The sequence below is a fragment of the Verticillium nonalfalfae genome (assembly GCF_003724135.2).
Source record: "Verticillium nonalfalfae strain VnAa140/NRRL 66861 chromosome Unknown scaffold_78, whole genome shotgun sequence".
Taxonomy (NCBI): domain Eukaryota; kingdom Fungi; phylum Ascomycota; class Sordariomycetes; order Glomerellales; family Plectosphaerellaceae; genus Verticillium; species Verticillium nonalfalfae.
This window is the reverse complement of record NW_021167303.1, coordinates 1,114-133,829: the sequence shown is the minus strand read 5'-3', so window position 1 is coordinate 133,829 and position 132,716 is coordinate 1,114. Positions and strand designations below refer to the sequence as shown.

At 55.9% G+C, this 132,716-nt stretch overlaps 43 protein-coding genes and 1 non-coding gene across 44 annotated transcripts in view; 17 read left to right on the top strand and 27 right to left on the bottom strand.

Annotated features, from left to right (window-relative positions):
- Positions 1 to 1,828: 1,828 nt before the first annotated feature.
- D7B24_008572 (uncharacterized protein) lies at positions 1,829 to 6,657 on the bottom strand (the record flags this gene model as incomplete). The annotated part of the gene is made up of 11 exons (XM_028642658.1): positions 1,829 to 2,020; positions 2,071 to 2,229; positions 2,282 to 2,419; positions 2,479 to 2,908; positions 2,961 to 3,086; positions 3,151 to 3,234; positions 3,285 to 3,608; positions 4,443 to 4,530; positions 4,618 to 5,127; positions 5,179 to 6,050; positions 6,110 to 6,657. The coding sequence occupies 11 exons, from the start codon at positions 6,655 to 6,657 to the stop codon at positions 1,829 to 1,831; spliced, it is 3,471 nt and encodes a 1,156-aa protein (XP_028493592.1).
- Positions 6,658 to 8,628: 1,971 nt separating this feature from the next.
- On the bottom strand, positions 8,629 to 10,286 carry ASD1_2 (aspartate-semialdehyde dehydrogenase-like protein; the record flags this gene model as incomplete). The annotated part of the gene is made up of 2 exons (XM_028642657.1): positions 8,629 to 8,661; positions 8,712 to 10,286. 2 exons carry the CDS (start codon positions 10,284 to 10,286, stop codon positions 8,629 to 8,631), a joined length of 1,608 nt encoding a protein of 535 aa, XP_028493591.1.
- Positions 10,287 to 11,657: 1,371 nt separating this feature from the next.
- On the bottom strand, positions 11,658 to 13,678 carry D7B24_008570 (uncharacterized protein; the record flags this gene model as incomplete). Its single annotated transcript, XM_028642656.1, has 3 exons — positions 11,658 to 12,094; positions 12,404 to 13,449; positions 13,512 to 13,678. The coding sequence occupies 3 exons, from the start codon at positions 13,676 to 13,678 to the stop codon at positions 11,658 to 11,660; spliced, it is 1,650 nt and encodes a 549-aa protein (XP_028493590.1).
- A 781-nt stretch (positions 13,679 to 14,459) lies between these two features.
- Positions 14,460 to 21,960, bottom strand: TOR1 (phosphatidylinositol kinase- protein kinase tor1; the record flags this gene model as incomplete). Its single annotated transcript, XM_028642655.1, has 4 exons — positions 14,460 to 14,942; positions 15,007 to 21,716; positions 21,777 to 21,847; positions 21,896 to 21,960. 4 exons carry the CDS (start codon positions 21,958 to 21,960, stop codon positions 14,460 to 14,462), a joined length of 7,329 nt encoding a protein of 2,442 aa, XP_028493589.1.
- A 693-nt stretch (positions 21,961 to 22,653) lies between these two features.
- Positions 22,654 to 23,469, top strand: D7B24_008568 (uncharacterized protein; the record flags this gene model as incomplete). The annotated part of the gene is made up of 1 exon (XM_028642654.1): positions 22,654 to 23,469. One exon carries the CDS (start codon positions 22,654 to 22,656, stop codon positions 23,467 to 23,469), a length of 816 nt encoding a protein of 271 aa, XP_028493588.1.
- A 127-nt stretch (positions 23,470 to 23,596) lies between these two features.
- Positions 23,597 to 25,402, bottom strand: D7B24_008567 (uncharacterized protein; the record flags this gene model as incomplete). The annotated part of the gene is made up of 4 exons (XM_028642653.1): positions 23,597 to 23,723; positions 23,790 to 24,246; positions 24,302 to 25,240; positions 25,309 to 25,402. The coding sequence occupies 4 exons, from the start codon at positions 25,400 to 25,402 to the stop codon at positions 23,597 to 23,599; spliced, it is 1,617 nt and encodes a 538-aa protein (XP_028493587.1).
- A 321-nt stretch (positions 25,403 to 25,723) lies between these two features.
- Positions 25,724 to 26,866, top strand: D7B24_008566 (uncharacterized protein; the record flags this gene model as incomplete). The annotated part of the gene is made up of 1 exon (XM_028642652.1): positions 25,724 to 26,866. The coding sequence occupies one exon, from the start codon at positions 25,724 to 25,726 to the stop codon at positions 26,864 to 26,866; it is 1,143 nt and encodes a 380-aa protein (XP_028493586.1).
- A 567-nt stretch (positions 26,867 to 27,433) lies between these two features.
- On the top strand, positions 27,434 to 28,687 carry D7B24_008565 (uncharacterized protein; the record flags this gene model as incomplete). The annotated part of the gene is made up of 4 exons (XM_028642651.1): positions 27,434 to 27,577; positions 27,625 to 28,057; positions 28,112 to 28,413; positions 28,505 to 28,687. The coding sequence occupies 4 exons, from the start codon at positions 27,434 to 27,436 to the stop codon at positions 28,685 to 28,687; spliced, it is 1,062 nt and encodes a 353-aa protein (XP_028493585.1).
- Positions 28,688 to 29,226: 539 nt separating this feature from the next.
- Positions 29,227 to 30,486, top strand: D7B24_008564 (uncharacterized protein; the record flags this gene model as incomplete). Its single annotated transcript, XM_028642650.1, has 1 exon — positions 29,227 to 30,486. One exon carries the CDS (start codon positions 29,227 to 29,229, stop codon positions 30,484 to 30,486), a length of 1,260 nt encoding a protein of 419 aa, XP_028493584.1.
- Positions 30,487 to 30,802: 316 nt separating this feature from the next.
- SNF3_1 (Plasma membrane low glucose sensor) lies at positions 30,803 to 32,626 on the bottom strand (the record flags this gene model as incomplete). Its single annotated transcript, XM_028642649.1, has 4 exons — positions 30,803 to 31,150; positions 31,210 to 31,585; positions 31,643 to 32,446; positions 32,517 to 32,626. The coding sequence occupies 4 exons, from the start codon at positions 32,624 to 32,626 to the stop codon at positions 30,803 to 30,805; spliced, it is 1,638 nt and encodes a 545-aa protein (XP_028493583.1).
- A 4,518-nt stretch (positions 32,627 to 37,144) lies between these two features.
- On the top strand, positions 37,145 to 37,624 carry D7B24_008562 (uncharacterized protein; the record flags this gene model as incomplete). Its single annotated transcript, XM_028642648.1, has 2 exons — positions 37,145 to 37,256; positions 37,308 to 37,624. The coding sequence occupies 2 exons, from the start codon at positions 37,145 to 37,147 to the stop codon at positions 37,622 to 37,624; spliced, it is 429 nt and encodes a 142-aa protein (XP_028493582.1).
- A 359-nt stretch (positions 37,625 to 37,983) lies between these two features.
- Positions 37,984 to 39,495, bottom strand: D7B24_008561 (uncharacterized protein; the record flags this gene model as incomplete). The annotated part of the gene is made up of 4 exons (XM_028642647.1): positions 37,984 to 38,518; positions 38,580 to 38,793; positions 38,847 to 39,030; positions 39,454 to 39,495. 4 exons carry the CDS (start codon positions 39,493 to 39,495, stop codon positions 37,984 to 37,986), a joined length of 975 nt encoding a protein of 324 aa, XP_028493581.1.
- A 2,970-nt stretch (positions 39,496 to 42,465) lies between these two features.
- D7B24_008560 (uncharacterized protein) lies at positions 42,466 to 44,038 on the top strand (the record flags this gene model as incomplete). Its single annotated transcript, XM_028642646.1, has 7 exons — positions 42,466 to 42,549; positions 42,607 to 42,666; positions 42,773 to 42,860; positions 42,913 to 42,935; positions 43,097 to 43,437; positions 43,493 to 43,912; positions 43,969 to 44,038. The coding sequence occupies 7 exons, from the start codon at positions 42,466 to 42,468 to the stop codon at positions 44,036 to 44,038; spliced, it is 1,086 nt and encodes a 361-aa protein (XP_028493580.1).
- A 740-nt stretch (positions 44,039 to 44,778) lies between these two features.
- D7B24_008559 (uncharacterized protein) lies at positions 44,779 to 45,960 on the top strand (the record flags this gene model as incomplete). The annotated part of the gene is made up of 1 exon (XM_028642645.1): positions 44,779 to 45,960. One exon carries the CDS (start codon positions 44,779 to 44,781, stop codon positions 45,958 to 45,960), a length of 1,182 nt encoding a protein of 393 aa, XP_028493579.1.
- A 3,447-nt stretch (positions 45,961 to 49,407) lies between these two features.
- On the top strand, positions 49,408 to 50,399 carry D7B24_008558 (uncharacterized protein; the record flags this gene model as incomplete). The annotated part of the gene is made up of 2 exons (XM_028642644.1): positions 49,408 to 49,630; positions 49,723 to 50,399. 2 exons carry the CDS (start codon positions 49,408 to 49,410, stop codon positions 50,397 to 50,399), a joined length of 900 nt encoding a protein of 299 aa, XP_028493578.1.
- A 117-nt stretch (positions 50,400 to 50,516) lies between these two features.
- Positions 50,517 to 51,220, bottom strand: D7B24_008557 (uncharacterized protein; the record flags this gene model as incomplete). Its single annotated transcript, XM_028642643.1, has 2 exons — positions 50,517 to 51,116; positions 51,167 to 51,220. The coding sequence occupies 2 exons, from the start codon at positions 51,218 to 51,220 to the stop codon at positions 50,517 to 50,519; spliced, it is 654 nt and encodes a 217-aa protein (XP_028493577.1).
- An 802-nt stretch (positions 51,221 to 52,022) lies between these two features.
- On the bottom strand, positions 52,023 to 55,826 carry D7B24_008556 (uncharacterized protein; the record flags this gene model as incomplete). Its single annotated transcript, XM_028642642.1, has 1 exon — positions 52,023 to 55,826. The coding sequence occupies one exon, from the start codon at positions 55,824 to 55,826 to the stop codon at positions 52,023 to 52,025; it is 3,804 nt and encodes a 1,267-aa protein (XP_028493576.1).
- A 6,474-nt stretch (positions 55,827 to 62,300) lies between these two features.
- Positions 62,301 to 64,664, top strand: D7B24_008555 (uncharacterized protein; the record flags this gene model as incomplete). The annotated part of the gene is made up of 3 exons (XM_028642641.1): positions 62,301 to 62,467; positions 62,521 to 63,060; positions 63,116 to 64,664. 3 exons carry the CDS (start codon positions 62,301 to 62,303, stop codon positions 64,662 to 64,664), a joined length of 2,256 nt encoding a protein of 751 aa, XP_028493575.1.
- A 48-nt stretch (positions 64,665 to 64,712) lies between these two features.
- Positions 64,713 to 66,039, bottom strand: D7B24_008554 (uncharacterized protein; the record flags this gene model as incomplete). The annotated part of the gene is made up of 9 exons (XM_028642640.1): positions 64,713 to 64,809; positions 64,859 to 64,947; positions 65,005 to 65,176; positions 65,219 to 65,249; positions 65,301 to 65,660; positions 65,716 to 65,783; positions 65,839 to 65,863; positions 65,913 to 65,944; positions 65,999 to 66,039. 9 exons carry the CDS (start codon positions 66,037 to 66,039, stop codon positions 64,713 to 64,715), a joined length of 915 nt encoding a protein of 304 aa, XP_028493574.1.
- A 536-nt stretch (positions 66,040 to 66,575) lies between these two features.
- D7B24_008553 (uncharacterized protein) lies at positions 66,576 to 67,511 on the top strand (the record flags this gene model as incomplete). The annotated part of the gene is made up of 1 exon (XM_028642639.1): positions 66,576 to 67,511. The coding sequence occupies one exon, from the start codon at positions 66,576 to 66,578 to the stop codon at positions 67,509 to 67,511; it is 936 nt and encodes a 311-aa protein (XP_028493573.1).
- Positions 67,512 to 67,931: 420 nt separating this feature from the next.
- D7B24_008552 (uncharacterized protein) lies at positions 67,932 to 69,585 on the bottom strand (the record flags this gene model as incomplete). The annotated part of the gene is made up of 3 exons (XM_028642638.1): positions 67,932 to 68,066; positions 68,124 to 69,367; positions 69,453 to 69,585. 3 exons carry the CDS (start codon positions 69,583 to 69,585, stop codon positions 67,932 to 67,934), a joined length of 1,512 nt encoding a protein of 503 aa, XP_028493572.1.
- A 1,483-nt stretch (positions 69,586 to 71,068) lies between these two features.
- D7B24_008551 (uncharacterized protein) lies at positions 71,069 to 71,883 on the bottom strand (the record flags this gene model as incomplete). Its single annotated transcript, XM_028642637.1, has 2 exons — positions 71,069 to 71,716; positions 71,773 to 71,883. 2 exons carry the CDS (start codon positions 71,881 to 71,883, stop codon positions 71,069 to 71,071), a joined length of 759 nt encoding a protein of 252 aa, XP_028493571.1.
- Positions 71,884 to 73,269: 1,386 nt separating this feature from the next.
- TNR3 (thiamine pyrophosphokinase) lies at positions 73,270 to 74,328 on the top strand (the record flags this gene model as incomplete). The annotated part of the gene is made up of 1 exon (XM_028642636.1): positions 73,270 to 74,328. The coding sequence occupies one exon, from the start codon at positions 73,270 to 73,272 to the stop codon at positions 74,326 to 74,328; it is 1,059 nt and encodes a 352-aa protein (XP_028493570.1).
- A 730-nt stretch (positions 74,329 to 75,058) lies between these two features.
- Positions 75,059 to 75,664, top strand: D7B24_008549 (uncharacterized protein; the record flags this gene model as incomplete). Its single annotated transcript, XM_028642635.1, has 2 exons — positions 75,059 to 75,202; positions 75,245 to 75,664. 2 exons carry the CDS (start codon positions 75,059 to 75,061, stop codon positions 75,662 to 75,664), a joined length of 564 nt encoding a protein of 187 aa, XP_028493569.1.
- A 581-nt stretch (positions 75,665 to 76,245) lies between these two features.
- Positions 76,246 to 79,075, bottom strand: D7B24_008548 (uncharacterized protein; the record flags this gene model as incomplete). The annotated part of the gene is made up of 4 exons (XM_028642634.1): positions 76,246 to 76,466; positions 76,523 to 77,209; positions 77,260 to 78,759; positions 78,832 to 79,075. The coding sequence occupies 4 exons, from the start codon at positions 79,073 to 79,075 to the stop codon at positions 76,246 to 76,248; spliced, it is 2,652 nt and encodes an 883-aa protein (XP_028493568.1).
- Positions 79,076 to 82,020: 2,945 nt separating this feature from the next.
- On the bottom strand, positions 82,021 to 85,321 carry D7B24_008547 (uncharacterized protein; the record flags this gene model as incomplete). Its single annotated transcript, XM_028642633.1, has 6 exons — positions 82,021 to 82,499; positions 82,553 to 82,890; positions 82,942 to 83,195; positions 83,247 to 83,821; positions 83,899 to 84,984; positions 85,054 to 85,321. The coding sequence occupies 6 exons, from the start codon at positions 85,319 to 85,321 to the stop codon at positions 82,021 to 82,023; spliced, it is 3,000 nt and encodes a 999-aa protein (XP_028493567.1).
- Positions 85,322 to 85,810: 489 nt separating this feature from the next.
- On the bottom strand, positions 85,811 to 85,906 carry D7B24_008546. Its single transcript has one exon. It is a non-coding gene; the product is annotated as a tRNA-Ala (tRNA).
- A 1,969-nt stretch (positions 85,907 to 87,875) lies between these two features.
- On the top strand, positions 87,876 to 89,718 carry D7B24_008545 (uncharacterized protein; the record flags this gene model as incomplete). The annotated part of the gene is made up of 7 exons (XM_028642632.1): positions 87,876 to 88,061; positions 88,129 to 88,253; positions 88,312 to 88,421; positions 88,501 to 88,574; positions 88,627 to 88,675; positions 88,732 to 89,128; positions 89,190 to 89,718. 7 exons carry the CDS (start codon positions 87,876 to 87,878, stop codon positions 89,716 to 89,718), a joined length of 1,470 nt encoding a protein of 489 aa, XP_028493566.1.
- Positions 89,719 to 90,172: 454 nt separating this feature from the next.
- Positions 90,173 to 92,814, bottom strand: D7B24_008544 (uncharacterized protein; the record flags this gene model as incomplete). The annotated part of the gene is made up of 4 exons (XM_028642631.1): positions 90,173 to 91,261; positions 91,347 to 91,361; positions 91,417 to 91,925; positions 92,685 to 92,814. The coding sequence occupies 4 exons, from the start codon at positions 92,812 to 92,814 to the stop codon at positions 90,173 to 90,175; spliced, it is 1,743 nt and encodes a 580-aa protein (XP_028493565.1).
- Positions 92,815 to 92,985: 171 nt separating this feature from the next.
- D7B24_008543 (uncharacterized protein) lies at positions 92,986 to 94,242 on the bottom strand (the record flags this gene model as incomplete). Its single annotated transcript, XM_028642630.1, has 1 exon — positions 92,986 to 94,242. The coding sequence occupies one exon, from the start codon at positions 94,240 to 94,242 to the stop codon at positions 92,986 to 92,988; it is 1,257 nt and encodes a 418-aa protein (XP_028493564.1).
- A 701-nt stretch (positions 94,243 to 94,943) lies between these two features.
- On the bottom strand, positions 94,944 to 95,873 carry D7B24_008542 (uncharacterized protein; the record flags this gene model as incomplete). Its single annotated transcript, XM_028642629.1, has 1 exon — positions 94,944 to 95,873. One exon carries the CDS (start codon positions 95,871 to 95,873, stop codon positions 94,944 to 94,946), a length of 930 nt encoding a protein of 309 aa, XP_028493563.1.
- A 1,004-nt stretch (positions 95,874 to 96,877) lies between these two features.
- On the top strand, positions 96,878 to 98,826 carry D7B24_008541 (uncharacterized protein; the record flags this gene model as incomplete). The annotated part of the gene is made up of 4 exons (XM_028642628.1): positions 96,878 to 97,045; positions 97,101 to 97,894; positions 97,942 to 98,096; positions 98,147 to 98,826. The coding sequence occupies 4 exons, from the start codon at positions 96,878 to 96,880 to the stop codon at positions 98,824 to 98,826; spliced, it is 1,797 nt and encodes a 598-aa protein (XP_028493562.1).
- Positions 98,827 to 99,456: 630 nt separating this feature from the next.
- D7B24_008540 (uncharacterized protein) lies at positions 99,457 to 100,800 on the top strand (the record flags this gene model as incomplete). Its single annotated transcript, XM_028642627.1, has 1 exon — positions 99,457 to 100,800. One exon carries the CDS (start codon positions 99,457 to 99,459, stop codon positions 100,798 to 100,800), a length of 1,344 nt encoding a protein of 447 aa, XP_028493561.1.
- Positions 100,801 to 101,104: 304 nt separating this feature from the next.
- PEX30 (peroxisome- protein) lies at positions 101,105 to 103,007 on the bottom strand (the record flags this gene model as incomplete). The annotated part of the gene is made up of 2 exons (XM_028642626.1): positions 101,105 to 101,623; positions 101,673 to 103,007. The coding sequence occupies 2 exons, from the start codon at positions 103,005 to 103,007 to the stop codon at positions 101,105 to 101,107; spliced, it is 1,854 nt and encodes a 617-aa protein (XP_028493560.1).
- Positions 103,008 to 104,519: 1,512 nt separating this feature from the next.
- D7B24_008538 (uncharacterized protein) lies at positions 104,520 to 108,707 on the bottom strand (the record flags this gene model as incomplete). Its single annotated transcript, XM_028642625.1, has 1 exon — positions 104,520 to 108,707. The coding sequence occupies one exon, from the start codon at positions 108,705 to 108,707 to the stop codon at positions 104,520 to 104,522; it is 4,188 nt and encodes a 1,395-aa protein (XP_028493559.1).
- A 1,880-nt stretch (positions 108,708 to 110,587) lies between these two features.
- On the bottom strand, positions 110,588 to 113,148 carry D7B24_008537 (uncharacterized protein; the record flags this gene model as incomplete). The annotated part of the gene is made up of 7 exons (XM_028642624.1): positions 110,588 to 110,869; positions 110,942 to 111,655; positions 111,718 to 112,005; positions 112,058 to 112,274; positions 112,322 to 112,568; positions 112,632 to 112,712; positions 113,064 to 113,148. The coding sequence occupies 7 exons, from the start codon at positions 113,146 to 113,148 to the stop codon at positions 110,588 to 110,590; spliced, it is 1,914 nt and encodes a 637-aa protein (XP_028493558.1).
- Positions 113,149 to 114,889: 1,741 nt separating this feature from the next.
- D7B24_008536 (uncharacterized protein) lies at positions 114,890 to 115,843 on the bottom strand (the record flags this gene model as incomplete). Its single annotated transcript, XM_028642623.1, has 1 exon — positions 114,890 to 115,843. The coding sequence occupies one exon, from the start codon at positions 115,841 to 115,843 to the stop codon at positions 114,890 to 114,892; it is 954 nt and encodes a 317-aa protein (XP_028493557.1).
- Positions 115,844 to 116,866: 1,023 nt separating this feature from the next.
- On the bottom strand, positions 116,867 to 117,835 carry SNZ1 (Pyridoxal 5'-phosphate synthase subunit snz1; the record flags this gene model as incomplete). Its single annotated transcript, XM_028642622.1, has 1 exon — positions 116,867 to 117,835. One exon carries the CDS (start codon positions 117,833 to 117,835, stop codon positions 116,867 to 116,869), a length of 969 nt encoding a protein of 322 aa, XP_028493556.1.
- A 1,312-nt stretch (positions 117,836 to 119,147) lies between these two features.
- On the top strand, positions 119,148 to 119,894 carry D7B24_008534 (uncharacterized protein; the record flags this gene model as incomplete). The annotated part of the gene is made up of 1 exon (XM_028642621.1): positions 119,148 to 119,894. One exon carries the CDS (start codon positions 119,148 to 119,150, stop codon positions 119,892 to 119,894), a length of 747 nt encoding a protein of 248 aa, XP_028493555.1.
- Positions 119,895 to 120,047: 153 nt separating this feature from the next.
- D7B24_008533 (uncharacterized protein) lies at positions 120,048 to 121,875 on the bottom strand (the record flags this gene model as incomplete). Its single annotated transcript, XM_028642620.1, has 3 exons — positions 120,048 to 120,771; positions 120,826 to 121,425; positions 121,511 to 121,875. 3 exons carry the CDS (start codon positions 121,873 to 121,875, stop codon positions 120,048 to 120,050), a joined length of 1,689 nt encoding a protein of 562 aa, XP_028493554.1.
- Positions 121,876 to 123,561: 1,686 nt separating this feature from the next.
- Positions 123,562 to 126,279, bottom strand: D7B24_008532 (uncharacterized protein; the record flags this gene model as incomplete). Its single annotated transcript, XM_028642619.1, has 4 exons — positions 123,562 to 125,579; positions 125,662 to 125,700; positions 125,761 to 125,901; positions 125,979 to 126,279. The coding sequence occupies 4 exons, from the start codon at positions 126,277 to 126,279 to the stop codon at positions 123,562 to 123,564; spliced, it is 2,499 nt and encodes an 832-aa protein (XP_028493553.1).
- A 1,594-nt stretch (positions 126,280 to 127,873) lies between these two features.
- Positions 127,874 to 128,828, bottom strand: UBC6 (Ubiquitin-conjugating enzyme E2 6; the record flags this gene model as incomplete). Its single annotated transcript, XM_028642618.1, has 3 exons — positions 127,874 to 128,594; positions 128,664 to 128,743; positions 128,772 to 128,828. 3 exons carry the CDS (start codon positions 128,826 to 128,828, stop codon positions 127,874 to 127,876), a joined length of 858 nt encoding a protein of 285 aa, XP_028493552.1.
- Positions 128,829 to 129,430: 602 nt separating this feature from the next.
- On the top strand, positions 129,431 to 131,132 carry D7B24_008530 (uncharacterized protein; the record flags this gene model as incomplete). Its single annotated transcript, XM_028642617.1, has 3 exons — positions 129,431 to 129,463; positions 129,520 to 129,639; positions 129,687 to 131,132. The coding sequence occupies 3 exons, from the start codon at positions 129,431 to 129,433 to the stop codon at positions 131,130 to 131,132; spliced, it is 1,599 nt and encodes a 532-aa protein (XP_028493551.1).
- A 715-nt stretch (positions 131,133 to 131,847) lies between these two features.
- D7B24_008529 (uncharacterized protein) overlaps positions 131,848 to 132,716 on the bottom strand; it is a gene marked incomplete at both ends in the record, with an annotated part of 1,450 nt that continues 581 nt past the window's right edge. Inside the window, one exon of the mRNA XM_028642616.1 lies at positions 131,848 to 132,716. This exon is cut by the window's right edge and continues 432 nt beyond it. Within this exon, the coding sequence (XP_028493550.1) occupies positions 131,848 to 132,716 (869 nt within the window).

Sequence of the window (132,716 nt, the reverse complement as noted above, 5' to 3'; positions counted from 1 at the left end):
TCGTGTGGATGCGCTGCGGTCTGTTCGGGTCTGCTGCCGTTGGGTTACCCCCCGGTCGACTCTGGTTGCTGCGCTGTAGTGGGCCTCAGAGGCCGATGGGGTGGCTGGGCTAGAAGCTCGATGGATGGTGGTGCAGATAGAATGGCAGCTGGCAGCGTGGTGGTGTTGGATTGAGTGGAACAAGACAGGACGGGACGGCTGGCTGTGGGTTGTGTGCTGTCTGGGCGAGTCGATGTGCTCGGAGCGTGGCTTGTTGAGTGAGTAGCTGCTGACGAGCGCGAGTAGCTGAAGGGCAGGCCCGCGAGGCAAAATGCCGAAAGCAGCCGTAAGGTACGATACCGCAAGGCCGGGTTGATTGTTGACCTGAGTGTTGAGGAGAAGGCAGTCCCATCCACAAACGACCAGCTAGTCGAACTCCAGCGATTATGGGAAAAAGCAATTTGTCGGAAGGCTTTTCGTTGACCTACCTCGACAGACGATCATGTTCCTTTTCCTTCGCTGGATGATGAGGCGATGGCGATGACAGTACCTAGTACAGCGGAGTCGGCACGGGGTGCCTCTGTTGAGGTACCTAGGTAGGTACCTAAGGTAGGTAGGGGGTACTGGCATAGCGGCGAGGCCAGGTGTCTGGGCAGGCACCGGAGCCAGACACAGAGAGGCAGGTACAACGAGGTGCAGTGGGCTTAGCTGCTCACGGCCGAGTCAAGACGGGTCTCGACCCTAAGTTCCACCACTCAGGCGTCATCTGATGACTTGGGCACCACCAGTCTGATGGGCCAGCAAAGAAAGAGCTGGCGTGGCACAGTGGAGAAACCCGCAAATTTCCCCAGGCGAGACTGCCAGAAACCTGCCCCAATGACACTAGCAGTGTGCGCGCACCCCAGCCTGGTCGATCCTCCCCTCGTCCTGGGTACTACTTCCCCTCATTCACCCTGTCCGGGTGCCGCCATGGGCCCTTGCCTGCCTTGCCTGCTTCATCCTGTCGTCACCTCCTGGACCAAGCAACAACCACCGACGCTCCCCACCTTCCCTCCGAATGAGTTTTGTCATGAGGCTTATCGCTCACGCGGGTACAGCTTATCGCACTTGAGAGTGAATCAGACTCTGGCTGGTTTGGGCATCACAACCGATGTGATGGTCGTGTCTGGGTACCTACCGAGCGACTTACACTGCGTAAGGTACTCATAAATAAGGTAGGTAGGCAAGGTATGCTCTTTGCATTTGATTCTGCCAACCCAAGCTGCTAAGATCGACGCATGCGCCAACTCATCCGATCCCAAGACGAAGCATGGAACTTCCCGGTAACTATCGACAAGCTCTGTCCACCTCCGTCCCTCATGCGTGTCAAGATGATTGTACACAATGCGATCATCAATCGCAGTTCAACGTCGGTATCGTCTGCCACATCAATTGCACCCCTATCATGCTCCGAAATGTGTCACCAGGTCCAAGCTCCCTTGAGCTGCCGAAGTCTGAGATGTGCCTGGTTCGCTTCCCTTTGTGCATGTCTCAATGCGGACGGGACGCCTGGCGCGCCTGCACAATGCCGCGTGACAGCCCTTTTCCCTCTTCAGCGCTGCTCACATGTCTTGGAGTCTCAGACAGCCGCACAGGTTGTTGACATGGCGAGCATAGATAAGGGCCGCCAGGTCTGCGATGGCGACACAGGTAAGCAGAAAAAAAAGCACATGTGGTTCATTGCGTGACTATTGCACCTGCCGCCCATTTGAACCTACACGAGAGCCTCCAACCTGACATCACGGGCGGGGTCTACTTCATTATGAACACATCGCACTATATCATGATATGTCGACTGCACCGTGCCAGTTCACACTCTCGTGGATACGTCATGATAAGGCTCCTCCGCGTCACCTGGTGACTGTGGCGCCAGCAGCCGTTCCGTATCCTCCAGCCCTTGGCGGCCGCCGTCAACCCCCTGCGCCGTCGCAACCTTACCGAAAAGCGCATCCATGTCCTCTAGAGCGATGCCTTTTGTCTCCGGGTAGAAGATGAGGATGATCTAGAAACGTTAGCTGGCCTCGAGACTATGAGGGTTGCTGAACGTCATACCGGAATGCACAGCACGTTGACCACCATGAAGATAAAGTAAACCTTGCTGCCCAATGCTGCCCGTCCAACAGGCCATACGTGCGACACAATAATGGAGCCGACCGAGCCACCCGATGCCGCGAAATTAAGCCCCCGCGCCCGCACCGACGTGGGGAAGATCTACCGGCGTCAGCAGCTTGGCCTGACCAAATGCCGTTTGGAAGCAACCTACCTCGGTATTGTACACCCATGATGCCGGGCCGAAGCCTAGGCTGTAGCCCAGGGCGTAGACGAAGATGAAAATGATACAGATGACATCCGCTATCTTGCTCGAGTTGTCCGGATACGCGATCGGCAGGGCGCCGTTAATCTGCCGTTTTGTTAGCTGGCAGAGCCATTTCCGCGCAGGCCTATTGTACGAGCACTCACCATCATGGCCACGGCCATCACAGAACAGCCCGCCACGAGACACATTCGCCTGCCAAAACGGTCGATGAGAAACATCTCCAACACTGTGAAGCCAATCTTGATGGTCATCTCTGCGGCACCAGCCATGAGGGCTACCCTCGTCTCGAGTCCAAGCGCCTTGAGCAGCGTGGGAAGATAGTATTTCATCGCCGTGGCGCCGCACAGAGTAGCCATGAACTGCAGGGCTGCAGCGCGCCACAAACGGGCGAAAAGGGCTGGCTCACGGAAGAGAGCAAGCCAGGACGTGTGGGTAGGGTAGTAGGCGTCGACGTTTCTAGTGATGGCGGCAAACTCGGCGTCCACTTCAGCATCGAGCGCCATGCCCTCGCGAAGCCAACGAAGAGTCGACTTGGCACGTTCGAGATGACCGTTTTCGACGAGCCAACGGGGGCTGACCAGACATCAGTTGTGTACATGTGCGCGCAAAGGGGCTTGCGACTTACGTTTCGGGGATCCAGGGCAGCCCGGCAGCGAACGTCAGGGCGGGCACGAGTTCGAGGCAGATGGACAGGCGCCAGCCGTAGTAGTGACCGCTGGCTGAGGTCCAGTACGTCATGAAATAGCCGACCCTGGTGTACAGGTCAATCGCAGTTCCTCTCCTCCGAGTTACACAACATGCATCCGCAAACTTACCAGAGGCCGGTGGCGAGGCCGGCGATAAAGCCGACGTGATTCATCGTCACGAAATGACCCCTCTGTTTCGCAGGTGAAACCTCACTTTTGAAGTCAGCAACTCAACATCATAACACTTCATTGGCTTCACCTACGCTTGATAGAGCGGCACCGACGTCGAAACGATGGCTACGCCAACACCCGATACCATTCGCCCGAGAATCATGGTCACGAGGGCTGATCCACCATTGCTGGTCGCCTGGAGTGCCGTGCCGAGTATGAGAATGCCGACACCAGAAAGAGCTGCGTATCGACGACCGAGCCAGTCGCTGAGGGGATGCGAGACGAAGATGTAGCTTAGGAAAGTACCAAGGTAATATATACCAGTGATGATGCCCTTGGTGCTAGCCTTGGGATGGTTGAGCATCTCCTGCCAGCCAGGGTGGACGAGAATAGAGGACAATACACCAATATGATAACTACATATCTGTCAGCATGGTTCTGAGCATTGACGCACCCGATTACTGAGGTCTCGTCAAGCGAAATGCCTCACTCGACTGCCCCTCCGCGCGGACGTCTACAGGATCATGACCGTCGCAAGACGCAATAGGATATATATGTAGCGCATCTTGTCTTACCCCCATACTGAAGCGCCTATGCCGAAGAAGAAGCACAAAAAGTATAACCTCTGTGCGGCCGGTGCCGCGGGGCTCTTGAAGTTGGCCATTGAGTAGACCAATCGAGCGTCCAGCTTCCAGCCTCCAATCAAAGGAGCGTCTGGGAAGAGAGGAAAAGAAAAAAAGACGGAGGAGCTATGGCTTCATCGTTGAACTGCGCCTTGTTCTCAGTGCACTAGAAAGTGTGGCCGCTCGGGGGATGGCTGTTGGTGAAGTCGACAAGCTGGTAGTATGTTCTTGGGGCGGCCGTTGTGGCAAAGGTGGGGGGTGAGGTGGATGCCCAGCTTGCCCAGGTGAGGGCACCGCACACCTCGTGCACTGACAATTTCTGCATCTCGCAAACACCCACTTCGTTCATCTATTCACTTGGCAATCCTCCGAGCAGGCTTAAGGCATGGTCTACGACCCCAAAGTAATCGGGTAATCGGCATGGTCGAATACGCTGCTTACGGTGCTCGCTTTTTGGCCTCTATTTAGGTGCTCACGGGGTAGGAGTTTCGTGGCACCAGACCGTGGCCAACTTCACGCATGGAGCTCATGGGCTTAACATTACTCGTGGATTTCATCCAGGGCTCTCTTACTATTGTACACATATCATACAGCCCGTTTCTCAGCTATTTTCACCGCGAGCCGTACCCTGGGAAATCAAACTGGCCTGTCTGATTCGAGGGCATCGCCATATCCCATCCGGCATAAGGGCTGGGCCCCGGACCTGGCCCCGACCCTGGCAGGATCTCAGTTAGCCCCGTTGCGAGATTCGTTTGCGGTACCCCGTATGCCCAAGACCCCGTCATGACATCCTCTGTCATACCGGACGCAAAGTCTCCATAGAGCCCGCCCGGCAGCCCACTCGGATTGAGCCCGTACTCGCCGCCATCCCCCGGGACCTGCTCCATCACGGGCATCAACATGCGCCCGCCAGCGCCGTTACTTGACCGAATCTCTGTCCCTGTCGATGAGCACCGGCCCAACCCATCATCCATGCCAAAACTTGACCCTAGTAGTGCGATCGAGAGACTGTCCTCAGATGACCCTTCGTCGACATCCACCCCCGAGTCCGGCCTGGGCCCACGTCGTGATGGCTGCCCTGGCATAGCAGCGTTGATCTCGCTCTTGCGATTGCTTCTATTCGAGTATGGCTTTGTTCTCGCGTCATTCACGCACTGCTCCACAACCTGGATGAACTGGTTGCGATACACGTTGCCTATCGTCTCAAGCGCCTGCTCGTTGAGTCCTTTGTTGCGTAGACTTCCCTCGAGCGCCTTCAAGCTTGCGAGGAAGCGCCCCGTCACCTCAAAGTGTTCAATGACAGGACAGAAGTCTACATGCGAGTTAGCAGCCAGCATGGCGATCGAGAAGAAAGAAAACCCACCCCAGTTGACCACTTCGTGATCACCGTCATCCGGAAACACGAGGTTCCAGATTTCCATCCACTGCACTTCCGCCGATGTCCCGCCCGCCCGCTTCCGGCTCAGCAGCTTGGCAGCCGTTGGCCCATCAATGCCACATTCAGGGTCGTGATCAGCAATGTCACACATGAGCTCCCTCGGCAGTCTCTGGTGGTCCCTGAGATCCTTCCTTGCTGCAAAGTCGCGGTTGCACCGGTCACAGACGAAGGCGGACGGATCCACCCGCTTATGTTGCTTCACGATATGCTGTCGCAGCTCGGCAAATTTCGGAAAATACGTCATGGCGCAAGAGTGATGCTCACGCACGTTGAACCGCGCAGGGTTGCGCTTGCGAAAGGGGCAGCTCAGGCGGAGGTTCTCTTCGGTTTCCTTGACGATCTGTCGAGCGCGTTTGAACGGAGCACCGCCATCGGCGTCATCCTCGCTGATGTCCTCGTCATCTTCTGTTCCGTCACGGCTGGGGCCGCCTTTCTTCCGCTTTCCAGTTTGGGAGGTTCGCGTTGGAGCTCGTGCAATGAGCACTGTTGATCGAGATGAATTTGATGTCGTGTGCGTGAGCTGCGTGGTTGGCGGGCCGCTGAAGGCGATGCGGCCGACGTCTTGAATGAAGCGGGACGTGAAGCGGCGGAGCAAATTCTGAGGAGCGCCAATCTCATCTAGATCGACGCCATACGCAGCTTGGAGGACGTAGTTGAGCACGCCCTCAACCTCCTCGTCTGCGCTGTCTGCGGGGTCGGCGTCCCAACCTGTGGAAAGCCTGTCGACCCCCACGTCGAAACTCATCCTCTCCTTGAGCGGCGGAGGCCCATCGCTGTCGGTCTGGTCGGCTGCTGGTCTAAAGTGATTTTAGCATGGGCTCACTTCCCGGGTCTAGGGTGTTGCCAAGCTGTCTACCTTGGAGTGCCGGCTGCACGAATGGCTTCAACCTCTGGTATCTCATCGATCTCTGGCTGTCTAGAGTGGTCCTTAATCCGGTCTTCGTCGGGCACTGAATCAACAAACGTGGACGAGGACGAATCATAAGACTGGCGATTCCAGTGCCTAATGGGATGACCCCGCAGCGTCTCCCTGCTGGGGACCTCGATATCTGGCGTCGTGGCCCGAGTGAATGTTGAGAGGGTCGGCGACATGGGCATCGAATATGTCGTGGCCGAGTCAGGCATGACAGCCGAGCTCATAGTCGACGACGTTGGAGAACGGTCACGATACGCCTTGAAAGCTGCTGATGAGAGGTTCAAGCCCTCGGGGCATTTTGAGGACGGGTGCGGGGCTGGGTTGTCGAGCGGCGTCCATTGTAGCACCTCGGTGATGTGAGGGAAGGTGGCAGAAGATGAAGATACAGATGAGGAAGTCTTGAGATGACGCGTCTCGCGGTGGCGGATGGGCATCGGCGTTGACCACGTTGACTCGACGCCTTCTGTGTGGAATGGCGAGTCTGCCATGGCGCAACACTGAAATCCCAGACAGTGATCTCGTTGCGTTGTTCTGTTTGTGCGACACGTCGTCTTGCTGTAGTTCGCTGTTACTAACCTTAGGCTTTAGGTCAATGGAAAGCCAATATCGAGTATCATGCGCCGGCGGCGGGATCGGACAAGGAGAGAAGAAACATGTCAAAGAGAAGCCATGCTTTCTCAAGATTCTCTTGCCAATCGACGACGCCTTTGCGGTCTGTCCGGCGGCGGTGCGAGTCCCCGATTGCTTACGACTTGGCCCCCAAAGAAAGGATCGACAGCCAACGGGGACTACGGCGCAGCCGACGCAGGGGGGGGGAGGTTGCGCGGCACTGGATTGGCCCATGATGGCGACCACGCAGCCAGTTGGGGCAATGTCATGTCTCCATTGGCCGTGCACCAGGTATCCTCACCTGCCAACGGTCAAGCTGAATCGCAGGCTGCCTCTTCATGTTGGAGGCACCTCCTGCATGTCGTTAACTTCTCCTCGAGCGATCATTGGCTCATGGTAGGTGTCTTAGGTGGTCGTCTCTCACACTTGCAACACCGAGGAAGGTGATAAGAGTCAAGTTTGCCCTCTAAGAGGATGAATGCCACCAATTTAGGCGCGATGGTGACGATCTGGCGGGAGCAAATCGAACTGGAGATACCGGACCCCCCGGCAGGACACGCTCCAAACCCCACGAAAACTAAATGACGGTTGGTTGTCCGCAGAGCAAACACCTACTGTAACCCCGCCGTGCCCCGATGATTCCCATTTCGGTAGAGAATCCAAGAATATCGACGGGCCGGCTTTCACGATGATGACTGCGCCCAGGATATCAGCCTGGCTCGGTTTTCGCCTCTGTTGAGTGACTAAGGTACGGGAAAATGGTACCTGGCTTTTTCAAGCCAGCATCCCGGCACGCACCCTGGTGAGCGCTGATCTGTTTCGAACGATGGCGTTTCATTTTCCGAGCCTACCCCAGCCCTGCCAGATGTCTCGGTCAACAAACATGGAAGAGGGAGGAGCTGCAAAAACGTCAAGCAAACCCGCTTGATGCCAGGTAAGCAGTTGGAGCCTCTTTCGAAATGGATGCACCAGGCCTGGTGACCAGGATGTTTTGACGCTAAGGTGCACCACGATTCGGGTACCTGAACGCCAAGTTGAAAGACACAATTGAGCTTGTCTATTGGTCCATGGTGAAAACGGTCCAGCAAAAGATGACGTGCAGCAGGAAGATTCAGTGCGTGCCGCTTGGCATTAACAGACGATCTTGGCGATGTGAACGTAGTCCGGCGATGGTTGCGATCTCAGTTGTCACGGCTATGAAGCTACTGGTGTAGTCTCGGGTCCTCCCTCGGGCAGTAGCATATAATCGGTATTGTTCGCTATATTATGTTGTTCAAGTGATCTGAGTTAGCCAGCCTACTGCATCCGTCACATAACCGTCCCGCAAACAAACAAAGCCTGAGAGTCACGTTGTCTTAGCATAATGTCGTATCCTCGGACATCAAGCAGCGAAACGCAAGAGCCAGCAACATCAAGGTATGCAGCAGTTCACATCGCTGAGCCAGCTAATCTGACAACAGATAATCCGTCAGTGCCGGACCTAGCCTTCCTTACAGCTTGGATCGCTACGTGATGTCCACTGAGCCTTGGTCGCCCTACGCCAAGCCGAGAACAACGGCCGCAGCCACACGAACGCCAGATGCGCTACTAAGGGAGCTTGATGACCTATTATGCCACGAAGTTCAGCGGTCAGGGAGCGATGCAGGTCCATTGTCCTCAAGGGATAGATGAGAAACAGCGACGAAAATGGATAAGCAACAATGCGGACGCGCTGGGCACAAGTGACGGAACGGTCCCACAGGGACAATATAATAGCCACTATGTATGTAACGATCATGTACGATGGGCCAGACAATGGCCAAATATGTATATCAGAAGACTCCAAATGCTCAAACCCTCTCGCAACTATCCTAAGACGTGAAAAGCTCGAGAGCATCCACAATCTGGACTTAAAGTTAGCGCTGATCAATAGCCTACTATCAGAGACACTCACAAAGTTGGGACTCAGGAACGTGTCGCCGCTGCTGCCAGAAGCCACACTGATGGTGATGGTGTTGGCCCCGGCCTTGAGTTGGCCAGACGGGATAGCAATGTCGTATTGCTCGCCCAAGCCCCGGTAGGCGCCGCGAGTCACGCCACGGGAGTTGAGGTTACGCGGCGCGGCGGGTGTGGCGGCGGTCCAGGTGTTGACCTGAACAGCAGGACGTGCGCCGGCGAAGGACAGGGTGGTGCTGAGGCGGAAGGTTGCAGCACCTGGAGCGGAGGCAAGGTTGAAGTTGATCACAACGCCGTTGTTCACCGATTTGAAAATAGCCATGGGAAAGTCGCTCAGCGCGGAGGAGCCAACCGTGTACGAGTTGGTCCAGCTGCTCATGCGGCTGTCTGAGGGGTGCATGCGGAGAAACTTGTCTGCGTTGCGAAAGCCGGTGGGCTGGCCGTCAAATTCCCCAATCTTGAAGAGCGAGTTGCTTGGGACCTGAACTGTGCTAGCAATATCACGAGTAGTGGTGCTGCCGGCGGTGACGGTGACGGAGGTTTCGGCAGCCTTGTACTCTGTCTGGTAGAGGACCTGAGTGTAAGTGCCGGGCTTCATAGCCGGCGAGGTAAAGGCGCCGTTGGAGCCTGCAGTGGTCCAGTACTGGGCATCCTTGTTGTACCAGTGAACCACAGGGCTGAAACTGCCGGGAACGCCAGTGGCACGGCCAGAGACGCGACCACGGCCACCTGCAGCAACGTAGTCGCGAAGGCCAAGGCTCGACATGAAAGTGAAGTCCACATCGCCAGTTTGGGGGATACCGGAGCGAGAGAAGCTCAGAGCATAGGGGCCATGTAGACCCATGCGGTACTCTTCAGTCTGAACGTGACCGCTGTTCATGTAGTTGTACAAGGCCGTAAAGGGGCCATTGTTGTTGGTTTCAATGTCACGATGAAAGGGTCCGCCGGAGGAGGTCTCAGTTTGCGGAATGATCATGCAGGCATGGATCTCCTCAGGGGACGTGCCGTGGACGCAGTGGACGCCGCGATCGATGTAGCGGTCGGACGAGTAGAACTTGGACCGGGTCTGGCCGTTGACGACGAAGACATCAGAACCCTCCACAGTGGAGGTGGAACCACCAGTGGTGGAGGCGGTGCCGTACGGATATTCGAGGGGAAGAATATCGTTTTTGAGGCGAGCAATGTAGCGTAGCTCGCCAATCTCAGGCTGGGCGGTGATGTGGGTGGCCATGTAAATCAGGCTGTCACCCTCCTTGGCGACGAGGTAGTGGGTGAGGGTCGACGTGGAACATGTGATGGTGATGACGCCTGATGTCTGAGTAGCGGTGACAGTAGCAGTGCCGAGACCGGAACTGATATGGGTGCCCTGAGAAGCATACTGGAGCTCGTTGCCGCGAAACTTGATGGAGTTGATGTCACAGCTGGAGCGGGATACGGAGAAGACAAGGGCGTTGGACGAGCCGGCGTCTACAACATAGTTATTACCCGATGTCGTATACCCGAAGGCAGCAAGAGCTGAGGAGGCGAACGAGACGGCCGTCAGAAGAGACAGCTGGACGAGCGAGGGTGCCATGATAATGATCGTAAGGAACTCGATCTGGCGAGCCCTTGTAGGTTGGAAGAGTGGGAAGAAGTGAAGTAAGGTGATCAGCGGAGAACCTGGTGGATGGTGGGTTGTTGAAAACGGCACGGCACGCCCGGTAATTATAAGGCCAGAGCATCGACAAGTTCATATGGGACGAACGACGGCAGGGTCACAACCGGGGCGACTGCGAGTGTGAACTGTTGTGGATGGGTGTGTGTGTACAGTGATTGGCGGAAGCTTGTGGACGGCCGAGGTGTCTGGGGATTTGCCCCGAGATTCAGGGACGGGCGACCCGCTGGGTCGGAGCCAGGGGTCCCGCTGCTCGTCTCATGTGTGGCGCGGCCTCGTGAGCAGAGAGTGAGTGGATTCCAGGCCGTATACTGTCTGAGAACTGGCATGACGGTACGTTTGCAATGATAAAGTTAGATGCAGGTGACGCAAGCTCAAGCGCATGCTCGACTGGAGATATCCCGAGGTGCTGGACCATTGCAGGTGGCAGCAAGATTCCCAAACTTGTCTTCGGAACAAGCTTGGAGCGGGGATTTTACCCCAGAATGTCATGCGTCGCTGGCGTTGCCATGTGCCACTAGGTCTGGGCATTGCACTGCATGCATTCTGACGTCGACGGCGATGCTGATGGTGGCATGCTTCGCTCACTGGCCAGTTGCAGCCAGAGTGACGCTCTAACGATTCAGCTATGGGCTCCTTTGTGTTGTCACTTCAAATGATCTATGGGCCACAGAGTATGGCGAGATAGCACAAGGCTTGGAGATTCATGACAGATTGCGAAGGGATGACCGAAATGGGAAAGGGTTTGGGACACGCGCGAGGACTGTGGGGATAGTGAGAGCGGGGAAAGCCGAACCATGGCGAGGTATAGGGGTTAACCGCTGCCAGCCACATCGGAATCCCCAAGATGCCCACGCTATGCTTAAACCGCCACAAGCACACCTTCACGCGTTCAATCCTTGCCCTTGTACCCGGGCCTGGCGCCTGTGCACTACATTGGCTTGTCAGTTTGGCGGTCTGAATGGTGAGCTATCATCTGAGAGAAGCCGTCCTATCCGTTCTCATCAACATCAAACAATCCCGGAAAGTTGTCACCTTCTCTCCAAAAATCCCATTTCGAGCCTGCTTCTGGACCCGCACACAGGAACAGTTACCTGGTATAGAGCAAAAAAACATTGGAATGAATTGTCGAGGGAACCTGGTAGACTGCAAAGTTCCTAAGCCGAGCCAGGTCCTCGTGTGCTATATGCGTCGCATAGCGCTGGTGACTGCCGTAAAGTGCCATCCGGCACTCGGCACGCGGCATGCATCACGACATCGATTTGCTCGCTTCGTATTGACCCGCCTCCATCACACTCGGTTCAAGATTGGCGACTCTTGTGTTCCCCTCGCAACAAACTCTCGAATCACATCCCAGCGCAGCTCACCTTCCATCTGCGGCACGACCCAGAATGTGACCCAGGAGCCCCCGCTCACTCTAGGACTAATGTCGGCATTCATGACACGTGCCGCTTCGGGAATATGGAACGGCGAACTCCTCGCATCATCGTTATCCGGTAGTCCCAGTACATCCACCACATCCCCTTCAGGAACTGGACCGGCCGCTTCGGCCTCGAAGATCCACTCTGCCTCCTCGTGAGGGATACTCGGCGGTCGATTCCCAGGTATGTTCTTCAGGAAGTTTTGAATCTTGTCCCTGGCCGGGATGTATGCCTTCGCATGTCTGCTGTCCGGCGGCTCTGGCACGTCCTTGCCCAGTATGGTGAGGGCCCTCGTCTCCTCCAGCTCTACGATTCGCATCGCGATCCTCGCAACTAGCCTGGCATCCCACAAGTTTTCTTTGCAATCCAAGGCACCCTTCCTTCGAAGCAGCCGGATTGCGGCCCGCCTCAATATTGGATGCCGACACTTGACTGCAGTATAATACAAGGGTGGCACGATGCCAGATTCAAAGCTGAACCGAGCCCCATCGCCGCCCGGAGCTGCTGCTCCTCTTGCCTCCTCATCCTGCAAGATCTCTCCCGCGACGTCCACTATCGAAGCAAAAGTAGTCATGTGCTCATCGAACGAACACTCGAGGCGAGCGAGTGCCGTACCGAGATACACTGTCAAGGTCAGGTAATAGAGGCGGCACATTCTTGCAGCGTCTGTTGAGCCTCCGCCCCGCGCAGCTATCAAGACGGCAAACGCCACCTGCCACTGATCTGATCGTCTTGTCAAGTCGGCGCTGCGTGCCCACCACGCTTTGATTTCTGCGGCCCAGCTTAGGCTTGTCGGATCAGCAGTGAATACCCACGCTTTGGCATCCTTGGCAAACCGAAGACCGTCATCGATGATCTCATGCAGGCTGAGCTCGGCATCCTCAAGACGGTCAAACACAATGTTTGCTGGCCGCTGTGGCCTCAACTCGGTTGGGATCGGTACAGGCTTGGCCCCGAAAACGAAAGAAGCGACGCTGAGCCGGGTGTACACAGGAACGAGCTCTCTCCGGATCAGGTCCGCCGCGGGCCCTTGTGCTTCGTGTGGATCCTCCGCCAGCTTGGCTAGTATGGCCCGTCCCTGGATAATGTGCACCATGGCGGCGCTCATATCGCCGAGCATAAATTCGATGCAAATGAAGAGCAGACATGTGAGCAATGGTACGGTAACAGAAGCCGTTCCCCTCATGCCGGGGGCGCTCGGCGTCCGCCACTGTTGCAGTGACCTCAAAGCCTTGCCATATTGTCCGGCTGCAAACGGCGTGCAGACGGCATCGCAGCCTTTGAGGTTCTTGGGTGTACGACCATTGCCGCCATAGGCACTCTGGTGAAGGTTACTGATGACAAGCACAGCGTAACGTACGGCCGGTTCCTCGAAGCACAGAGCTGGCACGATACGAGCCCAGAAAGTTGAAGTAGCCTGCGTGAACAGTGACGTGGCAGAACAGTTGCGATAGTAGTGGAACGCGCGTTGGTCGTTGGCATCCCATGCTGCGAATGGACTCATGGTCCTGGCAATGCTGGCTCCGCTCGGTAGTGGGGAGGACTGCGATTGAGCCCTGGTTACGCTGGGAGTGGTTATCGCATAACCGTCACACCCCCGACCAGTCTTGGTGCAGCGCTCGCAGGCCGGCTTGACCTCATCGCATTTGACACGGCGGATCCTGGAGAGATGTCAGCTGTCATCTCGGTGGCTACGTACCATGGTGGCAGCTGCTGTGCTTACTTGCAAGTGATGCACCCAGTCCGGACCTTTCGCGAACCCTTGCGGCCGTTTCGTTTCGCTACTGATGCAGACGGCGCTGATCCAGTGAAACCGGGACTGTCCGTACCTGCGTTCGATGTTGCCAATTGTGGCGATGTAAATTGCCTCTCCATGGCAACGACCAGCATGTTCTGAGGCAGACTGCCCTGTCACAAAACGCTGAGAGGGTTGGCGCAAGTTGCCTTTCGCCCAATAAGATGTTTTGCGAGTGCGAGCTGACGAGACAGAGGATAGAGCGAGAGCTGCTGGGGGCGCCGTCGTCTAATATGTCCTACCCCCCAGACGTTCATCGCGGCGAGACAGTGGGGTATCGCGATCCTTCAACCTGGCCTTATTGGTCTACTCGCACTCTGCTGGCTTAAGTGGCAGAATGGTCGTGGCTTGGCAGGGCTGTGAGCCAGGAGAAAGACGATGTAACTGCCGGGTCCTATCACGGTCTTCGCCCCCCCCGGTCCAGCTATTTCGGGCCTCACAAGCTCTTTTTGGGGCTGCGGATTGACCACTCTGGAGTGTGATTTGGAAAATCTTCTCTGTTGGATAGCGCAGTGGCTGGTTCTGATTAGACACGTGGTGCATATTTCAACAGCGGTTTCGTTCAGATTCAAAGGTCCCAATCACGTAGGAGATCAAGACGCCTTACAAGCTTTGCACTTATTTACAGATGAATAACAAGGCAGGGGAGCTCAAAATAAGCAGGTCCAAGACCCAGCCCTCATCCAGGCAACCCCTTAACCTTCCAAAACAACGCCCATAGAGAAACATGACTGACCTCGAATATAACCCCCAACGCCGAGCCAATCATTTGACATCCTTCCCTAGGCGGTCCATTACGGCACCCCGGCTTCTCTCTTGCTGCTCGCTTCTTGTCGTCGCAAAAGCTCATCCTCTGAGCCACCCATGTCTCTCGGATTACCAGAAGCTGCACCATCCTATGTAGTGCTGACACAGGTTCTCCAGCTTGGTGGCCTCCGTGATGAGCTTGTTGACCTGCGCGACGATGTCAAGCTCTTCGTTAGGCTTGAAGTCCTTACCCCTCAGCTTCTGCGAAACGCGATCCAGGACCTCAATCGCCCGCGCATTTTGTGCATCGGCAGGGTCCATGACGTTATTACCGTTGACCAGGCTCGTGCTCGGCGCGATGGACGAGTTGGTGCGCGCCCTGGACCTTGCTGTAGGCGGCCCACCTACTAGTGCGGAGGCATCGCCGCCTGCTGCCGCGAGTAGCTCCGTCGGTGCCACGTCAGCATCGAGCATTGAAGGCCGGCGACCGCGAGGACCTGTCTGCGACGCCGTGGGACCAGCGATGGCCTGTTCACGTTCGGACCGGAAGTTTGGTCCCGTTGGACTTGCCGCATTGGTAAGGCGCCAAGTCAGCAGGGGATCGTGGATGAACTGCAGTCATGTTAGTTGATTAATCCTCAGGGTGTTTCGAGCAGCTCAAGGCCATTCGACTTACAGCTTCCAAAACGGCCATGACGCTTTCCTTATTCTCGCGCAGAACCCGCATCACATGCTCGCATGTGATTCTGAAGCTGCCCTCGATGTTACTAACCTCCATGGCATACGTCAACATGCGCGTGAGGCGGAAGGGCACGCGTTCCGGATACTTCTCGCGTTTCATCGCGACTTCGAAGCAATCGCCGAAATCAATGTGAATGATTTTGCCGGTGACACGATCTAGCATTAGGTTCGACGGGTGACGATCACCCAGACCCAGGATGTAGCCGACCATGGACATGACGCCGAGAGAGCGCGTGTAGTTGGTGCGCCGCTCGAGCCAGGCCTCAGAACTCTTACTCTTGAGCCACAGTACGCGGTACAGATCTTGGCCGGTGGTGTTATCAAGCGCGTAGCCAAAGACCTCCACCTTCTGCATGAGAGTCAAGTTGTCATAGTCGGGAGCCATCTGCAACATTATCCGATGCTCAATGTTCAACAAGATCTTGCGGCTCTCACGATATTCCCTAATAAGTACGTGGAGCGTGTCGCTGTTTGGCACCCAGCCAAGGAGACCTGAGCTCTGCGACAGCGGAATCGCTGGATAACGCTCGATGTTGAGATGTCGCTTGTAGCACTCCGAGTCGTTCGCCAGCAGCGTGTTGCAAAGGCCAAACAATTGCATAACACGTTCGTCTTGGCGAATGTCCTCGTGGCCTTTGAGGAGGAACGCGTATCGCACACCGTCGCTGCCGCCAATCGTTATCTTACGCGGGCGCTGCTTGCTGTTGATGACCGAAAAGGTGCCCTCAAAGTCCATGATACGGACAATGGGCTTTCCGCTTCGATACGTTCCAGGTACGGCGAGGTCGAGATCCTTGGCGCTAAGCAGCTTGGGTGAGCAGTAGGGTAGTTCCAGGCTCGTGAGCTGCGGCAACTGTCGCGATATGCGACGGAAGACTTGGTAGTACAAGTCCCAGGCTTGGTTGAGGTCGTTCACATCTCGGCTCGACTCATACTGTCGGCACCACTCCCGCGCCTCCGTCAGGTCCCTACCAAACGTTTGCGCGAACGAGATCTCTCTAAGTGTCTCAGGCCCGCGCTCCAGCTGGTCATGGAGGGGCTCAAGAGTCGAGAACATGCCCTCGATATTATGATCGCCAAAGTACAGTCGTGATGCCTCTTCCAGACCCTCGTGCCACTGCTCATGCCATAGGACGGCAACCCTGATAAGTTCGTTACTGACGACATCTGCCTGGGAGACGAGATTGGCCGAGTGCTGACGCATACTATCCATAATCTGCGCTGCGGACCGGGAGCGGCGGGCACTGTGCCACGACTTTGTGGCCACAGTGAGAGGGTAAATGAGGGCCTGCGGGTGGGCTCTGCCAACATCAGCCAGAAGGCTGTGAATCGTCTGCTGCACGCGACGAGACTGTTGGTTGATGCGGGCGATGAGCTGAGGAATGACTTCAAGCCAAGTATCAACGCTAACATTGGTGAAGCCCTCAGTGACTGCAGCGTTGACGTCAGCACTCGAGCCGTGTGTGAACCATAATGTAAGGAGACGCAATGTGTCCTGCAGCGAGCTGCCCGATGACAGAGCGATAGACTTGAAGAAGCCCCGCACCGCCGGGACGACATGATCGACGATCATAGCCTGGTCCGCCCGGTTAAGTTCGCTCCTGCTGGTCAACGCCTGCACAATCTCAAAGTTGGCCAACGCCCATGCGTGCCACGCCTTGTACCAACGTGGGTTATACTTGGCCGCCTGGGAGTAGGCAGTTAATATGTCCTGAACGTTTTCGTATTGCCATGTTTCCTTGTTGAGCGCAATGAGCCACTCGCCCTGTCTGAGATAACACTTTGCGAGGAGCACCGTCTGGTCCTGGAGGGCGCGCTGGGTCTGAGGCGCCATGATGCCCCCCTCCATACCTTGCGGGAAGTTGTACTCTTGGCTCATGTCTACACCTTGTTGTCCTTGGGCGGTGAGATGCGCCTTGGTGACCTCGTGTCGGTGTGCCGAATCGTTAGTAAACTTGCGCAGACAGTAGAGAGTCTTCTCCGAGATACCCGAAGTCTTATTCGCGGGTTGCTGGCCGACTTCCCATTCGAACTTGAGCATGGCATAGATGATTTGCGATGGGACGTTCCGGGGTAGACCCACGTTGGGCTGCTGGGGTCGGTCATTCCAATATGGGATCATGGACGTAAGCGAGGACTCGGTCCCGATGAGCTGTTTCAGCGACTTTTCGGCCAAGCCCATACGACCCGACTTGCGACAAAGGTTGGCAAACTTGATCCACATGTGCATATTCTCGGAGGGAGTGATGACAAGCTGCCTGAGACGAAGCATGCGCTGCCAAAGGTCCACGTTACGTTGACACCCCTTGAGGCGCTTCTCCCAAGTGCGTCGCATGGTAGCGCGCTTCTTCTCATCTGTCTGCTTGTAGAAGATAAGCTCTTCGAGTTCGGCCAGCATTTGGACGCGAACGACGACCGTGTACGCCCGGTTGTATGACTCGCTGACCAGGGCGCTGAGTTCTGTATCAAGACCCTCACGCGTCTGCTGCACGCAGTTCAACGCTTCTCGGAACTGGTTGCGATGCAGGGCGAGAATGGCGCCAAAGAACGAGCGATCAGTCGAGAAACGCTTCATCGACTGGAGATAGTTGTCCATGGAATCCCACTTAGACAGACCCCAAGCGGCGGCCGTGGCCAGAGGAGCAATGAGGCGCTGCACTTCCGGCGACGAGTTAGACCAAGTGTTGCCGGCAATGTTCGCAAGAGCCTCCCATTCGCCCAGGGCGTGCAGGCAGCGCATCTTGCCCATGATGATATCGACAGGAACAGCTTGGTCTTCAGGGATGTCTTGCTCCCTTTTGTTGTAAAAGTCAAGAGCTTCCTCCCAGCGCTCCAGCTTCTCGAACCATGTCTCTCTAAGCTGGATACCTTCCTTATAGAGCTGGGCCTTGCGGAGGATGCCAATGGCAGCATCGGACTGCTGCAGGTGATTGTTGATGCCGATGAGAGCCTCGACCGCCCCACTGCTCTGGTCCTGGAGGAATTCAAGCTCCTTGTAGTGGAGGGCCTTGGCGTAGGCGTGGCAGCGACCTGCCTGATGGCCAAGGACACGAATGTCGATTGGTAGCGCCTTGTCATCATGTTCCATAAACTCGGCGAGATTAAGTAAAAGTCCCAGCAGGTCCGGGGGCACATTCTCCGACTTGATCGCATTCTCGATGTTTTGGATCAGCTCGTCCTGAAACTGCTCGTACAACTCAGACCAGCACGAAACAAACGCTGAGTTGAAAAGTTCTCGGGCGAGTGGCAGGTAGGAGCTGGCCAGAGCAGCGCATGCACGTAGAGCGTGGTTGGGGGATTCTGCTAAAAGAGTCGTAGAGAAGCGACGGAGCCATTCCTGCCAGTCCTCCTTGGTCGACTTTCCCTTCGTGTCCCATGCCGTTTTGAGGTGAATGGCATTCATCTCAAGCTTTTTGGAACCCAGGTCAGAAAATATTTGGTCGTCGACTCGATCTACGAATCGATCGGCAGAGCCAATGTCTTGCGGTAGCACTTCGCCCTTGGCAAGCTTGCTCGTGAGTAGCTCGTAGTTGGCATGTTGGATCTGGTGCTCCGCAAGGATTTTGTTCACGTTGCCCATGAAGTGTGTGTAGTCTTTTCCTAGCTGCTGAATCAACGCGCAGAGAGTGTCCAGAGCGGCCACACGCAAGGCCGGATCACAACCGCTGAGCACGCGGTTCAGTGGGTGAATAATCTTGGCCGCATAGTCGTTCAGGTTCACTTGATGGGATATCTTGCCAATCGTCTCAATGGCTTGTTTGCGGAGAAACGTTGGCTGGCCCTGCTTCTCGAATGTGCGAACGATAACGGGAATAATCAGATGCATGTACTCCTCGCTGCTTGATCCGAACACAAGAAAGGCGTGAAGAACCCTTTCTGAAGGAATGCGTCGTGCCGAGGTATCCACCTCTAGGGCTCCAAGCATCAAGGGGAGGAGACCAGCAAGATAAATCTTGAACTCGCCTTCTAGTCCACGAGAAATCGCTTCGACAAGTGACAGAATGGTAGGCTGAAGGCCGAGCTTAGGATTCCAGTACTCCTGGCAGGCTTCTACAATCTGCGGTAAGAAGTTCCTAATGTGCTGCCGCACGATGCTAACGAGCGTAGCGAGCTGGCTGAAGTAAGACTCAAGTCTCTTGTTTGAGGCAGCCCTGATGACAGCGAGGAAGGCCGGAATGATTCTGTCGAGAAAACTGACGCACTCGAGTCCGAGCGTCCGGAAAATGTTCATAATGGCTTCGATGACCGCAGGATGATGGGCCACGAGAGAGTTATCCTTGAGGATCTGTAGCAAAGAGTTGATCACCACAGTGGGGAAATATTCTTTGTTGGAGGGCGTGAGACCGGACATCATGAGGGCCACGTCGCTGACCGGGGTCACTTCGGCTCGTCGCTGGACTTCAGGTCGGCGCTGTTCGACCTGTTGGTACTTGTAAGGGTCGAGGGCACCCAAGATACCCATAAGTTTGATCGTTTCCTGTCGAAGTGTACCTCGATGATCTTCAGTGCGTACTATACCCTGTAAAATTTCCAGGAGCTCAGGGTATTCAAGATATGGTTCAATGACATAGCCAGAGTTGCTGGCCATCTGGCCGAGCGCGTGGAGAGCCGCTTCGCGTTTGAGGCTTGAGCTCTGGTCTTGAAGCGCCTCTATGATGAGGGGCATAAGCTTGTCCTTGTATGGGAGAATGTCTTCGCCGCCGACCGTGGCAAGTTCTCCTATGGCTCTCAGAATTGTGGCGGCCACGACTGGCGTCGGGTCCTTGGCCTTGGGGATTAGGACTGACATCATCGGGTCGACGTAAGGCTTAACAAGCCCTTGAGCGTTTTGAACAAGAAGACTCAAAAGCTTCGCGCTTTCCTCCTTATTGCGGGCGACGTCTGAGAACTCAAGTTCCGTCAACAATTGGATTAACGTCTTTCGAAGGGAGGGAATGACATAGGCGGGGTTGTGACGTGCCAGTCGGCCTATAATCGAGATGGCAACTTCTCGGATAGAGAAGACCTCGTCATTCAAAGCGAAGAAAAGAGTACGGATGTTCTCTGCTTTGGCAAGATGGCGATCAAAACGCTCGTCAAGCGCCGCCAGTACGGTCCGTCTGATAGGCGGCTCGGGGTCCGACACGCCGACTGTGAGAAGCCTTTCGATGACGTCGCCCACCACTTGCAAAGCGTGATAGCTCGTCTGGTTCACGATGGGATCCCTGACATAAAGCTGGCAGCAGGTCAAGGCAGCCGCCTCGCGAATTTCACAGTCTTCGTCCTCAACGTACTTGATGGCGACGTCTCGGACAAATTCGTTCAGAACGTGTCCAGTAAAGTCAAAGCTGCCGAGCGTGTTCAGGGCCAGCTTGATCTCGGCCTTGCGATGTTCATAGGCCTGAGGATCCTTGGCATCCTTAGTGATAACCGGTGCCGATGTCAGGGAGTTGGGATGAGGGGCGCCCAACGGTTTGAAAGGTTCGCCACAAAGGACCATGCTCAGCATGTCCAGAAGCCGGTTCCGGATGGTGTCTTGCGCGGGAGGAATATAGAATGCCATATCCACAAGGGCTTGTGTCAACTTTGGTGTCAAGTCGCACTGGAAAATGGGATCGAGGAGGGCTTCCATGTACTTGCTGAGTGTCTGGCCGACAGCCACAGCAAGGCGGCTGATGCACTCAAACACGGCGTCAACGGAACCGCGCTTGCGAGCCTGCACACTCAGCCCTTCGCGGATGAAGATCATGAGGTTGTCAAGATAGGGAGCGATGGCGCTCTTGACAGAGTTGGCGATATTGCCAATTGCCAGAAAAGCATCTGTCCGTTCTTTGTCCTTCTTCAGCATGCCGATCAGGTAGACCATGAACTTGTGGAGGTAGCTCTGGTCAAACTCGGCGGGAGAGTAGCTGGCAAGGTCGGGGATCAAGAGGACCACCGTCTTCCGGATAGTGCCATCTTTATGCTCCTTATAGCGCAGAACAATCTCGCAAGCTTCGGGATAATGGTCTTGCATGAACATGCCGCCTTGTTCCAACAGCTCTTTCAGCATGAGGAGAGACGCATGTATGTATTCTACAGCGCCGTTCTGGAGACCTCGGAGAAGTTCGCTGTATGCCTTTTCCATCCAGGCCTGCTTCATTTCTTGGTCGCGCTCACGAATGATGCGGAAACAGGCAGCGATCGTATCGGCAGATGTAGAGCGGATGAGTTGTCGGCTGTCGCGCAAACTGTTCCATATGAGATCAAGCACCAAGCCAACGTAGTTGTACATCAGTGTCGGAGCTTGTCTGGCGAGCTCGCGCAGGACCAAGGCGGCGCTGTATCGGCGCTCCTCTACACGCTCGTTTTGTAGCCACTCAAGGGCGAATTGGGTTTCAGACTCAACAAGCTCGCTGATGACGGAACCCCCAGGGCGACACATTTTGCCGAGAGTGACAGCAGCAGCTTGCATGGGGCTCATATCCTTGCCCCTAAGGATAGCCTTCAGGTTCTGGAGAAAGCGAGCATATTTCGTGGCCTGGTCGGTTGCATCAATATCCACAATGCTGTCCAGGGCGTAGACACCGCCCAAACGTTCGGCCGAGTCGCTGCCGTGAGCAATGAGCTGAGTAATTCGGGTGTTCACCGCATGGTAAATGTTGTTGAAATGATCCGGCTGAAGATCTGTAGGTTGGCTGTCAGTAGTGTATTTAGTCGGGATCAATGACGACGGGTATCACGAACCTCGGTGGCACACCAGGACCAGCTCTCGCAGTTGAAGGGCGGCGCGTTTTCTTACATCATCACTGACCCGACTGCAGCGAGTTAGCCATGGTTAACAAAGGTCGGAACTAGGCACGTACCTCGATCGGAGGTCTCTCGTGATCGTCTCCAATCGCTCGAGAGCGATCTGTTGTTGCGTGGCCATATTCCTCCGCTACTGGCGAGCCAGAGCACCAGTCTCGAGAATGGTCACACCATCAAACGGCGCCTGCCTTTGTAGAGGTACTTGTTCCAAATGTGTGATGGCGTCGCGGGGCACAACAGAGTGCGAGATTGGAGTGGAAAGGAGCGCGACAAGGCGCGGGTTGTAAGCGTCGTCGGGAATCGTGATTGTCGGTGTGTAGCTTGGAAGAATCCGCGATGCATACGCTGGTAGGTGTGTGCGTCAGGAGTCGGATCAGATACAACCGCTCAGGCTAGCTTTCTGAAGGCGAGGCTGAATGTTGTTTGGCACATCACAAGACGAGCAGCCGAGCGTGTGCCAGTGCTGGGGCAAGAGCACAGTGTATGTCTACGCCGTACTGTATCAGTGTCGGCACCATTCTGGCGGTTCACATGCAGTGGAAGATCCTTGCGCACAGTGCGCCCGTTGGGTAGCAAATAGTCAGATGTGAAGAGCCAAATGCGGAGCTTCCCCAGCAGCTCCACAGCAAGGTGGATTCGGTATCTTATCAGCTGGATCGTTAAGCGCAATCATCGTTGTTAACTCTTACCGAAATCATTTCTCATCATTCCCCAGGTAGACAAGCAATTTTCCCCTCTTCTCCGCCGACACCGAACCATCAAGATTGCGACCTGATCATCACCCGAAAAGCGAATCATCTTGTCTCATTGTACAATGGGCAACGACGGCGGCTCTATACCGAAGCGCCGCGAACTTGTCAAGAACGCAGCCCGCGCTCTGACTGTCAGCGAGCTCAAGGCCAACGCCCACGAATCCCTCACTCATGCCTGGTCGCATGATCCATTGACGAATGCTCCGCTGGACCTCGATGCCGTTGTCTCCGACTGGCGTGGGCGTCTGTACAACTACGAGTCCACCCTACACTTCCTCCTTCCTGCCGTCGACCCCGCCGCAAACACGGTTGATGAGACGCAGGCCAATGCGTTTGCCGCCACAGCCATCCACTCGCTGCGTGACATTGTCAAGCTGAAGTTTACACGGTCCGGGGATAAGGTCAAAGACGCAAGAGTATGCCCGGTATCATTGAAGGAGCTAGGACCTGCGACCCGATCCGTCTACCTTGTGCCCTGTGGACACGTCTTTGCAGACGTAGGCATGAAGCAGATCCAGGACAACTCGTGTCCCGAATGCAGCGAACCTTTCACCACCAATAATATTATACCCATTCTTCCTGTTGACGAGGTCGAGACGGAAAGAATGGTGCGGCGCATGGAAGATCTCCGTGCCGCAGGCTTGACACACAGCCTAAAGAAGGACAAATCTACCGGCAAGAAGAAGCGCAAGGCTGATGACACCAAGGACGAGGCGTCAGACAAACGTCAAGCAACTGAAGAGATGCCCAGAGTCAAGAAGAACTCGCATAGTCGAACAAGCGGCATCAATAACGCATTCGCCGCAAACTTGACGGCACGAGTGTTAGCTGAGCAGGATGAGCTGAACAAGAGGAGGAAGCTGGCAGCCAGGAGTTAGCCCGATGAACATACTCCGGGAGCAATAGCTTGGCTTTACGACGCAGACACGACAACATGATACCCTTTTAGTCATCAAATCTTGACGCAACTACATGATGATGACTTCAATATATTTGCCAGACGACTCAAAGCTCATCCTTGCCCTTGGGCGTCGGAGGCTCCAGAAGCTCATCACACGCCGCAGGCGTGCCGACCTCCATCTTGTACACGCACTTCTCTGCTTCAGTGACCCTCCACAACTCCTCCGTCTCGCTGCAGGCCAGCCACACGTCAGTCTTACGTCGAGGTCCATTCCAGCAGCTTTGTCCGTCCTCGTACCGCAGTACCATGCGCATGCCCTTTCCGAGGCCCTTGCCATCGCGGCGCTCTTCCTCATCAGCCATTTCGCGGTCGATACGGTTGAAGTTTCCCATGTTGGTGTTTCCATGGCCCTTCTTTGACTTCTGGCTAGTCTTGCCCATCCAGCAGAGCTCGTACTCGTACTCGCCCGCCTCTGTGGAGACGCATTTGTCCTTGAGCACCCGGAAGATATCATCAAGACCATAGTCCTTGGCGAGTTCTTGTTGCTGGTCGGCCAGGTCCTTCTCCTTCTTGGCGACGTCCTTTCCAGCAGCTTCGGATGCTTCGCGGGCAGCCTTGACAAGGTGTGATTCAGTACCAGGCTTGGCGTTGTCAACGAGGACACCATTCTCGATGAGCCATAGTCGGGCATTACTGAGCTGGGTGTGGATGAACTCGCGAGCGAACGCGGGAAGATAGGCCTCGAAGTTGTACACTATCATATCTTAGCACGCGAGTGATCCGGGAGGGGGGGCTGGTGGTAGACTCACGAATGTCAGTGTCAGTCGTGTCATCGTCCTCAAATTCCTTCCAGTTGATGCCGGTGCTTTCCGTGTCATCGGACAGAACGTCGTCTAGCTCCTCCTGCGTGATAGCGACCTTGGCATCCGCGGCCTTGGCAGCATAGGCCTCCCATCCCTTGACAGCTGATTTGACGCCCTCGTCGTTAAAGTTGGGGTTATGGTCCTCTTTGAACCTGCGGAGGATACCCTCGAGCTCCTCGACCTTGGAGCGCAGTTCCTTACGCTCTTCAGCAATCTCATGGAGAGTATCACGGAGTTCATCGATGCGCTCCTTGGCGAGACCGACAAGAACCCCAAGCTTGCCGCCGACACCGCCGCCCTTAATGATCTTGCCCTTCTCCGACTGCTGAGCGTCCTCATACTTCTTCTCGAGCTCAACTTTCTTCGCAGCCAGCCCAGTAATCTCGGTTTCAAGACTGGCGATCTTGGCTTCAACACGGCGGCGCAGTTCCTTGGATTCCTTCGCCATGGTCCTCCGCTTCTTTGCAGCTTTTTCAACGGCCTTCTTGCGTTCTTCTTCGACACGGCGGTATTCCTTGCCAATCTCGGCGCAGCGGTTCTCGCACTTCACACCGCCAGCACCGGTGAACTCCTCACTGCCGTCGCAGCACAGATCGTAATCACAGATCCCGTCGTTGACGAACATGAATGGAATGTAAGAGCCTCTGTGGCCCTCATTGGCGCACCAGAAACCTGGCAGGGCGTGCGCCGTGCCTGTCGTGCCAGACGCGGAGCCTGGGAGTGGTTGTTGTGGAGAGAGGGAGTCGATGCTGGCACAGGCAGCCGTGCCCGGTTCGTCAGAGCCATCAGGGCAGTCACATGTGTTGTCGTTAATCTGTTCCAGCTTTAAGCGAATGTCGGGGTGGCTGATGCACGAGAAGGAATCTGTCTCGTAGAACTTGGCAACTGGACACGTTAGACTGAATTGTCCACCTACAGACACAAGCAGCCGCAAACAAGGTTCTCAAGCTCACATTCGGGGCCAACGCCTCGTGGCAGAGAGGCGGCCGATGCCGCGCCTACTGACAGAAAAGTGCTCAAAAGCACCAGACTCTTGTTGTGCCGCATTGTGATCGTGGCGGTTAATTCCACGTTGAGAAGTGTGACAACTCTGCAAGTCCGTCCAGCGCTGCATTGATGCACCTGAGTAGTAAGAAAGCTCCAGCTCATCCAAAATGCTCCAGCAGCCCCCGGACAGGGGTCTGGAGGCCCCTGCAGGCGTCATCACGTGTAGATAGTCCCTGAAACTCTTATCAGTGTTCAAGGACTCGAGTGACTGCCCCTCCAAATCGCGGGGCAACCTCCAATATTTTCATTGTTGTCGCCTATTTACTCAACAGGCAATCAGTAGTGACGCCTAAACCTGAGCCCTCCCCCCCGGGCTTCGACATGCCTTCCGAAGCCGTCAATACATCAGTGGAAGGGCTGAATGTCCTTACTGCCCAGGCTGTTCATCTCCTACAGCAGTTGGAGCCTGTTCTTCTCCAAATCAACAGCGGCAAAGACACACTAGAGCCGACCGTCGACCAAGCAGCATCGCAGATTGACGCACTGGCACTGGCTCGCGATTCCGCCACTCTCATCCGTGCCCATTCGACCAAGATCTCCGTGTTGATCATCAATGAGCCTTTCACGCCGTCAGCTATAAATAAGGTCCTTCGCGAGCTTGTCGGCAGCGCCATCCAGGGAATTGCCTCTGCTGCACAGACCTGTACAGCCGAGCGGTACACTTCCACCGTCAGGAAAGACCTGGCTTGGAAGTCCTACACGGTGCTCAAGGAGTTGAGGGAACTGCTCCAGAAAATTCCGAGAGATGGCAAAATTCTCACGGGAGACAAGAAGACTGGGGCTGCGAGCAAGACTGGCAAGGGCAGCATCATAGCCACGGGAACCCTTTGGGCAGCATGCGATGAAGTCACGCGCTTCTGTAACGCCGGCGTGGGCGGCTGTTTTATCAATAAGGTGGAGGAGTTCCGCGCGACGCTCAAGGATGTCATGGAGGAGCTCAAAGAATGGGGCGACGAAGTGCCCGAGGATGAGGACGAGGACGAGAACTATGAAGCTGGCGACGCTGAAGATAACGACTCTGGACTTGGCTCCATGATGCCCTCAGCGCAAGAGATGGTCGACGACATCATGGGCGCACAGCAAACAATACCTCGCGACGACCCGGACAAGATTCGAGAGCGACTGGACTCGTGCCTCAAACGACTTCGTCTGACTACGCTGCTCTACCAAGCAATTGTCAAGAGGAGACTGAAAATCCTTCCTTCATTCCCGACTGAACCGTCCCTGAATATTCCCCAGAGACTGGATAACGTGATGGACTTGCTGAGGAAGCTACCCAACCAGTTTGACGAACTGGCAGGTGCATTCTACGAGTTGGAACCAGATGAGATCGACAGCGCGATGGACCAATGCTTTGTGGGCGTGCGCAAGATTTCCGATCATATGTTCAAGCCGTGGGCTGCGGACCGGGACGAGTTCTCAGACTGGGTCGAAAAGTTCCAGGAGCAAATCAAGAAGTCTTAGAATGAGTGAATCATTGCACTGGATAATACTCGCATGGGTCTCAATCGTATCAAAACTTCCCCGTGCATTTGCTTCGCTCGTTGAAGTGATGTCGAATGGCTGTGAGCGCCTGATGTGGCCACTGTGCCTATGTACGCCACCATTCGGCCTCCAGAAGCATTGTTTGTGCTGGGTTGTGGTGGTAATTTATGCCACGCATTGCTACTACACCTGTGTTACTCAGGCTTTCCACTATTGTTGCCCAGCATCCATCCACACTGTCGTCTGGAGGGAAGCGACTGAACTTCGGGACACGTATGCAACTGCCCGTAAGGCAGTGCAGTCAGCTCGATCGTGGCTGCCAACGCATCGAGTAACATCTGATTTCTTGGTCAACGGCTAGCATGTGATCACCTTCTCATGGCAGTCAACGAGCAGCTGCCAATCTGCGTTTTATTCACTACGCAATTATTCTGTCTCTTCTCACTTGGAGACGCCAAAGACCCAGCACTCATTACCCATTGTTAAGGCTACTTATTACCAATACTGAGCAGGCTAGTGTTCCAGGACTGCTTCTCAAACTGCATCATGCGCGTCGCTGTCGTCGCTGCCGTTCTCGTCGGCATCACTGAGGGCCTTCTTCCGATGCCCTCCGAGCCGATCTTTACGCTCGAGCTTGGCCCTGGGAGCATCCGTACCGTTACGGAAGCCGGGAAAAATCGTCTTGAAACTGTAATCTTCTTTATTCCGCACAAAAGACAGCTTCTGACATCTTCTAGGCTGGCTACGACTATGCCGACCTAACACACTCGTCGATCCGGGCTGCTCGAGCCAATGGCGGGTCTACAGGCAACGGTCCAAAGTCTCCAATGCCACCTCAGGACAATGCACTCGACCAATTCGTAACGCTCAACGCAACTGCCTTGCGAGAGAATCTCCTAGGTTTAACTGAATTCTATACGCGATACTATCAATCACGGACCGGCATTCAGTCATCAAGGTGGCTCCTGGGCCGCATTCAAGCCTACCTAAGTGGCGCAAGGTCTCGAGGCGTCAAGAGAGCATCTTTCAGGGTTGTGGACCATAACTGGGAGGGTCAAAAGAGCATCATCGTCTCTCTCAAGGGCAAAGGTAACGATATAGTTGTGCTCGGCGCTCACCAAGACTCTATCAACGGGCTAGATCCGATAAAAGGTCATGCTCCCGGCGCAGGTACGTTGATGAGCAGCTGAAGCATGACACATGCTGTTCCTCACCATTCAATAGATGACAACGGCACCGGCAGTATTACAATATTGGAAGCCCTCCGCGCGATCCTCGACAGCGACTTAGCCGTCCAAGACAGCGAACACACACTTGAATTCCACTGGTACGCAGGCGAGGAGGCCGGACTCCTGGGCAGTAACGCAATCTTCAATGAGTACGCACACGATCATGTCAACGTTGTAGCTATGCTCAATTTCGACATGACGGGCTATGTCAAGCCTAACACAAAGCCGACGATGGGTGTCATAACCGACAATGTTGACCCCAAGCTCACGCAAAGGCTGCGGGAGATTATTGAGAAAGTAAGTCAGGCGGAATTCACGGATAGGATTCCAAGCTGATTAATCGAAGTATTGTTCCCTTGGATGGACTGACACTACATGCGGTTATGAGTGTTCAGACCATGCCTCAGCAACCCTCAATGGCTTCCCATCTGCATTCATCTTTGAATCGATCTTCGAAAACGCGAATGAATACATCCATACACCAGAAGACACAATCGAGAAGGTGGACTTTGGGCACGTGTATGAGTTCACGAAGCTCGCGGTTGCTGCCGCGTACGAGCTCGCGTGGTGAGGATTGGTAGTGCCAATGGGCAACATAACACCGAGCAACGCTGCTCCACTCTTTGGATGGAAACCGTGCAACCTAGAATTGCCTTTCGAGAAACCAGCACACATGAGTTGGTATTCTATCGTATCGCTGTCAGTCTGTGAGCAATGAATCAACCCCTGCAGAGGATGTATCGTAAAACAACCGCAATTGTTGCACCAGGACATGGGACCATGTCAGGTAGTGGATATGGACGCACAGCTCGTAAATAACGTCGTATCGACGCGAGTAAGACACGTAGTTTTGCACATTGCTACCACTCCAAATAATGGTGCGTTTCCACTCCGGACTAATTCCTCGCTCTTCGGTACCGAGTCTTGACGTCATGATTTGGACGTGCCTCATCCCATTCGTACCATCGTACTGATCCTTCGTGAACAGACCAGAGACGGGCTGGGAAGGGAAAAGAAATATAATAGAGAGATGATCTGCGCTTTTCGAGGATTGCGAAAAATGACCTGGCGTAGAGACAACATTAATTGCCGCCATTCATTCGAACGGCCATGCCAGCACTAAAAATCTTGGTGATCGGTGGTGGCATCGCCGGCCCCACTCTTGCTTTTTGGCTGGCTCCCCTCGGCCACGATGTTACCATTCTCGAACGAACAGAGTCGCTTCGCGCACAAGGCCAGCAGATCGACCTTCGCGGCCAAGCCGTCAGCGTTATCCGTCGCATGGGGCTCGTCGACGAAGTTCGCGCCCATGTTGTGGATGAGGAGGGCATTCAATTCGTCGACACCGACAACCGTCGCCAGGCAATGTTTCGCGCCAACAAGACCGGACAGGGCGCCCAGACATTCACCTCTGAGTTTGAGATAATGCGCGGTAGTCTGGTGCGCATTCTGGCCGACGCCGCAACAGCACGTGGGGCAAAATTCCGTTTCGGTACCACTGTCAAGGGACTCGAGCAGAAAGGCAATGCTGTGAACGTTGCCTTTGAAGACGGCACCACTGAGACCTACGACCTTGTCATCGGAGCCGACGGACAGAACTCTCGCACGCGTCGGATGATTATGCAGCCGGAGGAAGAGCGGTATACTCACCTGAATGGCTTCTTCTGCTACTTTACTATCCCGCGGGAACCAGTTGATACCAACTACTGCACCGTTTTCACCTCCCCCAACAAGAGCATGTGCCTGCGCGCCGACAACCCAGAGACTGTGCAGGCGTACTTGGGCATTTATCCGCGTGATGATGCCCTTCGGAAAACGTTGCGTGATTCAATGGCCACCCGGGATCCCGATGCCCAAAAGCGACTTTACACGGAATTGTTCAAGAATGAGGGGTGGCAAGCATCACGTATCGTCAAGGGCATGAACGAAACGAGCAACTTCTACTGCCAGGAGACTGCACAGGTCAAAACGAAGATTTGGTCGAAGGGGCGTGTCGTCCTTCTGGGAGACGCTGCGCACTGCGCCAGCCCCGTCACTGGACTGGGTACTACGTCAGCCATTGTCGGAGCCTACGTCCTCGCAGGCGAGATTGCCACACACTGTGGAGGCGCAGATAAGGAGGGAATCAGTGATACCGACGGCGCTTTGCTAGCTTACGACAAAACGCTACGGCCGTTCGTCGACAGGGTACAGCAGCTCTTCCCTGGCGTCCCCTGGATTGCATTCCCAACCTCGTGGTTCTGGGTCTGGGTTTCGAACTCGGCGTGGTGGGTGCTGTCATGGCTACAAGTGGATAAGCTTGCCCAATATTTTGCATCCGACGACGTCAAGGGCTGGACCTTACCAGATTATCCCATCATGCAATTGTAATCTTTCCCTCAATGAAATCGCAAGATGGCACAGTGTGCGACTCAACCGTCCACGCCGAATAGCGAAGGCGTGCAAGATGGATGTATTTCAAAGTAGTTAACCAACCGCGCGGAAAGTTCGATGGCTACACGAATGTTGCTTAACGTGATGCTCATTATAAACATCTGAGTAGTAAGTACTGAAGAAAGCGACTTAATTCGTATACGGACTAAAAATATTACAGGTAAAGCTCAATCAATCGTGCCCAACGTGGAAGGGACTGGCCTTGAAATGAGCGCGACTGTGTGGGCTCTTGGCCATCGCTGTGTCGCCTCATTCAGACGCTGTCTCTCTCAACAGAGCGCTTGTCGTCATGGTGTGCCGCGTCTCCCTTTTCATCGCCATTCTGGACCCCACCCTGTTGCGCAATGCTCTGGCGCTGAATGAATGTGGTCTTGGGCCTCCATGCAGCACTCATGCGAGCCGAAGAAACCTCCGTGTAAAGCTCGTCTACCTCCTCTAGGGACAGCCCCTTGGTCTCGTAGATGAAAAAATAGACAAAGGCAATGCAGATGAAGCAGCAGCCGAACCAGATGAAGAAGATCTTAGACTGCAGGTTGGCATTTCCCGGGCCATAATTCACCAAGTAGGGAGTCGAATAGGCAATGGCCCAGTTGAGAAGCCACTATTTATATGAGTTAGCAGATGAGATCAGTAGTCATTGCTAGGAATCGCAAAACTTACGTTGGTGGCCGTAGTGATACTCAAACTCCTGGCGCGGAACTTCAAGGGGAAGATTTCGCCCGTTACGACCCAGGCGAGAGGTCCCCAAGTTGAAGCGAAGAAGAAGATGTAAATACAGACGAAAGCAATGCCAGCCTTCTGCGCATCGACATTGTGGACAATGATGTTCCCAGATGAGTCCTGACTAGTGGTGGATGTGCCCAGGACTGCTACAAGCAGCTGGCTTATGCACATGCCCACAGCGCCCCACAGAAGCAGCGGTCGACGACCAAATTTGTCAACGGCGTATAGACCAGGAAGGGTAGACACAACGTTGATACTCGACGTAATCATCTGGATCGTGAATGCGTTGTTGATGCCGGAGTTCTTGAAGTACCTGCAAGCTTTGTGTTAGAGCCATTTGCGCTATATCCACTGCCTGAGCTGTACGTACTGAGTGCCATAGTAGAAGATGAAGTTGATTCCAGTCAGCTGTTGCAGGGCTTGTAGTCCCATACCAGTTAATTGGCGCTTGATCATGTGACCTCGGAAGCAGTCGAGATAGCTACTCTTGCCAAGAGACATCTCGAATTCGTGGTTGGCAACAATTTCATGTAGCTCAGTCTGGATCGAAGGCGCATCGGAAGGAAGCCTGCGCAGTCTGCTCAGCGCATTCGCAGCCTTATCCAACTGGCCCTTCTTGATGAGGTAGCGAGGCGTCTCGGGCAAGACAAGCATGCCGCCGATGAGGATCAGGGCCCAAGCAAACTGAATAGCGATGGGAATGCGATAAGAACCCGTGTCGTTTCGATCTTTGGTAGAGTAGTCCACAATGGCGGCTAGCAGCAAGCCAATTGTGATGGCGAGCTGGTAGGCGCCGACGATGGCACCTCTGATCCATTTCGGAGCAGTCTCAGACTGGTACAGCGGCACCACAGCGGACAACACGCCGACTCCGAAGCCGGCGAAGAATCTTCCAGCCAGAAACGGAGGCAAATTGGTAGCTATCGTCTGAAGAATCACACCCAAGATGAAAATGACGGATGAGGCGACAAGCGCGAGGCGACGTCCGATGTAGTCGGCGAAGAGAGGCGAAGACAAAGCACCGAAAAAGGTACCAGCCGAAAGGATAGATACGACAGCTGAGGCCTGAGACGATGAGACATCAAGCTCACCTTGGGTATTGCGGTAGCCTGTCGAGAAAGTGGTCTTCCAGTATGGCATGGCCATAATGCCGGCGATGGTACCTGTGTCATATCTGAATCAAGTGTCAGTCGATACCCCAGATAGGCAGCTTAGATCCACACGCGCGAGGAGTCGGTACGGACCCAAACAGAATACCGCCGAAGGCAACAAACAAGCCAATGACAATGGCTGGCCAAGCTTTGCCTTCGGCTTTGTCGTGTACCACCGACAATCGGCGGATTGCAGACGTCATGGTGAGACAGTGTCAGCCAGTGCTGTGGGATCTGGATTGGAAAGAGCACTTCGGTTTGTGTAGAAGTCGATTTCAGGGTTGCCTGGTCAAGGTCTTATCAGCTAACGGCGGTGCTGTAACCTTTATAACCACAAGAGCTCCTTTCATTAGGAGCTTGAGCTCGGGTAACAGAGGTTGACTCGAGGCAGTAGCTCTATGACATGTTCGATCTCTTCGTGGTCAGCTAACAGTCCAATCCAGGTAACTAGCCAACCAGCCATGCGCCTTCGCCTGGCGCCACCCGCGAAGCCGGGGAATAGATGGAGGGGGACGATGGAGAAGCTGCATGCCGGGGTGGTCTGGCTGGGGTCCCTTCGTAACGACGGCGTAAGCCTCGTGGAGAAGACCAAACAACATGTGGGGGGGTTTATTGCCCGGGTTGGCAACAGACTTACTGGGTCTCAGGGAACCGCATTCTCGGTGCCCTGGAGGGTTTTCTTTCCCACGCGATCACACCGTGGGCTTCAATCATATTCGGGCCTTTTGAGACTTGCGCGGGTCGCCAACGTCAGCGTGTAACCATGTTACGTTCAGGTAGTGGTTAGGGCCGAACTCTCTCACCGGAGACCGCGAGAATCCAGGCGGTTTGAAGCAGTGACCCCATTGGAGTGAGCTGACAGCCGCAGCGAATTGTCGGTGTCCGCTGAATCACTCGCTCAGATGATGATCTGAGGGATGCCGTTCTGCCGACTAGCTCGGAACTGTGGGTGTCGTTTTGTGCGGGGGTGGAGCTAATCACCAGCCGTTTTGACGTGGACTGGTTGCATAACTGTTGGAGGAGGTCAAGTGCAGAAGCAAGGTGTGTATCTGCTGTAGGGCAGGCAGGATGTCTGGCACTACGCTTTGGAAGGCACTGGGTGCACGATCCATGTGGCACCAGGTGAATACCTACCGCTGATCGAGTGAGTCCTACTGCCAGGTGAATGCCACTGGCCAAGTGAATGCCACCACCAACAATACTTAGCGGGCGGCTTGAAAGCTTGTTAAGCACGCTAACGGCTTGAAAGCTTGTCATGCACGCTAACTATCGGTAAAACACCAGACATGGTGCACATCGTCGACTCATTGGTGCCGTTGAGGCTTGGTGTGCCTCGCGGAGGTTCATGTGGGGTAGTCGTGGCGATCTTGCGGGGCTAGAGCGCTGGCGATTGGAACGAGTATCTGCATAGTCGACGCCTTACAAGCCATGTTGCTTTCGCAGTGCCGGCAGGTGACGTGGTGACATGGATGCAGCTATTCGCCTGGAGCGAAGCCAAGTTGAGATGTCAGCCATCTCTTCCTGTGCGTCAGCCCTCTAATACGTATCAGCTTGGATCCTGGTGCCAATTTTTGCCTCGTTCGGTTCTTCCTGGCTGGTGCGCCTCATGTGTTGAGGCGAGGCGAATCCAAGAACCTATACCAATGGGGGAGAGATATGGACTCTACGTGCATAGAGTGTAGGCGTGCAGAGAGATTAATCGTGCCTCAACAGCAACAGCTCTGGTGCACGTTCGTCCACACTTTGCGCTACCTCCGAGGGCCCGGTGTAGACCGGAATGCAGTAACACACACTCCAACGTACATAGCTAATGTTCAGCTTTGGTGCGTGGCGCACCTTGTCCCCTCGCCCGGACTCTGAAAAACCTGGCTATCGCCCATTTGCATACATACCCCACAGCATGGATAGATTGACAAAATATCTGCGTTATAGCCCCTCGGTGGACTAGAGACACAAGAGACACGATGAACGCTCTGTGGTTCGGGTAGTTTAGCTTTTCTGCTGGATGGAAACACATGTTCCGCTGTCAACTTACTAACTGGCGAAGCAAAGTACTGGGCTCAGAGCTCTACAGCTGACAGCGTGTTGTTGTCGGGCGACACGCGGGAAATGGGGATCACGGTGTCACACGATGAGCCAGGAATTGGACAGCAAGCCATCACACGGAACCTCACCTCTGCTTTCGTGGTAAGTGACATCCGAATGTCGCCTCCTTGCTTCAAGCCACTTACAGAATGAAGAACAGCACCTGACCTGCGACCCAGTGGCAGCCGCAGTCACCGATGCTGGCATGTGGGGCAAACAGGCCCCATCATGGACTGGCTTGACTCGCTGGCGCCGGAAACGTAGGTAGTCTTCCAGTGTTTAGTGCGCGGGAATCTGGCTTCGGCCCCGAGGTCCATGATCTGATGCGTGCGCGACCATCTCCAATTCGTTTGTCATGCCATTTCAGATAGGATCGGGGCTTCTAAGTTTCAGCTGAGAGCCTTGCGAAGCTGCAATGACCGAAAGAAGACCTCCAACAGTCCTATGAGCATTTCCGCCTTGCCCCGACAGCATGTAGAAAGTCATTTATAATTCTTTGCAGTGTACACTGCGCCAGTCGAAGATACCCTTAGCAAATTAAGACGGACATGCTTGATCCCACATCCTGGGGATCCACCACACCGTTGGGCTAGCAACTTCAGCTCTTAAAAACCCGAGTTTGCCGGCCTGTTCATCGGATCCTTGATTGTGAAGTGGGTACGCTACCATGTCTGTTTCGGTACGAGGGCATAGGCCTTGCAAGTCGCGGTTGCGATGCGCGATGGGGCACATAAATTCTGGCCTCGCTTCATTCGGTGGTTTCTGCTGTCCAGCATGTTGACTCGCCATATACGGACTCATGTCGGCGTGATCCAGTTCCACATTCATCACTGCCTTCTTTGTTCGTACATCCGAGCTCTCCGACGCACCTGGGAATGTGCCTCACATGGCCGTAAAGAATACTTTTTGTGGGATCAATCGACATTCTTGGGAAGAATTGGAGGCCTGACGCGGCGACAACATTTGCAGCACAATAGTCCAGCAGCTCATTCATATAAGGCGGCAGGTTCCGGGCTGTGGATGCCATGAATCCTCCGACAGCGGTCAAGAGAAAGATTGTAAGTAGTCAGGCCAGAAGGTGTTCTCTTAAGTTATTCTAGACAGCGTCACGCCATTGCCATCTATCAGAGCGCGGTCGTCCAAAGACAGCTGAGTATGCTGTCAAAACACAATCAAGATCCGAACTTTAACCGTCTTTCGAAGACCCGCTGCTTCTTGTTGATTCTTGATCTAGACAGTCTGCAGTGTTCGTCATTCTCATAATGGCCTGTAAGAAACCATTTCTGAAGCCTATCCGTAGACTTTCTGCCAGGTAGCCCTGCGAAGCCACTGAACACGGGGGCTTATAAGGGGCTAAAGAACTACGAGAATGTGTATATGGACTGAGGGGGGCCCTCCAAGCTAAGGAGGGCCAGAACTCAGATGTATTATGAACCCCTCCCTACATCCTACTGCCTGTGGAACACGTGTGGAGGACCTCTTGACTCTGCTTTATATCAAGCGCTGACTTTTTCTGACCCGAATATTGCGCTAGCTCATAGCTTGCTCTGTGGCTGTTAGTGATTGATTGAGAGCAAAGTGAAGAGGTCTTCCACGTGGTCCCAGGTCAATAAAACATAGGTAGGGGGTCGGAATACATGTACATCGTAATTCTGGCCAACCGCAACTAGTGCGGCCGTCGGCAGCTATTATATACACATTCTCGTAGTCTTTAGCCCCTGGCTAGCCCCTTGTGTTGTGGCTCCGCGGGGGGCTCCTGACAGTGGCAGAGCAGGTTTGCCAAGGGGCCGAACCAAATTGACTAACTGCCCAGGGTTCGGCGGACTCGATGCAGTGAAGCGGATGGCCATACATATTGTAAACATCACGCTTTGAAAATGACATGAGCAGCTCTGAAGGAAACAGCTTGCTGCCACAGAATATATCCCGAAGCAAAGCAAAGCAAAGGCTCTGATATTAATCATGGAAATGTGACAGAATCACATACCAGGTGCTTTGCCTACGCAAGCTTGAGTCCGTGAGGTACGTCCATGGACACGAAAAGAGCCGGGGAAAAGAACGCGAAGCCAGCATGCGCAAACTGGGCATGATTGTGGCACCTTATCCCGGTTGCTTCGTGGTGGGAGCCAGGAAGCGATCTCCCTGCGAAGATGATCCGACACTTGCAGACAACCTTGCTGCAATCTGTGATCACTAACCACTGATTCCGCGCCGCCAATGCTGACGGGCTTCGGCATTCTTGTCGAGGGGTCTTCGTAAGCAGCCAATGTGGCCCAATGCGGCAAATGCGCGTGATGTTGGTCATTCATTACTCCGATCCTACAAGGCCTGCATTTTCCTCTTCGAGTTAGGCGCCGGATGCCATTCAACCCGACCGACACCAGCCGCCCGCACCGGGACCCCACCATGTCCGGCATCATCGTCGGCGACCATCGTGTCTGAAGATGTAGTAGATGACGATGTGAAGCTTGGCAAAGCTACAAAAGCACCGATTCCGCACGTTCCAAGAATGTAATTCTTCGTCCTCATCGACGTGATATTTACCTCGCAGTGCGACACTTTCCACACATTTTTCAATCCTCGGCTTCACTGAGGTTTACCATCACCGAGTCTCCGCCGTTCTGGTTATCTCAGCCATGTCACAACTGAAGTACTATTCATATGCCGGCCATGGAGTTCGTCTCCGCGAACAAATAAACTACAAACAAGCCGTGCGTATCAATGATCGCATCGAATGCTCCGGACAGTGTAAGTACGCTGCTGTCAACACTATCATAAACACACGACTCATTGCTCTAGGCGGTTGGGATCATATCACGGGCGAAGTGCCGGACGAATTTAGTTCCCAACTGGAGAATGCGTTCAAGAACGTCGATGTCAACTTACGTGACGCGGGTGGTCAAGGGTGGTCTCAGGTGTTCAAGGTGCGACTTTATGTTCTCGAGTTCAGTCCCGAGTCGATTGCTGCCTACGTCGACCTGACACGGAAGTGGATGCCTAATCATTCCCCCATTCTCACCGGACTAGTAGTCGCTGGACTTTCAAGCCCGAATCTCAAAGTTGAGATTGAAGTCGAAGCACACGACCCGGAAGGTGCAAAGACCGCTCTGGCCTAACACAAGCTGTTTATGTAGATGTAGTTTGCAATGCATTACGGCTTCCAATACCGCGAAGTTCATTCTCGCTGCCATCTAAGTGCTGTTGAGGTGTTGTGGAACATATTGATTCCCTTGAACAGGTCCGGTCACGCTTCCGTCTCACGTAGCTAACCCTCAGCACATTGGAATAGTGTACATTACGTGGTTTTGACACACAGTCTGAAAGTTTTCAAGATGAACACTATGTCTACTTATTCATTACCAAAGAGCTACGAGAACCAGAGGCTCGATTTTCAATAGATAATGGTTGATTATTAGATGTATACACAGTATCCAGTACTCGATGTGTTCCTAGCCAAATGTTTTCCATCTTAGATTCAAATCATGAATGCAACGAAGGCTCCGGCGAGAGCGATCAGACTGATGGAGTTGGACGCGGCGCCACCGGGAATATCAGTGGGAACAGTCGTAGGCTGGCCCGTTGCGCCGCTGGTGGGAGTAGACGAGGTCATAGTAGCGTTGCTGCCACCGTGAGCGGGCTCGGGGGCTACAGCACCCTTGTACAGGTCGCACTGGGCATCCTTGGCTTCAGGACAATCCTCAGCGATGCAGATCGACTGTAGCTGCTTGCCTTGGCCTGGGATGACCTCGGCAGCGGGCAAGCACTTGAAGTTGAAAAGGTCGGTCAGGGCCTTGCCAACAGCAGTGATGTCATCCTTGGCGACACCGAAGGATTCAGCGGCTAAGGCAACTTGCTGAATGAAGTAGCCCATCTCAGAAGGGTCGAGATCCATGAACTTGTGCACCTCGTACATAGAGGCATCACCTCCATAGGCGGGGAAGCCGGGCATTGAGTACTTGGAGCAGCCGAGAAGTGAACCAAAGAACTGATAGAGATGCGTGAGGAGGAAGCTGAAACACCCACTTGTCAGAAATGGCGGGTGTGTAGAAGTTGGGCGAGGACTTGACTTACTGTTGCCTCGACTTCTCCGAGTTGGCAGGCTTGTTCTCCATCAGGGGAGCGGCACCACCGCCGTCGAGGAAGTTAACAGACTCGCCCTTATCACCACCACGGTTTGTAGAGGCGAGATCGCCATTGAAGTAAGGCAAGAGGTTCACAGAGGTACCCATAAAGTCTCCCTTGGCCAAGATTCCAGGGACCGCGACGCCAGTGTTTGGCTCGGTGTCTATACATATCAGCTATCAGATATCTGTAGGTGAAGGCACAAAGAAGGCTCACAGTTTCCAATGACCACTGTGTTAACGAGAAGCGTCAGTAGAGTATACTGGTTCTCTGCCGTGTTTTCCTTGAGCAGAGCTGTTGTGTAGTAATCACAGATGGGGGTGTCTGTGGGTCGCTGAGCAGCAACGCTGCTAGCAGCGGCCATGGCGAGCGCGATTGTCTTGCTGTGCATTTTGAACGGCTTGAGAAATGGACACTGAGGTAAGCAGAGGAGGAGATGTAGGGCGTAGTGAAGGAGCGGTCTCTCAGAAGGAAGGCGAGCAACGTGTTGTTTATGAGTCCAGCTCAACGCCGGTCAGGCTCTCAGACTGATTTGCGATCACGTTAGCTCGCCCAAGACAGAGCAAGATTTTGGAGACACCCGAGTCTCGAAGCGGACTTGTACGACCAAATGCCTAATTCCAACCTGCATTAGCCAGGGTTTGATGTTCAGTCTACTGTTGCTTGCCAGACCGGGCCAGGGGTCCAGGTACTAGCGCCGGATACGAGTGATCCGTGGAGGCGGCACTGGACGGCACAACAGCGGTATTTGATTCACCTCGTCTACCATTGGCTGCATCCTCTCCCTAGGCACGGATTGGGAATGTGCCGGACGGCGGCCTACCATGATCGCAATCTGGGGAAGCGTCATTGACACCCAGCTCATATGCCCGTGGCGTAGTGGACAAGCGGCCAGGTGAGACATTGAGTCCATAACGGAGTCATGTGGGGAATGTCCCTCCAACTGGGTCAAAGAAAGAGACCTTCGGCTTGACGGGACTCCGGCGCTTGCCATGTTGGTGCCGACTCTTCCTTGGAAAGTGAGAGGATTTCCCTCTTGAGAGAAGGCCAAAGGGCGCCCGGAGAAATGCACGGGCAGGGCAGTGTCTAATCATCCGCTTGATATTGTCGGAATTGACATGAACCGGCTCAGCTCGTTATCGCTTCTAACCTACACCATCCTGTGAGGTAGACGAGGCACGGCTCTATGGATGTCGAAGATGAAGATCAAAATAGGGAAGTGTCGATCAGGTCGGACGGCATTTGTCAATGGCTTCGTACAAATCAGTGTCGTGGGCGCTTGCGACTTCGCGTATGGAAGCGGACCACGGAATGCCCAGCTCTCTTTGGGCTGAATAGTGCGTATCTACCAAGGTAGATGAACGGCAAAGACAGCGCGTGGGCACTTGGATAAATACTGACGACTCAGAAAACTTTAAGCGCCAGACTATCGAGTTGATGGTGGTAAGGGCAATCGGAGACTTATTGCGGAGAATGAACGTTTAAGAAAAGCACAGTATTACATGCAAACAGGGACGCACGAGGAAGTCTATTCTTTACATTGACGTACAACACAGCTCAATTTTTCCACACGAATTTCTGATACCGAGATATGCAGGTACGTACAGGGGAAAGAAAACACCTGCACTGCTATTTCCTGCGGAAGAAGTAAATACTGAGACCTACATCAACTCCATGCCTGTCAGTCAAGTTGGGAGCCTGACCACCAATCCGAAATTTACTATCGTCGGGATTGTGAAGCAATGGCTGCAAGTGTCCATGGACATACGATATTGTGGCAGAGCGTGGGCACGAGCAGAGTGAAGAGGGTGCGAAGGCGCATGGGTTAGGGCCTTCGCAGCTGTTGTATAAGCGCCCCTGAGTTCCCAGCCCCTATCTAGCCCCCTGTCTCTTGGCTCCGCAGGTGCCTCCTTGAATGCCGTCTTCGATGATCTGGGGAAGCTGCGCCCACGTGTTGCGACTGCTGATTGCCTGCGTACCCATGACAACATTGGGGAATGGCAAAACACGCACGTGAGACCCAATGTACCTTACTTTGGCTAGTGAGACGAGTATGGTTCCCTTGAGTGCAGATTCCGACCAATGCAAACGCTCGCTTTGCAGTCCGGACTTGTACTATCCTGTGAAGCACTTTCCCCAACGGATTCCAAGACATAACAAAGGCTGAAAACACCTCAACAGATTTTAAGGGAGTCGCATGCAAAAGGGGTCAACCAAAGCCATCTGAAACCCAAGAACTTTAGAGATCATGACTTCAGATCCCATCATCAGCTCGGGGATTCCAGTCTCTGTCGAATTAGACTGGACAGCTGAATAGGATATGCTAACGTTTTACAGTTGCTAGGAGCAGTGTACAGTTCCATTCGACATCTTCGAATGCTTTGAAAGGGTTCCTTTCGAAAGAATCCTTTCAAGGAATTCATGTATGCTAATGAAAGATATTACGTCTTCTCCTATGAACAAAGCGGCTAGCCTCAAGGTCAGTATATGTAGAAACCGGCTTCTCGCGTCACTGGGAACATGCCGGGGAGCGACGTGGGATCATCGTGATAGATCTTTTCTTTCATCATTCAACATTGGATTACCACGCGGGCGAAACACTCTGCTCGATCTTGGTTTGGCAATTCGCGAGCACTTCGAGTGATTTGTGATCTCGTGGAGCTATCAATGTGCAAAGATGAGGATAGCGAAGAACGCTGGCTTCCACCCAGCCAGAAAGTGGTCTAATGGTCGTACGTCTCAGTCGCCCGCCGTCTTCAACAGCATGATCCACTAACCCCTATCCAGTAATGGTTATGACTGCGGATTCTGATTCCGCCAGCCCAGGTTCGATTCCTGGTTGGACCTTGCAACCAATATTTTTGACATTTTACTGAATTTTGTGCGTGCGCGAGGGTTTCCGCCAACCTCTGCTCTGCATGAAAATTTTGGTTGTCATGGAGAGTTTGATCACGAAGCAATGTTGCGAATCGCTTTCATGGGATGCACTCTTTGCCGCACACCAATTTGTGTCCAGAGACTGTCGTCATGAACAAAACTCGATCGAGATCGATTTAGTCGGAAGACCTTTCTCGAAGAGGAACGTCAAGGCGCGCCAATGGAAATGGCGACATCAGATGGTCCTCAGTATTGATGATCTGATACTTACACTCTCACGCTACTCGTTTTCGTGTAGCAGTTACAACAGAGCGTGTGAGGCCAAACTGTTGGTCACATAGCCAGCATGCATGTGGGCGACCCAACTGCATATTAAGTGTCATCCGTGTTGACAAGACAACGAATCAGGCGACGCGAGTGACGAGAAATAAACAGACCCGCATCGCTGTACTTATAATAGGCCAGCTGGTTTCTGACCAGATCAAGATGCCGCGGCTGCTGGATCCTCTCCTGTCTTGGCAATATTTAGCGCTGGCTTCATTGGATGTTTCAGGGTGCTGTGCAGTTGGGCATGCAGGACAATGAGTGACGAAGATCGTACGCTAGCAAATCGTTGAATGAAGGGCATGGTGACCCCTGAGGGCTGCGCCGAGTGCACTGTCGAATTGGGGGGCTCAGTAGGATCTAGCGTCGTAGTTAACTGCTTGCAGCTGCTGCAGCTAGTTCAGATTTGAGTAGAAAATCCGTTTAGCACTCCATTGGGCATGGCCAGGGGCACAGATGAACCCCAACCTTCGCTCAAAATAACACTCTTGAGCTGCGTGATCAAGAGTCCATTTAGCGAAGCCGGCATACCCCTCAGTCCATGCGCGGGTTGTTCTCACCAACCTACTTGACTTTATTTCGGCCGTCGTCGTCTACTCGAGTCACCTCGAAAACAGCCAAAGTAGCCCAAGAGATGGCCGACAGCCCGACCTCACAAGCTGCGGAAATAGCAGCGCCAGCATCAACACAAGCGGAGCCAGTGCACGAGGTGGTAATTGTGAGGCCAGCTCAGGTGGAACAGCTCTCAAGGGCAAAATACTGATCAAGAAGAAAGGTGCCCGATGTGCGACATGGACCTAACGATGATGGCGATGCCGACTCGACATACGAAGTGGTACGTGTGTATGGATGATCATGGGCATTCGGATCCGTACTGCGTCTCAGATCCGCGTGCGACCCGTCAGTATCTTCGCAAATTCGCTTACTTTGCCTGTCAATAGCCCCCGGAGTCGACCGCTTCCTTGCGATCGAGCATCCTCGAGTTCCAAACAGAAAATGGAAGAACTTACCATTCACTGAGCGCAGGAAGTAGGTATACTCTCAACCATGACATAAATCAGCTGATTGAAATGTCCAATAGAATACGTGCTACCAAATGACGAGGCAAGTCGCGTTCCCCTGTTGATAAGAAGTGGTATCGCTCTTGACCCATGATCCATGAATACACGCTGTCGGCGGGTACGAGAGGCCATTATCCCGGCCGGCTCCCCGAGCTGTGGATCTCACCTTGTCCTACTTGATGGTGAAGGTTAACCCTCTTTTAGCAAGAAAGCGAACGTCTTGATATAGTCCATAATCTCAACTTCCTTACTTACGACTATCGCCTCGCGTTGTGTCCCAAGAACAATGGCGCAAAACGTGTTCTCGACATGGGCACTGGCACAGGCGTCTGGGCTGTCGACTACGCTGATGCGCATCCCGAGGCCGAAGTCATTGGGGTGGACCTGAGTCCTATCCAACCTAACTTCGTACCACCCAATGTTCGATTCGAAATTGACGATCTAGAAAAGGAGTGGACTTGGGCTCACAAGTTCGATTTCATTTTCTGCCGCTCGCTGTCCGGCAGTTTTCCCGACTGGGAGCCCGTCCTTCAGAAGGTTTACGAGTAGGTGTGATGCCCATCAGAGGTACGAGTCTGTACTGAATAGATCTCACCGCAGTCAACTTGAACCTGGTGGTTACTTCGAGATTCAGGACGGAGCGTTCCCCGTTGGAACTGACGACAACACGATACCCAGAGACTCGGCACTCCTTCGCTGGTGCAATCTCCTCGTTGAGGCCAGTGGCAATTTAGGGCGTCCCGTTGACCAGGTCTACAATTACAGCACCATCATGCGAAAGGTAGGCTTTGTTGATTGCGTCGACCGCGACTTCAAGTGGCCCACGAATACTTGGCCAAAGAACAAGCGCTTCAAGGAAATGGGCATGTGGTCATTGGCTGCCCTTGACGCCGGTTTGGAAGGCCTGTCCATGGCGCTATTGACAAGAGGCCTGAACTGGACTATGGAGGAAACCTTAGCTTTCTGTGTCAATGTACGCAGGGAGATGCGCGATCCCAGAATACATGCCTACTGGCCCGTGTAAGTCTCGAATATTGCAAATATTCAGGAAACTTACTGACGTCGCACGACGCCAGCCACGTGGCATATGGTCGGAAACCAGAAACTGTCCCAGCGGCGGCAACGGCTGAAGCTACATCGATCTGAGTGACGTGGTGATACCAGCACTCCATCTCGGCCTTCGTGGGGTAAACCAAATGTATGCACCAATACAACCATCATCAATTTTACTATTTTCGAGTTTTCAAGTATCGCTGGACGACAAAGGCCTAGCCCGGCACCTCTTTGAACATATTTTCTTTGTCCGAATCACTGTGCATCGGTAAGGCTACAGAAGATCTTGGGAAGTGATAACCAGATGCGGTCCTGTCAGTAGCGTACAGTAACACTTTTTTTGATCAATTGGCCTCATTAGAGCCACAAGGTTGGCTCGTCGGAAAGACTGACACCGCTTTACTCGCCAGCAAGAATGGTTGGCTTCCATTTGCGCGACTTTCCCTGCAGTTCCCTTTAGGTCGCAGAACAGGTCTTTTGCTCCGCGATTGTGATTAGACACACTCCATTGTCTTGAGGGTCATAATGTAATGTACAGGTGGCTTACAAGTTGCTGCCCACAGCCGAACTTCACAGTGTTTGGGAACAAACGAGATCTACTGGCCTGGACCAATGTCCGTGAAAGGGTACATGGATATCTGCCTGAGAATAGTTGCCAGGTTTTTGATCTGGAGTTATGTTCTCATGCGTGATATATTCTTTAAATATGGCCAGCTTTTGGGCAGGCCTCTCACAGACAGATCCAACCCTACGCAAACATTCAACAACGTACCGAAAAGAAATAGATCAAAAGCTACATCAAACTTGGAGAGAGCCGACACCCAGTAGTCAACATGGTTAACAACTCGCGCAAGTTCGCCTTCGAGGAAGAGCTCAGCCCCACAAGCCAGAATACGTGGCAAGCTGAAGCTCAAGGCTCTTCGGGACCTGACTATGAACCTGAGCCTGGAAGTCCGGCGGGACCTAGCATCAACTCGAGTGCTTCAACCCGACGGTCAGGCGGCTCGTTCGCGAATCGATGGAAGTCGCGGAATTCTGGTTCCATCGATACCTCGCGACAAGATTCGGTCCCTGGATCGCCCGTCAGCACACCCCTCTCCGCCCGGAGGCCAGGCCCCCTTCAATCTGTCTACTCCGGCCTTTCTGGAAAGACGTCCAACCGCCCAATCTTCCAGCAACAACCTTCTCACTGCATGGATAAGCGCGATTCCATGCTCTTCACAGCTGTGACGAAGACTTCAATGGCCAGCAACTTCAACGACGAACAGCCTGAGACACTAGACTTGATCAATGATGCGCTGTTGAAGACTGTGGCCCGCACTACAGTGTGTCTAGCTGAGATGGAGGTCCGTGTTGGACTGCGCACCCTTCTAGCCTGCCAGGCAGTCCAAGGCCTGGCGAATCTTCGTCAAGATGTGGCGTCCGGGAAGCTTATGGGCCCCGCGCTTACACAACGGTTGTATCGCGAACAGTCGGAAGTGCTTGACCGCTTGGAAAGCATACGCGATGCGATGCGCGATTGCAGTGCCCATGAACCCATTTGCGAGTGCCAGCTTTCGGTCTCCGACCTCATGACAGACCAGTACACGACCATGGACTTTTTCGCCGGCCGCGACATTCATGACTACGCCGAATGTTGCCACAACATTGTACTCGAAAGCAGTGACGCAAAGAACCCGGCTTCTGAGACCAAAATCATGCAGAGGATGTATCGGGGCCTGGACGACTTCTTCAAACGGAAGGAACAGGCTGGCTTTGGGGACTACGAGCCTGAAAAAGCCCGATGCCAAAACTACGAATCTTTTTTTGAAGCTTGGTACAGGATGATCTCACCCGACAACAAGCCATTCCTCAACAAGTTGGATCAAGAGATGCGTCGGCTTCACGCTCTGGCGGATCAACAGCGAAAAAGGAAGGTACACAAGAAGCGGCCGGAGTTCATCAGACGCGTGACTGGTCTTCTGAAGGGAAAGTCTGTGGATAGGAGCTCCGGATCGGGGTCTTTCAGTCCCTGAGGCTAATCGCGCCATTTACTCCCGAGGATAAGACGGAAATGGTTTCTTTCAGATGGTCAAGGTATGATTTTTGATGGCAAGAAGACAGATTCTTATTGCTTTGGTTTCTTATTTTGCGCATAGCTTAGGTTTCGGGAGTGATGTGTTTGGGTTTAGGTTCTATTCATAAGCGCTGCTGGCAGCGCTTCAATAAATTGTCCGTCGTTTCTGTCCCTGACTGAATGTATGACATAGAGCTTCTTCGCAACGGCAAAGTTAAACACGACCTATTCATTTCCATTCCAATCATGGGTGTTTCAGACGTACACCTATTCATATCTCCACAGTGACTGATGCGCATGTTCATAGTGGATATGCCAGGTGGCCCTACGGAGCTACTAAGCAGGGCGGTCGGTCAGGGGCTAAGGGTTACGAGAAACATATATATAATGACTGCGGAGGGCCAGAATCCAGATGTATTCCGACCCCCTACCTATATTATAATTGCCTTCGGACCTTGTGCAAGACCTCTGCATTCTGCTGCTCTATACCACGCACTGACAGCATAGTACTGATTTCTGAAGAACAACAATTTTTGTTCTTTTCATCTTATGCCACGTGAACCTTGGTAGCAGCCAGCGATATGTTACTGAATTCGCCATGAACCAAGCGAGTCTTCGCATAATGCGAACTCATCATGGAGCTTAAAGCACAAGTCTTTGTTCTTGTACCAGGTAGGTGCCTTGGGGGCTTACTCAGTTGTTTTCAAAGATCATGCAGTAACTCTGAACATTGCCATTGTACGTTTCATTGCGCCTGTTAATTAGTATACATCTGAGCTACCAAACGATAGCTGATGGCCACCTTGCTGTCCTGCTAATCTGATACCGGCACTAAGATTCATCCCAATTGGTCAACAACGTCCATGGCCGAAATCTTTGGTCATGATATATATCATCGGGTTTTTCACACTGGGGCATACATCACCTCTAATCTATGTTTCTCAGTTGCACTGGATTCACTTTCAAATCCTCTGAATTTATTACACATTCAACGTAAGCGGCACAAGGTCGCTAGTTCACTATCACTCGCTGTGAATTAAGTCGGTATGCGAGACTTTGGTCAAGTATAGAAACTCGATAGCCTTCGTAGAGAAGTGTAGACTTCCCTTGACTCATATCATTCTTGTGTTATTCGATTCGGTCCTGGTGACCCTCAAACATCAAGTATTTCCACCATAATATTAGTAACAACGTCATGTCTGGCAAGTCTCAATCGCTACAGACTGTGTCCCGGGCTCTGAGTCCAGGCGAACAAGCCGAATTTCGTGACTTCAGTCAGATTTGTCGAACACCCTCTCCGCCTGCCGATATAAAGCAAGCCGAAGATTGGAGTCAATCTTACGCTCTACGCTTGGAAATTCCGCCCTTAGGGCATCCAGGTCACGGACTTCGAGCATCCACGCCGTTGCTCGTGGGGAACCTAGAGGCCGTCGAACTCACGCCAAGTCATTTCCGGCGTAATCAGCCTTATAAGCCACCCGATATGCCTTGGCAGACAAAAGAGAGACGACGCGAACGGAACATTGCCTTGATGCAAATGTCTGGCGATCGGGGCATGATAGATTATCTCCATCATGCTTTACGACATCGCGGTGAAGGCTTGCTGCCCGGCTCCCACAACGAAGGCTGCTCGAAGTGTACAGAAACCGAAGCAGGCGCTACGATCCCCCCTTTTAACAAAGGGTTCTTTGATGACACACCTCAGGAAGAAGACTGTCGTCGGTCAATCATGCCTGACGAGGCGCCACCGGGTTTCTGGCACTCCGGCTCTGGCAGTGATTCCTTCGCATCGCTTTCTAAGCAGTTCAGTTCGGGTAATCTTAATCACCCAGGAAGACCTGCAGCTCATTTAGATATGAACTACCCTGAAAGCAGTCGCATGGGGATTGCTGCATCAATAGACCAGAACCGACGTACTGTCACGCCTATTGACGAGAGCGCCGGCCTGTTATTTCTCACACAGAGCCGGTCAAGAATGCAGCTTTCCGATGCATCCTCAGCCAGTGATGGTCCTGAAACATCGTCACCAGGGAAGCCGATTATCGCCCTGAACAAAACTGGAGGAGAGGTACGCCAGGAGAGCAATCTTTCAAACACTAGCAGTACAGCTAGCATGATATGGCGTCGCATTGAAGAAAATCTCGCGGAGTCGCACATAAATGATATTGAAACGTCGCAGTTGTCGGACTCTGGTGGAAGGAATCCGCCTGCAAGTCTTCTCTTTGAGCCGTGTCCAGAAGACTTGACGTCCAGCGAATATGATACGCAGGAGAAGAGCGACGCGAGTTCAAGCCCTTATGCTCCAGCTGCTCAAATATTTCACCAAAGGGTCGATTTCAGCGCTTTCGAATTGAGAGAGAACCTGATCAATACGGCTCACGTGGTTGGGTCTGCCACCACTACTCCCAGAAGATCGCACGACCTTGCTACAGAAAGTCCTGCAGATACTTCACCAAGCGCCAACTCTCACAATGGTCAGTATTTTAATGAGACAATCCCCACAACTTGTATCCCATCGGATATGGATGCTGCCTTTGAAGACGTGCCGCTCGTCACGCCCCCAAACATGCAGGCTCCTGATAGCTTGAGGCGTGCTAACAGTCGATCAACCCCGCGCGGGGGCACTCCTGAGCAGCTTGATGAAAGATTAGCACGAGTGGGCAAGCTTCAACAAATAGTCTCAAGCATTTGTCCAGGACGCGATCGGGCAAGGCAAAACCTACAACGCAGTAGGCATGATGAATACCGTGATCAGTCTTACATTGAGTTATCCACATGGAATAGCAATAACAATGACCGTCTCGATTATGAGGTCGATTTCGGACGTTGGCCGACTAATCATCCTGGCTATGACTTGGAAAGCGGCTGGGTGCCAAGGCGAAGAACTTTGCGATGGCTCACGCCGGACTACCTTGCCTGTTTGAATCTCCTGATCCTCTTGATTCATGCGGTGCTTCTGTCGTTGCTCCTGGCTCGTAAGTCCGTGTAGCATATAGAAGACAGAGCCAGATTCTTGCTAAAGTGCGGTGAGATGGATCAGTGAAACGCTTCGGACATCACTTTCGTGCTTCGTGTTTCATTTGTTAGACAAAACAGGGAACTTTCTTTCAGGTCACATGGTGCAATGAATTAATGGATAGAACTAAAAATGCATCTGATAGAGGTTGAGATTCGCAGATTCAAGTGGTTCAAGGACAAGATAGTCTGGCTGCTAATCGGGATCTGAAGCATTTCCCGTCAGGTGGAGATGTCGGTTGCATCCTCCGACGTCGTTCCGATGCGGGGTCCCAAATACGTGCTAAGGGAGTGCTTCACCGAAGTCATCTTTATTCACATCATCGTAGAGAGCTTTATTCTCCCAACTATATTCTTTCCTTTGAATCTAGCATTTCATTGTTCAACCGCCATGTCGCAACACAGCCTCTCCGCAGCAGAGCGTCTTGCCGCGCTCAAACCGGCTCCCCCACCAGTGCCGGCCTATCTGCCAAAAGCTGGGTCGCCTTTGGCAGTCGACAAGGACCTCTACAACGCCATTGCATCCGCCCCTCGGATTCTCACAGAGGAATTTACCCTTCCTATCCGCTCCGGCCAGGCCTGGACCGCCAAGGCTGGCTCCGTTGTCCGCATCAGTACCCCCGAAGGACCTCAAGTCGGCAAGTCACCCACCCCATTGACGTACACATCTAGCTCTTCCTCGCGACCTTGGGCTGACTCTCGTCAGCGGACCTGAATATTTGGCATGCTGGAAACCCGCGAGAGCGCTTCTGGGCCTCCCGCACCCGTCAGCTTCACTCCACTCACCTCACAACCCACGATCGTCTGTGGTCCACGCTGCCATACATGCGTCCACTGCTGACCATCATCTCCGACTCGCTCGCCTGGCACGGAAGAGATGCCCACGGCGGTCGAGTCCATGACCTCCTCGGCACCCGATGTGACCCGTATATCAACTCGGTCCTTACCGGCGGTACCGACTCTTACGACTTCCACTGCCACTCCAACCTTGTCAGGGCTGTGGCACCCCACGGTCTTCAGGAGCGGGACGTCCACGATGTGATCAACCTATTCCAGGTGACAGGGCTCGACGAACAAGGGCGGTACTTCATGAACCCCTGCCCGGCGGAGAAGGGCGACTCAATCGAATTCTTGGCCGAGGTTGACGTGCTCATGGCCATGAGCACCTGTCCCGGCGGTGATCTATCGCTGTGGGGATTCGGCGCCGATAGCGAGAAGGAGATGATCAAGTGCTGTAGGCCGCTCAAGGTCGAGGTGTTCAAACTGGAGGACGAGGGCCTGCTCGATAGATGGGGATGGAAGCCAGCGGAGGTATCTCCTTACAAGGGCAACCACGGCATGACGGTTCCGCAGGGAGAGGGCCTCGGGCCCATGTCTCGATAACCTTCATCCTTAAATTGACGGATCGCATCTTTGAACAAGGAATCACGCCCACAGTAAATGACCGGCGTCTTGAAAGTTAACTGGCACGTCTCCGGTACAGCCATGCACAAGGCTCTCTCACTCGAGGTCCTTCAGCATCCAAAACCCCCCCCACTTCTCCCCGCCCGGCTGCAGCCGGAACCCAACTTTCTCGTAAAACGCAACGACCTTGCCGTTGTCGCCAGCAATCCCAATGTGGATGCCCTGCTCATAGCCTTTCTGTTCTCTGAGGCTCTCCACGAATGCCTCGACCAGCTTCCTCCCCCACCCTTTGGCCTGCCACTCCTCCAGCAGGTCAATGTGCATTGTGGCCCGGTGCGTTTCCCACAAGATCTCCTTGCCCTGAAGAACAGCCATGTCAAAATCATGCGCGAGCTGCAGCAGGGCCTGCTCATTCACCTCCCCATTGATGGCCCACGGCTCCCTGAAATCCCTAGACCGCGGTGCCTCGACCTCTGTCGAAGGCTCAAGCACCTCTTTGACGTATCGTCCATACACCGCCCCGAAGGCCTTCACGTCGGGACATCCGATGCAGTAGCCGACTGCCCTCCCATTGCCATCGTCAAGAACGTAGCACGTCGAGGACGACAGCAGCGTATAAGGGTGGGTCCAGATGTAGGGGGCCAGGCGCAAGGCGTGAGGGAACGGGCTCAATGACGGGGGGAGCGTGGCACGACACTGTTGTCATTCAGTATATGATATTCACAACGTGAGAGGAGAATTCGCACGATGTCCGCCGCGGCGTCAAAGTCCTCTGGCTGATAAAGACGGATGAAAGCCATCGGAATGGAGCAGGGTAGTACAAGTGGGTGGAGTCTATCTGGGCGAAGTGCACTGTCGAGTGGCAGCGCTGTTCCAGTCCAGGTCGAGATGGTAGGGCCGTGGGTCTGGCAGCGATGGGAGAAATGATTCAGGATGACACGAATTGAAGCCTTTTACGAATCAATCGCATGTGTAGTAGGCAGGTAAAATATTACGCAGGGCCAGGTAGCCGGCCAAGTAGCCGGCCAGGAGCGGGGAAGGCAACAGCGTGGGAGAACCGAAGGGCCGTCTTACGCACTCGGCATTACGGGCCGAAAGCCAACATCTCACCAACACACGGAGGTCAGGTTTGTTCAACTTGTTAATTGCTTTCAATACGTTCTAGTTGTGGTATATTTTCCTCTCCAATCCAACCAGGCACGAGCGTCCATGTCCCTCTCTGAATCGCCGCAATATATAAGACTTCCTGGTATAATCGAATAGCAAAGCCGCACAAACACCCCGATCCCCAAATGAAACCTCCTTTGGCGGGTCAGACTCCAGGTCATCCACCATTATGGTGCTTTTGGTGTTGTGGAACAAAAGAGAAAATAATAGAGGTTCATCGACCGAATGAGTAAGAGAAGAAATGGATATTGAAGTCAACCTTCAAAGCGGACAAGGCGCTGAGGGAAGAATATGGTGTACAGCCCGATAAGTGCAGGCTTAAGAAGTGTTTCGGGCTCATATAGTCATGATCGCTACCCACGACCCGCCGGTGCGTGTGTCGCATCGAAAGGAAGTCGCAATATAACATAATAACAAGACAGGGTGAACGTGTCATTAGATCATGCCACCAGGCATGGGAGAGCGATTCGGCATGGGTGGCGCGTTGTAATGTGTTTGGCGCGCCCGTACGTTCATACCGTTGGCTTCGCTCGTTGCTTTGCGGAGCCTTCGGCGGTCACGGGCGCCGCCCTCGTCCTCATCGCTGATGGAGAAGGCACTGTTGCCATCGTTTTGGAGATGAATAGCATGGTGAGGCGCAAACGGCATCTGGGGGCTGTCACCAGCCATCTCATCTTCTGCCTTGCGCCCACCTCGGAACCCGAGCATGTTGCGTCGCTTGGGGTTGATAGGGGGCAGAGGTGGCGCATGTGCTGGATTATTGGCAAGAGCGTGAAGATTCGGCGTCGACGCTGTCGCGAGCAGACTGCCGGACCGAGATCTCGTGCCACTGCGAGAGCCGCTGCGAGATCTGGCCTCCTCTGGGAGGTTGACAGTAGGCACGCGTGACGTGCTAGAAACGAAGGTCGGCTCCGAAATGTCCCGCTTTCTCACCGCTCTCTTGGTCGATTCATCCAGCTTGTGGAAGCCGCCGCCTTCGAGGTTGGGCGTGGGAGGTGCCGATGGTCGTCGCGGAAGTTGAACTGGGGGAGCTTGGGCGCTTGGGTTCATGAGAGGTGACGGCATGGGCGCCATGGGCGAGACCGGCGATGCCTGGCTCGAGTCGTAGCCGCCACGATGCTGGGGCTGGACACGTAGGTTGCCTGAGATAGATCGATCAAAGTGCCCAGGAGGAGGCCCAGGAAGTGGACCTGACGGCGGCGCAGAGGGCGGATGTCCGCGTGGGGGCATAATGGGGGAGTGTCGGATGTCAGTACCTGGGAGGCCTGGCGACCGGAGCATGGCACGGGGTGAGCCACCGTTGGTGCCAGGAGCCAGGCCTTCATGGGGGGCTGACGTATTTCTGAGCCTGGCTGGGCGGCTTTGAGACCGGCTACCGTTGCTGTTTTCAGACCCGCTCCGATCCCGTTCGGTCCTTGACGACGGGCGCGAAGATTGAGGCGTTCCACCACCATATGATGATTCCTGACTGGGACGGGGCTGGTAAGCAACAGGAGGCGGCCTGCGTTCACGGGATGGGGATCGATGTCCTTGCGGTCGCTCACGATTCGTGACTGGGCGCGGGGCTGGCGCTGAGGGTGGCATGGGCGGCGGCCCGGAAGGTAACTGATGTCGTTGCTGTGTTTCGGTTTCCTTGAGCTTCTGAAGTTCTCTCCGCGCCTGCCTGAACGCACGGAGCCCTGCGTGCATCCCTTCTTCCTTGTCTTCTTCCACTTCTTGAACTTCCTTACACGCTGACTGTGGCGTTGATGCCGCTGTTTCATCGATAGACTGCTGCTGCTCCTGCTTCGAAGGCGATGCTTTTTCCGGCTCCTCTTCCATGGGAGAAAGGGGGTCCTTGCTTTCAAAGTCGAAACTCCGCTTGCTTGGACTCGGGGAGCTACTCATGGTGGATGCACCAATACCGAGCATCTTGTTGACCTTGGGTGGTGGCGGAACTTGTTCACGCTCTCGGCTGCGGTCGACGAGGGAGCCACGGCTCGACTTTGAGATGAGAAGGTGGAGTGGGTTCGACCGCGATGGCATCGGCTCACGTTCAGAAGGTTGCGGTGATACAGAGCGACTGTCCGACTCGACATAGGATGTCAACCTTTCACGAACGCGTCTTGCGCCATCTGCTAGATGACGAGCAAAGTCGTCTTCTTTCTCTTCAGCGTGCCTGGTTTCCGAACGTAGCTTAGCATCAGATGGCGCAGGCATAGCGTCTTCCCCCCGTTCCTGCTTGGGGCGCTCCTCGATCGTGTTGATCCTGCTGTCGAGTTTTGATTGGCTGCTGTCAAAGTACGAAGACTGCCAATCGGGAGATTGTGAGTCCCATGGATTGGAGGAGATGCTCAGGTCGGACATGCCGTTGGGATCGTACTGCCCATACATGCTTTTTGGAGCATTGAGAGAGCTTGAAACAGGACCTCCATAGATGGATGATGCATCACTATCTGACCGCAGGTGCTGGCGCACTATTCCGCTCAGGCCCGTCGTTGGGCCCAAGGTGGGAGAATCGTCAGGAGAGCTTTGGTGAGAGTGAGAAGCAGAGAGGCTTGGACGTTCGGATATCGGTGAGGGTCCACCTGACATCGAAGCGAGTGATAGAGGTGTGGGAAGCGCAGATTCACGAAGCGCAGGATGATCCTGATCGGACGGACGCTGCCGAGTACCTCGAGAAGATGTAGAAGACTGCGATGGACGAGGACGCAGAGGTTGATCATCTTCAGTATCGAGGAAGGTTCCATTAAACGCAGCCTCCTCTTGCACAGTTGGCTCTGTTTGCAAAGCAGGTTCCGTCTTCTCGAACGGTGCACGTTGAGCAGAAGAGGATGAACGTGATCGCGACCGACTCCCATTCGTCCGAGAGGCAGAGGAACCAGTACGGTATCTCTCCGTCGGGGTCTCACGCCCTTGTTGAAGCTGGATTTGCTTCTGCGCGTACTTCGTCTCGTCATACTGCTGACCAGGCTTGTTGAATACACCCATGGAAGTGGCCTTGCCTAGGTCGTTCGGCTGAATGTTGAGTGGACTCCGTTCCTCGGTCTCGCTGATTGGAGGGCTCAGGGGAGCAGCAACGTTATTGCCAAAGGCTGTCTTCGATTCGGGAATACTGGGGACGCGGGTCCCGAAATCCAGAGTGCCCATTGACGACGTGGTCATCGGTGGGCTCATCGAACGCAGGTTAGGTGCACTGGCCTTAGCCAAAAGCTTGCGGTCGCCAAAACGATCTGTGAATAGTCCAGTCGTAGGCGAAGGGGCGTTTGACATGTCGGGTGTGCGAGAACCCAAGTTCCTTTGGCGGGAGAGAGTGTCCATTCTCGATAGAGCGGAGTTTTGTTGTTCGTGGAGATCGTTCAGCAACCCTGTCTCGTAAAGACGCCGCGTCCTCGTTACGCTTCGCTCTAATGCAGGCGTGGCAGCTGATGAGTGGCTGGACGCCCCCGTTGACTGCCAGTCTTTGGACATGGCGTTGGGCTGGGAAGTGACGGACGTGGCGGCTGTCGAGTTACGGCCGACTGAAGGAGCAGAGGACATGCTAGAGTTGGTCTCACGTTTGCGGTGGACGTCTGCCGCAGGCGGAGACTCGGCTCGAGGGATATCGATGCTGAGGTTGACTTGGTCCTGGCGCTCATCTGCTGACGGTTGCCTATCCTTCTCGCTTTGTCTCCAGCGTTGGAAGGATGACATGGCCACATCGTCACCGTAAAGTGCTCGGCCCGACATGCCGCCATCGAGGTTTTTCGTAGACGCTCCACCACTGGGGAGCTTGTAGATCTTCTGACGTCCGCCAAATAGGTTGTTGCCGTCAACGGGTTTAGCCCGATCCATGATGCTGCCAGACGTCGAGCCTTCAGATGAGTGGAAAGAGTCCATGCGAGCAAACGGTGCCTTGCCCCTAATGGACTCAACCTCTGCAATATCACCCAAGCCCGGGCCGAAACCGAAGTCCAGCATTCTGGATTGCCGTTTGGGAAACAACACGCTATCGTCGCTAGCCTTTCCAATCTTGGAGGTTGGATCATCTTGCTCCTTTAACATGGAAAAACGTGCTGACAAGCCTGTCATCAGCAGACTGGTTCGGAAGTCATCACTCGAAGGGAGTGCCGTAGCGAGGTCGATCTCTTTCTTGGGTTCCTCTTCTGTTGTCTTCTTATTCTTGCCGAAAAGTCTGAAGGGCGCAGACGAGTCTGAGTCGTGTGAGACGCGAGGCGGTGCCTCTTCCTTCGTCTTCTTCTTCGTGCGGAACCGATTCATGGTGTTGTCGGTGCTTTGGTATCAAATGGTATTGTGCATGGACGTCGTGACCACCTCGATTATGGGGCCAAAAGTTGTAGAGGAGAAAAGTTGGGTGAGCGTTGTTCTCAAAGGGGTTCCATACAGAAAGTGAGAACGGGCGATTGGACGTCACAGCAGATTTGTGTCGACCAGCGGGTGATCCGACGGAGGCTGTCTCGAACTATGAAGCTAAACCAGCGAGTCAGTAAATGGCTTGTGGTGAGGATCCCATGTCAAGAAGACTCGGAGAGAGTGCAATGCTGCAGAATGAGCACAAGTAGCATCAATTGCTGGTTGCACTGTCCGATCGATGACAAGTCATGGCACAAGGGGCAATAGAGGGGTTGGCCTTTCTTAAGACCGCTGTGCCAGATTGCGGAGATAATCGTTGGGAACGTACCTGGCTGCGAAAGGCTGATAACTGGCCCGTGTGAGGAGAGTTTCAGCACGAAGAGATCAGTCGATTGTCAACGTTTCGACCGTTGTACTGATTGTCCAAGCTTCCCTTCGTCTAGTCGCTGGCGGTGCACGAGCAGGGGTGACGAGCAGACTACTGCTGCTTGCCGAAACCAAGATGGATGCGCGTGAGATAGTGCTCGTGGTCGACTCCCGTGAACGAGGGCAGTTTGTGGTGCGGTACAGATAACTCGATTGTTTCTGTCTGGTCAGCCTGTGGCAGTACGCTGTGATTTGGAAGTAGCTGCAAAGGCGACTGGAAATGGGCGTTGGTCGCTGTAAGTAGCGAGAAGGCGAGAGTGGCGTGTGACAACGTCGAGGGGCGAGCTTTTCGTGTCAAAGAAGGGGCTGCGGACAGTCGAAGGCAGATGTCGTCGTGGTTATGGGCGTCGATGGTGCGTCGGCAGGTTGTTCGTTTGGCAGCAGGGGGGCCTTGGTGGAGCAGATGCAAGGCGAGATGCAAACGCCAAAGCCGATCGGTTTGAAAAGAGGGGAGCAGCCTTGTGCCTGGCTATGATCGTGTTCGGGGGTCCGTCGTCGTTGACTCGCAACGTCGAAGGCGCAAATAGTGGACAAGCAACGACTCGGTCTGCTGAAGTGTGAGAAGGAGAATGCTCGAAGGGAAAAAAGAATGAACGGAAGTCTGAAGCTGGAGGCGTTTGACCTGACAGGATGAGAGATGGGTCGACGGGGCACAGACTGTGAGCGAGGGCGGACGACAAGAGGTCCAGGCGGCGGAACCAGAAGAAATTGGGACTCCGAGCGACGAAGCAGAAGAAAAGAAAGGCCGGGGCAAAACAGCAAGGGAGGGTATCCCACCTCCAACGTGCTCTTCCTTAGGGCGTCCCCTCCAGCTTGGTAGCACTTGACGGTACCTTGTTCATTGGCGTCAGGGGGTATCCAGGGGCCTGCCCCTGGGGGCGTGTTCAGCGTTGAGAAGGCGTTCAGGGGTGGTTCCTGGAACGCGACAGGGGCAAGCGCCGCGGAATGTAAGGTTATGTGGGGTCGCACTCGCCTGCCTGCCACAATTGGGTGATTGTAGGCGGGTTGTCTAGCGTGGGCAGGTATCCGGCTTTCTGGGGCGTGCCAGCAGAATGGGGTTAGTTAGCTGTGAGGGTGAAAAGGGTCATGTCATGGCTCTGAGTTCCTGAATGGAACGCGCGCCGCAAGCTTCAGAGAGGTTTGCGGGGAGAGTAGAAGACCGACATTCTCGAGCACACCATACCGTCATCTCTCGCTCGATGGCGAAGCTCAGCCATCAAGACAAACCAATCCCCCATCAACGAGTTGACTGCTTGCTGGCTGGAGTCACCTTAGAGCACCTATCTTAGGTAGAGTACCTCGATACCTCGGTACCTCAAGGTAGACATGTAATGAGGTACCTGAGGCCCTAAGGTAGGTGGCACCATGATCAGTCTGAGATTATGGTGTCAAGGCAGGCACTTGGGTGGGTCTCCTTCCTCCGGCAGTGGTGCATGCCCCTGGCCAGCACCTGCCGGCGGTGGACGGCAGTGGACGGCAGTGTTCAACTAGGAGGCACATTTACTTGGGAAGGTGGTTGTCTGATCAAGGTACCGACCTACCTACCTAGATAGGTAGAAATGAAGAGCACCAGCGGCGAGGCGGTGCTGTCTTCCTTACGTCGTGACTTCCGCCTCGAAGAGCATCCTTTTTGGATGATCATCATTCTCAGTGAACGTACTAAGCCAAGGACCGTCTGTTGGGCACCGTCATTTTACTCGTTGCTGTCGAGAAGGGACACTGAGCACCGGGCGCCCTCAGCATTCCACGGCCGCGCCGGCAAACGAAAAGCTCCCATTTACGATTGAACACACTGAGATGAACTTGTCCTACGCAAGACGGAGTGTGAGCAGCCGTCCGCCATCCCTGTCACACGCTCTGTTGCCTTGTCTGTCTGATCGATCATTTGAATCAGGGCACATGAGCAAGCAAGACATGTCGAGACACGAGTAACCTGGTCGAGCTCACCGCAAGACGGTTGATTGGCGTGAAGCAGAGCTCGATACAAAAGAATATGTGCCCCTTTTGGCACGAGGATGCCGTGACTGAGCCTCTAGATCCAGAATGCGGCGGTTTTCCTTGTTTTCCATCTCAAGACTCACTTGGCATTGTAACCAACCATTTTTGTCGCGGCAGCATGTTGCAACATCATGAATGAGCAGGCTCCGGAGTCGACGCCAGATTCGCCAGATTGAGTTCAGCTTCTCTGATACTTCGTCGGGCTACTCCTCCCCGTCAGATGCCCGCTGCAATATGCTTGGCTCACGGCGATCCCCTCGGCACTCCGACTTTCCTACTGAGGGCCATCGGGCAAGCGCTGGGGGGCCTTTCACAGGGTTGCACCGGGGTGTTCCAATGGCTGCGATACAGTGCGCTCAGAGCACCAGATAGTGCGCAAGTGTCACTGGGCGTGCTAGACAGGCGGCATCGTTTGCTCTAGTCAATGTTCAATTGGATCGCCACCCAGCTTGGTCGTCGACGAATCGACCACACAAATGAAATATGGCGACAGCTTCCCCGCTCGATTTCGCTTTGAGGACTTCACTTTGAAGGGCCTGACTCGAGCCGCATGGTTGATGAGACGGCGGTCGGCGGACTAGACTCAGTGGTGAGTCACGTCTCATCCATATCGCTCCTCACTTTCCTTTTGGCTATCGTCCCTTGAGCCGTTGAGATGAGACGAGACAGGCGTCATCGACTCCTTTTTCGTTCTGGGGTTCACGCAAAGCAAGACCTGTCGCGGTATCCATAGCCATGACACCATGGCGGTAGCTTGTGGCCGAAGGCGAAGACCGAGAACATCGACAAGGTGGCCTGGGCGCCAGACTGACGGGCCGTGATGGCCTCAGCGTCGCGGGACCCACGGAACCGAGCTGCTGGACCTCAAAATGACAATGGTGCGCAGCCTACTGACACAGGCCTATTTGATGTTGACACAGGTCGCTTCGCCTTCATCTCGATATGCGCCCCCGGCTGCACCACTCAATCGCAAGCCATAGTGCCTTTAACGCGCTTTTCAGGTTGAATTAACAAATTCACAGGCTGGCAATGCTAAGTTCTAACACCTCAGGGGCTGTCGATACCCACAGGCCACCAACGCTTCGCCCACAAAACACACAATCAGACGCAGAGTCCGCCAAGCGTTAATCTAGAGTAGTGCCTACTTATTTCCACACCCTCAACCCCTGAGCGGCGGCTCAGCTACGTGGCTCCGCGACCAATCAGGACCTTGTACCTGACGCTTTGCCTCTTCTCCTCAGGGGCTCCCGCGTCATCCTTGAATTTTTTTGCCGCTCCGAAATGGAGGGTGTGATTTCACATGAGCAGTATGATTTCCTTTCGATCACTCGGCGATCCGTTGAACCTATGGACTAGGGCTGCGACACATCGTTTTAGGCCTCCAAATGAGTCCCCTGGCGAAATCATAAACTGAATTCGCGTACAAACAGGCATTTTGTAAAGACTGGCGGCTGGGTAATCATTTGGCGACACGTGGGTGGTAGAATCCAAGTAGAGGCCCTGCCACGACACAGACCTAGGTTAGAGCAGATATCGTTTGTTAAATGAGGGCGGAATAAAATCTGGTTCTTTCTGGCTCAAGATGCAGGGCATCTTCGACGGGCAACCCGAAGGCTTTTGCTTACCGACATGAAGATGAGCCGTTCCACTTCCTGTCCAGACAGCGGGCTTTGGCTGTCAGCACCTATTGTTCCGATGATCGAACTGTCAATCCGCCGAGCCCTGTCCAGCGGCTGTCACCACAGCATTCCAGCTGCTAACAAGGGGGCCACGAGGCGACGGCGTGTCTCACCTGGACCCAAATCAGCCACCGAGGACGGTGAAGAAGGTGATGCATGGCCTGAGCTCAAACCACAAATTTGCAACAGCTCTTCATGTCCCTTTCTTCGCGATGTTAATAGGCTACACGCTACGCTGAGCCGAGCAGCAACCCCAGGTCAAGCAAGAAACAAACGGTCCACGGGTGCACAGTTGAAGTGGCGACGAGCATGACTATGACTTCATCTTCATTTGCGGAGACTTCGATCGGTGCAAAGCAGGCGTCACAGCTTGATTAACCCGGCCGACAGCGGGGCTCGTTCATCTGAAGTCAAGTTCTCAATGGCCCGGACATACAGGCTGGCCAGATTGTTCGCCTAAGGACTACAGGGCTTTGCGGGGCTAACCTTGCCATTGCCCGTCCATCCTGAGGCGGGATTAACGGGCGGAGCGGATGCATGTCAGATTCTGAGTTGGCCGCGCTGGGATCGCTTGGTGCCGGCGATGATCATTGAGAGAAAAGTTTGCGATCGTGATGCAACCCTCGTGCGGAGTCACGACAAAGGTAGTGAACTCAGGATAGACAATCCCACGATGCGCCTGTCTGACTCGACGGGCCTGACCGCCGGCGTGCAGGGCTATGAATACAGGGCTGTTGCTCGGGTCGTGCCTACAACATGGACGGCTCTGGCACATCTCGTGCCAATCGTAAGTTACAGTCCAAAATTGTACCTTGTGCTACAGGCAGTGCTTGGAAAAATACGCAACAGGCCAAGCTACTGTAGGTCGACCGTTTACGGCTTCCAGACTGCCATCTCTGTAGCTGACGATGACACCATGGGGCGGTGGATAACGACACCTCCATGGGATGTGGCTCCGAGGTCATCTCGCTACCATCTAGACGTCTCCGCCCGCCAGAGCCCGATGCTGCGGTAGCTTGATCCCAGAAGAGGAGCTGAAGACAGGCTCGCTCAGCTAGGAGGAAGCAAAGAAAATTTCGGATGAGGGGAGACGTCGAAGATCGGATCTCGATTGTGTTCGCGTGAGTTCCACAACCTTGGAGAAGGACAATGAGCTCCCGATGACGGGACAAAGGAGAAGAGAAGCGAAACTAGTCCGCCGGCGGCGCCCACCGTCTGCGGCCCGGGAGGAGGCCCTTTTGGCGCCATGCTCGTGGGACCTACATATGTGATGTGCGCATAATCTCTTCAGAATCTCAACAGAGCTTTGATCTGACCCTCAACAAGGCAGCTTCGGGTCTGAGAACGTCGCAATGAGCGCTAGGAAGGACTGGAACGCGTCAACTTGCATTGGTGGTGTGACGAGACGCGGGGTTCTTGCAGACGAGACGCGCCGAACTTTGTTGATTCATTTCCCATCTTGATACTGGCGTGACGGGCGCGTCCCGGAGAGCGGGGTAGCGCGAGCCTGCGTGTCTGTGAGTCCAGTCCGGCGGAGCTAGGCTGTCGATTCGGCCCTGCTCGTGCGTTGTAGGGCAGTATCGTAGATGTGATGCCTGTGTTGTGTGATCATCGGTTCGGCGAATGCATGGCTGATTGATGGGAAATGGGGCCTTAGGCTCCAGGGTGTTTGAGAACAGCTTGAATGAGTCTCAAGACGATCGGCTCCCATTCCGATGAGGAGTCCCACCAAGCTGGTGATGCTGGCAATGCTGGCAATGCTGATCCGGCGAGATGATCTTCTCGGAGCACAGCGAAGGTCACATCGTCCCCAGTGGCCACCCACGATCACGCCGTTGAACATGGCTAGGGCTGAGCCTGGACCTACTTGTACACGGTACGACAGGTAGACGAATGGTCCTGACTCGTCGACTAGTCGTTTCACCGACCACTCACCGACTGAATGTCCTGACACTCACTTGACTGCTGACTAAGTAGGTGACCGCTTGTTCATTGGATACGACCGTGGGGGTTGACTTTCCGTGGATCACCAACCGACCTCATTCTGCGGGTTACAATCCCGACGGCGCTCTTCACTCGATCGAGGGAATCTGCGGGTGGCCTTGCGAGAGCCTCAAGACCTGCGAGGCATGCAGGCAACATCTCCATTACTGCACTCGACGTGGCGGAAGCATCTTTTCATCAACGTATCCGATAGTGACCCAGTCCTCAACTTCATTCCACGTATGCCCAATCATTGACCCCGCCCTTGGTCATCTTCGCCGAAACCCTTTGCGTCATGGAGGACGCTCAGCGGCCCAAGCAGGCTGCCTGTTTGGTCTGTCGCAAAAGCAAGATTAAATGCGATTGGTCCAAGGATCAAGCCAAATGCAAGAGATGTGTGCAGCTCAATGCTGAATGTATTCGTCCCACTTTCCATGCTGGACGGCAAAAGGGCATTAAGAAGTGTGACTGTCTGCACTATGCCCCCCTCAGAGACGGTTGCTAACAATAGACAGCAAGCGCAAAGGCTTGGAGAAAGCCCTCTTTCAGATCGAACAGGCTCTGAAGCGCGTCAAGTCAGGCGAGCAGAACGATGAGGACAGTAGGGCTCTGTTCGACCTTCAAAATCTGCTCGTTGAAACGAAAGATCATCCATCCGTGAGCTCCAGTACGACAAGGTTGCAACGTCGTGAAACTGTAGATGGCGGCGATGATCTTTCAACGGATGAAGATGATGAGACGGAGGACACCCCTGATAGCAATGCGTACGTTGCACAGCACAGAGAAGGCAGTCTGACGATTGACGATGCCGAAAACCCTCTCCAGCTGCTTGCTCGGGCGTCCAACCTCCAGCTGTCTCCGACTCCTGGCGGCCCTTCGCCTGGGCAGGTCACCAAGAGCGGCCGGAAGAAGCTGCAGCCTGAACAACCCGACGAGGATACTGAGATACAGTCGTTTTTCACGTCTGTGCGTGTCAACCTCGACGTTGGCGACGAAATTGACCCGATCAGCATGGGTCTCGTGACAGAGGCGGAAGCCGAAGATCTATTTACCTAGTGAGTGCGGATATTGACGGAGAACATTCTCTTCTTGCTAATAGGAAGTTCCAAGTTTCCACAAGAACCTCGCCCACACCCGATGGGGACTTGATCCTGTCATAAACACAGTGTCATTCACAAGGGCCCGGTCTGCGTTTCTGACCACATCAATTATGGCTTCCTCAGCGCTCTTCAGACCACAGGATGCTGCGCTGTCGAAGCGACTATCTACTCACGCCAAGAGCCTGGCGCACAGAGTCATTATCAAAGGACATAAATCGGTTGAAATCGTGCTGGCATTTATGGTTAATGTCCCATGGATGTTCCCAGGTCAGCATAGCACAGACGACGAGACCTGCTGGTACGTTTCCATGGCAATGACCATTGCAATAGACCTCTCCGTACACAAGCTACTCGTTTCAACGGACATGCTCGGTTCCGCAGCAGCGGTCGCTCGCGGCGACTGCGTAGATCCCCGTACCGCCATGGCTATTGACGGACTCGGCAACGTTGATCCAGCGTCAACCATGGGCAGAAGATTACTTCGACGGCGAGAACGATGCTGGATTGCGTTGTTTGTGCTTGAACGTGGCATGTCTCTGGCTCGCGGACGAAGCTTCACAGTTCCCATTACGCGGTCTTTGCGGGACTGTGACAATTGGCATAGGTCAGATATTGCTGACCCTGCCGACGGACATCTGGTTTCCATGGCTGTTCTGCGCCGTGACTTGGATAGTATCTTCGCGACAGTCCGGGCAATGTGTGATGGATCACAAAACACGTTCTCGGATGGATCTCTCATCGCCCAATCCATTCAAGGCGCGATCGAACGCTTTTTTGATCAATGGAATACAGACTGGGGTTTATCTATTGGATCTGGACCGGAGCGAAAACTGCCACCTTATGTTGAAATTCTCGTCACTCATACACGGTTATCCATCTACAGCGGCGTCATCAACCACCCGACAGCTCCCATCGAAGTACGCCAGTTCTTCCGTACGGCTGGCATGTCATCGGCATTGACGGTTCTACGGGTAGCCATCCAGGGCGAAGCTAGGCTTCAGTCGATGCCGAACAACACGTGTATCATGATTGCGTTTGCAGCATGCTTCGCTCTCACGCTGAGCGCATACGCCAGTGGAAGCTCTAACCTGGCCCCGAGTGTCCGAAATCTCATCGAACAGACAGCGTGCGTCCTCGAGCGCGTCGGCAACAAAACGAAACACCGCAACGGGTTATCTACACTTTACGGCAAATATCTGCGAGGCCTCACCAGAAAGGCTGCTACTGCGGCTGAAGAGCACTCGGTGGCGCACTTGCAACCCGCCGCCGAGACACTGGGGGCTGCCCAGTTCGGCTTCGCCACTATTCCAGCAAGCAGTGACCAGAGTCTGGCGGCCCTCGGACCAGCGGAAGCACAGCCGGGCTATCCGCAACCGCCATCACAGTCACAGTTGTGGCCGGAGACCTTGCAGTTCTCGACCATGTCTGATGAGCAGATCATTGAGATCCTCAATCAGCCGCACAACGCATTCGACCCAGCAGGTGCCAACCTCTCATGGGAAGACATGGACAATTTTGAAGGCCTCAACTGGCCAAATCTGCCAGGTTTCAATTACTAAACAGGCGTCGCAAGATACGTGACTACTAAAGGCTCTGTATGGAAACACTTAAATCTTCATTGCAGCACCGCCTGCAGGAACAAAATTCCACTGTGTGAGTATCCTCAGCTGTTCCATGAATACGAACGTCAGAATAGTGTTTGGTCTACAGCTGTCAGTATATGGCCATATCATGCTGTTGTTCGGAGACTCACGTAAGCCGCAGCCACGCCGGCGTCCAGCCTTTCATGAGGAAGCGGGGACCTTCCTCCCTCAAGCTTGTGCGGATGATCTGGACAACGGGCTACAGGGATCATCGGTCAGCTTGGCCAGAACATGTGGTAGAAGAGAGTTTACTGACGTTGCCACCTGAGCCAGCAGCGGACGCACTCTGGATCCTGCTCTTGAGCACATCCGCGGGTGCGCAGATTGTGGTGGCGACAGTGCCTGCAAGAAATGAGGCGAGAGTATGTGTTCGAATATCGTCTTTGAGGCCGCCGCTCGCCAGGAGGTAGTGCTTCGCCGTGGAATATCTGGACAAACATTAGCGGATGTCCAGCCTTGAGTTTGCGTGCGATAGAACATACGTTGCGATCTGTCCAACATCTACATTGGTTAGCCAAAAGCTCGCAGTAGTGGTGTTTGCCTCGCACTTACTCATCAGGATGCTTCGCACAACATTCGCAGACATGCCACGCGCAAATGTCGCCAGGCCCTCGTCTCTTCCTATGCGGTAGAACCCCGCCAAGGCGTTTGCGTACGCGAAACGTTCGGCAGGCGCCTTCGCGCCGTCTGCGCACATTCGAACGAGGACTACTTCTGCCGGGTTTCCAATGAGACCGGCCAGGCCGCCCGCAGCGCCAGCGCAGGCAATCGTCCAGGCCGCTGACAGCTTTTGCTGTCCCGTCCAGCTCTGTGCCCGGGCGGCAAGCTTGTTGTACAGGCCGAATCTTGCTGTGGAGTACATGGACTGTCGCACGATAGATGCTGAGAGACCGGACCAAAGGGATGGAATGCCTTCCGACGTCAACCATCCGTTCGACCACGTATCAAGAGAAAGTATAGCACTAACCGTCTCGGGATGCGAATCGGTACATGGCGCGGAACATGGAGTTTCTTGACTTGAGGACTTGCATCCGACTAGACGTATTAGCTGACCAAACACGGTTCTATGGCATGGCTGGTTGGACCTCACTATTTGGTCTGGTCCAGTGGGTGGGCTAAGTTGTTCAGCCAATGCTTTGAGATGGTGGTGAGTAGGAAACTCACTGAAGCACACGGCCATGGAAGCGGCAGCACCGCTCGAAGAATCGTCAGCATGAGGTTATTCAAACCCGGGTTAGGCGGAAACTCACCCAAGCCAAAATGGCTCATTTTGCTTTGTTGAAGACGACATGGCAAGAATGAAGGAAGGGGTATCAAGATAAAAGGAGCGAGCACAGCGATATGGGGGGATCAGTTCAGATCACAGAAGCCATGCGTTTTTGAGTTGCTGTAGCTGTTCGCTGAGCAGCGATATAAGTGCAGAACGGGCGAAGATGCAGCACTCGACGAAATCAATATCGTCCGATCAAGCTTGAGTTAACTTGCATGCACCAGGCCTTTCCCAGGGTCTCCGCATTATACCCCAGATCTGGCCCCTCACGCATGTAACAGTTCAGACACTTCTCGGAGGTTGATGCGTGGCCGACAAAACCTTGGCCTTCAGTATACACACCTTCCGCCGAGCTGCCCGCCGGACAGCAAATGTACAGTCCGGGCCCCCGCAGTTAGTATTGGGGGGCTCTGGCACATCCAAGGGTCCCCAGACTGCCGGAATTCACATTTGGGGCCCGATCCTCGGTAGCTGTTCTGCCATCCGACCTTCGGCAGGACGGCAGCATTGATCGCCAACAAACAAAAGTGCCATCATCGAATTGATTTCTCGACTCAATGGACCCCGAGCATTCTGCAAAACACGCCGCCAATAGAGACAAACGTCTACAGCAACAGCGACAACAGAAGAAACAAGACCCCACCATGTCGAAGCTCGCACCCGGCCTCAAGGCTCTCATCAACGCGCCTTTTGCGCGAGGCGATCCGACCGCAGCTCCAGCAAGGATCCGCGAAGTCTACAGCGCCATCGCCAGCGACGCCGCAAAGCGAAACGTCGGCCTCAAACCTTGGGTCGTGCTGTCGACCGCTGCGACATTCACCCTCAATGCTCCCGATGCGCTGCCTGTGCTCCACGAGGTGGCGACAGCCTCCTCGGCTCATAACAACAGCAGCAGCGACGCAGCCGTACGAACTGCCGAGCTCATCCGCGAAGTCGGCCTGAAGTGTATCTCCTTCAACGGCATCCCCCGATCCATCAACTGCCTCAACGCCTTTCACGCCGTACTTCCCGCCGAAGTGAAGTCGCGCCTCGAGACGCAGCCGAGCCGCGCGCCTGACGAGACAACAGGGCCCCGTGGACGTGCCCTCTGGAACAGCGTATACGCACCCTTTGAAGACAAGCTGGTTACGAAGCTGGCGACCTCTCACCCGGATCTACCAGTGCACATTCTCAACAGCCACTACGGACCGTTGCTGTCTGAGCCGGCAGCTGAGAAGAGGGGAAACCTCGCCGCAACGGGGCGCGTGCTGACGAGCGTTATCGCTATTGCGTGCCTCAGGGCGCAGACGGGTGTCGGTCCACAGGTGCTGAGCCATGTTTTCGGCCTGCGAAAGGCGATTGAGGACGGCAGCTACAAGGCGGCGGGCGAGGAAGAGGTGGAGGGTGCCGAGTGGTTGGCTGGAGATGAGGGTAGCGAGTGGTTGTTGAAGAGCGTGGATTCCATATCGGAGGCGCTAGGTGGTGGGAACTTTGCAGCGAGAGCGAAGCTGTAGACATACTATAACGCTCAATAATTCATGCTCGCGGGCTCATGATTTGAGGTCACGATTCCACTTCATCCAGGTTCCGCTGGCAACAGCGGGTCATCTTGACATGGTCAGTGGTTTCGTTGAGACATCTTGACTCATCTGCAACGTCGAATCGTAACTATTTAGAATCGGTAAAGAAGGTCAGCCCAACGTTTCACTATAGCCCTGATGAATGGTTCTTTCAAGACATTCTCGGGATAGAGCAGAGTTCGAAGCAGAGCCTTCACTGAGACACACAAGGGGCGGGCGTTGTTTGCGTCGCTTGAAACCTTCACACCATGGACGAGGAGATTTAAGTAGTAGAACATTTTGCGCCTGGGCAAAAAAGCCAAGACCCAGCCAACCAACACCTGCCTATGCTACACAGAGATATTCCTTTCTACCTTACTCCATAACCTTCAGATCCTTGGCCACGGTGAATTGTGCATCCGTCTTGGCCTGAACCTCCTCAAGCTCAACGCCCGGCGCGATCTCCGTCAACGTCAACGTGCCGGCCTCCCGGTCCACTTCAAACACGCACTGCAGACCGTTAGTCATCTTTCAAAGAAGGAAGAATAATCACCAGGAAGTACTCACAAGGTCCGTGATGATGGTGCTCACAACGTTAGCACCTGTCAGCGGCAAGCTGCAGCTCTGAACCACCTTGGCACTTCCATCCTTGGCTACGTGCTCGGTAGCGACGACAATCTTGGTGCCTTCAGGATTGGAGACCAGATCCATTGCGCCACCCATGCCCTTCATGACCTTGCCGGGGATCATGTAGTTGGCCAGGTCGCCCGAGGCGCTGACCTGCAGTGCGCCGAGGATCGACACATCGACATGTCCGCCGCGGATCATGCCGAAGGACTCGGCGCTGTCGAACGTTGCGGCGCCGGGAACGAGCGTGACAGTCTCCTTGCCAGCGTTGACGATATCGGCATCGGCGTCGGCTGCCGTAGCAGGGTAAGGGCCCATGCCAAGGATGCCGTTCTCCGACTGCAGCCAGACCTTGGCGCCCTGGGGAAGGAATGATGGCGCCAGTGTTGGCAGACCGACACCAAGATTGACATAAAAGCCCTCCTTGAGCTCTTTCGCCGCGCGCTTGGCGATGCGGTCACGGCGCGTCTGGGCAGCGCTCGCTGAGGAGGAGGTCGAGGATGGCGAACCGGGGGGCGATGCGAGGGACTCCTGTGTCTTGAGGATCTCAATGTTCTTCTCGGCCGTCGCCGGCACAATGCGATCGACATAGATGCCGGGGAGGTCAACGTCGTTGGGGTCAATGGCGCCAGCAGGCACAATGTTCTCGGCCTCGACAATGGTCAGGGTGGCGGCTTTGGCCATGATGGGACCGAAGGCCTTGGTCGTGTACCGGAAGACGCAGTTGCCGGCCTCGTCGGCCTTCCAGGCGCGCAGGATAGCCACATCACCCGTGAGCGCCTTCTCCATGAGATAGGTCTTGCCGCCAAACTCTCGGCTCTCGCGAGCGTTGCCTCGTTCGAGCACTTTGCCCGAGGCATCGAGCCGCACAGGAATGTCGCCCGTCTGCAGCAGGGAGTGAGCGCCCGTTGGGGTGTAGAAGGCGGGGATACCGGCACCGGCCGCGCGTATCCTCTCGGCGAGGGTTCCTTGTGGGCACAGCTCGATGCCGATCTCACCAGTCAGATATTTCTTCTCCAAAGCCTTGTTGTTGCCGAGGAAAGACAGGATCAGCCTGCTAACCTGGCCCGCCTTGGTGAGAACCGAAAGGCCGCCCTTGCCTTCCTGGCCGGCATTGTTGGAGACGGCGGTGAGGGAGTGCAAGGATTCGGGGCCGCGGCGGTGGAGGGCAGTGATGAGTGTTTCTGATTGCAAAGAATGAGCACAAGTCTTGGGAAGGGTAAAGGCAGGCCGATTAGAGCTTGGAATGACGAGGTGAATGAGACGTACCGGCAACACCACAAAGGCCGAAACCAGAGCTGAGAATTGTCGACCCGCTCTTGATGTCGGCGACCGCATGATCCGCCGACTCAAACAGCTTCGACCCGCCTCTCTTCACCTCTGGCGCCTTGGCCGAGAACATGGCTGAAGACGTCGCAAACGTCCTCCTGGGTAGCGGCCTCGCCGACTGCGCGCAAACAAACCTCGCACTGCGTACCTGGCAAACAGCTGGTCTCACCTCGAGTGATGCCCTAAGCAGCACTCTTGGGCGCAGCGCGCATTGTGTGGCTCGCATGGTGTTGGGAACAGTTTTGTTGGTCGAGTCTTGGATTCAGTGTCGTTGCGAGGCAGTCGCACTCTGTCGCTTTTTGAAAATCTCAGATACTCCGTCGCTTTGAATGCCTTTTAATTAGTCTTGGGCCTCGTGAGAAGGAGGCTTCGTGATGGGCGGGCTTGACTTTTGATTGTCGCAGTACGGCAATGCGGTCCCCTAATCTGACTCCCGAAAGCGGCTGATAGCTCTCCCAAGCTCTCCAATTCTGCCCCGCGCAGAGTGACGTCTTGGAGGGTCTCGGGGTTCCAAAGTTCACTAGGCGGTCGGGAGGCTCGGGGTCAAAAGAAGCGCCGAACAGGAACTGACCATGAGGCCCTTGGCGTCAGTGGGGTTCAGCTCAAGGGGTGCCACAGCTTCCGCTTCCCCGCTCTTTGTAAATCATTGTGACCTCGGGACGGAGGATCAGATGGCCTAGGGGTCCATGATCAAGCAGGCTTTACGCGTCGGAGGACAGAAGTGTCACGCATGCCTTATTAGGGATGCCTGTGTTGTGGGTTGAATTAACCTGGTACCTGACCATGGCGCATCACTTCCCACATGTTCATCACATGTAGCCCGCCGGTCGGTAAAAAGACAAGGCCATCGAAACCGAAGACCAACCGAGCACGGCGCTTTTAACAATACAACCAGGACTTCGTGGACGATCGGGACAACCAGTATGCGACGCCGAAGTTGAAGTTTAGGCATTAAGGTACCTAGTGCATATTGTGCTGCAATCGATCCATTCGAGGGATTTACCAAGGAATACTTCGAGTACGATATCATCAAGCTGTGACGGAAGGTAATCGCGCGCTCTGATTTTCGCAATGCCGAGGCGAATTTTAGAGACAGGTCTTGATAAGCCAATTTTTTGCTCAACCGACCGAAATGCTAACAGTCGCATCTCCTATTACGCATCAGTGAGACCTGTAAAGAGGCAGGTTGCGGTGTCCTGCTTTCGGGGTTGCTGTCTGCACAGCCACGGCGGGTTGCTGCCAGGATTGTATCTGGCTTCGCTCGATCGTGCGATGGCAGAGCTTGACGGCGGACGCATGTGCAGTAGTAAGGTCAGTCGATAAGTAGAGCATGCAACATGGGCGGGCGGGCAACTCGAATCAATCGCGATATGGCATGTTCATATACGTTTTGTGACTACCTGACTGCCTAGATAGCAGCGCAAGACAAATTCGCGCTGCAGGAACGATGCATCGTACAGCTCTCATACCATCCATTACTGCCCAGAAATAAGACTCACAGCAAAGTCCCTGGCTGAGGTGAGGAAAGAATGCGGGACAACTCATGACGACGCTCCTTAATCCGAATCAGAGCTGGAGCTGGAGCTGGAGCTGCCGCTTCCCCTCCGCTTGTGGTGCTTCTTCTCCTTCTTCTCCTTCTTGTGCTTCTTGTGCTTCTTCTCGAACTTGTTCTCCAACAAGTTGGCGCCGATGGCACCGGCCACGGCGCCTCCGATCGTGCCAAGCGCACCCCCACCTGCGGCATGGGCCGCCCAGCCGGCCGCTCCACCGCCGACGAGCGTCGCGCCAAGGCCGCGCTCGTCCTGGGGACCGCCGTGCTGGCCCTGTTGCGGGTATGCTGGATACCCACTCTGCTGGGGACCGCCGTGCTGCGGTGGGTAGGACGAGTGCTGCCGGTTGTCCTGGCCGTAGCCTTGGGGGGGTTGGCTCTGACCGTAGCCAGGTTGAGGCGAGTGGCCTCCGTAGCTTGGCTGCGGCGAATGCCCGCCGTAGCCTTGTTGGGGAGGGGGACCTCCATAGCCCTGGTGGGGAGGAGGGCCGCCGTAGCCTTGCTGAGGTGGAGGTTGATTATACTGGTGCTGGGGAGGATAGGGAGAGGTTTGTCGGTTGTCTTGACCGTAGGGCTGGTGCGATGGGGGTCCGCCGCCGTAGTTCTGCTGGGGAGGGCCTTGGTTGTATGACGATTGTGGAGGGTATCCGCCCTGCTGGTAAGTGGCTGTTAGGATGGACGCAATACCGCCACGAAAAAAGAAAAACTTACCTGAGGGTAGCCTTGCGATTGGTAACCCTGGGGAGGCCCTTGGCCTTGGCTGTAACCTTGCGACTGTTGGTAGCCACCTCCCCCACCTCCGTAATAGTCTTGAGAGGACATGATGTCTGTTTGCGATGGAATGCGCCGGCGAATTTCAATGCTTCGAGTGGCAGCTCGCTGTGGATAAATGATGAAAGTAGGGGGAAAGGCGGAATGACAAAATGAGGGGAGTAGACAGATCGCCTCCTACTTAGGGTATCGAGATTGCCTGTACAAAGGGGAACGACTGCACCAAATGCGACAAGGAGGCAGCCCAGCGCCGATGATCCCGACAGCGCGGATTGGCGGGGTAGTTCCGTCATACGTGGCGCAGCCGCTGTCAGCCCCCGCCAGCCACCCCCTAAGCCCTGGACCTTGCTGCCTGCCCCTGGCAGATCATCAGTTTGTTCGCCATCATTGACAGATGTGCCTCATAAGGCTGATTGCCATGAGCTCGTGATCCGACGGCAATTTCTCGGGGGACTATCAGGCAAGAGGGTCGTTAACGTCTGGCGATACTGCCTTGATTTAGACCAGATGCAGGGGGACAAACGTACAAATCCATCGAACTTCATGCCCGCATCATGCCAGCCTTCAACCATTCACAGAGAGTAAGCAAGCCCCGGTCCAGTGTCTGACAGCATACCGATTAGGTGCCATGAGTGGGGCGTACAACTCGTTGTATCTCTCAGCCCAAGTTCTGCAAGACCTAGCTGCAAGACTTGGGTCCAAGACCAGCTCACCTTGCGAACGATACAGAGGCTTTTCATCATCAGCAGGATTTCGGTCCTTGCTATGCTCTTTAATGCGCCCCGCATATAATTGGTGACGATTCTCAGTCGAGCTGTGGCCCCAACGGAGAATCGTTGTAATCCAATACGATCCGAGAACGGTTCCGATGTCTGTGATCAAGCATCATAGTCTGAAACGAATCCATCCAGACGAGAATACAGGATTATATAGTCATTCCTACCTTGAAGTCCTTTTATTACAACACTGCCATATTCGTTGCAGAGGCATGGTAGGGCCATGTACCATCTGCGTCTGGTAATCATCCTTTTCTTTGAGGCCAAACCAATGCGTTGTTGCTCCTTCGCCCCTGTGGTCGCAGTCACGCAGGGCGTTGCACACGGCTCGCCAACAATACATTCACTTCGGTCATATTCGCGGGGCCACCAACGGCGTGAAACAGTCATTATGTGCGGACCGAACAGTGCAACAATCGTGGAGTTGCGTGTTGGTTCTGACCACTACCAGTGAATGCATGTCATCAAGTACAATTGATTGTGGAACATGAAACGAACAAGCTGATTCCGCCAAAAAGTTCTCAAAAGGCTTCATGAATATTTAAATATGCTTTCCTCTCAGAGTAGATATCGTAGACTTACCAAGGCGTGCACTCGAGATCTTCATGAGAACTCATATCTGATAGCGAACTCACTATCTTCTCCACAGTACTAGCCTGAAATGATCATGAATCCCTACCAGGTCAATGCCGAAACCATTCCCAAAGGGACTTGGGCCTTTTGTCTGACCTCCAAGCGATACGATACCGAGGGGCGACCACACTCGAAACTGGTCAGATTCGGGTACATCTTAGCCAACGTGGCTACACACCTTCAGCGGCTCTGCGACAAACCACGCGGGCGGAATGGCCGGTGCCAGCTGCTCAAATTCGAAAACTCTAACATCATTCCGCTGGATGAATCTTCTTCAAAAGCTCTCGAGGACACCTTCAAAGAGGTCTGCGCCCGGCTTCATGGTGACCCTCAAGCTAGAGGGCTCTGGGGTAAAGATGGCGCCGAGATTCAAGAAGCAACACCTGTCATCGGCGCACCCATTCCGTTCAATATGATCTATGGCGTAGTGCCCCTCTTCGGAATTGTGACCAGTGGCGCTCACCTCAATGCGTTCCACGGCGAGGGTGAGAACATGATAATCTGGCTAGCACAACGGGGGGCTTCCAAGTCCTCTTACCCAAACTGCTTTGATCAAATTGTGGCGGGCGGCAACGATGGTAGGCAGGATCAGACTCCACTCGACATCATTCTTCGCGAAGCCAAAGAGGAAGTGAAAGACGACCAACTCCATCAAACACTCATAAAAGCCAAAGGACCGGACACCGTTATAACCTATCACGTCTTCAATCCTACTGCTCCAGGAACTGCGGCAACGATTGCAGCTGGAAAGATTGAACCGGGAATACGATACGTGTTCGACTATGAAGTGCGCGATCCCAATCACGTCTTCAAGAAGAATGAAGATGACATTGCGCACATTAAGAGTTACACTGTGACACAGGTCAAGGATATGCTAAGGCAGGGCCAATTCAAGCCTAACTGTGGGCTCGTTATGCTCAACTTTCTCGTTAGAAAGGGAAGGATTGGGGATGACGACCCATTGTACCAGGAAACGGAGCGAGGTCTCGAGTTCCCTTACATCTGGAAGGAAGGCATAGCCTGCGATGAAGAGTCATACTCAAGCTTTCAACGTCAAGAAAGACGCCATGATGCTGCGTACGAATGACCTGTCGGTGAAACCACACGCCAACTCTACGCACGTCAGTAGCAACAAGTCCGCTAAACAGGGGCAGTCGAGTACTTGAAACCTCTGAATGACCTGAAGATCGTCCATCGATGGCTTCTGGAGGGGTATGGGGATGTGCTGTGCCACGTGCGACCACATGAATGGGAATCACAATTCTGCTGGCGCTATCGGGATAACGGCCAGCCGACTAGATAGTGGCCGCTCCTCAAAGTCGGCCAAATCATGCCCTTGAGCGTTATGACTGCCGAGAATGAACAGATCCGGTTTGAGTGGTTGCATCGAGAGTGAGACAGAGATTTGGTGGACCCAGCCGTCCGTAACGTTTGTAGTTTGAGGCAGCTCGATTTGGAATGCCTTGGGGAGCTGCACGTTGGCAAGTCAGGACGTTTGTCAGAATATCATCACCAAGACACATGAAAGCTAACTGTTCGTGGTCAAGTTTGCCTAGTTTTTGTATTCCGTGGCCACGTATCGAAACACCAAATCTCGGGCGAGCGGATGTGCTGTTCTAACATTCAACCCCTTCCATAGTCAATTTAGCAAATCGGAAGTATATTCGATGGGATGCAGACGGGGTGGAGAGTGTCTAACCTGGCGAGGCTAAAGATATAGAGGAAGTGCTGGGCAGACCAATGAGATCCAGCGACTGTGTTGCCAGAATAACAACAATCATCGCCTGGCTGGGACACATGCTGGGACACAGGGAATTATGAAGGGAACCTTCATTATTCCCGACGACCTGACGCCATACCAATACCTCCAGCAGACGGCGCTTCTCGAAAGGGGCGGCGAGTATCCGATGATCTGCAAATACAGCTCGGAGCCTAGTGACCCTTTGCTTGATACAAGGATTGTGATCTTGCCAATACTGGACCAACCGGCTGACTTGGCCTAGAATCGTATTGCCCAGCCTCGCGGCTTCGCCATGAAGCTCTTTGATGTCCACGGCATCATGTTCAAAGCTAGCAAGGACTTCTCGACCCAGGATATTGAGTTCAACGGCACCCTAGCTCTTGACCTGGCCGACGCCAAGATCACCAAAGGAATCATCAGACTCCGAATGAAGTACGGCGCTGAACCAAATGAGCTTGATACACTCCTTGGTGCCCGCAAAGACGCGGAGCTGCAGCGAGCGCGATGCAAGGTCCGAAATACACATCTAGAGTCAATTCGCTTCTGTTCCCAAATTGCTGATCGATTCGGCGACTATGATTCGAAGCACAATTTCGCGCCCTCCGGCGATTCTCAGACGCAACGTGCTGAAGAATCTGTTGACGGTCACCCCAATGATGTCCTGCACGAGAGGCTCAGGTAATTCTATCAAGTCAATCCCGCGGAATATCTCTTCAGGTGCAATTGCTCGAGAATCTCGACGATCAGCCAGTTGAGTACGCTGGAAAGGAGTGGGATTCCGACAAGGATCCATGGCAGACGGTTGGGGAAATTGGCCATTTCCAAGCAAGAGAGCTGAAACGAGAAAGGAATCATTTCTGGGTTGACGATCTTCGTATTGATCCGTGGCACGGCTTTGTCATACTTCAACCCCTCGGGAGCCCTCACAGGCTTTGATGTATAGGTGGGTAAGCTGCGCATCTTTTGCGGTGTGGCTGTAACTGTTGAATAGTGTACCCTGCCAGCAGTAAGTATTGCCGACAGCACAATGAGAAGACCGAGGTCAACGTGGGAAGCTTCGACGAGGTCGTCGGCTTCTAGTATAGAGATGCCCCTTGGGCTTCACAGAAGGGTCGACACGAGGACCAAGACACGCAGGCACCAATGGACGTTGATCAAAACAGTGCTTACAAATTGCAAATACGCTGCAGATCTTGCAATAGACGGCATCTTGCCAATGCTCAGATGACAAGTTGTGAAAAGTATGCATACGCATGCCACCATCTATGACTTGTGGGAATGGCCAGATCCATGTTCCGATGGAGCGGCACTGCTGTTGCGTCTGCCCAAACCGAAAAAGCCTCTCTTCTTGGGCTTGACTGGCGAGGTCAATCCCTCCAGCGAACCGTCCTTGATGGTCTCGATCTTCATATGGGAAGTCGGGAAGATGCCATGTTTGCCCTTGCTGGTAGTACCGACCCAGTACCAAGCATCTGGATCGTCCCCTATGTTTTGGTCAGCTCACGCCTCCAAATTTAGCCATGCGCATCGCAGTACTCACAGTCTAGATTTGTGATGGTCTCTCCCTTGTCAAAGCCTAACCAGCCAGGCCCATTTCCGGCCTTGACATCCCATTTCCACCTAGCAACGCCACTTCGCTGCGTACGCGGTGGCGCCTGTCCCGCCAGCTTGCCCCTTCGCGGTGCCTCGAGCTGTACCCATCGAGCCTGGAAAGCACCAAAGATGCCATCGTGCCAACCGAGACACCACTTGCCGCCCCAGCGTTCTGGGAATTCAACGCCGATTATCCTCGCTCCTGCAAAGAACTGAAGGACTTCTGTGCCGGGCTCAGGCCGGGCAAGGGGCTTCTCATCTGGCATCTGGACATGATCACGTGTAGCGACGGCCGACGGCAGCGACGCTCCGCCGTCTGGAGGCCCACCTGGTGGAGCGGCAGGGTTGGGAAAGTGTATGTCAAAGTCGTGCTCGTTAGGCTCGCCAGTAATGGTGCCATACAAGACAGTCAAGCCGGGGACGTCGGGTAGCGGTTGCGGGTGGCGGGCAAGATGACGCAGGAGAAGGGCGGCGGACGGGAAGACGGTGGCGTCGCCTTCGTAGGTCGTTGAGCCAATGTGAACACAAAAAGGGCATCCATAGGATGTCTTGGTCATGTGCCTGGTCGCCATATGCGACTTGTAGAGGAATCGACGACGGTAACGGATGCCTTCGCCTTGGAGATCGGCAATAGCTGCACGTGTCAGCGGGGAGCCGAGGTAGGAAGAACGAGCAGATACTTACACTCCTTGTCAGTATCCTGCAGCAACTGGCTGTATTTGTGCTCATACTCGCAGTGCATGCATTGCGCCTTGGCGTCTGCGAATACTGGGGGCGGTGCGCTAAACATGTGTCCGTACAGAATATCCTGTGTGTACGGCGTCGGTTTTGGCACATCTCCTGCACCACCAACCTTCTTGACAGCATCACCAGGTCCACTTTCTCTGAAGGTTTTCGCCCCCTTACAGAACCCCTTCCTCTCATAGAAGGAACTATCGGGTCCGATGACCAGATCAACTACTTTCCACGACGGATTGCCTATGGTGGATGTGGTATCTGGAATTGTTGACCTGTCTGATGACGCCCATTCTTCAATCAGAATGGACTTGTTCTCGCGCTCCGAAAGGCTCGGTACCCTGGCATCTCGCGTCTGCAGTGATGCCACGGTCAGGGATGGTGAATGCGAAACATCGTCGTGCTCGTACAATGCGGGGGCGGGGGATTTGTGACTATAGTGCCGTGGAGGCGACATATAGCTTGTGGCGCTGGACAGGGTCGAGCCCCTGTTGCTAGTATGTGGGCTAGTCATGTCATAATTGGAGCTGAGTCGGTCAGAGCTGGCGCCAGTCATACGTCGATCGGGGTGCGATGTTGGCCCGTGGTCACCATAGTTGTGGCCCATGCCGAGGCCCAGAGACGCCGCCAGGGGTTCAGGGGAGGAGGATAGGTGCGCCAGATGGACGCCTAGCCGCCTCTCGACCGGGCTCATAGGTTCTGCGGCGAGGCGAATTCTTTCCATCTCAGCTCGAAGGTAATCAGGCCCCGAGGGTATTGACTGTAGAGGCAGCACTTGAGGTGGAGAAGCTCGGGATGATAGTGTTGGTGAAGGTGAAGCCTGGGCTCGGTTCGGTAGGACGATTGCATGACCAAAGTGTTGCGGCGGTATCGCATGAGGCATGGGCTGAGAAGGGACAGACCGAGGCACAGGAGGTGGTGCCAGTGGCTGTTGAGCCCATTGTGTCGTCCGCGGGTCGACACCGAAGTCGAATCGACCAGAGTCACGATCGGCTTGGGGTGACGGAGCAGCCTGTGGGCTCGTAGGCGGTCGAGGCCAGGCCTCTGGGCTGCTAGGTATTGGTGCGTTAGATGCTCCAGTCGAACCCGACCTGACTCTCGTGCCCTTTGTGGAAGATTGCTTATTCGGCCAGAGAGAATGTTGTTGAGACTCCTTGCTGGGAACCGATGTTGCAGGTCGTACTGGATGGGTTGACGTCTTAGATGATTGAGAACCGGTGCGCGCTGTTCGAGGGAGAGGGGGTAGCGGAGGGAAAACGGTCGGCCGTGGCAGCTCCTTGGTCGGCTCGATGACCATTCCCCTGACTGCTTCCATTATCGTGAGCGCAAGAGACTTCGCAGCAGCCTGGAGCTCCTTGAATTTTGCCTCGTCGAAAGAGTCGACCTCGATATAATCCTCAAAGTCGTAAAGCATGCCGTCCAAGGCTCGCTGTTTCTCCTTGACCTCGCCTAGCAATCGTCAGCTCTGTTCACCCTCACCCCTGGCCATTCACTGCGTTCGAAAATGAAAGATTCACCAACCGTCTCGTGTCATTAGGTCTTTGAGCGCATCACCGAACTCGGGCGTCTGATCCTTAACCATGGGAGCTAGTCTTTTCATAGCTCTCTCACCCTCCTTGACAAGGGCCTGCCCCGCCTTGAGCATCCTCCAGCTCACATCCTCATCTTCGTCGGCGACATCCTCAGCCTGCGCGATGGCTTCGTTACCGCGCTCAATGATTTCGCTGAAAGGGCGCGTGACCAGTTGCTCTGTTTGGATTGCCATCGTGGTCGGGAGCAGCTCGGGCGGACTCCACGTCCCTGGCACTAGCTGTTCAGTGGCCAATTGACCCCGCGGACGGATTATCGGGTAAGAACGGTCTGTTTGTTGCGACGGGGCTGCGATGAACGTGGTCCACCAGAATCGTGGGGTAGACAGGCGATGTTCGTGAGGAAGTGGAAGGGCCCCTCGTCCTGTCGTCCCCTAGGTCGTGGACAGGCAATGAAGAAGTGATGTGTCGTAAACTGACCGCAAGGAAACACAAGTACCTTGTGTCGCAAGACCAGGCAAGGCCGTTTTTTTATTAATCGGTTGTCCTTCGTGTCACTCTGTCCCCTCCATTCATTCAACGCCTAGCCGCTCCCGCAGGTGCGCCATCCAATATCCTGGCCACTTGGCCCTTGAGCTCGTCCCCGACCTCGGCCAATAACGACCTATGGGGCACGAGTGGCCGATGCTTCAGGTATGGATCCGGAAGGTGAAAAGACGTCTCCCCGGCTAGTGAGCCGGAGGGTGGCACGCTAAGGCTTGACAGTGGTCGGATTCGCAGCATGGTAAGATAGAGGACGACTATTTACTCGGCCCTTGTTGACTATTTGCTCGGCCTAGCAGGGGGAAAGCCACAAAAGACAGGGGGGAAGCCACAAACACAGCGCCACCACCAAAATTAGCTATAGCAACTATATACCTCTACTCGTCTCTTATACACTCAAGTCTCTCGATTAATTCCGAGCTATAACTAAAGTAGCTAACAAAGCAACGCAGGCAGCCCCCTAAGGCAGCCCCCTAAGGCAGCCCCCTAAAGCAGCTACCTAAAGCTCTACACTTACCCTATCTTCCACCACATTATCAATACCCTCGAACTTAACAAAAATAATAATAACAACAATACTACCACCACTACCACCACTACCACTAAATACGCCTATTTTAAGCCCTCTAGATATCGCTAACGCCTCATTTTATCGTTAAAAGAAGCCTCTCCGATACCTCGTTTACCGATAGACTTACCAGCTAGCACCGAGGCCGCTACCGAGCATCGCCTTCCTCCAAAATCAACTACCCATCCCGAGAAACCCTCGAGCAGGAGGCAGATAGAATTAGGAGGGAGGCCTTAGCGCGTCGCCTACTTCGCTATTCGAGCGACTCAAAGGTAGGTACAAGGGACGAGGAAAGGTACATAGCAGCTACAGCTAATTCCAGTAGTAGGGTTGTGTTTATGGCTTGACCCTTGTCTAGTGTGATTTTACCCCTGCCGGGCAGAGCAAATAGTCAACAAGGGCCGAGTAAATAGTCGTTCTCGGTAAGATAACGCCTCGCCTGACATCGTTTGATGATGGAAAAGAGCCAAGGCTCAAGGGGTCTGGCCTCACCGGTGTCAGGTCAAGGGTCATAGGGCCAACTGGTCCCAATCCTGTACGGTTTCGCTGAGGTTTCTCAGTCGACGGACTGACGGGACGATCCTTGTCTGACTTCTTAGCGCGTCATGGAGACTAACCCTGATTGAGCTCAGGAGGCAGGACGTTTGAGGGTGTTGCTGAAGTTAGGTACAAGGAGGAGAACCAACGCCAACGCTGGCATTGCCGCGACAGCGCTCGTTCCGGACTGCCAACTCACCGAAAGTGATGTTGCTTGTGGCAGGCCCGAATGCCTGGACCAACAGTCCGTAGATGCCTGGCGCCGATCGTGTGTGGGCTTGCGCAACGAGTAAGTTGCTTGAATAGCCCGGCGCTCCAGAGATTAGTTCTTCCTTGTCGATGGTATGGACGGACCGAAAGAGATTGGTAGCGCATGCCCTGTCCTGAGTTTGGCGTAACAAGCGTCGTCCAACGAGCACCCAAGTGCCCGTGCCGCTCGACCTGATCAAGCCATCTTCACTGGCACCTTGGCATCAAATCTCTTTGCTTATTTCATTCGCATCTGAACCAAGCCCCTGTTCTGTGATGGGTACTTGTATACGGGCTGATGCAACCAAGAACAACGTGGCTGCCCAGACTGTGTATTCTTCATTCCTTCCACGATCCCTTCCATTGGCTCACACCATCAGCCAGCCACTTTCAGTCACTTATCCAATTGCCTCGAAAGGATCGCGAAGCGGGACGGCTGGCAAGGTTCCCTTGCATCATGTCCTGCATGTGATCCTAGCAATGTGAAAGCCTGGAGGTGTGCCAGGGGTCGTTACTCGGCACGTCAGCGAACTGGCTCCCCATAGCCCCGCCTAGACTTGTTCTACCCAGTAGCTCCAGCGTTCATGAGGAGCCTACCAGTCAAGCCAGTCTACGGAATAAATCGTCGGTCCCCGTAATCTTTCCAAGCGGTCCACTGGGTGATTGGGTCCCGCAAGCACCTCATTGCCAGATCCCTGTTAAACCCTGAGGTCACAGTGAATAGCGTCTGTGACTACCCCATGGTTACTCCGGGGTCGGACGCATATCACTTTTGGGGACAGCTCGGGCTGAAGCCCAGGGTGAGCTGCATAAGAAGGATTGCTGTACTCGCCCCGTTTTGCGCCGGAACTCATCCAGCAGATCATGCTCGCCGTCGGGGTGAATGCGATAAGATCCCGGACAGCGACTGACGCTGAAATCTTAGGGCAGCATGCCAGTCCTGCGAGGCATGATTGTAATTACTGCTCTCTACCAACCTGAAGAGCTCAACTGCCAGCATGCAACTTTAGTAATGCGAGCCTGCCTTGCACGGAGGGAACACGGAGAGAACACGGAGAGAACTCGAAGATCAAGATATTTCCTCATCTGTGCTATTTGATTCCTGATGGCTGAGAGCTGCAAAGCGAGCGGCTGTCTGAAAACCCTCAAGAATTGGATCGCGACATCCAGCTTCGGACGTTTGTGCCAGCTTGATGGAAATGGAGTGGTCAAATAATGATGCTGCAAGCCTGAAACCCCGCATCATACGCCCGGTGACAGCCCGAAATTTGGGTTCGGTTCCGCCTATGTACTGTTTTGCTCCTCGTCGTCAATGTCCATGGCTTCGTCATCTGAGCCATCGTCATCTGAGCCATCGCCATCACCCGCCGAGTCACCCCCGAGGCTGTCGGTGTCTTCCGCATCAAATTCTTCCGGAGTCTCTGGGTTGGAATTGTATTCGACGTGTAGTTCTCTTCCAGAGTTCCAATCGGCTTGCCACTTCACTGTCAGCTTCCTCGCCTCTGCCTTGACTTTCAGCTTTCTGTCTCGGTTGCAGATATTGTCAGAATCTCCGGTGAGAATATTCTCAAATAGAGCGTTCAAGTGTCGTTCAACGGCTGTGATGGCTTTTTGGCTAATCTTATCAAAATTTTCCGGCAATCGCTGCTTGCTGAGCCTCAATCTCCGCTCCATCACGACGAGGGCTTTGTGGAACATCTTCCCACCCTGGCGAGCTCCCTCAGCTTTGATGAAGTCCTTGCGCGATTTGAAGCAACCCGGTCCTACCCATTTGTCAGTGTAAATTAATGAACAGGCATGACGAGTCTGATCCGACCTGTATGGTTGAGTGCTTTATGGCAAATTGGAGCCATCGAGTCTTGAAGACTCAGCAAAAGCCGTGGGTGAGTCGAGGCAGCATCTTTGGATACCAGATCTAGAGCCGTGCGAATCTCATCGCGGATGATATCTTTGATCGGGACAAAGGCCTGCAGGCTGCGTTCTACTGGGCTAGCCAAGTCAACGTTCAGAGTCTTCAGACTATAAAGGATTTCTCGGATATAATTATGCCACACGACCTCGACGCGCTCCATCATGGGGCCAAGCAAAGCGGGGAGGTCTTGGTTCATTGCCTGGTCCCAATCCTGCACCAGGAGCTGGAGCATTGGTTTGCCGCTAAATTGGAGGGTGAGCATGAAGTAACACTGTTTGCGTATTTAAACTTACAGACTCTGCACCCAAGCATAATTGATTTTGGATTTTGGGCTTGTATAGCTGGCGCCATCCCTCTTCAAAATGGCATTATGGGTCATGTAATGCATGGCGTCTGTGCATGTCAGGTCGTCGGGTTTCATGAGATGCCATCGACCTATGACTCTCTGAACCTTGGCGGCACAGTCTCGAAGAATATTTTCCTTGTTGTGCAGAGGGTCAATGCGACCAATGTCGTCTTCAAATGAGGACAGCTCGAACCGAAGGGACTGATGCCAAATTAGCAAGTCGAGCGAAATGCAAATTGAAGTCAGCCTTACCTCTAGATTATTATTGTGTACTGTTTGCAGTGATTCGTCGATGTCCTGTTTCGTAAAGACAATATTGGCTTCCTCGTCTTCGTCCTGTGACCACTGGCGGATCCAGTTCAATAGCTTGGAATAGTTGTTCAAAACGGTATCGAGGTGTTCTTCACGAGTCCCAGCGGTAGACTCCCAAAGCCATTGCTTTGCTCGGGGGATCCCAGTGTAGGCCTCGCGAGGAAATCCGGGAATGTGAGATTCGTCATTCTTCAACCGCCAGAATGCTAACGAGCTGACAGCGATCACCTCAACAAGGCGTTCAGGACTTGCTTGCTGTTGAATGTTCCTGGAGCCATAAAACCTCTTTTGTCGGACCCTGAAGTCATCCTGAATTCGTGACTGAACGATGTCGTTCCTAGTCCGAGTGCAAAGATAAGCAAGTTTTGACTCCATATACGCTCGGGATCTGTTTTTCCGAGCTGTCTGCTCGGTAATGTGCATGATATTCTTGCGTGATTCTTCCAAACCCCGTATGGCCTCAGACTTCGCAGATTTGAGGGCCTGGAGTTCGTTCTTGAGAGCCTCTTGTTGCCCTGGTAAGAAGTTAGTATCGTACTCCATAGTATGATTCGAGTAGCACTTCAGGCTCAAGAAGTATGTGGAGACTTACTAGGTTTGGCCTTCTGGAGCCGTTTCACCATACGGTCTACCTGACTCTTGGCCTTTGTAGTCGTTTTCTTCTTCTTTTTGAATGCGTTCTCTTCGAGCTTTGCCTCATTCTCGAGGGCCTTGATTTCAGCCACTAATGCTATTGACCTGGTGTGAACCGCCATTGTTTCGGGTTGATTCCGTATCTCTTTCGAGCGCGCGAGTTGGCCACGGATATTGATGTCGTCGGATTTCGTGAGAACAAACCCAAAGCCCTTGCTGTGGTATCGGCCGTCCATCTGAAGTCGCAACTCTTGTTGATTCCCAAGAAGAGAGTGGGCCGTCATCTCATCAGCCGCGCGAATAATTGGGGCTACAATGATCGTTACTGACAGCTTTTCGTAGAATTGCTGAGCCACTGCTGCTCGACTTTGCACCATGTCCCCCAGCCCAGGGAGGTCCACTAAGCTAATTCCGTTCTTCAGAATATCCACGCGAAGGAATTGACGGACTTGTTTAACCAGAGGCCAAGCTGCAAATTGCTTCCCTTCTTTCCCGTGGTTATGGACTGTAGAGCCCAAGTATGGGCGAACCTGCCGAGCCAGCTTCTCAGGATCCGAGTCGTGCAGGCTTTTGGTCGTCCCGAGAAGTCTGAGTACGTCCTTGTTGCACTCCATTAGATTCTCGGCAGTCATTTCTCGAAAGTCTTGGAGGGAGAGACCAGTTCCCCAGACAGCTTGTACCTTGCCAAGGACATCGTCGATGACGGCTTGCGCCTCAGCCTGGTCCTGAATCCTCGCGTCCTCGTCATTGTCGTGGCGGTCTTCAATTTCCTCGAGACAAGACATAGCTTGGAAGAGCGTTTCCACTTGTTGTTCAATTTCTGCGTAGCTGTGGAAGTCAACCTCGGCGCGATATTCAAAGCCAGCTCGCATGTCATGGTTCCAGGAGACCTGGCACACAACTGCGGTAGCTGCCTGCTCACAGCTCGAAGGAAGGAACTCATGAATTCCCAGGAGAGCATTGAGCAACGATGTCTTACCAGCTCCTGTTGAACCGGCGACACCAACGAGAAGCTCGAAGGAGCGATGTTTGTTTTCTGCTTCGCCTGCAGTCACCGTTCTTGTATTAATCTCTTGACTGTCGTAAAGGGAGAGTTCAGATCGAATCAACTTACGCATTTCTTGGGCCCAATTTTTCAGCTCCGCCAAACCCGTCATATCATCTTGTTTAGCCACCTCATTGCCCGCCAGGACATTGTTGATCAGAGGCGCTAACTCATTGAGATAGACTCCAGCGTCGATGACAGCCTGTTCTTTGATGAGCAGCCTTTCCATGACTGGACACTTCTCGCAGTTGAACCACGTCACATTATCATTGTGACTGGATTGAATAGATTTCAAGCTGGTGGGTTTGCTATCCTCAGCACGGGACAGCTGAGACATGTTGAGCTGCAGTGTACCTGAAAGGCACCAACTTCGGGGGCGGAGCAATCAGGTGCCGCCAGACAGGCCTGCGGAAGATAATGTACCAATGAATATTGGCGTTGGTGAAGTAGATTGAAGATTGAAGTCAAGCAGAGGTCGAAAGATCGGGTGGGAGGTTGAGATGGGTTGAAGAATATAAATAGGAGTGACTGGATGGTGCACGAGGCAGTCACCCGAAGGACAGCAATAGGAAAGAGCCTTGACAGTTCCGAGTGATACACCTGAACCTATGATTCACACATCAAGCCCACGCAGATCCCTGGAGTGCCGCAAAGGCTCTCTTAATTTTAAAAGCAGAGACGACGCCAGATAAAAAGAAATTGACAGGACGCAATTCAACAGGTTTTTTTTTTCTTTCAAACTCGAGAGATGCTGAATTCGAGCTGTTAACAGTACGTACACATAGAAGAAGAACGGCCTGCCGGCTATGAGGGCTAAAAACAAAATTGGAGCCGCCGCGGATTGAACACGGGACCTTCTGTAGAATAGGCTTCTATTTCGAAGCTATGCAAAACAGACGCGCTACCACTGCGCCACGACCCCACATGTCAAGAGCGAAAGAACATAGCGTTCAAGTAGGCCAACCTCTCGTGCTGAGCTCTGCATACTAGTATTGCGCCGTCATTGTACGGGGATTCATAAAGTCCTCTCGATATCATTAATTTCTTATTCAAGTTCTCAGCTTAGTTTGTTCCCAGCAGTTTTCCAGTTGGAGTCTCATGTAAACTTGTTCCTCTCGTTGAATCGTGATCAAGAAAAGTTAGCCTACGCCACTTAGAAGACAATCAAGCGCCTCCGACTCTGTGAGAAGACATTGACTTGCCGATTGCCCCCGGTCACATTCCATACTGCCACAGAGCTTAGTTAAACATTGTGTACCTGTCCTACACGGCTTCGCATTTCTGCCTCGCAAGAGGAGAGGCAGATTCAGCTCCTCCGACAAAAAGGCGGGCACTGTTCTGAAAGCAGCTGATGAGTGCACAGAGTGGCAGCTGACGAAAGGCTCATGATTCATTGCACATTGAGACTATTCAGCTGCAATTCCGACAACGACAGTGGATACTATTCGCGAATCTTGAGCGTGAGCAGGCCTAGGGGAGTCTCGTTCCCGGCGTGACGGCCCAATTTCTGGGGTCCGAACCTCACCGTAGCACCTACGCGAATCATTGGCCACCTTGGCACTCCAGCGCCTTTGCGGCTGCGAGACTTCCTCCGCTAGAGTCTCCAGTCTGACTGGGAGTAATGCAACTCGAAGCATGTCCTCCCAATGCGTTCTCTCTACTGACCAGGCACTGTGTTGAAGTCTCGATTCCGGATACTAACTTACTGTACATCACAGGGTGTTAGACATGTAACAACTTCCATCAGCACGCAGTTCCTTGTGAATACAAAACCGTACATCAACTGAACATCGTGTCTCTTTTTCTTCAAACAATGGTTTCCTTACCGACTGTCAGTCTCTCTCGCACAACGATTCCTGATTGGGTGGGTGATTCAGCTTGTCAGTAGAATCATCGGGATACACGGTATCTCTGCCTATCATTATCGGAATGCACCATGATTAAACCTTCCGAAGATGTCAGCATGAGTGTGGATCGGGGTGCCATCCAAGACATCAGACATGGCGGTCGCATGAGGTGGGATGCCGTGCTCGCGGAGAAGCTTTGCATCAATCTCTTCACACTGCTGCCCAGGTCGCTGGAAAATACCCTCCAAACGTGTTGTGGTTCCTTTTTGGCGCTCTTGGGACTTATTTGGTAAAGACCCTCGCTCATGGATCAGCGTCTGAGGCATACCTTCCGTGAGCACATCTGCTGCAGATGCCGTGCGGCACAGACAAATCACTAGAGTTGCAGTAGTGCCATGATTGTAAATCCCAAGCGACATTCAGCCATTCACAGTAACGAGGAATTACGATTTGCAATCTGTATCAAGCTTCTGGGGTGGACCAGCATGACGCCCCTCTTGGGTCACTTCCCCACACCGAGAGAGCCATGGCATCCCCTCAAAAGGCCCCGGACGCCAAGCTGGAGAGGCATCAGCGGCCCAGAACGTGCCGAGCTCGCAACGCCTTATCTCCAAGTAACTCCAATGGCACGTCTGATGGACGCTCTGACGGAATCCCCAAATCCCCCACCCCCTCGGGTTCGGCGGTCAAATCTGTCGCCGTTCACCCCGCGAAGTCTGGGGTCCACTTCCCCGCCTTCACCACCACGCCTCAGCATCCCCGGGTTCCAAATGTGCCCCCGTAAAGTCTGGAACTCACGGCACGTTGTTACCCCAGGTTTGAGAAGATCAGCACTGACACTAGTCGTTAAATCCTGACTTGTGAGTGTCGAAAACATAGAGATTGCGGCACGGGAGATATAAAGTCAGTTGTCACGTCGCACACCACTGCCGCTTCTGTCTCAGTTTTGCAACAGCAGCCTGTCTCTTTATAATAACCTTTTTTTTAACGAGACGAGGCATGCACCGCCAGGAAGACAACATACAAAGCAACCAGCAACTCGAGATGACGACCCCTCAGGAGAAGCGTGCCTCGCGGGAGGAGCACATCGACCATGTGCGCAGCAACATCGATGATGATGGCGAGAAACAAGTCTTTGCTGAAGAGGGCGATGTCGATTACACGGGAACAGCAAAGAAGACGGATCCAGAGGAGATTCGTTTAGTGAAGAAACTTGACTATCGCATCATGGTACGTGGAACTTGGTGATCACTCAATCCTTCGCCGACAAAAGCGCTGACCGCGACAATGTTGACAGCCCACACTCTGTGTGATGTATTTTTTGAACTACGTTGATCGCAACGCCATTGCACAAGCGCGTCTCAACGGTCTCGAAGACGACCTGAAGATGACGGGAACAGATTTCAACACGGCCGTGTCCATGTGAGTAACCAACGAGGATAGCAATGCTGGAGCGTCCCCAACGCTGACTCGGCTATAGTCTGTTTGTCGGCTACGTCCTCATGCAGATCCCTTCCAATATGTTGATCACAAAGGTGAATCCTGGGATTTACATGAGCTCTTGGATGGTTGTGTGGGCTGCTGTGTCCGGTACGTTGGCCTATTGCATCTGGCGCGGCCTGTCACTCTGAACCCTTCAGGACCCCCACTGACGGTCACGACTTCGTAGCTTGCACCGCTCTTGTCCACAACTTTGCTGGCCTCGTAGCATGCCGGTTCTTCCTGGGCATCACCGAAGCTCCTGTGAGTACAGCGCGCGGCGCTGAATCGAAGGCTCTTCTGACCTCTGGCACAGTTCTACCCCGGTGCCACATACATGCTTTCGATCTTCTACACCCGTAAAGGTGAGTCCGTACCTATGACAAGGAAGCCCTTGCAGGCTGCTGACGAGGCCGTCCAGAGGTCGCAACCCGCATCGCTGTTCTGTACTGCGCTCAGATCCTGGCCACGGGCTTCTCCGGCCTCATCGCAGCTGGCGTCTTTGAGGGCCTGGACGACGTTCGCGGTCTCGAGGGATGGCGCTGGCTCTTCCTCCTCGAGGGTGTCGTCACAGCTCTCGTGGCGGTGCTCGGATTCTGGCTCCTCCCCAACACGCCTCTCACGACGCGCTGGCTGAGCGAACGCGAGAAGGAGCTCGCGCACGCCCGCATGGAGAAGGACAAGCTCACCGACTCGCTGGGCCAGGCGTCTGCCGTCGAGGGTCTCAAGCAGGCGTGCCGCGACAAGCGCACATGGCTCTTCGTGCTGATGCAGTGCTTCCACCTCTCTGCCTGCTCCTTCAACAGCTTCTTCCCCACGTACGTGTCTCTCTTCCGTCGAACAAGGCAGGTGGCGGGTTCTAACGATGCTTGTCATCAGCGTGATCAAGACACTCGGCTTCAACACGACCGTCACGCTCGTCATGACGTGCCCGCCCTTCATCTTCGCCGGCGCCGCCGGCATCTTTTTCGGCTGGAGCTCGGGCCGCCTCCACGAGCGCACGTGGCACATCACCGCCGGCCTCGCCTTTGCCGTCGCAGGCTTCGCCCTCGCCGCGGCGTCGCTCAACACGGCCGCGCGCTACGTCGCGTGCTTCATCTTCGCGGCCGGCGCCTACTCGGTCAACAGCGTCATCATCGGCTGGGCGTCGTCGACGCTGGGCCAGACCAAGGAGAAGAAGGCCGTCGTGCTGGCCATGACCAACGTCGGCGGCCAGATTGGCTACATCTACGGCGCGTACCTCTGGCCCAAGTCCGACTCGCCTCGGTACGCCATCGGCTTTGGTGCCTCGGCCGCGTTTGCCTTTGGTTCCATCGTGTGTGCGTGGGTCATCCGCGTGCTGCTCATCCGCGAGAACAAGAGGATCCGTGCTTCTGGCGCCGACCACGGCAATCTTTACGGCTACTAGGCGCGGTACGGAGAGGAGGCTGCGCAGGGACGGCGTATGGAAAACGCGTGGGCGCGTGCGACATGGCTGGCTCGAGCCAGCTTCACACTCAAGACTGTATGTGGAATGGTCTTCGGCGCAAATGGGGGTTTCGTCAAGGTTTTGACACGGGCATGAAATCAAGTATCTTTGAAACCATCGTCTTGTAAATCACCGTCGTGAAATCTCCATCGTGAAATCTCCATCGTTAAAGTCATTATTGAAATTGGTCTCTTTTAAATCATCATGTTTCGAATCATTATTTCTCAAATCATCATTCTTCAAGTCATCGTTGAAATCACCATCTTCCGAATCATGAATGCACGATGCTTGGCGAAGAAATACTTCAGAGTCGAATGCTGTATTGCATAATGACCAAGCTTGGCCTGTGTACAGAAATCCAACAGACAGCCCACCTCGATCAGTAGACGTGCACTCACGTCTGGCGTTTCTTGATCCTGGGAAAGGCAAGCCACACGCCGGCGACGACGACGATGAGCGCGAGAATGATGGGCTGCAGCACGAGCAGACCCCGCTTCGCCGCAATGGCACCAATGGCAAAGGGGAAGACGGTGCCACCGGTGCCGCCCATGGCCATGGCGAAGCCAATGGCGCTGACGTGGATGTCCTTGGGCAGCAGCTTGGCGGTGACGGTGACGGCGCCGGGGAACATGGGCCCGAGGAAGAAGCCGAGGAAGGCGACGGCGACGGCGGAGACCTCGAAGCGCGGCACGAGCCAGAAGAGCAGCTGCAGCGCGATGCAGCAGACGAGGTAGATGCTGATGCAGAGGCGCTCGCCGAAGCGCTCGGTCACGAAACCCAGACCGGCGCGGCCGGCGACCATGCCGGCCCAGAAGCCGGAGCCGGAGATGCCGGACGCGTAGGCGCCGGCCTCGCGCACGCGCAGCATGAAGGTGACGACCCAGCCGCCGAGGCCGACCTCGACGCCCATGTAGGTGAAGAAGAAGAGGGCGCACATCCAGGTGACCTTGCTCTTGAGGGCATCCTTGGTGCCGGCGCCCTGGGCGCCGTCCTGGCGGGGGTGCTCGGCGCGGTAGACGGCGCCCGTCTTGTGCCAGAAGGTGATGGTGAGGCCGACCCACTCGAGCACGGAGATGGCGATCATGATGTAGTAAAAGGTGTACCACGGCAGGCCGGCCTTGACGACCATGGAGGTGGCGATGAGGGGCGCGAAGAGGGCGCCGAGGGAGTAGCAGGCGTGCATGAAGCCCTGGACCTGGTTGGCCTTGTCCATGTCGCCGACCCAGGCGCAGTAGCAGGCGTCGGTGAGGCCGTTGCCGAAGCCGGAGATGGCGTAGATGACGACGATGACGGGGAACGGCGGGTGCGTGGCGACGACGGCGTAGGTGATGATGTGGCACAGCGGGGCCATGACAGCGACGCCGCGCTGGCCGTACTTCATGTGGATGCGTGCATTGGTAAAGGCAGCGACCGAGTAGCCGGCAAAGGGCGTCAAGAAGACGAGCGACACGATGGTGTAGTTGAGGTCGTAGTATTGTTCGAGCTGTCGTCGGTCAGCACGTAGTCAGTCAGTCGGTCAGTCCAAGGGCCTCGGAGCAGCCATGGACGCTACGCTTGCCGTGACATACGTAAGGAATGAGGGCCTAGGCAACGTTAGCGACTCTCGTCAAGCGACTCTCGTCAAGATCGTCAAGCGACTCTTGTCAAGATGGGCGTCGAGGCTGAACCCACACCAACGGCCGCGTCGTTGAGGCCGGCAATGATGAAGGACAGAAATGCGAAAGCCAGCTTGGGCACGTTGCCGCGAGGGTGGTTCCATCGCTGGACTTCGCCATGGGCCACATGTCCTGGCGGCGGGCCTGTACCATCGGCGTCTCCGACCTCTTCTGAAGAGTTCCTTCGCGGGTCCTGCGGCGCTGACCCGACACGCGTCATGTCCTTGCCGACAGATTGGCCGGTGCCCAGGCGCTGGAGCTCGATGCCTTCAGCAGCCATGGGCGATGAGGGGCTGTTGGACTTGCCGGCCACAGACAAGGCCGTGGCCGGGCGCGTGATTGTCGCAGTCTGAGACATGGCAGTTGGTTCGGACAGGACAGACACGATGGCTGGTTGAAGCAATGCCAACTGGGTGGCGGTCGAGAAGAAGGTCGAGAGCAAGCACGCAGATGCGAGGTCGACCTTGGCCTGCTTTTTCAACACTTCTTCTACTGACAAGGCGGTTTGGACAAAATGGGTTTGACAAGGCGGTTTTGACGAGGTTGGATGCGGGGGGGCAAGAACAACCCGACGAATCGAAGGCACGGCGGAGAGCGGGGCAGCCCGAACCAGAAGTCCGCCTTCCGCCCGGTATATGATACATAGTATATGTATGGGCGTGCGACACTCCGCGATCCTGAACTCGTGTCACGCCGTTGCTCGGTCATGCCCCGAGCCAATGAATGGCCACGAATACCGACGAGTGGGTTTCCGCTTTCCCGCCGTCTGCCAGGAACTTGTACCTACAGACGGTACCTAGGAACCCACTACAAGGTCCGTATGCCGTCTTGGGGTCTTCATCCCTTTGAACCCGAAATTGATCTCAGGTACAGAAAATACGTACTGGAAGGACCCAACTAACGTGGCAGAAATGAGCTTGACAGCTAATCAAATCATGCACCTAGCCCACAGTACATTCACAATAGGCTATAGTACTATAGCCCACCTAACGACATCAGGCGTACTGGGTTTATAGCGAGGATCTTAGATGGATTACGTTAGAATGAGGTAGGACTCTAGGTACTGCGTAAGGTTAACAAATGTAGCAGCGCTAAACCTGATTATGAAGGCGGTATACGGCTTATGGGGCGCTTGCTTGTACTGAGATCAAGTTCGGGTTCAAAGGGTTAGAGGGGCAATGCATCCTCCGGAAAATCGCCCAGTCTGGTCATCGTTTGCCGAAAGACGCACGGCTTGCACGTGTGCTGCACCGTGGTCGATGACGCTTATGCGGGCCGAGTAAAGCGCATGCGACTCGGCCCTCGCAGGTGGAGGTCGAGACCATGACCAGCGAGGCAGTGCCCAGAACAGCGCATCGAGAGCTCCCTCGTTGATGAGCATCACAAATTGGCTCGGAGGGGGCAAGAGGGCAAGAGGGCAAGAGGGCAGGAGGGCAAGAGGGGCCAACTGATCCCGAACGACTTTACACTATTCCAGTCATCTATAATATAGAAACAGAAAAGAAAGACAGAGAAAAAAAAAACAGTACATGCAACAAGCCAATGGGCCACATTACTCCCGCACAAACACGCCCGCCATGCCCATGCCCGTGCCGACACACATGCTGACGACACCGACCTCGCCGCCCGTCCTCCCGAGGCCGTGCAGCAGCGTGCTCGTCATCCTGGCCCCCGTCGCACCGAGCGGGTGGCCCAGCGCAATGGCGCCGCCGTCGGGGTTGACACGGCCGTCCTGCCACGCCTTCTCGAGCCCCAGCGCGCGCACGCTGTGGATGGCCTGGCTCGCGAACGCCTCGTTGATCTCCCACCGGTCGACGTCCTCGGTCGTGAGGCCCAGCTGGTCCAGGATCTTGGGGATCGCCAGCACGGGTCCGATGCCCATCTCGTCGGGCGCGCACCCCGCCGTCGTGGCGCCGACAAACCTGCCGAGAATGCTGCCCGAGAGACCCAGCGCCGTCGCCGTGCTTCGCCGCATCAGCAGCGTCGCCGCCGCGCCGTCCGACACCTGGGACGAGTTGCCCGCCGTGCTGGAGCCGTCGGGCGTGAACGCGGGCTTCAGCTTGGCGAGGCCCTCGACCGAGGCGCCGGCGCGGATGCCGTCGTCCTGCGTCACCGTCACCTGCTGCTCGTCGCCGACCTTGTTGCCCTGCTTGTCGACCGCCTGGAAGCGCGTCGCCACGGGCACAATCTCCTGCGCAAAGGCGCCGTCGGCGCGCGCCCTGGCGGCGCGGCGGTGGCTCTCGACGGCAAAGGCGTCCTGGTCGGCGCGCGACACGCCGTAGCGCGCGGCGACGTTCTCCGACGTCAGGCCCATGGGCATGATGCAGTCGCGCGCGTCCTTGACGTCGGACGCCTTGAGGGCGGGCCACAGGTCGACGGGGATGGCCTTGCTGCCGTAGTTGCGCGTCATGCTCTCCATGCCGGCGCCGATGCCGACCGAGATGACGTCGGTGCGGATCTGCGCCGCGACGAGCGCAATGGACTGCAGCGACGACGAGCAGGCGCGGTTGACGGTGTAGAGGGTCGTCGTGCTCGGGTAGCCGACGTGGTTGAGGGCCATCTTGGCGGCCTTGGAGCCGCCGAGCTCCGAGAGGACGACGCCGACGGCGACCTCTTCGACGGCCGCCGGGTCGAGGTTGGGGTTCGCGTCGAGCGTGGCGCGCAGCACGACCGAGAGGAGCTCTTCGGGGTAGGCATCCTTGAGCTGACCTCGGTAGGATCGGCAAACCGGGGTCCGCAGGGACGACAGAATGACAACGTCCGAGGGGCTCTTTTTGAGGACCGACGAGAGGCCGCGTGGGAGAGACATGATGGGCCGTTTGGCTGGCGGGTCTGTCGAGTAGAAAAGGGGAATCCAAGGTCTTTTGATTTTGTCAATCGATCGAGTATCGTCAATCAATCGAAGGCAGGGTTCAATCGGGGTATCATGGAGCAGAACAAAGAAGAATAAACAGAAAGAGAAACGACCGGCGCTCGAGATACACACTGCCGGAAGCTCAGGAAGATGCCGGTCTCGGTTCCTCGAGAGCATCGGCAATGGGGGGGGGGAAGAACGCTTTTCCCCAATGGGTGACGTCCAGACTGTGGGGGAAGGCCCCACCGAGCATCTTCGGCAGTAGATCGCGGGTCACGCCTGCTGATGTAGAGTGCCGTACCTGCTCTACTCTACCTTACTCTACGGATACGGTGCCCGGGCGCGCCACGGTACGTCCCAACAATCCTCCAACACCAGCATGATGCTGATGATTTCCTCGACCGCAGCCAGATTTCCGAAACTTCTCACGATTCCATCGTCCGACTTTCCATCGTCCGACTTTCCATCGTCCGACTTTTCCATCGTCCGACCTTCCATGTCAATGGACCACCTCGGATGGCATTCAAACCTGGTCAAGCAGGACATTGGCAAAGGGTTACCACGACGAAACCAAGAGTGCCCCATGCGCGGATTGACATTCTTCCGCCGAGTCGTCACAACCACTCTTGCCACTCTCTCGTGACAGACGACTCATTCTACACAGACTGCAAAGCCGGGAGACGGTGTCGCGTCATCCTCCCCCATTCCTCCAGAGATGTCAGCTCCGCCGGCAGTTCTTCCAATACCGGTCCCATGTCAACCTTGAACGGCGTCTCGGGCGCTTCGTTGTAATAGGTGTACGCCGTGTGCATCTGCTTCATGACCCTCTCCGTGTCCAGCCCCGCCCGTTCCTTCATGGCCGCGCTGATCTTGCCGCAAAAGTCATCGACCGTTTGATTCTCGTAGCCCATCGGCCGCTCCCACGCCCGCGACAGCTTGTCCGCCAGCTGAGCCAGACAGACCGTCTCGGGCCCGCCCACGGCAAAGTTGCGCCCCGCGAGCGCCGGTCGCTCCATGGCGGCAATCATGAGACGGGCGACGTCCCGGTGACAGATCCACGACACCTCGAGGTCGGGCTTGTGGCAGTACACAATCGTCGACCGCTCAGCAATCGGGGGATATGCCCAGCCTTCGAGGAGATTGTCCAGAAAGACCACTGGCTGTATGCAGATGACGGGCAGACCCGTCTCGCGAAGTATCTGGCGCATGTCGATGCGGTCGTCCTGGGACTTGATTCCACGCTTCGTGTCGGGAACTGTCATGCTAGTGTTGAAGACGAGGAGGCGAACGGTACGACTTGATGATGCCGCTTTCCCGATGAGCTTGGCAGCAGCGATGACCGGTTCGGTGGCTTGAAATGAGGTCGACGGCAGATTGAGGAAGACAACCTCGGCGTCCTGCAGAGATGCCTTGACGGCGTCTTCATCGGAAAAGTCGGCGGCGTATGTCTCGATTGGCTTCTCGTCAATGGCAAGCGGCTTTGGATTCCGGCTCACGGCAACAGGGTGATGACCCGCGCGTGCGAGAGCCTCGACCTGAGCCGCGCCTTGCACACCCGACGCCCCAAAAACCACCACTTTGGTCATGATGATGCAACTCAAGCAAAGCTGACAACCTGTCGTGAAAGATGCAAAGAACAGCGTTGATATCAAGCAGCACGTCGGTCGCTTTTGGCCGCTCTGCAGGAATCAGTCCTTTCCTGCTAATTCAGGTACGCTCTGCATCGTGACCCAATGTTACCGCCGATCACGGACAAGATTTTCCGCACGTCTCGTGGCTACCCGTCCCGTTGAGGAGGAGGGGTCGACTGTATCTCACGACCCGTCTTGACGTTTTCCTCTGGGACGCAGCCAATGGAGCCAGCTCCTACCGTTAACTTGGCGGCAGTGCCTCTTTGCTCGTTGTGACCGAGGGCATGCAATACTCATCAGCCTCGCAAGGCGACGCCATCTGGGGGCTGGTAACGGGTGGGTTCGAGAGTTTACGCCGGGAAACCTTTCGCGGGTAGCCGCTCGCTGTACCGACGCTCCCCGCATGCTGGTTGAATGCCAAGCACCCCTGTAGTGCTGTACAGACTAGGTCAGAAACGGCGCTGCGGGGCCCAGACCCATGTCGTCGTTAGACAAGTCAGGTCGGAGACAGGATAAGCTGGTGAATAGGTGCCATGGATTCAGGACGACAGGGCAAGCCTGGACGATCACAAGCGGGCGGGTGAGGCGAAACGCCTCCCTGGAGTTGCCCCCATGGGGAGCCATCTCCACCATACTTGGCCCGACCTCCGATGGCGTGTTCCCAACGTAGAGGGCCAGGACGATCTCAAGACCAAGCCTTTTACCACGCCTCTCGGGGAAGCGGGAGTAGCCTATCGCCAGAGCTAAGCCTTCAGTGAGGAAATGTGCTCCCGGAAAGCATACTGGCTCGGATCGCTGACTCGGCCAGGGAGAATGTAGCCTGGACGTTGCATGAGATGTTGCTCTTACTAAAGGAGACTCGCGCCATCGCCGTGTCTCCAGCATGACGATCTCGACACCAGATGGTAGACACGTCGGTACCCTTGGAAGCACCGCGTTAAAGAAGCCAGCTGTCCATCATGGCTATCACGCCAGCACTGCAACAAACTTCCGATTCGGATGGCCTCGCCTTCGATGCTGGTGAGAAGGAGATGCATCAACAAATCGAGCATGCAAATACGTCCACGACACCCGTGGACAACGGAGAGGATGGAAAACTCACCAAAGAAACGATTCTGGCCTACATAGTAAGAATTCCTCTTCCGTTTCATACGAGAAACATGGCTGATTTGTACATTTCAGGCCATGTGCGGCCAGATCAACGCTTACATCATGTCCATGCTCATCCCAGCAACGACCCTTTCCTACATCAATGCCGAACTCGGACCAGACCCCAACTCGACGTGGATTACTCTGAACTGGACGTTCGGCGCCTCGATGATCGTCTCCATCGGCGGACGTCTCTCTGACATTTTCGGCCGCCGCTACTTCATGATGACGGGTGCTTTGATATCCATCTGCGGTTGCCTCGTCGGCGCGAACGGGCGGTCTATCAACCAGATGATCGCGTCAGGCGCGCTCTTCGGCATCGGCTCAGGCTTCCAAGAGCTTTGCTACGCCTGCGTACAAGAAGCCGTGCCCAACCGCTACCGCGTCATGGCCGTCGGCGGCCTAGATGTCAGCTTAGCGCTCGCCTTCTCGAGTCCACTCGTCAGCTACGCCTTTATTGCGCATCAGGACATCGGCTGGAGGGGCGCCTACTGGTATCTCTTTTCATTCCACTGCTTTGCATTTCTGATGCTCTTCTTCTTCTACAACCCTCCCGATTTCGAGATGAAGCATCGCGAAGATGGCGAGACGAAGTGGCAGCTGGTGAAGCAGATGGACTGGATTGGTGTCTTTCTCTTCCTCTCGGGCGGTGCTCTGTTCCTGATCGGCGTCAACTTTGGCGGCCGCACCTATCCGTGGACGCATCCCGGGACGTTGTGCCCGATCATCATAGGAGGATGCTGCTTTATTGCGGTTGGGTTGTGGTGCACATATGCTCCGTTGAAATATCCTCTCTTCCCACCAAAGTTGTTCAGGAGAGTGCGCGAGTACGTCTTTTCCCCCGTCTGTATGGGACATGGCTGACGGCCTACAGGTTCGACATGGTCATTGTCGTCTGCTTCGTCGGTGGCATGCTCTACTACAGCATGAACGTGCTGTGGCCCCGCCAGTCACAGGCATTCTTTGTGCCCGAGGGCGACATCATCATGCGCGGGGTGTATGCCACCATCTTTTCCTGTGGCACCTGGAGTGCGTTGCTCCCGGCCAATTCCCGTGGGTTCGTTTGCTAACATCCTCAGCCGCCGGCCTCGTCGTCGTCTTCATCTGCTCCCGCCTGCACCACGAAAAGTGGCAGCTTGTAGCCTTCACCATTGTCCAGACCGCGCTCATCGGCTCAATGGCCTCGGTCGGCGCCAACGACGAGGCCCAAGCCATAGTGACAGTGGTCCTGGCGGCCACGACCATCACCCCGCCTCAGCTGCTATCATTCACGATGCTCTCATTTGGCCTCGAGGATCAGCGAGATCTGGGCGTTGCCGTCGGCCTCGCAGGTACGTTTCGCCTGTTTGGTGGTGCCGTGGCGACGGCGATTTATACAGCCATCTACACGAACCGCTTCAACGAGGTCCTCCCGGGGCAGCTGACGGCTGCGATTGAGGCCTCGGACGTTGAATTTTCCGAAGGCCTGCTGCAGTCCATGATCAAGGCGGCGACACTCAACACACGCACAGCATATGAGGCGGTTAGCGGGGCGACGCCAGATCTCGTGGATCGGGTCATCGAGGGGGCGCGCGAGTCCTATGTCCAGGGGTTCAGCTTGGTGTATCTCGTAGCTATAGCTTTTGGCGTGTGCGCTACCATTGCGGCGGCGTGTACAGTGAGCACGGACCGGAGCAAGAAGAACAACGATCGAGCCGTTGTCATGAAGGATGAAGTGCTGAAGAGGGATGCGATGCTGCAGAAGAAGACGGTGGCATAAGTCAGAGGTCTGGACTGAGATGGGACAAATAATTATCAAACTATTGACACCTTCTCTACACAATGACTGAATTGGCTCCAGTGACTACGCGGGCACAACACCGTGAGATGCCGTTGGTGTCGAATGTGGGGTTCTGCGGCATTCTTTGCCTCATGGTGGCTTCGTCCTCGCAATACATGTACATCCTGCCTACGATGAAGCACCAGCAGCCCCTCATACGTGTCACTCAATCACGCCACACAATGCTGTCCGTGAGACAGCCTGATAGTCACTGCAACATAACGCAAACGGGTGTGGATGATTGATTGGCTTGAGCCTGCTGCAGTTGGAGAAAGGAGACGGCCGCGGGAAACTCTTCGCCGCGGATGGTGTCCTCCCCGCGGAAGATGACCGGGATCTTCACCATGGTCAACACTGGCGTTCACTGATTGTAGACCTCCTGCCTCTGTCTAGTTTCCCGCGGACGCAATGTGAGATGTAATGTCGGGCTTGAGGGGTGGATGAAGAGCTTCTGCCTATATATACCCTTGATAGGCACTCGCAAGTTGCTCACGACATTGTCCTCCCTCCTCATCCTCATCCTCCTCCTCATCGTCCTTCTATATCGATAATCCTCCCACACTGGCCATTATGGGCTCCGCCATTGCCATGTCCGACGCCGTTGACCCGGCCACCTTCTGGCCCCTCGCCTCGAAGCATATCCTGTACACAGGCGTGCCTCCCTCCCCCTTCATCATCACCAAGACTAAAGGCACACGGCTCTACGACTCGACGGGGCGACCGATCCTCGACTTCACGTCGGGTCAAATGTCGTCCCTCATCGGCCACGCGCACCCGGAGATCGCGGCCGTCATCAACCACCACGCCGCGAACCTCGACCACCTGCTGTCCAACATGCTGACGCAGCCGGTGCTCGACCTCGCGCAGGCCCTGGCGTCGCTGCTGCCGGCGCCGCTGACCAAGTCGTTCTTCCTGAGCACGGGCTCCGAGTCGACCGAGGCGGCCATCCGGCTCGCGCAGACGTACACGGGCCGGTTTGAGATTGTGGCCTTCTCGGCCTCGTACCACGGCCTCACGGCCGGCGCCGCGGCCGCGACCTACTCGACGGGCCGCCGCGCCGGCATCCCCAGCGCGCCGGGCCACATTGCCTTTCCGGCGCCGTATGCCTACCGGTCGCCGTTCCGCTGCGCCGACGGCACCTACGACTGGCGCGCCGAGCTCGACTACGGCTGGTCCCTCGTCGACAGGCAGTCGGTCGGGTCGCTGGCGGCCTTCATCTTCGAGCCCATCCTCAGCACGGGCGGCATCCTCGACCTGCCGCAGGGGTACCTCACCGCGCTGGCCGAGGGGTGCCGCGCGCGGGGCATGCTGCTCATCTGCGACGAGGCGCAGACGGGCGTCGGCCGCACCGGCCGCATGTTCGCCTTTGAGCACGACGGCGTCGCGCCCGACATTCTGTGTCTGTCCAAGACGCTGGGCGCCGGCCTGCCGCTGGCGTCCGTGACGACGTCGGCGGAGATCGAGAGGGGGTGTCGCGCCAAGGGCTTCCTGTGGCTGACGACCCATCTCAACGACCCGCTGCCCGCCGCCGTCGGCGCCAAGGTCCTCGAGATTGTGCGCCGCGACGGCCTCTGTGCCGCCGCCGAGGCGAGGGGCCGCCAGCTGCGCGAGGGCCTGCTGCGCCTCAAGGACAAGTACTGGTGCGTCGGCGACGTGCGGGGCAAGGGTCTGCTGCAGGGCATTGAGATCATCTCGGATGCCGAGACCAAGGCGCCGGGGTCGGAACTCGGCCAGGCCGTGTCGGAGCGGGCCATGGACAGGGGGTTGTCGTGCAACGTTGTAAATCTGCCGGGGATGGGTGGCGTGTTCCGCCTGGCACCGCCCGTGACCGTGACGGAAGACGAGATTGCCGAGGGCCTGGCTATCCTAGATGAGGCCTTTGAATATGTATTGAAGCAGCAGAAGAAGCCATAGGTTGATAGGATGTCGGGAGTCGAGAGGGATGAATACAGAATGGCTCGGAGCCTGGTTCGTACAATTTCTCGTGGTGTTGCACCGCTCGACCGACTTGTGATGTCCATGATACGTCCTGAAACGATCAGATTGGCGGATATGCTTGGCCTGGTTGCTCTGCGAAGTCTGCTGTGGAAGAGGCGTCCCCATGTAGATGTACAGAACGACAGGCGGATGAGGCTTCTTGTTCCTCAGGGCCACATCAGCACAAGCACCGCGCACTGCAACGCAGCCTGACGGCATTTCATCATCTTCATTCAGGCTATCACTCAAGACTCATCCTTGCCTCGTCTCCTATTCCCCATCCAGGGCCGCTTTGTCCCTGCAGTGCCAAGTTGACCCGCCTGCCAACGTCATCCACGCCTGCCTCATCACCGCTCATGACCTCGCTCTCTCGCCTTCCCTTCTTTCTCTCGGGAGCACCTTCGACGGCCGTCGTACTCGTCGCTACCGAGGTGGACGACTGGCCCGTTCCTCTCCTTCGCAATGGCTTGCGGAAGAATGATCGACCCCCACCGGAAGACGATAGGGATGCCGGGGCCTGTTCGCTTGCCCCGTCTTCGGAGAACGGCGGCAGATTATGCGTCGATTGCGTTGGTGACACCATCTTCTCGGAAAGTGTGCTATAGACGTGTGTTGTTGGCTGGGATGCTGCTGTTGTCGCTGCCGCTGCCGCCGCTGCGAGCTCCTCCTCCGAGATCTCGACGAGCTCGGCATCGCGGTACCACTTTCGGCGGCGCGTCCACTTGCCCCAGCCATCTTCCCCGCGACGGCCTGCTTGCCACTGGTCTTTGTTAGTTTCACGTTCCAACCCGCCGGCCACGAATACGTACCTTGTTATCATAGTAAATCCAGCCATTCTTCCCGGCTTCTCCGTCAAAATCCGTCTCTTCAGCAGCATCATCAGTCACGCCATCGACGCGCCAACGGCTTCCCACGACCCATCGCCACCTCATCTTGCTGCCATCCTCGACGTCAGGCAACTCAAAGACATCCTTTGCTGGGACGGAATTGTTATGCTCATCCGTCCATGCCGCACGCTCGTATGCAAACAAACTCTGTGTCCAACCCAAACCGACCCATCGTCTCTGGTTCTCGTACAGGATAAACGTGAATTTGACTCCAGCATCTCGTCCCGTGGCGTTGTTCCCGTGCTTGTGGCTCCTCTGACGAAGGGCTTTCGTCAGCTCGGAGGTCTGGCGATCAATCTTCGGCACAGGCCCATCGGCCGATGCCGTGACAATATCAGAGTCGGGCTGAGGCGTTAGCTTGCGATCGGGCTTTTCGAAGCGCAGCCCGGTGACGAGAGCCACAGTCTTCCTCACAGTCGCGCTCCGCCAGAGAATGGTTCTTGCCACCTTGGCCACGCGCGCGTGCCATGTCAAGACGAGCGTGCCGAGCAGCAACACAACTCTTCTGGTCGTGATGATCCTCCAAGGCGGCAGAGTCAGGGCCCACCAGAAGGGCGTGCAGAACAGGATTCGCACGAACAGGGCCGTCAGTGCGGGTCTCGTCGTGGCACTGGTAGGTGTGCGCTGCGTGCTCAGAAAGTCCGTCAACTCGAGGGCCGGGCCCAGCAGCACGTTGCACCGTCCCGTGAACTCCTTCAACGTCTCGACAATCTCGTCCAGCGTCTTCTGGTGGCGGGTGTGTGTGATCTCGGAGCCGGAGCGTGCATGTCCCTTCTGGTTTCTTGTCGGTTCGGGGTCGCGGTCATCCATCCAGCCGCTGCTGCTCAAAGGGCTGTAACGGCGGGCGTACATGGCGAGAATGAGGCCGATGACGAGGACCAAGGGACCGGCACTGCGGATGACGACATCGCCGTAAAGAACGATGGCCCACCAGGCACAGACGAGGAGAAAGCTCTCCCAGGGGTCACCGGTTGTCCAGCTCAGCAGCCCGACGGCTTTGTTCATGGGTAGGAGAAAAGAGTGCGAGTAAGCGAGGGCGCGTGTGATTTGTGGCGGCGTGGCCAGCAACAGGGGGCTTTTCTGGTGTACGAGAATGGTGGATCGACGAGAGGAGCGGGAGGGGACGGATGCCGACAGGGTGACGGGCGAGAAGGAGGCAAAGGTCGGAGGTGCGCCGGAGGGCGCCGAGTTTTGAAGATTGTCGTCGGCCACGGACGAGGCATCGTCGCCGCCTCGGGCGGGTTTTGGGGTCGCCATGTGGGAGAGCCAAGGCGTGTCCTAGCAAGTAGCAACGTTAACAACCCTGCTGTTATCCGATGGCGTTGAGGTGGAGGTGGACGAAGGTAAGTGGCAGTAGAAAGCGACGAGGCGTGCTGGCTCGCCTGGTGCGATGACGTGGGAAACGATATCGCACGGGACAGGTGGGTAGAGTTGGGGTACACCGAGGCAAGGTCCCCACGCGCGGCGCGCTGATGCTGGTCAGGGCAGCGAGTCGCGCGTCAACCGTGCTTGGGGCGGGTGGACACGGTGATGGGATGAATGGTGATGAAAGGGAGAGAAGGGTTGGGTGGGAGGCGGACGTGGGGATGGAGGCGGAGATGGGAACGGAATTTTTTACTCACAAAGGCAGCCATGAAATCTCGCGACGTGGTTCCAGAAGGAAAGACTGAAAGACAGAAAGACAGCAGGAACGACCAGGATCGGGCCTCGACTGACTGACGATCAGGCTGACGTCGGTGTGCCAGCTAGCGGTACCTTCGCTGTGGCTGTAGGGAGGTGAGTAAGGCAGGTAGCAGCACTGGCGCAGCCGTGGCAGCGGCACCCACGACGCGACTGCGACTGGATCGGATGGCAGGCGAGATCGATCAGTCTGGCAAGTGTGTGCGGCCCCTTTCCTTCGCTCCTCCAAGCGCAACGGCAAAGTCAAGTGCAGGCGCAGGTGCAAGTGCAAGTGCAAGTGCAGGCGCGACAACGAACAGTGGAAAGCAGGCGCAACGATGTGGTCATAACGTCATCGCCCTGCTTGCTCCCCCAGAGGTAAAGAAAAAGAGGTCAAGTCGATCGATGGTGGTCCACCAAACCTCACGACTGCCGCCCCCGGAATGTTCGGCTTTGGTCGGCCAAGGCCTTGCTGGTTCTTAGCGTCTTGTTGCGATGCGCGAGGGGGGTCGCTCAATGTGAGCCGAATTAGCGCTCAACTCCAAGATGAGATGTTTGGTGATTGAGGTGAGAGTCGTGGGCAGAGGAGGAAACGCAGAGCAAACGGAACAATCTCCGTCACGCATTCCATCTGCACACCTCGAGAACATCCCAGCGTGCCCAGGCGCTGACTGATATGCACCCCTCCACTGGAGCTCCCCCTGCTACAGCACCCCCGCCTTCTGCGATCGGCCCCCATCCTGTCGGCAACGTCGCGATCACATGCAAATCATCGTCTCTCATGCTCACGTGTCACGTCAACACCAAGATCGGACATCACGAGACCAACATATGAGGCGCTGCACGTAGTCCAATGGCAATGTGGTTCTGGCTGGCGATGATTTCTCCAGAAGCGATTTCTAGCTGTTGATGATCACCATGGACATCTCTCCAGCAAAAGTCCTGCCCAAGTTCTACGTCCTACGAACTGCCAAACTCCAATGCTTGAACACCCTGCTATGCCATCCGAGCACTGACGGCCGTCTGAACCACAAACGCGATTGTGGCGAATTGTCCTCACTCATAGGAAACCATCTGAAAGAAAAAGAAGAAAAAAGAACCCGGCTCCCTTCACGGGGGCGGCAGCGTCAGTCCAGTCAGCATCGTGATCGCTGGGTTGACCTTGAGCATCCAACGCACAAATTTCACGCTCTGCATCTTGTTTCGACCACTGCCAACTGTGAATATCATCTTCTGCTCCAACATGCCTTCCTTCGGTTTCAAGATGACCTCGGCGCGAGATTTATCTGCCGTCTGGCTGTACTGCATGCTCTGAACAGCCCGTGGATTAATGGCCACGTCCATTTCGTCTGCGTCGCTCGTTCTCGCCACGCCCGCCTCGTCCACAGCCAGGCTGAGAGAGAGCGATGGGTGGGACCACCGTCGGTTCCCTTGCTGAAACACCGACACATGCCACACTGTGTCGCTCACGCCAGGCTCGGCCCGGGCAGCTGGTGAGCAGGGGACAGGCGGCGGAGCCGCCGGCGTCGACGTGCGGGATCTCGCCAAAGAATCTGTGCCCGCTTTCGAGCTGGCGTGGTTGGCCGATTCTGTCTGTTTGTTGGGGGCTTCAGGCGCTGGCGCTCGAGACGGTTCTGCTACGCCGTCTTGAGCGGCCGAAGCTGTCTTTGGCTGTCCTTCTGAAACAGACGTTGCTGCCGCAGGTGTTGCTGGGGCCGGCGCCGGTACTGGTGTGGTCTCAGTCGCCGGGTTCTGTCCTCCATCGACCTGAGTTGCAGGCACTGGAGAGGGTATAGCAGTATGTGGAGGAGGTGTGACAGTTGGTGAATCAGAATCAGTTGCCCGAACAGCTCGCCAGCGGTCACTTGGGTCTACCGCACGTGGACCGGTGTTCACAACAATGGGCTGGGAACTCGTAGAGGTCGGTGCGACATTGTCCTCGACGGGGCTGTTGCTCATCGGCCCGCCGTTGGCCCTGACGCTCACGCCGCTAACACTGGCAGGCGTATTGTTGGCCTTGGCTGCCTGGTTTGACGTCACGTCTCCGTCTCCATCTCCGTCCCCGTTCTCTGCGTCGCTTGGCGCCCTTTCCTCGTGTGATTCTTGTGCCAATGTCGTGGCCTCGTCCGAAACAGTCCGCTCAGCAAACGGTACCGCAGAAGAGTTTCTGACTGCTTGATGCGGAAGAGGCGCAGGTGTTATACTCCTGGCAACCGACGGTTCATTCTCCTCGGCACCTATTACCGAGACCCGATCCTCATTCCCATCCTGTGGAGGCTGCTGCGTCGTCCCTTGCCCTGGGCCGTTATCAATAGTGCTGACCTCTTTCTCCCCATTCGTGTCAAATGCGTCAATAGCGGCGGCAGAGACTGCGGGCTTTTGACCAAGCACTTCTTGAATGGCCTCCGTGGCAACCTTGAAGCACGCCTGATCAACTAGCCGTTGGCGAGCTTGATCCACGACGTCCTGCAAATTCGTCCCGACGACTCCGTCCGTGGGTGTCGGCTCCTCCCGAATACTCTCCTGTGGAGGTTCCTGTAAAGGTTCCCGACCCACTTGAACAAGTGGGCGGGTTGTCTCTGGAGTCTCGCGTCTCTGCAGCTCAGGCGTCTTCTCAGAGGCATCTAGCGGACTAGTCTCCTGATCTTCGATCGCTGCAGGAACTTGGGACGCCTTCTTGTCCAGAGGGGTTCCCAATTGAATCGAAGGCTGGTCCTGAGGTGCCTGAGGCGTGACCGCCGCGGCTCGTGTATCTGATTCTTCTTCCTTGGTGCTTTTGCGAGCACGCCGGCTCAGTGGTGAGAGCACCGGGGATGCATCTTTCATGTCAATGTCGTGTCCCACGGACTGTTTCTTCGTTGAGGAGCGAGTGCCGGCTGCGGCTCCAGCACGAACAGGGGTTACGGGACGCATAGCTTCCGACTCGGTGGCCTTGGAGCGTAACTCTTGAGTACTCCTCCTTGGCGGCGGTTTCGGGTGCCGCGAGGACTGCGAAGAGGCAACCGATTCGGCCATGTCTCGATCATCAGAGGCGTGGTAATCGCTATCGCTGGCATGGTCTTCAGCGGGCGGACGACTCCTCCGCTCAGGCGCTTCCTCAACAGCAGACTCGCTATCAGAGTCAGTATCATCGATTTCAACGATGCCTTGGTCATCATTCGGGCGTTCAACGGCCGAGGCAACAGTAGAAGCTCGCGTTGCGCCACTTGTTTCCGCGCCCAAGCGCCCGTTCGAGAATGGACCCAGGCCGTCAGGCGCTTCATCGGGATGGCATCGGAAGTACCACTCGCGTGCTCTGATCTGTGGGTGATTTGCATTTCTTTTAGGAACGGGGAAGATATTAAAGTTTGAGAGCTCCTCGGCGCGAACCCAACCTTCTCGGTTGTCCTCTGTTTTGGTGCCCTCAAACCAAATGACGGGGAACCAGCGCTTCTTAACGTGTTTGCCACCGTCCTCGAAGTCGGGCATCCATCCGGCGATGCCCTGAGCATCGTAGGCATAGCAGGTTTTGCGTTGTGCCTGCTGAATAAGTTCTAGTTGACTCAACGTGGTACCGGGGAGACCGCAAACCGTGAGGTCTTTCCACGCCAGAATCATGACGATGTACTTTTTCACCCTGTCAAGAAACCGACGCTTCGGGGTTGCATAGTAGAGTTTTCCAGCCACGGGATTAACGATAATTTCTCGATTGGGGGATTTTCGTTTGTCAACCTTGTGGAAGTGAGATACTTTGTGTGTCGCGTTTGCTTCCGGCTCAACCCGTATTTGTTGACTCAGCTGTGGTGTATGGGCTTGATGTGAATCCACTTCGACTGTTGTTTCGGCGGTGATCGAGTCTGTGACCGAAGCTGTTTGGTTCTCCTGAAGAAGAGATTCGTTTGAAGGTAAGGAATAGCCGTTCTCAAACGCTTTGGCGACGACTGCGTTGTGCCTGCGCATCTTCTCGTCATCGCAGTCGACGATGCGGCGGCCAAGTTGCTCCAGGGCCTGGGAGTGATGGCGACTCATTTTACCATGCGCAATGGAGTCGAGGTGTTTTGCCGCTGCCGTGAGAGCTCTCTGCCTAAAGTGGACGCCGTGCTCTTCGCAGTAGAGAATGTAATAGTTGCCGTCTTCCCATTTTATGATGGTATGCATGTACTTGGGCATGCCTCCCTGGTGCACGTCCTCGAAACAGATCCTTCTCTCCACGGAAATGTTGATATCCGGGATACACTTAGGCACGTCACTTTTTCTAAGACGCTTGATGCGCTCATCGCTTTGTTCCCTTTCGGATACTGTTCCACTGTCCGCAACTTCAGACTTTCGCTTCTTTTGCTGGAACAACGATGGGTCTAGTCCGTAGTTTGGGTTTGGCGATGGGTTCACTGGCCTCGGCCATGACTGTGTCTTCTGAGGTCTTCTTTGGTTTGGAATAAAAGCCTGCATCTGTGCTTGTATTTCTGCCTGTGCCTCGGCCTGTATTCCTCCCTGTGCCTGTGCTGGGGTTTCATCCTGGGGTTTCGCTGAGGTTTTACCCCGAGGCTCAGTTGGAGCGGACTGCGGTGACGCCGCGCGTGCCTGCAGATAGTCGTTCGCAGTCTGTTGCAGTTGATGCGGAACAGGGGAGGCCCTCGGCGTTGGCTTAGCAGACAGGATTCTCGGTGTGCCAGCTCGACTAGCATCGGGCTGCTGCAGAGGCGAGTTGTTGCCTGATGGGTGGGGGGGTCCGCCAACAGAGGTGCTGCTGCCCGCAGCAGGGTTAAGGGGGGACGGCCGGAACGAGACGGGGGGCTGCGATGCGTTTCTTGGCGGGCCTTGTTCCGTGAGATTGGATGGCAACGGTGTCGAACTCGGAACTGGCGATGGTTTGCTGTTTGTCAATGGCGAGACGACGGGGCTCACTTCCGACATGCGAGGGCTGGCGACGGGGGTGCTAACGGGGACTGGTTTCGACTCGCTGTACATGGTGCCCATTCTTGTGAGCAGGTCACGCTCTTCTCTCCTCTTGCCTTCGAGTATGTCTTTTTTCCGAGCCTCATATGATAGCTGCAGTTTATCAAGGTGCAAATCTTGATTCTCCAGGAGAAGATACCGCAGCATGCCCTTGACATCTGGCGGCACATCTTGGCGATACAGAAAGGCCAATTGCTGGTTTTCACACTCAGCCTTGATCTCGCGTTCTTTGATGGCATAGTCATCTTGGGCAACCGCACTGAGGCGGTTGTAGAGATCCTCAATCCGCTGCAAATCACTCATTGTACTTGAAGTGAAGTAGCGGCTTGCGGCAGCTGAAGCCTGCCGCTGAGGATTTGCCATGACGGCGTGGAGTGAATTCACCGGATGAAGCGTGTCAAGCTGCGTTGACTGTGAGTATGTTGATGAGCCACGTATTCAATCATGACGGCTCCATCACCATATCCCGCTCTCGACTCGGGGACTGAAAATATCCGGAAGCACAAGGCTGCGTTGATGGCCGCGAGCAGGGTGATCTAGCATGACAGAGATCGTGTGGCGGGTTGGTGTCAGGGAAGGTACAAAAGCAAGGCGCGCGAAAACTGGGAAGGTGCATTGGTGGGAGTGTTTTTGGCATAACACAGCCAGGAGGAGGACAAAATCTGGAATGTACTGCACAGGACAGCACAGGACTTGGGATGTGGTACCGTAGACCTGGCGCCGTGAGTCGATAGATAGCCTCGCTAGCAAAAGGTATTTGTCGAAATTGAAGTTGGTGTAAACAGAGGTTTCGCAAATGGGGAACATAGAAAGAGAGACCAAGGACTTACTGAGCGAACGGAATCAAGAGAAATGGCCGATGCTGGGCCGGCAGAGGTCGAAGAGTCGAAAGTGGGGAGGCGTTGCATAAACGAAGGGCTGCAAGAGAAGCATGGGACGGATGGAGTTGTGGTGGTCGTAGTTATGCAGGACTGGGTTGACTCAGTGCTGAACGGCAGCAGAAGAATGCTTCATCAGCTGTCGCCTGCGCAGAGGCAGATGCACACGCCCAGGTTGGGAAGGAAAGAAACAGAGGTGGAAGAGAGAGATGGGTTTGGCGATCCCATGAATCGTGTTGGGATGGCTCCTGAAGTAGAAAAGTGGGTGAAGGAAAAGAAGATGCGGATGGGGGTAGAAACAAGTATGTGAAAAGACAGATCGATAGCGCAGTATCTTATGACCATAACGCTGCTACGGTTTCAGCGGAAAGACCATTGGGGCGAGGTGCAAAGCAAAGCGGAGGAATAATAGAGAGCTAATCTAAAAGAGCGCGCACAGTGTGATGCCGTATTGTGATTCGTCCTTACCGTCGCGTCATCTATCACATCCAGCGTCTTCGCCTATCCCCTTTTGCCATGTATGGGGAGGACAGATACCCGACCGCCGCAGCACTCGAATGGTATGATAAATTCACGTGGTATCTGTGAAGAGGGAGACCACCTGATATTTGTGCTCGCAGAAAGCGCCGAGTGGCAGGGAAGATGCTCCTCATGGCCCAACAGGCGATGCCGTAGGCATTGTGAGGATGTTCGATACGGGCCCCACTCACCACAGCCGTGAACTCTCGTGGACTCGCACAGTGGCTTTTTGTAGCGCCTGGGCCTATCGAATTCTGTTTGTCTGAGAGGGCGTATCTGATCCTGGTTCTTACCGACCGCCAAAACCTGAACTTGCTCATATGACAGACCCACGTAGACAGGGGGGGGCCGCCAGCATGTTACCAACCAACAAGGCATTGAGACCAACACCTCGATCATGCCAGTCTCGCACTGAGGCATCGCTATCAATACCCCAGCGCATATGGCACTGGAAGCTTGTATCAAGTGTGCGAATTTATATTGATAAAGTTTTGTTCAAAATCTCGTGCATCAAACTACATATGACACGACTGATAATTGGCTTTCACAGACTTGTACATTGTATGAAGGGAGGCGTACGACCAACGCAGTCGATGGATGACCTATCCATGTTTCAGGTCGGCGATCAGTACGCAACTGGCTCATATAAGGTTTATTCACTGCAGCTATAGCTCACCAAGTGATAGCACGACTGTGCCGCCTCCCTCAGGCCTTCCCAGCCTTACACCTCCAACATGACGAGCCTTGCGCAATGTTGGGATTGCGACTTGACAAGAGAAATGGCTGTGGAGTAAGGAACTCCAAGTCTAGCACTGCCATTCCCTTTCCCCCTCAACTCCCCTGTTCTCACCAAGTCATAGCATCGTACGGATACCTTAACCCCACAGGTGGCGATTCAGCTATAGTGTTCGCCCACATCATCTCGTCCGCATCGTGAAACTGACTCGATCCCGCGAGTCCACCCAGCCCAGACGTCTCGGATGGAATTGTCTGCGGTGTGCTCGATTGCGGCGTGATATCAGCAAGTGCAGTATCATCAGCTCGAGGAGGGCCGTGCAGCAAGCAAAAGTTGACTCCCGGGGAGTCGGCCATCTTCTCAGCCAGCTTGGGGGCCAAAAACTCGAAAGCCTGATGATCGGTCAACATTAGGAAATGAAACACGCAGGACCGCTGATGAAAGAAAAGAGAGCTGATTCGTACCTTGGTCGCAACAGAAGATTTGATCCCTAGATGATGCATATCGATCGCCAGCTGATTCGCCAACGAAGCAACCATGACATTGCTCCGACCCACTGTGATGAGCATGCCCACGAGAAAGTCCATGTTGCTCTCGCTCTGCTGGCTGTGCCCCGCCGCAAAATCTTCGAGAAAGACGAGAGCTGCCATGTATGCCGCAAAGGTCAACATGGCGTTTTGCATGGTGGCTTCGATGTCGGGAACCATGCGGAAGACGTGCAAGATTTCCTCCGCTGCTGGGAGGAGTCTGTTCTGACTCTGGCGGACTGTGTGCTCTGGCAGAACGTCCTGCAGCGGCCGTATGGTCCACTGCGCCGCTCGGTGGAGGGAGATGATGGCCGCTTGGGTCATGATGTTGACGAAGACGGCGTTGGGGGAGCGGATGTTACGAGGAAGGCGTAGCGTTTCGGGGAGCGCCATGAGCAGTGTGGCTAGGCTGTTGTCTATGTCTCTGTGCTGTTTCCAGTACAGGCCGTTTTTGACATCTTCGGGGTTGCCTTCTGCAGCTGGCTGCTCGGTGTGCTCCATCGTTTTATGGAAGAGGTGGGCGGCGAGGATCCGGCCGGCAAAGGAGGAATATCTCTCGCCTGTGTCTTGCAGGACGCTCTTCAAGGTGGTGGTCTTTTCCTTGACTCCGCTCCTGAATGCCTCGTCAGAAGCTGGAAGCAGAATGTGAATCTGCACTTTCGTTAGCGTTGCTCCATCGTCGGGGTGGAAATCCTCACGTCTCGGTCATTCACCAAGGCAGGCCAGCCCGTGGCACCGCACACAAATCTGTCGATGCAGAACACAACCCACCACGTACGTCGCCGCTCTTCCGTCTCGGTCCAGTCTCGCGCAGGGGCGAGCATGGATCGAGCTTGCGAAGCTTTTCGATCAAGCTGGTGCAAGTTGAGCATCTGAGCGATGCGAACGCTACGGCCAAGACTTGTTGATGACCGCGAGTACCACATCTGTCGGGCCTCGTAATTCGAGCACAGAATCCAAAATTGGGCATGATGTAATGTCAAAAAGTACTCGCCTTTCCCCTAGCCAACAAGAGTCAGGAATTGCTGCCAGACATGTAGCGAGTTTGCTCACCTTCATCTCATCAGATTCGGCATAAGCGCGTGCGCGCTGGTAGAAAGGCATTGCCAGCTGCTGATGTACACGGTTGACTGTGGCTGCAGAGGCCATGACAATGTACTGAAGACACATTGGAGGGCGCATATGGGCTGGTAGGTAGAGAGACGCTATGTAGCGCTCCTGATGAAGCATGGGGGCCGCATGGTGGAGCTCATCAAAGAAGATGGCCGTTCTGCACAAGTCAGCTCAGTCGTACGCCTTCCATGCGCACTAACTCACAGTTCCTCTATCAGTTCGATAGCAGGCAGCTGCTCAAATAGACCGAGCCTTGTGATTCCAGTCTGGGACGGGTGGTCATCGTATGGCGGGGTGGGCTGCACGGCAGGGTTGGTCTGGATGGGCAGGCTGCCGAAAGCTGTCCCAGTCGGCAGAAAGGCGTCAAAGTTGGTTGTAGCAATGTCGGGAAAATCGTTGTTTTCAGGCTCATTTGCGGCACTAATGATCTTGATCTTGTTCTCGAGCTGGCCTGTGGGCATGTCGGTTAAGTGGCTTGTCCTGGGCCCCTACTAGTCAAGCGGCCCCAACTTACCCAGCTTGGCCTCCAACTCACGCACCTGCGTCCTCTTCCCAACATTGGTCTTTCTCGAGCCAGGGTATTCACAATCCTCATCTGCCTTGACACAGCGCGAGCACCGTGGCGTGGAACGGTCGCACTTCAGCTTCCGACCCCTGCACCTGCGGCAGGAGATCCGGATGACAGGAGGGGGTTCATTGGGTCGCGGCGGCGGCCCATCCGATGACCCTGGCGTCGCCATGCCCGAAATAGTGGCTATGCGTGTGGCGCACTGGGCTCAGTGATGCAGTACCGTCGGCCTCTGGGTCGGAGTGCGCTTGTTTGTATGAAAACTGCTCACATGCAAGGATGAGTTGATGATGGCCGCGCCTCTAACGCGTGCCGGGGTTACGGCTGACACTGCTGACATATCCCGGAGCTGATGCTCCACCGCGGTGTCCGACGAACAGCGAAGTGGGGCTGACGCCGGATGGTCGAAGAGGCTGGTTTTGAGCAGGAATACCACAATGTAAGCTATTTGAGACTTGCGCATGTACAATACAGTCTGGGTTCGATGCTGGTTGCTGCTTCTGTCTTTAAAACAGGCTTTCGGTCTCTCTGACTCGCTCTACATGAAAGATCCACCATAATAGGCAACTTCAACGTCTTGGGAGTAGTCCTGCTTCTCTTTCAACGTCCCTCATAAGCTGACGCTATCGTAAAACGAGTCCTCCATTTTCCTGTGGTTTTCGAAGGTCGGCACAATTACAACGATCATCATGTTAAAGTTTTATTTATCCACGGCAACGATATGACATCTTGAGCATCACTACCCAGATCCTCCTCAGTCATTTCATCGACGACAAGACTACAAGCCTGCTTCTGTGCCCCCCCATGTGAAGGAATCTTCTGCTGATGCCACGATGAGATCTCTATTGAAGTCATTAAAGTCTGCTCCGCTGGCGTCGAGATCGTACTTTCCATTCGACGCCTTTAATGGTTTAGCACCGTTGCGCTCCCGTATCGGTCGCCTGTTATCTTGATGATTGGTCTTCCCTACAAGCTGATTCATGTTTTCGAAAACTCCCTCTTCGGACGTGGACTGCAAGGAGCCATTTTCAGAGGACCGTAAACGGGAGGCCTAGGGAGCAAGAGTGGGCCCATTCTAGGGGCACTGATAGAGAGTGGTTTGGGCAGAGTGAAGAGGTTTCGCACGTGGTCCGTCGGCAATAGAAAATAGGTGTGGGGTTGTAATGCATCTGAGGTCTGGCCCTCAGCCCTTGTATACACGTTCTCGTAGTTTTTAGCCCCCAACCAGCCCCCGCCCCTGTTCTGTAGCTCGACAGGGGCCTCACTGTGTAGGCACATCAAAGGGCCGCAGATACTCTTTGGAGCACCACGTTTCAGGCATTCTTCGATCTGCATCTCATGATACGTTAGCGGTGCTAATGTAAGACACTCCACTCTGCTTTCACCTATGTTCTAACATGGACTTCGACAAGTTCTCCAGTACTTGGTATGCGACGTTGATGTATGAACGTGTCATTCATCTGCGGCGTACTGCTTCTGATTTAACTTTCCCGTCGACTTGGCTTTGCCCTTGATCAGGGAGGGGGTAAGAGGGCGAGAGGGCCATGGTTTCGCTGGGCTCGCAGCTACGACCGAGAGCCTTGCCTTTTTAGCACCAGTGCTGGACAGACAGGGGTACTAACTCCGGGGGCACAGCGCCATTCGTATGGTCAAGGTAAGTTGCTCTTAGCACTGTACAAAGAATTGCTGAAGTGAGAATCCAAGACCAGAGCAGAGAACTCACCCATCTAGCAAGATACGGACCCCCCAGCACACACACACACACACACACACATGTTAACCAACACACCAGACCTAGAGGCGCTGACGCCGCGGGAACTGAATCAACTGAATCAACTCCAAATAGAATAACCAGCCCCTCGCCCATAACTCGAAATGAATCCCATGAACCAGCGGACAACTAGAGTATGGCTATCTTGGCGGTCAAAGGACGATGCAGCGGCGCGTGCGTCTTTTTGCCTACATAGAATTAATTTTGGCGTTGGATATATCATCATGTAGCCTTGACCAGCTTGACTGCCACTCGCTGCCAACGCCCACAGGACATTTGAAGAATGCAAGACATGGAATCAGGCGCTTAACCGGCTCATAAACTGGTCGGTTGGGGTGTTCGCACAACATATAAGTATATGAATAGATCACGTTCGTCCTCTACACTGCTCTCATCATTATCATAAGGTAAGCCCCCCTCCCCACTCGATCGCCTACGCCGCGGCAGTATCCATATGCCGCTCCAGCTCCCTCTCCGTCCACGCCCACAGCGCCTCCTCCATCTCTCGATCGCGCGCATGCTTCGACGCCTTGCCAGGGACACCGACGGGAAAATAAAACTCGCCCGACTCCGCCTCGGGGCTGACGGCAGCCCACAGCTGCGTCTTGGCGCCCGCCGCGACGGGCGTCTGCAGGACGTCCCCGACGAGGCGGACGAAGCGCACGAGCGGCGCGAGGATCGGCCAGCTGGCCGCGACGCCGTTGGTGATGTTCGTGTTGACGACGCCCGGGTGCAGCGCCACGGAGCGGAGCGCTGGGTGACGCACCGCCAGGGCGTGGGCGTGCAGAATGTTGGCCACCTTGGAGAGGCTGTAGCGGGCAAAGCCCGAGAGGGCGGCCATGTCCGTCCTCAGCGTGTCGAACGCGCCGGGGTCGAGGAAGGGGGCCCAGGCCTCGGCTGAGGAGGCAATGGTGATGATGCGCACGTCGTGCGGCGGCGGCGGCGACGGGGCGGCGGCCGTCTTGAGGAGCGTCGGCAGGAGGAGCTTGGTGAGCAGGGCGTGGCCGAGGTGGTTGGTGCCGAAGTGGAGCTCGTAGCCGTCCTTGGTTGTGCCGGGCGGCTGGGCACAGATGCCGGCGTTGTTGATGAGGAGATCGAGCCGGTCTGCCTGGGCGTGAAAGTCGGCCACTGCCTTCTTGATACTATCGAAGGATGCCAGGTCGAGACGGAGGTATGTGATGGGTGCCGCGTCGGGGACGGTCTTCCGAATGTCCGCAATGGCGTCGAGGGCCTTGGACTCGGATCTGGCCGCCAGGAAGATCATGGCCGGATTATGCTTGCAGAGTTGCAGCACCGTCTCCTTCCCGAGGCCATTGTTGCCTCCAGTGACAAGAATAACCTTGCCTGAGAGATCGGGAATGTCTTGGTCGGGATTGAAGTTCACCATGGTGTCACTCTAGTACAAGCGGCATATGGTTCATGGGAAGCATATGAGAGGGTTCTTACTACAGCCATATATGTGATCCCTAGTGAGCGGCACATCAGGGAAGACTCTCGGACACAGTGTTAGTCGCGGAGATTGCACTACGCGTCCAGCCCGTTAGAGTTTCGGTTTTGCGATATATAGGCTTTGCACCAATTATGCGAGCCTTCAGTCGGCGGGAGGCGGTACATAGACAAGGACGATGGCGGACAACGGCAACATGATGAAGCGCAAACGCGTCCGAGCTCCCCGCTGACCGATTCGGTAGCATGCGATACCCCCATGTCAAGGATTCCGTCTTTCCTCCGGCTCAATGGATACGTTGAAGGGTAGCAGCGGACTTTGGTTGCGACGAGCGGAGTTTGTCGACTGGTCACGGCCGTCAGAACTGAGGTGCACGTCAACATTGTCAATGATTCGCCCAGACTTGTAGCTTTCAACCCTTGAGTACCGTCGGGACGGAGAGAATGGCGACCCGCTTCATCAAGTATAGTTTGGGCGTCGGACATTTGAAAGAGCGGCACAATGCGCAACAGTTGTTCGCAAGCTCGTTTCTCTACGGTTGCGAAGGTTTGGTTGAATTGAGTTGTCACAGTGAAAGGTTGTCTCATGTGGCTGCCTTAGCAGGTGGAACTTCGGTGGACTATTGCGGCAAAACGCGATTCTTCATGTTGAACCCATGCATGTTGTCAGCTCGTTGTGAAAAGATCACCCCGACGCCGTCTACCACGTTTCAACACGGCGTCGTCCTCGTGTACGATGCAACGAACGACAGCCGCCACCGCGTAGAGCATCACATCAGGCAGGCAGTGATGGTGAATCAATAATCAATTTTCGAGGCCGCGTATCTGTTGAATACCTGTGACCGTTCCCATCCGTACGCCAAACGCATGCTTTGTGTGAATACTTTTGTGTCTTTCGTGTTTGTGGTGTTGCACATGTTCATGGTATTGCCCATATCCTCCTCGAGCACCAGACACGAGCCGGCTACCAGCCGCGGGTGGCGAGCCTCTCGCTGTCCTTCATGGTGTCGCAGTTGATGCCGACCATGGCCTCACCGAGGCCGGTCGAGCACTCGGCGAGCACGGCAGCGTCCTGGTAGTGGGTGGTGGCGCGGACGATGGCGCGGGCGCGCTTGGCGGGGTCGCCGGACTTGAAGATGCCGCTGCCGACAAAGACGCCGTCGCAGCCGAGCTGCATCATGAGGGCGGCGTCAGCGGGGGTGGCGACGCCGCCGGCGGCAAAGTTGACGACGGGCAGGCGGCCGAGCTCGGCGACCTGGCGCAGCAGGACGGGGTCGGCGCCAATCTCGCGGGCCATGGCGCGGATGCCCGTCTCCCCCTCGGTGGCGAGCAGGGCCTGGGCGCGGGCAATGTCGCGCTTGACCGTCTTGACGTGGGTGACGGCCTCGACGACGTCGCCGGTGCCGGCCTCACCCTTGGTGCGGATCATGGCGGCGCCCTCGGCGATGCGGCGCAGGGCCTCGCCGAGGTTGCGGCAGCCGCAGACAAAGGGGGCCTTGTAGGGGGACTTGTCGACGTGGGCGTCCTTGTCGGCGGGGGTCAGGACCTCGGACTCGTCAATGTAGTCGACGCCGAGGGCCTCGAGGATCTGGCACTCGACAAAGTGGCCGATGCGGGCCTTGGCCATGACGGGGATGGTGACGGCGGCCTGGATCTCGCGGATGACGGCGGGGTCGGACATGCGGGCGACACCACCGTCCTTGCGAATGTCGGCGGGGACGCGCTCGAGGGCCATGACGGCGCAGGCACCGGCCTCCTCGGCGATGCGCGCCTGGGCGGCGTCGGTCACGTCCATGATGACGCCGCCCTTGAGCATCTGGGCGAGGCCAGCCTTGACGGCGAAGGAGGCTGAGGCATTGTTCGGGATGGGCGTGGCGCCGTTGGCGGTGGTGGCCGAGGTGCCGTTGGCAGCGCCGTTCTGGGTGTCGGACATGATGGGGAGGTGTGAATATTGTCTTGGGGAGGGGTGGACAAGGGTATAGCAAAGCAAGACAGAACAAGGACGAGAAGTCAATTGAGGTTTCGGGACGGCGTGAAAGGAGGTGACGGCGATGAGGAGGTGACGGCGATGAGGAGGTGAAGAAGAAGGGAGGTGCGTCAAAAGTAGATCAGAAGGGGGGGGGCGAGATGTCTCGGTAGGAGCCGAAGCACGACTAGGGACTGATGATTCACGAGGCGGGCAGGGGCAGGTGAGAATCGGGACGATGCGGGGTCGGTCGTGATGTCCAGGGCCAGAAGGAAGAGAGCAGCTAGGGAAGCAGCGAACGAGGGAGGGGCACGTGGAAGGGGGGGGGGGGTTGGAAGGGGCGGGGCGAGGCAGCACGTTTATATCGCGCCAGAAGGTCACAGAAGAATACGGAAAGAAGCGAGGCAGAGAGAGGAACGCCGGGATCTGGTTGTTGGCAGGCACAGCAACAGCGGCGGCACGAAACTTTTTTTTTTCTCGCCTTTTTTCGCCGCCAGTTCGGAGACGGAAGGCGCAAGGCGGAGGGCGCAGGACAAGGGCGTGGCACTAGAGGCGTGACAGTCTGACGCGCCGCGAGGTCGAGGTACCGGTACCTCGATGGAGGGGTAGTGGCGGGGTCGTCAGGGCCTGGGCCGGTCTCGGACGGGGACAGGCGCGGCTGCCATCGGATGGGGTGGGACTTGCTCTCTGACCAAACTTGGGTGAGGTGCCCCGTACCTCTGCCACGCCCACGAGCTCGCCGCGCAAACGACGCGGCCGCGGTTCCGTCGACCCGCGGCGCTGCCTCGAACCCGTCGTCAGGCGTGGTGTCATTGGCCAGGATGCCAGATCTAAACTGGTTCGAGCAGCCCCGAACGAGGCGCCCCGACCCCGGAATCCCTCGGCGGGCCTCGAGCTAAGTGCCGGCGAGGTAGCGGTACTTGGGACCCTTGACTCACCTTGTTCACATGTGCATGCGCCTTCTGGTCTGACTGCCATGACGAGCCGCCATCTCCTTCTGCCTTGACAGACCTTAACAATCACACGCCTGACTCTGCTCCACCACATCTCTCACCTGAGAACAGCCCGTCTCTGCGCCAACATCTCTCACCTGAGAAACAGCCCGTTTCTGCTCCGACAACTCTCCTCCGACCAACAGTCTTTCTCTGCGTCAACTTCACTCACCCGAGGAACAGTCCTTCACTCCAACAACTCTCACCCAAAAACAGCCCTTCCCTGCTCCAACGTCTCGCACCCGACAGACGCCTCCTCCCACCGCACAGGGCCCCCCCTCCCCACGATGCCCACCATCGGCGTCCTCAGCCTGCAGGGCGGCTTCCAAGAACACCTCACAGCCCTCGCCCGCGCCGCCGCCTCCCTCTCCGCCTCCGCCCCCTCCGCCCCCGCCTTCACCCCGACGCCCGTCCGCACGCCCGCCGACCTCGCCCGCTGCGCCGCCCTGCTGATCCCCGGCGGCGAGTCGACGACCATCGCCCACCTCGCCGCCGAGTCGGCCCTGCTCGACCCGCTGCGCGCCTTCGTCGCCGCCGGCCGCCCCGTCTGGGGCACCTGCGCCGGCGCCATCCTGCTCGCCGACGAGGCCGTCGCCGCCTCGGCCAAGAAGGGCGGCCAGGCCCTCATCGGCGGTCTCGCCGTGCGCGTCCACCGCAACCACTTTGGCCGCCAGATCGAGTCCTTTGTCGCCGACCTCGAGCTGCCCTTCTTGCGTGGTGGCCACGAACAACAACAACAGCAGCAGCAGCCGGCGCGTCTCTTTAGCGGCGTCTTCATCCGCGCTCCCGTCGTCGAGGCCGTGCTCGACCCCGCTGCCGTCGAGACCCTGGCGAGGTTGCCGGGCCGCAAGACGCGCGCCGGCATCGACCGGCCGAGCGAGAGCGATGGCGATGCCGAGGCGGGAGACATCGTGGCCGTGCGCCAGGGGAATATCTTTGCGACGAGCTTCCACCCAGAGCTGACGGATGATATTCGGGTGCACGTGTGGTGGCTCGGCGAGGTGGCAAACTACCTCGAGAAGGAGACGGCGTGACTGGGTCAACACAAGGAGAGGAGGACGAGAACAACATGGGCAAACACAATGACGATATGCCATAGAAGTAGACAGCCTGCGTAGAGCGAATCCGTACACACTGCATTACAACACTGCATTACAACACTTCATTACAACACTGATGACGAGTCTCTACTCCTGCCCCTCGCCCTCCCCTGGCGCCTCGTCCTCCTCGAGACTCCAATCCCGCAAGCCCTCGCCCCGGATCCAGCTGACGCCGCGGCGCCAGCTACCCTCGCGGATCGCCCGCGCGTCCCTCTCGTACACGACGCCCGTCACCATGAGCGCTGCGACAAAGACCCACACGTCACCGCCGCGCATGCCCTTCCACCACCGCCTCTTGACGCCGACCTTCCACAGCGAGTCCACGCTCGCCCGTGCCGAGTACAGGAACATGCCCCGGCCCTGCTTCCGCTCGACCCAGGCCCAGAGACCGGCGACGAAGCCGCCGAGGAAGAACCGCAGCGTCGGCAGCACGTGGCGCGGCAGCCACGTCTGGAACACGCAGATGGAGGCCCACGCCGTCGAGATGGAGCCGGCGAGGAACGTCGAGCTCCGCAGCGCGCGGCTGAGCACCTTGGTCAGGACGGCGACGGGCGCGTGGTACAGCTTGGCGCCGGCGTTGGGCAGAATGGCAAACGCGCCGTAGAAGCCGAGGAGCATGCGCATAAAGGGCGGGAACGAGCTGAGCCAGAACTGCAGGTACGTACGCAGACAAGACGGGTCAGACGGGTGGAGGGTCGCGCACGAGAGAGAGGTGATGATGGGGTGTGCTGTCGAGGTCAGGGGCGCGACGGCGGCGAGCGATGCCGGCAGCGTTTCCTTGTTGGGGAACAGAGTGGGCGAGATGTAGGGCCTGTCATTTGTCAGCTGTCTTCTCGGACCCAAGCAGCGCGCCATGGAAACGTACGGCCAGTTGAGCTTTGCCATCTGTGCAAGGCTGTCGACAATCTCCAACGTCTTGGGCCACACCAGGTGGCTCGGGTAGCCGGCGGGCCTCTGTTGCAGATAGGCTGTCGAGTTATTGAAGATGAGGTTTCCGTAGGCCGCGGGGAAGCAGTCGCGGTCGAAGACGACGGCGTGCAGCAGCTGTCCAAAGGCAAAAGGCTGGATCATCCAGCTGCCCCACCACCAGGGCCGTTCCCTCTTGACGCGGCCGCCGGCTTTGAAGCCCCAGATCATGCCCTCGCCCTCGCACAGATTCCAGCCGAACTCGAGGGCGCGGAACATGGCGTAGATGGCGACCGACACGCGCAGTTGCTGCGCCGGGTACACGCCGAGGGCCAGACCGGCGAGCGAGGCACCGACGGCGGGTGCATAGGGCGACGTCAGTGTGGCGGCGGTACGGGGATTGCGTCGTCGGAAGGGGATCGCCGCATCGTCGAGCAGGTGGCCGCGCAACCTGGACATGAAGCGGAAGAGCAGGCGATAGAGCAGCAGGATGGAGGATAGAGAAAGCGACAGACGGAAGGTGGGCGAGTTGTACAGCGGTTGCTTCTTCGCGTTCGTGCTGTGGTTGAGTCAGTGCATGTTGCTTCACACCATGGTGGCCTGCCACGCAAGGAGGCCATGCAGGGACAGCCCGGGGAACATACTCTCTCTTGCCGAGCACCCTCTTCATCAAGACATCATACGTCTTCATGCCCGCCGCCGTGCCGACAAACAAGCGCAGCGCGTCGCGGATCGCCCGTGTATTGTAGCTGTCGCTCGGCGGCACAGCATGGGACGGCCGTCGGCCAGGCTTGTCGCCATCGACTATCTTCTCGACCGTCGCCACGCTCGGCGCCGTCCGCCTTAGCACGCGCGACCGCGAGATGACATACTTGTGCAGCGTGGCGTACTCGCGCGCCGAGATGGTGTAGCGCAGGGCGTTGCGCAGGACGGGGTCGGAGACGGACTTGGGCGTCAGGGTGCGCGGCGCGTTGGGCGGGCGCGACGGCCCCGGTGCGGCCGAGGTCATCGGTTCCTGTCGAGAGGTGGCGCTCTACTGCCAGTGGGACAGCCGCTCGACTGCGAGGTGGAACAGAGCAAAAGGTGTGGCGTTCGAAATCAGAGTGAATCGCAATGCAGCTGAAGAAATCGAGTGATCAGACAGTCGCAACAAGTCTCATGGGCGCGTTATCTGGGATCGCTGACGTTAGCCGAAAGTCCCCCCCCAAAATGGTGGGAAGCCGAGCTGGAATGCATCCCGCGCCAGACCCAGGCCAATGACCTCACAGGGACGTACCAAGGTCGGGCAATGGCTTATGTAGGCCGTCAGAGCAAAGTCAATTAGTCGTCTCGTCGAGCGGGTTCGCACGAGCCGTCGCGTCGTTCATCCGTGCTGCAAAAGAGGAAGGGAAAGATGAGGAGGGATGGAGGAGAGGGAGGAGGGGTGGGATGGCAAAAAGAATCTTGGATGGTCCGAAAACCTGGGGAATGGGCGAGGGGGGAGCTGCTGCAGCGGGAGCAGGCGCCATACACTACACTGGGGAAGGAAAGAAGGGGTCGCAGCAGAGGCAAGCACAGGCAAGCAGGGCAAGCAGGGCAAGCATGGCAAGCATGGCAAGCATGGCAAGCTAAAGGCAAGCACATGCCTCGGCCTTTCGACGGCTCCTCCCCTGTTCCCTCCCAGCTCCCCTAGCGCATATTCACGTGTCTCGGCCTATCAGCGCCTACCCCCTTGCCCCTGTCCTGCCTTTTCCCCACGCCGTTTGATGACATGCTCATGCACAAGGGCAGACTTGTGTAAACATTCGGAACCCCAGTCTGCCTCTACCCATCGTGTTTGTTGTCTCCCCCTTGTCAAGGTGGTTGTCTGTCACTCGTGGACGGGCATTGGAATTGCACTGGAATCACGGCCGCCACGCAGCCACACATGCTCAAGCTGTTCAACGCGACAATGCATTACGGACTATCAACGGTGCAACCATCACAAGCCCTGGCCTCGAACCCTGCCGGTCGTTCCAACGCGCTCTGCATGCTTCACTGCGGCCGCCTTCCGAAAACCCAGGCTGCTCGAAGAAGGTCTCCTTTTCGAGAGCCTCGAGTGTGTCCCTGGATCCATCCTACACAGGGACAGCCCCGGCACTCGTCGGCCCATCCTGTCCAAACAAGCCTTTCTCGCGTGACTCTGAACCATCCTGGCTCACATGCTCATCCATCTCGCTCAACCCCAAGGGTATCACCACGCTTCGTTCCGCCCCCTTATGACATCCGCACAACTGCGCTGAAGGGGGCCGCGCCGTCCCTCCTCGGTGGCGTTCTCCCCCACCATCTTGTCCATAATCCGTGGACCGCGGTCTTGAGAGCACTGACGCAGACCCCGTCAAGACCCATCGACACACGGGCTTGCGTCCGCGAGGTCGAACCGACGAGACCTGCTTCACCATATCCCTTTCAGTCCGCCCATCCCAGCCAGACAATGTCCGGCCCAGGGGGCATCGCAGGGTTGCCCCATCGCGCGACGGCGCGTAAATACAACGGCAAAACCAAAAGCAAGCGGGGGAATCAAACTTTTGTGCGCATGATGCAAATGCAACTCGTCATATCGGTCGTCGTGGCAGCTGTGAGACAGAAGGAGAACAACCAGCCGTGCGTGGCTGCTGCCCTGCTACTGCTGCTTGCAGTCCACCGTCGTTACTCATGATCGAATGCGAACCCTCGCCTAAGGGTACGCAGCCACGGGGTGCTGGTGGTCCGAGCCGCCGTCTTCGCGCGCGTACATCAGCGGAGTCCACTTGCGGCCCAGCGAAGCGCCCTCGCCGTGGAAGGGAACCATCTCCTCCTGCCATCCGAGAATGTGCCACACGTCGCCACCGTTGCGTGGCTCGACGCTCTGCAGCGAGTGGCGGATCTGTCCCGCGTGCGGGACGCGTCCCTCCTTGACATCTTCGAGTGCCCGCAGACGCCGCAGTTCACGCTCCGACACGACGGACACCATGATCTGGTGGCGAGCCTCCGAGTTGGCCCAGCTCGAGACGTTGCCGTAGACGCTAGACTCTAAGGCGGGCTTGAGGTAGGCGAACGGAAGGTTGAGGAGAACGCGAGAAAGAGTCGAGTTGACGGCGCGCTGCTGAGGCGTCAGGCTGAGCACCTCGCCGTTGGTACCGTCCTGCGTACTGTCCTGGGACGCTGACGAGCCGCCCATGTCGCCGAACTTGATGTGCATGGGCCGGGCCCGTCGGCCCGCTCCCAGGTGGACGGAGGTGCCGTGAGCGATAGGCGGTGTGCCCGTCGACTTGGCCGGTGCCGGCACGTTAGGGATGCGGGCGAAGGACTCGGGGTCCGCGACCGAGGTGTCGAGACGGAAGTAAGCCGGAAAGTTGTTGATGATGAAGGAGATCACGCCCCCCATGAGGAGCTGGACCTGCTCGCCGTAGGCGAAAGGAGCGTGGCGGTCAGCAGACGCACGGCCTGGCAGGTCACCGAGGATGAAGTCCAGCGCCTTTTCGAGGGTCGACCAGCTCAGGTGGTCGGCTGCCACCTGCATACCGCGCTGGATGATGGGGTCCCAGTTCAGCAGCTTTCCGGCGGCGGCATAACCCAGGGCAAAGTCGAAACGGGTATCTGCGTTTCCGGCGAGCGTCAGGTTGCCGTCTCCCATGGAAGCGCCCTCGGGAGGACCACTGAGGAGAGGGAAGGAATAGAGTCGCTGGATGGCCATCCAGAAGGTGCTCGAGTTGATGTACTTGTCGTCCGTCTTGAGGAGGATGGTCTGCGCGTCCGTTCCGTGCGAGTGGCTGTCACTGTGGCTGGTGGTCTGCAGCAGGTTACGGAGAGGCTGGCTGCGCGCAAAGACGAGTCGGTGGCCAGGGATGCGGACAGGGGGCGCGCGGTCATCGAGGTAGCGAAGCTCGAGCGTGCAGTCGACAAATGTCAGGTCGGTGAACTGGGATTGGAGGTACCCAAACAAACCCTCGACGCTGTTCTGGGCCTCCTGCATCTGCTGCTGCATCACGTGCGGCGGGGGCATGTGGTTGGACATCATCCTCTGGTGGGCATGACCGTAGGCAGAATGCTGGTGCTGGTGCTGCTGATGATGCTGATGATGCTGCTGCTGCTGGTGATGGTGGTGACGACGGTCGTCATGGTTTGCCACGACGCCGTTCGGGCCGCCATGGCCGTGATGCTGGTTAAAGGCGGCCGCTTCGTCAGCGTGGTGGGAGGAGTGGGAATCCTGGAAGCTGTGGGGCGTCGAAGGGCCGTAGTTGTTGACCTGGTGGGGGTAGTGCTCCATGCCAGCAGGCGCGACAGAGGAACGGCCGAAGGCGTCGCCCGAGGTGACGGGCACGAATTCGGTGCCGTAGGGCATCTGCGGGGGGTATCCATGGCCTGAAGCCGTGTGGCCGTGACCAGGGAAGGGTCGCTGACCGTTGGGCAGGCCGCCGAGCCCCGGCGGCGGGGCGAATCCGGCCGAATGCGGAGGAGCCGGCGATGAGTTATTCGAGTCAAAGTGGCCAAACTGGAGGCTGCCGTTGCTGGGGTGCGGGTGGTGCATATGAGCCGGACCGTTGAGCCCGTGGCGGGGCAGGGGCCGCATGTCGCCGTTGGTGCCCAGGCCCAGAGCACGAGGGGTTGGCTGGAAAGCAGGAGGCATGCTGTACGGGGTTGTCGACCTGACGGTCTGGTGTGGGACAGCAGCAGCAGGCGCAGGGACAACAGCAGCAGGCGCAGGGGCCGTGTCTGGAGGGAGCACGTTAGAACTCGGGGCCTAGAGCTAGAGCGGCCGCATCTCGTCATGATGACTGACGAAGGCTCGACGTACCATGGACGGATTCACCGAGAGGCTCAGCAGGAGTAGTAGCTGTGTGACGAGACTCGTGTGAGAAGTGGCGGGGCCTCGGGTGCGGTTGGTGATACGAACTCTGGTCAAGCTCCTCGGCGGATTGAGATTCGACGGGCATGGGTTCGGCGTCGGGCTGCTCGACGGCAGGCGTGGATTCGGCAGCAAGGTCGGTCGAGGTCGAGGCGGAGGGCGTCAGCTCGGGCTGGGTAGTCGGGGTAGCTACGGAGCAAGTTAGCACGCATACTTGCAGAGAGGTCGGCAGCCCAAGACAGCGTAGGTAGGTGGTAAGCTCTCACCAGACTGTTCCTCGTCGACGTTGCTCGCCGCCGTGGACGATGCCTCGGCAGCAGCGTCCTCCTTGGTGTCGAGCACGGTGACGACGGTCTCGGGGGTCGCGGCTTCTGCGTTGTGCTGAATCTTGAGAGAGGAGCCGTTGGACGTGGTGGTGGGCTGGGCGGCCGAGGTCTGCTTGGCGGTACCGTTGCTGCGGCGGTTGAGGTAGACATAGGGGATGGCGGGCTTCAGCGACAGGCCGGAGAGGGGGCGGGCGGCAGAGGCCTTCTTGCCAGGCTTGCCGGCGCCGCTGGCGGAGGTCATGTTGAGGCGTGGTGGACTGGCGGAGGGAGAGAGAGAGAGAGAGAGAGAGAGAGAGAGAGAGAGAGGCTGGGAAGGCGTGGGAGGACGCCTTGCGAGGTGTTCGGACGTGGCAGCGACGAACACCGACACGGCGAGAGCGGGTAGGTGTGCAAGGTCCGAGGGTGATGCAGATGACGACAGAGACTCCGGAGCTCGACGAGAGGCGTGACTCTTAGTTGCCTGGCCCGGAGGAGAAGTTGACAAGCATGTTAGAGCATCCGCAAAGCTCCAATGCGTGACGGCTCGAGTGCCAGTGACGATGCTTTGGGGGTGGAAGGAGAGGCAGAACAGGGAAAAGGAAGGGGGGGGGGGGGTTGGTGGAGTGGAGAGGAGTGGAAAGAGGGCGACAGAAGACGATGGATGATGCAGGGTGCGCGCGCGCGCAGAGAGAGAGAGAGAGAGAGAGGCGAGGGTGGAGAGGATGCTGGGGCCAGGCGACGGGCGGGAGCTGCAGGTGATGTAGGTCCGACGCCAGAACGACTTCGACAGCAGCGAGAACGGCTTCGATAGCAAATTCAGTGACGGGCTATGTTGATGCTGGGTATACGCAGATGGAGGATTTTCGGAGGTGATGTGGATGAAGCTGCTGATGCTACTGGCGTGCGTCTATCTGCCTGTTGCTGGCTCCAGAAGCCCAGGCAGGCAGCAGAGCTTCTTCTAGGTAGGTACCTTACCTGCTTGATTTCTACCCAAGACGCTCCTGCTCCCGTGCAGTGCTCAATATAGGTAGGTAGGTGCTGGGAGTTTTTTTTTTTTTTTTTCCCTTCCCACCTTCGGCCTGTTGGGCAGTTGGCGGTGGCCGGAGCTGGGCCAGGAAAAAAAAAATCGGGGCTGCGTCACAAATTTTATCCTCTTGTCCCCCCCCCGCAAAACGATGAGCAGCACCGCAGGCGACCAGCGCCAGGCCAGGCCTGGCAGATGATGGATGGTAAGGTGAGGTGAGATTGGCCCGCCCCATCCCTGCACGGTCAATAATGAGCCGTCCATCCATCTGTGCCTCTGTTTCGATTCGGTGAGCGCTGACCGGGTGGATGCGTCGGTGAGTGACATGCATCATCGGCTTCGTCGTTGCCTTTGTCTGAAATCTGAGACAAATTGGCAGAGAGGCTCAACTTGTCTGCGTTCCAGTCTGATGACGTCTGACCACGGGCAAAATGAACGACCAAGAGTACGCATCTTGTCTGACCAGGGCCATCTTGCATGGTGGCGACACGTAAGCAGGCAGCAACAGCAAGGAATGGACGCCAAGCCTGTTCTCCAGTAGATGGTATGCCATCCGAGTTACAATGCCACGATACTACGGGTCCGTACATCTCATACCAACGCCAAACGCTGCGTAGATTGAACACAATTCGAGAAGAGAAGAGGAAAGCCGCAACTACCATCATGTTACACCAAAGCATTGGGAGTCAGTCCCCTTCAACAGGCCCACCATCGGGCCCTTCAACGGCGAACACCAATCCTCAGCTTGCCAAAGCCAACAACGCCACGCATGCTCCCTGTATATCCGTTGCCGTCTGTCTCTTGACGAGCCGCTCTGCACACGTCTTGCCCTCTACTCGCCGTTACCGAGCACTCTCGCGAGCAGCACGTACAGGAACACGACGGCGCCCGCCACGAGCAGCTTGTTCCGATGCAGCCACCCCGTCCCAGCATCCCGCTGCTGCACGACGGCATCGACAACGGCGCGCCCCTGATGCGCGCTGTTGGCACCGCCGCCGCCGCCACCGCCCCCGTGAGCGCCAATGCCCAGCTGCGGCGGCCGACAGCTCGAACCGCCCGCTGCCGCTGGCACGTGGCCCGTGGCCATGTCGACCTTTTGCTCCCTCATCATGTCCCAGTTTTTCGCGTCGACCTCGGGCCACTCGGCGCGGAACTTGGCCCCGGCGTCGCCCGCCTTGACGTTGCCCTTGCCGGCCGGGTTGGCGCGCGCGTGCGAGCCGCCGCCTGTCGAGTTCCACCACCGTGACCGGGCCGCCAGCGCGCGGCGCTCGGCCGCTGTGCTCGAGACGGAGCCCGTTGTCATCTCCTCCGAGGTCATGAACGACAGCAGGCCGATGAGGATCGTCGAGACTTCCCAGGCCGGGTTGAAGGACTTGGGGTGGAAATCAGAGATGGAGAGGCAGAGGCGGGTCGATGGCTGGAAGCGGCCGGAGGGCGTGTGCATGCGGATGGCCGGCGGGGCGAAGGGGTATGTCGGCGGGAACATGAGTGTGCCCCAGTACTGGCCGCCGTGGTAGGGTGTGTCTTCGGGGCCGGTGATGATGTAGTGCCATCTTTGAAGCGGGGGGGGTGACCAAGTTAGCCTGGGAGTTCACAGGCGTAAGGGGGAGGGGGGTACGAACTCGAGGATGTTGGATTCAGAGGGATGCGCCTCGATGTATGGGGGTGGGTTCTCGGCGATGGTCTTGTATTCGCGGGTCAACTGAGATCACGTTAGCCAAGGAGCCCACGACAATCAGTCCAGAATTCCGACGTGCCCGCTTCTGCGCTGCCTTGCTGGCCGACATGGTGGGTGTTCCGAGGTTCACCACAGGTAGATGTCGATGACGTGGTCAGATTGCACGTTTCTTGTTGAGCCTAGGTGGTAGGTGTGATTGTGGATGCGACGCAAGAAAGGAACGCAGTCTAGGGTCCCAAGAGACAGTAACGCCGCGCAATCGCAGTTGATGCAACGATAAAGGATGGTGTGTGTATGTGTGTGTGTGTATGTGGAAGGTGGATGCGCTGGGGTAGTCGTGAAGTTGGAGGTAGTAGGGAGGAGAGTGGTTACAGGCGAAGGCTGGGCCAGACGGCGCCAGGGTCATCGGGGGGGGGGCGTTTGGGCCTTTGGGGGGCTTCGGCCTTTGGGACCTTGGTGTCTAGGCCTGGGACCTGGGACCTTGGTGTCGGGGCCTGATACCTTGCTGGCACGAAATGTCCGAAGCGGCGCCACAGGAAGGCGGTACGTACTGGCCGTGTCGATCCACCAGCCTCACGTCACATAATAGCGGGTCAGGGCGTAGGTCGAATGGAAACCTCCTGGGGCGCTCTTGACGACCCATCACCAGATGCGAGCTACCTCACCTAAGGTAGCCCAAGGTAGCTATCCTCATCCGACCTGACAGACTCAATGGCTGCCAAAACGACTGTGGGCGAGGGTTCCGTACGTCATGTTTCCGTCTTTCTTCCCACCTTCATCGTGAGCTGACCATACACAAGAAGCCCGACCCCATTCAGAAGCTCAATGCCGATGCCGAAAGCTTGCGGCGCGAAGCAGAATCCTCCCTCGAGTATGCGGCCAAGCTCGAGGAGGAGAACCAGCGGCGCCAGGCCCAGATTGTAGGTCGACTGTATCCTTTGCCGATCAAACCATCTGACAGCCGAAGCTCCTCGAGCAGCAGTCGACGCCCATGACCGTCCACAACCTCACCGTCCACGGCGCACCCAACACGCGCCGCGCCTTCCTCGATCCCATCCTCTCCCCCATCGTCGCGCCCTCAGCCAACACTGCCACGACGCTCGGCGACGTCTCCTACCGTCTGCAGACGGCATCCGCCAAGCTTGACCGTCTCGGCATCTTCCAGCCCGCCCCCAAGATTTTCCTCAACTCAGCCGACCAGACCAATCCCTCGTCCACACCGACAGACGTGGACATCGATATCCTGCTCGCCGAGCTTCCCCGCTACAAATTCAATGCCGGCACCGACGTCGGCAACTCGGAAGGTTCAGCCTTCACGTCGCTCTTGTGGCGCAATATATTCGGCGGCGCCGAGCAGCTCTCCCTCAACGCGAGCACCGGCACGCGAACACGCTCCGCCTACACAGCCGAGCTATCCGCCCCCGTGGCCTCAGACCCCGATCGCCGCATCGCCCTCGAGATTCTCTCCTCCGCCGCCGACAAGCCATGGGCCTCGCACGAGGAGGTTCTCCGCGGCGGCTCCCTCCGCTACCAGTGGCTTTCGCCGGACCGCGACATGCACTCGATCGAGTACACGGCCCTCTGGCGACAGCTCACGTCGCTGGGCCCCGGCGCGAGCCCGACCGTCCGTGCCGACGCCGGCGACTCGCTCAAGTCGTCCCTCCGCCACATCTTCCGCCGCGACACGCGCGACAACCCACAACTGCCCCAGCGCGGCTACCACATCCGCACGACGACCGAACTCGCCGGCGTCGGCCCCCTCGCCGGCGACGTCGCCTTCTCCAAGTCCGAGCTCGAGTTCGGCGGCGCCGTGCCCCTGAGCGAGCGCGCGCCCGGCGTCTCCCTCGGCGCCGGCCTCCGCCTCGGCGCCCTCTGCCCCCTGCCGCTGGGCTTCGCCTCGACCGCCGCCATCGCGCCGAGCCGCCTCAACGACCGCTTCCAGCTCGGCGGCCCCACCGACGTCCGCGGCTTCAAGCTCGGCGGCCTCGGCCCCCACGACGGCCCCGACGCCGTGGGCGGCGACGTCTTCGCCGCCGGCAGCCTCAACCTCCTCTTCCCTCTCCCCTACCGCGGTCCCGACTCGGCCCTGCGCATGCAGCTCTTCGCCAACGCCGGCCGCCTCGTCGCCCTGAAGCCTTCTGCTGGTGGTGGTGGTGGAGACAAGCAGGGCCGGCACGGGCACGGGCACGGGCACTCTGGCGCCGACATGACGCCCGCCTCGGTCGCGCGCGGCCTCGCCCACGCCGTCGGCGACCTGGTCAGCGGCCCGCCGAGCGTCGCCGCCGGCGTGGGCCTCGTGTACGCCCATCCCGTCGCGCGCTTCGAGCTCAACTTCAGCCTGCCGCTCGTCGTGCGGCGGGGCGAGGTCGGCACCAAGGGCGTGCAGGTCGGTGTCGGGATCAACTTTTTGTAGCGCGGTTGGCCACGGACCGCGGGGCGGGGCTTGTAGAAGTACGAGGCGACGGGCTGTTCAGTGTATGATAGGGATGGATGTAGAGAGGTAGAGACGTATACCACGCCAAGGTTTTGTGTCCTTGATTTCCTGGGGGTTGAAAGCTGTGGTGTGTCCCAACAAGGGATGTTCAGAAAGTTGGCCCGGCCGTGACAGATTGGGAGCATCCAGACTGCCTCGAGCTACAGGATACGAGGGATGAAGGTTGGCGCCAGTTGGATCTGTATCATCAGACAACACACGCATGCCAGCATGATCCCATCATCCTCCAACAAGGCAACAGTCCGAGCACGTGGGATCACAGTACAAAATCCAGTCGACAGCCTACCATCACAATGCTCGGACACTTGTCAAATGTTCAAAAGGCCAAAAGAAGACTAGTATTCAGCTACAAACATCCCACCACAAGCCCGTGAAAATGAAAAAGGCCACAGCCAGTATATCGTGACACTGCGGCAGCAATAACGCCAGCCCTATATCCAGCAGCCAGACCATCCGGGCCCGGCTGGCAATGACAAGAAAAGGAGCCCCGTCCTGATTTTCCGAACGGCAAGCAAAACTCATCCTTCTACCCACGTGATCCATGGAGTACCGAACCATCCTGGTCCCTGCAAGCCCTGACCCGTGTCGAACGCCGGCGAGCATCTCGCGGGCGGAGAGCAGATTCGGGAGCAACTTAGTCCCAGAAGCTCATCCAGTACCACGAGCTCAGTCCGCTCGCCAGGATGATAAAAGTGACGATACCAGCGCCCGCCCTGTCCGCTGTCGTGATTGGCTCCGGGTCCTGGAACGGGTTGCTGTCCCGGCCGGCGTTGCTGTCTCCCCTCGAGGTGCCGCCGGTGTCGTTGGTCGTAGGTGGGTTCGCGCCTGCGATGAGAAGAGAGGAAACGGCGGCCAGAACGTTCATCTGCTCGCCAGCACCCGTGGTCTTGTCGACAGCGGGGTCGATAAACTCGCCCCTGTCCCAGTAGAAGCCGCACACGCGGCCCGAGGCGCCACCAGTGCACTGTCTTATAGCAGCCTGCGTCGAGTTTTGCAGCACGGGTAGAATCTTCGAAGCTGTCCCGGGAACAAGCTGCGTGACAACAGCGAGCCAGCGGTGCATGTATCCCTTGAAGGTCAACATGTCAGCACTGCAACGGCCAGGGTCCCTCTCGCAAGGAACCTCGTAAGCAACACCTCTCGGGAAGAAATCGGTAAGGCAGCGGTCCAGCAGCTTCTCAACACGGTCGAGCCACTTGGCGTCCTCGGTGTAGTTGTACATGAACGCGGCGCCTTGCATCATAACGGCAATGTTGTAGGAGAAGGTGGCCTTGTTGATGTCGGTGCAGTTGTGCTCAATATGGCCACCGTCGTAGACACGCCAGTTCTCGTGGTCGATGTAGTTCACTCCCCAGAGCCAGTCCCACGTCTCTTCGGCGGCCTTGGTGTAGGTGTCGTTGCGGGTGTAGCGCGCGAGGCGAGCACCAATGTTGAAGAAGCAGCCGTTGGCAATGGTGTTCTTGTAGTTGTATCCGGCGTTGGTGGAGACGGCCTGCCATCGGA